This window comes from Aegilops tauschii, chromosome 4 (assembly GCF_002575655.3).
Source record: "Aegilops tauschii subsp. strangulata cultivar AL8/78 chromosome 4, Aet v6.0, whole genome shotgun sequence".
NCBI lineage: Eukaryota > Viridiplantae > Streptophyta > Magnoliopsida > Poales > Poaceae > Aegilops > Aegilops tauschii.
Genome location: NC_053038.3, coordinates 40809680 through 40938371, shown reverse-complemented (window position 1 = coordinate 40938371; position 128692 = coordinate 40809680). Strand labels below are relative to the sequence as shown.

The following is a 128692-nucleotide window of genomic DNA, read 5'->3' as shown; positions in this document are numbered from 1 at the left end:
GTCCTTAACCCAATAAACATGACTTAAGACCTCAATAGGTCTATGTCTTTTATTTCAACATGACATCCCATCTATGTTACCGCTTATCCCCTTCAAATCTTCACCAATGGTGGCCTCAATGCTCTCACATAATCACAACGTGTTTGAATGTGGTCAATCTTAAGGCGTCTCTCTTGGCATAAGATGAGAAATATTTTGTTTTTTCTTGCGAGATTTTGCTGAGGCGTGCATGTGTGTTATCTATTATTATTCCCGTCTCCAATCTGGTCTTGCTGAGATGTTCATTTGCGATCCGGATCGGCACTGGTACAAAAGAAAAATAGATCGTGTGCTATTGATTAAGGCTGTACCCTATATAATATTTTAAAAACAATTAACAGGTAAACTTATTTAGATTCTACATATTTTCTAATCAAATTTCATATATAACATGTTAAAATTATAATCAGGGCTTAAAAGATGTGGATATTTTGGAAAACCATTTGTTCTAGATACACCGTGGTTGATTAACCCAAATATCCGGGGGTTTATGTAAAAATGAAAATAAACGAATCATTTTCTCTTTGACTTAAAAATGGATTGCGGGTTAATTACCAGAAAAGGCAGGAGATTTTCTAAAAAATGCAAAAAAAAACTTTTTAATGCAACTTAAAGATGGATTGCATATTAGTAATTGTAAAGATAGGGGGTTTCTGTAAAAATATGGAATACATGATTCTACCCTTATTAGTATGTATAGATATAGATATAGATTGGCACGACGATGCCAAATTTAGAGCATCTCCAGCCGTTGCCCCCCCCCAGGACGCATAAAAATCGCCCCCTCGGGGCGAGCCGGCGATTCGTTCGGCGCTGGGGGCGGTTTTGCGCCCAGTCGTCGCCCCTAGTTGCCGATTTTGGCCCACTTTTGAAGTCCCATTTCGGCGAAAAAGGCCCATATGGGCGAGAATAGGCCCATATTCGGCGTGGTTCGCCGTGGCTCGACGTTCAATTATCATAAATATTTTTTTATCACATATTTCATCACAGAAAATTCAAATACTTCAACAAAATAGTTCAACAACAAATAGTTCAATACAAATTATATAGTTCAACAAATAAAAACTCATATTTCATCACACGTCGCGCCCGGTGTCGCCCTTGAGCCTCCATAGGTGCTCTATCAGATCTTGCTGCAGTTGATGATGCACCTGTGGGTCTCGAATCTCCCGACGCATACTGAGGTAGGCAGTCCAGGTTGCCGGTAGCTGGTGATCAACTTGGGCAAGAGGACCCTGCCTGTGGTATGGTTCAGTGTCAAACACTGGCTCTTCCTGCTCGCTCTCAATGATCATGTTGTGCAAGATGACACAGCAGGTCATGATCTCCCACATTTGATCTTTCGACCAGGTCTGAGCGAGGTACCGGACAACAGCAAATCGAGATTGGAGCACACCAAATGCCCGCTCGACATCCTTCCTGCAAGCCTCCTGAATCTTCGCAAACCAGGCGTTCTTGTTGGGAATCGTAGCATAATTTAAAATTTTCCTACGCTCACCAAGATGCATCTATGGAGTGTACTAGCAACGAGGGGAAGGGAGTGCATCTACATACCCTTGTAGATCGCGAGCGGAAGCGTTCCAATGAACGTGGATGACGGAGTCGTACTCGCCGTGATCCAAATCACCGATGACCGAGTGCCGAACGGACGGCACCTCCGCGTTCAACACACGTATGGTGCAGCGACGTCTCCTCCTTCTTGATCCAGCAAGGGGGAAGGAGAGGTTGATGGAGATCCAGCAGCACGACGGCGTGGTGGTGGATGTAGCGGGATGCCGGCAGGGCTTCGCCGAGCATATACGAGAGAGAGAGGTGTTGCAGGGGGAGAGGGAGGCGCCCAAGGCTGTGTTGTTGCTGCCCTCTGGGAGGGGGGGGGGGGCGCCGGCCAAACCCATCTAGGGTGGGGGGGGGGGCGGCGGCCAAGGGGGTGCCTTGCCCCCCAAGGCAAGTGGGAAGCCCCCCACCCTAGGGTTCCCAACCCTAGGCGCATGGGGGGAGGCCCATGGGGGGGCGCCCAGCCCACTAGGGGCTGGTTCCCTTCCCAATTCAGCCCACGGGGCCCTTCCGGGATAGGTGGCCCCACCCGGTGGACCCCCGGGACCCTTCCGGTGGTCCCGGTACAATACCGGTAACCCCCGAAACTTTCCCGGTGGCCGAAACTTGACTTCCTATATATAATTCTTCACCTCCGAACCATTCCGGAACCTCTCGTGACGTCCGGGATCTCATCCGGGACTCCGAACAACTTTCGGGTTTCCGCATACACATATCTCTACAACCCTAGCGTCACCGAACCTTAAGTGTGTAGACCCTACGGGTTCGGGACACATGCAGACATGACCGAGACGCCTCTCCGGTCAATAACCAACAGCGGGATCTGGATACCCATGTTGGCTCCCACATGTTCCACGATGATCTCATCGAATGAACCACGGTGTCGAGGATTCAATCAATCCCGTATACAATTCCCTTTGTCAATCGGTATGTTACTTGCCCGAGATTCGATCATCGATATCCCAATACCTTGTTCAATCTCGTTACTGGCAAGTCTCTTTACTCGTACCGCAATGCATGATCCCATGACTAACGCCTTAGTCACATAGAGCTCATTATGATGATGCATTACCGAGTGGGCCCAGAGATACCTCTCCGTCACACGGAGTGACAAATCCCAGTCTCGATCCGTGCCAACCCAACAGACATTTTCGGAGATACCCGTAGTGCACCTTTATAGTCACCCAATTACGTTGTGACGTTTGGCACACCCAAAGCACTCCTACGGTATCCGGGAGTTGCACGATCTCATGGTCTAAGGAAAAGATACTTGACATTGGAAAAGCTCTAGCAAACGAAACTACACGATCTTTTATGCTATGCTTAGGATTGGGTCTTGTCCATCACATCATTCTCCTAATGATGTGATCCCGTTATCAATGACATCCAATGTCCATAGTCAGGAAACCATGACTATCTGTTGATCAACGAGCTAGTTAACTAGAGGCTTACTAGGGACACGTTGTGGTCTATGTATTCAAACATGTATTACGATTTCCGGACAATACAATTATAGCATGAACAATAGACAATTATCATGAACAAAGAAATATAATAATAACCATTTATTATTGCCTCTAGGGCATATTTCCAACAGTTCTTGCCTCCAGGCACAGGGTTTTTGATGGTCTTCACAAATGTCCCAGGAAATCCTCTTGCTGCATTCTGTGCTAGGATCCGAGCAGTGTCTTCCGCATTGGGTGTTCTCAAGTATTGCGGTCCAAACACTGCCACCACTGCCCGACAGAACTTGTAGAAACACTCTATGCTGGTGGACTCGGCCATGCGCCCATAGTCGTCCCGTGAGTCACCGGGAGCTCCATATGCAAGCATCCTCATCGCTGTCGTGCATTTCTGGATGGAGGTGAATCGAAGTTTGCCGGTGCAATCCATCTTGCATTTGAAGTAGTTGTCAAACTCCCGGATGGAATTCACAATCCTGAGGAAAAGCTTTCTGCTCATCCGATAACGGCGCCGAAATGTTCTATCGCCGTGAAGTGGAGCATCGGCGAAGTAGTCGGAGTAGAGCATGCAGTAGCCTTCGAGACGATGCCGGTTCTTTGCTTTCACCCGCCCCGGCGCCGAGCCACCTCGCTGCGGCTTTTCATTGCTCGCCAGCAGCTGGGCGAGGGCGGCGAGCACCATGAGATGCTCTTCTTCCTGGACGTCGGCCTCGGCTTCCTCCTCCAGCAGCGCGGCGAGCACTTCCTCGTCATCCGAGTCCATCGCCAAGGCAGGCAAATCGCCGAACACCTTGCGCGCGGTGGGCGTGCACCCGCCGCTAAACTGCCCCTCCGCGGCCGGAAACGGCGGCCGAAAACGCCCAGCTGGTGTCGGAGGGGCTGCCGCGGCGAACCTCTGCTATTTTTCCGGCGGGGAATGGCTATCTACCGGTGAAGAGCGGCGGGGCGGCGCCGGGATATACCTAGTGGCGGCCGAGAGCGCGGGGTGTGGGAGGCGAGTCGGGGAAGAAAATCTTGACTTTTCACCTGACGGCGTGGGCCAGCCGCACTTTTCCCTTGCGCCAGAGCCCCCAAGCGCCCCCAGCGCGCCGGGTTCGGCCTGCGGCCGCCGGGCGGAAAAAGGGCCGAACCGGCGCTTTTCGTCATCCTGGGGGCGCGGCTGGGCCTTTTTTTGGCGCCGGCGCCGAAAAAGTCGCCTGGGGGGCCTGTTGGGGGCGCGGCTGGAGATGCTCTTAGTTTGCAAGCATGATAATTTTCTGGCAAAAAAATAAACTACGATGGATTTGCTATGCTCGCCAACTAAATTTGCCATCATTAGAGAACACAATTTTTTTGGTGGGAGATCAGGTAACACAATTTGCCGTGAAAAAGTTTGATTTGTCATCGTAAAAATTCTGGCATCAAATTTATACTGGAGTCCAACTTTAAATGTGTAATAACAGGAGAAATTGGATCTTTTGCCCCACTTTACTTCTCCATTTGATCATTTGCCCCCCCCGAGAGGCTACCGGGTGGGGCCCGGGGCCACTGTCATTGAGACAATCACATGGCAAATCATCCAACCCCTTGTAAAGTGGGGCAAATCATCCAATCCCCCGTAATAACAGTCGATCATCTATTCGTGCAATTTTCTCTTTGTTTTGGCAGGTTACATGGCAATTTCTTGAGGGACTGGTGCGCCTGGCCTATGTAGGCCAGGGCGCCACCCCTCTGACCATGTAGGCCTCCGGGACAGGTGGGACCCACTAGTGGACCTCCGAAACCCTTCGGAACTCCCCGATACAACTACCGAAAAGACTGAACTTTTCCCGGAACCCCGAAAACCACTTCCATTATATGAAATTTTACCACCGGACTATTCCGAAGCTCCTCGTGGTGTCCCGGATCCCATTCGAGACTCCGAACTACCTTCGGACTCACCATTACGAATATTCCAATACTACCCTAGCGTTACCGAACATTAAGTGTGTGACCCTACGGGTTCGAGAACATGCTGACATGACCGAGACACCTCTCTGATCAATAATCAATAGCGGGACCTGGATGCCAATAATGACTCCTGCATATTCAACGAAGTTTTTTATCGGTCTGAACCACGATGTCACGGATTCAGATAATCCCGTGTACAGTTCCCTATGTCTCGCGATATTTTACTTGCCCGAGTTTCGATTATCGGTATCGCCATACCTAGTTCAATCTCGTTACCGGCAAGTTCTCTTTACTCGTTCCATAATAAAACATCCCTGCGACTAAATACTTTAGTCACATGCTTCCAAGCTACTTAGGATATCGTGTTACCGAGAAGGCCCACAGATATCTCTGCTTCACATGGAGTGACAAATCTTAGTCTCGATCCATGCAACCCAACTAGTACCTTCCAAAATACTTGAAGAGTACCTTTATGATCACCCAGTTACGAAGTACATTTGATACCCACAAAGCATTCTTCGGGTATTAGGGAGTGGCACGAGCTCATGGTCCAAGGAACAGATACTTGACATTACGAAAGTTGTAGCAATTAAACTAAGCGGCACGATTAGATGCTAAGCTTATGATTGGGTCTGTCCATCACATCATTCTCTTGCTGATGTGATCCCGTTATTAAATGACAACTCATGTGTATGGTTAAGAAACCCTATCCATCTTTAATCAGCGAGCTAGTCTAGTAGATGCTCACTAGGGACACGATGTTAGTTTATGTATCCACACATGTATTTGAGTTTCCGATTAATGCAACTATAGCATGAAGAATAAACATTTATCTATAATAAGGAAATGTGATAATAACAACTTTATTATTGCCTCTAGGGCATATTTCCAACACTGGCCGCCAGCGGGGCAGTTGCATGTCGAGGCCGGACATGAAATTGGCCATCGTTGGGGGCAATTGCAGGTGGGCATGCAACTGAAACAAGGACATTTCCCCCTTTGGGGATCATCTTGCGATATTGTTCTAGTGCGATGGGAGAAAGAAAAGAAAAAAAGAAACGCCATCATCGAACCATCCCCCTAGCGGCACACACAATTGGTCGTGTTGGGGGCAGTTGCATGTCAAGGATGGACATGCAACTAGAGAAAAATGACATTTTCCCACTGGAGTTCGCCTTGCGATATTGTTCTCATTCGGATGGCTAATCTTGTCTAGTGAGACTTAGCGATAAAACAAACAGAAACGGGCCTACACACGATCAAACATATTACCGGTAAGGCACATGCCCATCAAATTGGATGGCTAATCTTGTCAAGTGAGACTTAGTTAAGTCTCAGTCCACTGAGATTTAGCCAAACTGTTATTCAAAGTCCCAACGGATGAAAAAGGACATATAATATATTTTTAACATGACGATAACACGAGAAAAGGGTGCAACGAAAGAACACATCACAACGGCTTATTGCCAAGCCACCGCTGAGCCATGGCCAATCCTTGTTTAGGCCGGTAGCTTACAGCTGTATGACCACCACCCTGCGTACGTAAGAAGCAAACCATGATTTATACTGTCACATCAGTCTATTGTTAGTAATATATGTGATGGGTTTTGTATTATGCATCGAAATAATAGATAGAAGGGAAAATGATATAACCTTTACTGTTGCAAATGTCATATGGTTTGCATATGCAATTGTAAATCTGCGCAAGAAAATGTATTCCTTAATCAGACAATACAAAAGCAACATATAGCTGAAACGTGAAGCATACAAAATTCTTTTGCTGACAAGGTTATACACTTCCCCAACGGAAAGCTCATTTGCTAAACTTATATGCAATAGAACTTCTCTTTTTCCATGGTCTATGTGTGCACATGTAATTCCATCATGCTGTAGCAGTGTGTCCTTTATATGCTTTGATTGATGTAACTCCGGGTTTTCTGAGTGAGGATGTTCAGTCGGATTGTAATCCATTGAAGGGTTAACAATGTTTAAGCTTGGTCTAAAGTGGGAGGCAAAATCAATAAGAGAGAGACTTAACCCTGCAGACTGGCCATCCACATGCCATGCTCTCCGGTTATCAACAATGGAGAAGTTGAAGGATCTTATTCATGCCTGTATTCCCAAAAATGGTACCAAAAGATCATGGTCTCCGCTGCACGCACGGGTCATGATTTTAAGACATGGAAAAATATACAACTAGCATGTGCAAATCCTCTCGCAAGAGAAAAGATAAATGTATGTTACAACTCGGGAATTCTCCTATGGTATTTTCACCTGAATACAAGCGCACGGTAGCCCCTGGTGGTGAGGTTGAACTGGTACCCTATGCTACTTGGGACGTCGTGTGTATAGGGGAATTCACTGTTGCATCTTACCCACTTGCCAATGGTTCCCTATATGCCATAGTTGTGCAATAATTAATCATCACAACAACATTTCAAATAATTCTTAAGCAATGATGGCGTCAATTTAAGTTCAGAGCAACAGAAGTGTGCATAACTTTATTGTGTAGGCATGCTTTCAGGAAGATTTTCTTTTCTTTTTTGATGAAATGAAGTTGAATCTCGATTTCATTGATGAAACCAAGTCACTAAAAATTGTAAGCAAAAACCATACAGACTGCCAGCTATTTAGAAAAACAGAGAAGATATCAAGTGGTCACCTTCTTGATCTTAAGAGCATCTCTAGTCCTGTTGTAATTCGCCCAAATGTTAGATAGGTAGTACCGATATGACTGCATTCAGAAAGCAATGCAGACAAATTCAAATTAGAGGAACGATAGAACAAGTCATACAATTCAACAATTCATATTGATAAAATCTTCTATAGATTTAACAATCCAAGGGTAAGACCAACTTACAAAACAATTGATAGTAGGATGAGCAGATGATTCGGTTGGCTGAATCTGTTCTTCTGATAGAAACGTGCTACTTAAAGAATCATCCTTCACAGGTTTTGGAGCAGCACGTACACATCTATCATCCAAGATATATCCTTCCTCAACTTCAGATATGAGCTGCAATACAAGAGAACAATGTGTTAATCAAATGTACTCCGTAGCTGATATAAGTAATTTCAGAAATGCAATATAGTCCAGTAAAAGAATCTTACATTTTGAATGGTATTTACAACCCCCACGCACATTTTAGTCACTGGGTTTACATAGTCTCCTTCACAGTTTGCCATTGCAGCCTTTGAGAAAGAAAAGGAAAACAAGATCCATGATTTTGTCACTGCACTTTGCCCAAACGTATTATTGTGGAATTACCTCATATAGTTGATCAGATATAATTCCAACACCATGGGCATATGGTATTTTGGAGTTGAAATCATCAAACCTGGAGCCCGTAATAGGGTTACCAAGTAGATAGTCCTGTAAAAAAGTGAATGAAGAGAAAAAGGAGAAAATATATGATTTCACATGACTTGCAAACCCATTTTGTTATTACCTATAAATACAGTCTATCTAAAACAAAATGATAATTTCAAGGCTAGGATTACTTGCTTTGAGATTAATCTCAGGTTGCCTTCTTTGTCCATTTCCTGGAGGAGAAAAAAATCAAAAAGAACGTTATGAATGGATTACTTGGCCTTTGTTGCAAAGACCGCCTAATATATTACCCTTTATCAGGAAAGACATAAATGGGCATGTGTCCAAGTTAAAAGGTGGGGACCATAAAAATTTATCTGAGAAAAAAAAGGAAAGAGCAACATTTAACTTCTAGAAATATATTTTTGATCCATCAACTATTGTCAGGTCTAGATTTGGTCCCCAAAATCTAAAGCAAGGAAAATCTGGTCCCTTGCCACTTTGGACCGAGACATGACATTGAGACAATGTTTGACCGACATAAATTCACTTCTTCCTTATGAAGATAGCAGTGGTGACCAACAGCCAAACGTTGCCCCGGTGTCATGTCATAGTGAAAAGCAGTACACTCATCGAAATCACTCCAAATAGAGTGAATGTACTGCTCTAGCTAGGTTCCACACTGTCTTTAGACCTAACTCTATACGCCGTCAGCCTATGTAGCAACCCTCTTTCTATTTTCACCCTCACTTTGGACAAAAAGGATATCCAGATATGGAACCTACGTGTTTATATGTTGGTGTTGCTCCTCCTAACCTATAGCAAGGTGGGGCTCAGCTAATCAACGCGGATAACTTAAGATATTCTATCACTTTGCGGCGGCTACAGATCTAATCCCTTCCGGCTCCACCGCCAGCCCATGGATTCTCCTTCCCTTTGCCTAGTGCTCCAACGGTCGATGGTGGGTGAGGGGAATCCCGGTGCCTTTGTTCCGGCTAGTACGTTAGGTTAGGTTTTTTCTCGCAGGGACGGTGTTCAGGCTGATGGTGACATCTCATCTTCGAGATGGTCTTCCGGGCTTCGATCCTCCTTGAGTTCACTCATCAGAAAGGATTCGACGAAGCTCCGGCATAGATTCCTGTCATGACGATGATAAGGTTTCTCGCATAGCGTTCACGACGGCAACATATGGTGTCCAGCGCTACGGATTGATTCAATGGTTCAGCGGCGGCGACTACAGCTACACGGTGTAGGTCCTTAGGGCCACATGCACGAAGACTTCCCGGCTGTCATCGACAAGGTCAGGCTTGGCTCTGATAGGGGAGTTGCGACACAGGCGCTTCAGCTTTTGGTGGCGTTAGTGGTCGTTCTGTGGTTCAAAGACCTCAGTGTAATTTTTTATTATGTTGGGGATGCTTTGTACTTTTGGTGAACTTTTATAATAGATCCGTATCCTTTTTTTCAAAAATGGAAAATATGGGGTACAGTAGAAGGCTTATTGCAGTTTGCACGTGGCCATCTAAATTTGTCCGTCCACTACTTATCTTAAGGGGTCCGCAATGGTTTTGGACAGCGCTAACGCCACACGTGTGGTGGGAGCCAAACCCGCCCACACGCCCTATAAGACTAGCCACAGTGCATAGTAACATACACTAGTAACATACACATATCCCTAGACTATGTTACTACCTTGAGAGTGGGTAGTAACATAAGTGTGGTGTCATGCAAAGCTTTATTTATTAGGTTATAGACTCATAGTGCATTGGGACATGTGATGTTACGGTAACTAGCTAAGTTACTCAAACTACCTCTCTCCTCATTAACTCATTGCCACATAAGCAAATTTGCTTAGTTGGACTTGATGTTACTGCTGAAGTTACTCCCACTATGGCTAGTCTAACACACAGACTGCGCCACGTCACTGCATGCATGCATGTGGAAATCTTTTTGGATTTTCTGTTTTTAAAATGTTTTATATCTTAAATAAAAATTCCAATTGAAGATCCGTTTTCACCATTAAATCCCTCGCGACGAGATCTTCGAAACTAGATCTCATATCAATATATTTCGATGAATTTTTTTGGGTTAAAAGTTGTCATGTCTATTGCACATGGATTGACATGATGTTTACACTAAAATTGCCATGATATGTTTCAACTATTTTCTTCTACATTTAAAAGTAAATTTTGACATATTATAAAACAGGGAATTAAGAAACTAGACTTGTCATGAACCATAAACTAAAATTGCCATGATACATGCACTTAAAATTGCCATGGTTCGTACAAAAAATATTTTTCATGGTCAAAGTACTGGAATTGCCATTATAAAAAAACTAAAATTGGCATGCTCTACAAACTAAAATTGCCACATGATAACTTTAGTTTAAGCACTATGGCAACTACAGCATAAACATCATGGCAACTTTTGGGCAAAAAAAATTTCGTCGAAACATATCAACATGGGGTCTAGTTTTGAAGATCTCGTCGAGACGGATTTAATGGTGAAAATAGATTTTTAATTAAGAGATATAACATTTTTAAGCCAAAAACCAAAAAATTCCTGTTGATGTCATCTTTTCATACGTGGCAAAATGAGTGGTGATGGAGGCGTGTGGACGATGTGCAAGATGCCACACGTGTGGGCGTTAGTTTTTTCGATGGTTTTTTATCCTTCCTCTCTAAAAATCAGCAAATGACAAATTTGGTTTGATGGCTTTCCTTTGTTAAGATATGATTTGTTTATATTTTATATAGGACACGTGCAGTGTTACCCAAAGTTACCTTCTGAGATGTATTGTGCGATGACTGGAATCATCTTTCCAGCATATGAACTTCCTCCAAGGTAAAAAGGATTTGAAACATAGCGTGGGTGATCGCTGAACCACTACATATAGGACGTAAGCAAAGAAGACATAAGCAACTGCCACACACAATTATTGGGAAAACAACAAGTGTTTCTTTTCACCTTCTTCAGAAATGTGACAGCTTGCAAAGAAGACGACATGTCCCCGACATCATAAACTTTGGGATCACGAGCATACGAGAAGCCAGAACCGACAGGAGAATCCAAGAAGATGATGCTTGCAATCTGCGTATTGACAGGCTAACAAATCAGAGAAAGGAAACATCTCCAGTGTTGTAGCGTTATGACTAAATATCTCACCTTCGACCATGAGTAGGGATTATATACCAGCTGCGGCAAACTACCATTATAAGGTGCTAACACAAAATTCATAGGACCTGTGAAAAAACATCATGGATCAAGGGATGGATATCGCCATATCGGAAATCTAGTCATCAGTAAAATTGCACATAGCCACAGAGATCTACGGAGTTTAGGAGCGAAAACCTGCATCTACGATTTTCTTCTCAAAACTCAAAGGTCGCGGATGGCAAATTTGTTAGAATACATGCCACCAATTTTTTTTATCAAAATGATACTAGCAAACTGTAATATCCATGGCGAACTCTCCAAGCAGGCATTCACCCCACTTTATATATGAAGCCCAAACGCTGAACCGATACAAGGTGGGGGGGGGGGGGGGAGGGTGGGAGGGGGGGGGGGTGAGGGGTGAGAACCCCGTACAAGCAAGTCAAAAGATTAAAAAAGACAACCGAGAGGATGGCGAGGACGCCACCAACCCGAAACTGAGCAAGAAAATAGGAGTCGGCACACCTAACATGAGGCAACCTAGACTATGAAGGAAATATGCCCTAGAGGCAATAATAAAGTTGTTATTTATATTTCCTTATATCATGATAAATGTTTATTATTCATGCTAGAATTGTATTAACCGTAAATATAGTACATGTGTGAATACATAGACAAACAGAGTGTCACTAGTATGCCTCTACTTTGACTAGCTCGTTAATCAAAGATGATAAGTTTCCTAGCCATAAGCATGTGTTGTCATTTGATGAACGGGATCACATCATTAGAGAATGATGTGATTGACTTGACCCATCCGTTAGCTTAGCACGATGATCGTTTAGTTTGTTGATATTGCTTTCTCCATGAATTATACATGTTCCTATGACTATGAGATTATGCAACTCCCGAATACCGGAGGAACACTTAGTGTGCTATCAAACGTCACAACATAACTGGGTGATTATAAAGATGCTCTACAGGTGTCTCCGATGGTGACTGTTGAGTTGGCATAGATCGAGATTAGGATTTGTCACTCCGATTGTCGGAGAGGTATCTCTGGGCCCTCTCGGTAATGCACATCACTATAAGCCTTGCAAGCAATATGACTAATGAGTTAGTCACGGGATGATGCATTACGGAACGAGTAAAGAGACTTGCCGGTAACGAGACTGAACTAGGTATTGAGATACCGACGATCGAATCTCGGGCAAGTAACATACCGATGACAAAGGGAACAACATATGTTGTTATGTGGTTTGACCGATAAAGATCTTCGTAGAATATGTAGGAACCAATATGAGCATCCAGGTTCCGGTATTGGTTATTGATCGGAGATGAGTCTCGGTCATGTCTACATAGTTCTCGAACCCGTAGGGTCCGCACGCTTAACGTTCGATGACGATTGGTATTATGAGTTTATGTGTTTTGATGTACCGAAGGTTGTTCGGAGTCCCGGATGTGATCACAGACATGACGAGGAGTCTCGAAATGGTTGAGACATAAAGATCGATATATTGGAAGGCTATGTTTGGGCATCGGAATGGTTCCGGTTGAGTTCGGGCATTTACCGGAGTACCAAGGAGGGGGCGCGCCCCCCAAGCCCAATCCGAATTGGGTGGGGGGGCGGCCCCCTTTCCTTCTCCCTCTCTCCTTCTTCCTTCTTCTCCTACTCCTACTAGGAAAGGGGGAATCCTAATCCCACCGGGAGTAGGACTCCCCCCTTGGGCGCGCCATGAGAGGGTCGGCCCTCCCCTCCTCCACTCCTTTATATACGGGGGAGGGGGCACCCCATGGACACACAAGTTAATTGTTTAGCCGTGTGCGGTGCCCCCCTCCACAGATTTCCACCTCGGTCATATCGTTGCAGTGCTTAGGCGAAGCCCTGCGCCGGTAGCTTCATCATCACCGTCACCACACCGTCATGCTGACGAAACTCTCCCTCGACCTCAGCTGGATCTAGAGTTCGCGGGACGTCACCGAACAGAACGTGTGCAGATCGCGGAGGTGCCGTACCTTCGGTGGTAGGATCGGTCGGATCATGAAGACGTACGACTATATCAACCGCGTTGTCATAACGCTTCGGCTTACGGTCTACGAGGGTACGTGGACAACACTCTCCCCTCTCGTTGCTATGCATCACCTAGATGGATCTTGCATGTGCGCAGGATTTTTTTTGAAATTACTGCGTTCCCCAACAGTGCCATCCGAGCCAGGTCTATGCGTAGATGTTATATGCACGAGTAAAACACAAAGAGTTGTGGGCGATAATAGTCATACTGCTTACCGGCATGTCATACTTTGATTCCGCAGTATTGTTGGATGAAGCGGCTCAAACTGACATTACGCGTACGCTTACGCGAGACTGGTTCTCCTAACGTGCTTCGCACACAGGTGGCTAGTGGGTGTCTGTTTCTCTAACTTTAGTTGAATCGAGTGTGGCTACGCTCGGTCCTTGTTGAAGGTTAAAACAGCACAGTTGACAAAAAATCGTTGTGGTTTTGATGCGTAGGTAAGAACGGTTCTTGCTAAGCCCGTAGCAGCCACGTAAAACTTGCAACAACAAAGTAGAGAACGTCTAACTTGTTTTTGCAGGGCATGTTGTGATGTGATATGGTCAAGACATGATGCTAAATTTTATTGTATGAGATGATCATGTTTTGTAACAGTTATCGGCAACTGGCAAGAGCCATATGGTTGTCGCTTTATTGTATGAAATGCAATCGCCATGTAATTGCTTTACTTTATCACTAAGCGGTAGCAATAGTCATAGAAGCAATAGTTGGCGAGACGACAACGATGCTTCGATGAAGATCAAGGTGTCAAGCCGATGACGATGGTGATCATGATGGTGCTTTGGAGATGGAGATCAAAGGCACAAGATGATGATGACCATATCATATCACTTATATTGATTGCATGTGATGTTTATCCTTTATGCATCTTATTTTTCTTAGTACGGCGGTAGCATTATAAGATGATCTCTCACTAAATTTCAAGGTATAAGTGTTCTCCCTGAGTATGCACCGTTGCTACAGTTCATCGTGCCGAGACACCACGTGATGATCAGGTGTGATAAGCTCTACGTTCACATACAATGGGTGCAAGCCAGTTTTGCACATGCATAATACTCGGGTTAAACTTGACGAGCCTAGCATATGCAGATATGGCCTCGGAACACTGAGACCGAAAGGTCGAGCGTGAATCATATAGTGATCAACATAGTGATGTTCACCATTGAAAACTACTCCATCTCACGTGATGATCGGACATGGTTTAGTTGATATGGATCACATGATCACTTAGATGATTAGAGGGATGTCTATCTAAGTAGGAGTTCTGAAGTAATATGATTAATTGAACTTTAATTTATCATGAACTTAGTACCTGATAGTATTTTGCATGTCTATGTTCTTGTAGATAAATGGCCCGTGCTGTTGTTCCGTTGAATTTTAATGCGTTCCTAGAGAAAGCTAAGTTGAAAGATGATGGTAGCAATTACACGGACTGGGTCCGTAACTTGAGGATTATCCTCATTGCTGCATAGAAGAATTACGTCCTGGAAGCACCGCTAGGTGCCAAACCAGCTGCAGGAGCAATGCCAGATGTTATGAATGTCTGGCAGAGCAAAGCTGATGACTACTCGATAGTCCAGTGTGCCATGCTTTACGGCTTAGAACCGGGACTTCAATGACGTTTTGAACGTCATGGAGCATATGAGATGTTCCAGAAGTTGAAGTTAATATTTCAAGCAAATGCCCGGATTGAGAGATATGAAGTCTCTAATAAGTTCTATAGCTGCAAAATGGAGGAGAATAGTTCTGTCAGTGAACATATACTCAGAATTTCTGGGTACCACAACCACTTGACTCAACTGGGAGTTAATCTTCCTGATGATAGTGTTATTGACAAAGTTCTTCAATCACTGCCACCAAGCTACAAGAACTTCGTGATGAACTATAATATGCAAGGGATGGATAAGACAATTCCCGAGCTCTTCGCAATGCTAAAGGCTGCGGAGGTAGAAATGAAGAAGGAGCATCAAGTGTTGATGGTCAACAAGACCACCAGTTTAAAAAAAGGGTAAAGGGAAGAAGGGGAACTTCAAGAATAACAACAAGCAAGTTGCTGCTCAAGTGAAGAAGCCCAAGTCTGGACCAAAGCCTGAGACTGAGTGCTTCTATTGCAAAGGGACTGGTCACTGGAAGCGGAACTGCCCCAAGTATTTGGCGGAGAAGAAGGATGGCAAAGTGAAAGGTATATTTGATATACATGTTATTGATGTGTAGTTAACTAATGCTCACAGTAGCGCCTGGGTATTTGATACTGGTTCTGTTGCTAATATTGGCAACTCGAAACGAGGGCTACGTATTAAGCGAAGATTGGCTAAGGACGACGAGGTGACGATGCGCGTGGGAAATGGTTCCAAAGTCGATGTGATCGCCGTTGGAACGCTACCTCTACATCTACCTTCGGGATTAGTTTTAGACCTAAATAATTGTTATTTGGTGCCAGAGTTGAGCATGAACATTATATCTGGATCTTGTTTGATGCGAGACGGTTATTCATTTAAATCAGAGAATAATGGTTGTTCTATTTATATGAGTAATATCTTTTATGGTCATGCACCCTTGATGAGTGGTCTATTTTTACTACATCTTGATTGTAGTGATACACATGTTCATAGTATTGAAGCCAAAAGATATAAGTTTAATAATGATAGTGCAACTTATTTGTGGCACTGCCGTTTAGGTCATATTGGTGTAAAGCGCATGAAGAAACTCCATGCTGATGGGCTTTTGGAATCACTTGATTATGAATCACTTGATGCTTGCGAACCATGCCTCATGGGCAAGATGACTAAGACTCCGTTCTCTGGAACAATCGAGCGAGCAACAGACTTGTTGGAAATAATACATACTGATGTATGCGGTCCGGTGAGTGTTGATGCTCGCGGCAGGTATCGTTATTTTCTTACCTTCACAGATGATTTGAGCAGATATGGGTATATCTACTTAATGAAACATAAGTTTGAAACATTTGAAAAGTTCAAAGAATTTCAGAGTGAAGTGGAAAATCACCGTAACAAGAAAATAAAGTTTCTACGATCTGATCATGGAGGAGAATATTTGAGTTACGAGTTTGGTCTTCATTTGAAACAATGCGGAATAGTTTCGCAACTCACGCCACCTGGAACACCACAGCGTAATGGTGTGTCCGAACGTCGTAATCGTACTTTACTAGATATGGTGCGATCTATGATGTCTCTCACTGATTTACCGCTATCATTTTGGGGTTATGCTTTAGAGACGGCTGCATTCATGTTAAATAGGGCACCATCTAATCTGTTGAGATGACACCTTATGAACTGTGGTTTGGCAAGAAACCCAAGTTGTCGTTTCTGAAAGTTTGAGGCTGCGATGCTTATGTGAAAAAGTTTCAACCAGATAAGCTCGAACCCAAATCGGAGAAATGTGTCTTCATAGGATACCCAAAAGAGACTGTTGGGTACACCTTCTATCACTGATCCGAAGGCAAGATATTCGTTGCTAAGAATGGATCCTTTCTAGAGAAGGAGTTTCTCTCGAAAGAAGTGAGTGGGAGGAAAGTAGAACTTGATGAGGTAATTGTACCTTCTCCCGAATTGGAAAGTAGTTCATCACAGAAATTAGTTCCAGTGATTCCTACACCAATTAGTGAGGAAGCTAATGATTGTGATCATGAAACTTCAGATCAAGTTACTACTGAACCTCGTAGGTCAACCAGAGTAAGATCCGCACCAGAGTGGTACGGTAATCCTGTTCTGGACGTCATGTTACTAGACCATAACGAACCTACGAACTATGAGGAAGCGATCATGAGCCCAGATTCCGCCAAAATGGCTTGAGGCCATGAAATCTGAGATGGGATCCATGTATGAGAACAAAGTGTGGACTTTGGTTGACTTGCTCGATGATCGGCAAGCCATCGAGAATAAATGGATCTTCAAGAAGAAGACTGACACTGACGGCAATGTTACTGTCTTCAAAGCTCGACTTGTTGTGAAAGGTTTTCGACAAGTTCAAGGAGTTGACTACGGTGAAACTTTCTCACCCGTAGCGATGCTTAAGTCTGTCTGAATCATGTTAGCAATTGCCGCATTTTATGATTATGAAATTTGGCAAATGGATGTCAAAACTGCATTCCTGAATGGATTTCTGGAAGAAGAGTTGTATATGATGCAACCAGAAGGTTTTGTCGATCCAAAGGAGGCTAACAAAGTGTGCAAGCTCCAGTGATCCATTTATGGACTGGTGCAAGCCTCTCGGAGTTGGAATAAACGTTTTGATAGTGTGATCAAAGCATATGGTTTTATACAGACTTTTGGAGAAGCTTGTATTTACAAGAAAGTGTGTGGGAGCTCTATAGCATTTCTAATATTATATGTGGATGCCATATTGTTGATTGGAAATGATATAGAATTTCTAGACAGCATAAAAGGATACTTGAATAAAAGTTTTTCAGTGAAAGACCTCGGTGAAGCTGCTTATATATTGGGCATCAAGATCTATAGAGATAGATCAAGACGCTTAATTGGACTTTCACAAAGCACATACCTTGATAAGATTTTGAAGAAGTTCAAAATGGACCAGTCAAAGAAAGGGTTCTTGCCTGTGTTACAAGGTGTGAAGTTGAGTGAGACTCAATGCCCGACCCAGAAGATAGAGAGAAAATGAAAGTCATTCCCTATGCTTCAGCCATAGGTTCTATCATGTATGCAATGCTGTGTACCAAACCTGATGTGTGCCTTGCTATAAGTATAGTAGAGAGGTACCAAAGTAATCCAGGAGTGGATCACTGGACAGCGGTCAAGAACATCCTGAAATACCTGAAAAGGAATAAGGATATGTTTCTCGTTTATGGAGGTGACAAAGAGCTCGTCGTAAATGGTTACGTCGATGCAAGCTTTGACACTGATCCGGATGACACTAAGTCGCAAACCGGATACGTGTTTATATCTAACGGTGGAGCTTTCAGTTGTTGCAGTTCTAAGCAGAGCGTCGTGGCGGGATCTACGTGTGAAGCGGAATACATAGCTGCTTCGGAAGCAGCAAATGAAGGAGTCTCGATGAAGGAGTTCATATCCGATCTAGGTGTCATACCTAGTGCATCGGGTCCAATGAAAATCTTTTGTGACAATTCTGGAGCAATTGCCTTGGCGAAGGAATCCAGATTTCACAAGAGAACAAAGCATATCAAGAGATGCTTCAATTCCATCCGTCATCAAGTGTCGGAAGGGGACATAGAGATTTGCAAGATACATACGGATCTGAATGTTGCAGACCCGTTGACTAAGCCTCTCTCACGAGCAGAACATGATCAGCACCAAGACTCCATGGGTGTTAGAATCATTACAATGTAATCTAGATTATTGACTCTAGTGCAAGTGGGGACTGAAGGAAATATGCCCTAGAGGCAATAATAAAGTTGTTATTTATATTTCCTTATATCATGATAAATGTTTATTATTCATGCTAGAATTGTATTAACTGGAAATTTAGTACATGTGTGAATACATAGGCAAACAAAGTGTCACTAGTATGCCTCTACTTTGACTAGCTCGTTAATCAAAGATGGTTAAGTTTCCTAGCCATAGACATGTGTTGTCATTTGATGAACGGGATCACATCATTAGAGAATGATGTGATTGACTTGACCCATCCATTAGCTTAGCACGATGATCGTTTAGTTTGTTACTATTGCTTTCTCCATGACTTATACATGTTCCTATGACTATGAGATTATGCAACTCCCGAATACCGGAGGAACACTTAGTGTGCTATCAAACGTCACAACATAACTGGGTGATTATAAAGATGCTCTACAGGTGTCTCCGATGGTGTTTGTTGAGTTGGCATAGATCGAGATTAGGATTTGTCACTCCGATTGTCGGAGAGGTATCTCTGGGCCCTCTCGGTAATGCACATCACTATAAGCCTTGCAAGCAATATGACTAATGATTTAGTCACGGGATGATGCATTATGGAACGAGTAAAGAGACTTGCCGGTAACGAGACTGAACTAGGTATTGAGATACCGACGATCGAATCTCGGGCAAGTAACATACCGATGACAAAGGGAACAACATATGTTGTTATGTGGTTTGACCGATAAAGATCTTCGTAGAATATGTAGGAACCAATATGAGCATCCAGGTTCCGGTATTGGTTATTGATCGGAGATGAGTCTCGGTCATGTCTACATAGTTCTCGAACCCGTAGGGTCCGCACGCTTAACGTTCGATGACGATTGGTATTATGAGTTTATGTGTTTTGATGTACCGAAGGTTGTTTGGAGTCCCGGATGTGATCACGGACATGACGATGAGTCTCGAAATGGTCGAGACATAAAGATCAATATATTGGAAGGCTATGTTTGGACATCGGAATGGTTCCGGTTGAGTTCGGGCATTTACCGGAGTACCGGGAGGTTACCAGAACCCCCCGGGGAGTCATTGGGCCTTAATGAGCCTTAGTGGTAGAGATGAGGAGGCGGCCAAGGAGGGGGCGCGCCCCCCAAGCCCAATCCGAATTGGGGTGGGGGCTGGTGAAAGATCGTGGATGTCGCCTAGAGGGGGGGGGGTGAATAGGCGCTTTAAAATAATTACGGTTTAGGCTTGAACAAATGTGGAATAAACCTAGCGGTTAATTTGACAAGCACAAAACCTACAACAACTAGGCTCACCTATGTGCACTAGCAACTTATGCTAAGCATGATAAACAACTAAGTGATAGCAAGAAATATGACAAGAAACAATATGGCTATCACAAAGTAATGTGCATAAGTAAAGGGCTCGGGTAAGAGATAACCGAGGCACGCGGAGACGACGATGTATCCCGAAGTTCACACCCTTGCGGATGCTAATCTCCGTTTGGAGCGGTGTGGAGGCACAATGCTCCCGAAGAAGCCACTAGGGCCACCGTAATCTCCTCACGCCCTTGCACAATGCAAGATGCCGTGATTCCACTAAGGGACCCTTGAGGGCGGTCACCGAACCCGTACAAATGGCAACCCTTGGGGGCGGTCACCGAACCCGTACACTTTGGCAACCCTTGGGGGCGGTCACCGGTACCCGTCAAATTGCTCGGGGCGATCTCCACAACCTAATTGGAGACCCCGACGCTTGCCCGGAGCTTTACACCACAATGATTGAGCTCCAAACACCACCAACCGTCTAGGGCGCCCAAGCACCCAAGAGGAACCAGCTCAAGGGTACCAAGCACCCAAGAGTAATAAGCTTCTCAACTTGTAACTTCCACGTATCACCGTGGAGAACTCAAGCCGATGCACCAAATGCAATGGCAAGGGCACACGGAGTGCCCAAGTCCTTCTCTCTCAAATCCCACCGAAGCAACTAATGCTAGGGAGGAAAATGAGAGGAAGAACAAGAAGGAGAACACCAAGAACTCCAAGATCTAGATCCAAGGGGTTCCCCTCACATAGAGGAGAAAGTGATTGGTGGAAATGTGGATCTAGATCTCCTCTCTCTTTTCCCTCAAAAACTAGCAAGAATCCATGGATGGATTGACAGTTAGCAAGCTCGAAGAAGGTCAACAATGGGGGAAGAACACGAGCTCAAAGGATAAGGTTGAATGGGGAAGAAGACCCCCTTTTGTAGGAGCTCCCGAATCCAACCGTTATGTGCTCAGTCCGCGCACAAGCGGTACTACCGCTCAGGGGAGCGGTACTACCGCCCGGGCGGTAGAACATAGAGAGCGGAACAAAACAGAGGGCGAGGCAGAGCCGTATGAGCGGCACTACCGCTGGAGCCAGCGGTACTACCGTTGGCCGCAGCGGTACTGCCGCTTGGCCCAGCGGTACTAGGGGCGGTGGTAGCCGCGGTACTACCGCACACGAGCGGTACTGCCGCTCCTACTGCTGCTACTACTGCCGCTGAACCCGACACGAGAAAACCACGTCTCGAGTCGAGGCGGTACCAGCGCGGAACCGGAGCCGTACTACCGCTTATGGCCATAGGCGGTACTACCGCTGTGGGACGGCGATACTACCGCTTGTGGCGATATGCGGTACTGCCGCTCTGGTCCAGCGGTACTACCGCTGGCGCCAACCTTATGCCAAGTCCACGAAAACAAGTACACTCCAAGGAAGACCAGAACTGCCATAACTTCTGCAAATGAGCTCCGAATTGAGCAAACTCAAGCTTGTTGGATAGAGGAAGACGAGTAGCATCAAACTCAAGCTTGTTATAGTAAGAAGAGGCAGGGGAGGTATGCCTAACAAAAAGAGGAGTGAAACCTCCAACAGAGAAGAACCGGCAGAACCTCCAACATCGAAAACATCATAGAAGAAGCATGTGAACTCCGTTTTCGATGACGAGCTTGTCATCAAGATGACCATAAGCTCCAAAAATCACAAAGAGAAGAACCAAACAAGAACCAATAAAGATGATGCAAGGATGCAATGGTTTGAGCTCTCTATGAACGATACGATCAAGCTACTCATCGAGAGCCCCCCTTGATAGTACGGCGATCGATCCTATAACCCGGTCTCCCAACTACCATCATGAGACCGGTAAAATAGAAAACCTATCAAGAGCAAACCTTTGCCTTGCACATGGTCCACTTGAGCTAGATGATGACGATCTTGACTCCCTCAAGATGGACCACCTTTCTTGATTGTGTTGGCTCGATGAAGACTAGTTGATTGCTCCCCCATACTCCACTATGGGTGAGCCACCCTTCCGCACATCTTCACAAGTCCATTGTCACCATAGTGGATGGCAAGCTTCAAGCATTTGATCTCTTCGTGATGCTTTACTTGAACTTGCCCGCTTCACTTGAACTTGCACACCGCAACCTAACCCCACAAAGAACTCTCACGAAGACCATGGGTTAGTACACAAAGCGTAATTGACAATGCTTACCATACCATGGGATCGCTTGATCCCTCGGTACATCTTGTGCGCTTTGTGTGTTGATCAACTTGATTCTCTTGACTTAGTCTTGATCAACCTTGACTCTTTCCAACTCTCTTCATTTGGATGATGTCTTGAAGGTAAACATGAATGATCACACAATCTTCTTCTTCAAGACATGCTTGCAATAAGCTCAACTCTCACATGACCAAACTTTGGATAATTCCTTAATAACACCTTGGTCACCACATAAACTCCTTGAAACCAACACATGGACTTCAAGAAATGCCTATGGAAAATCCTTCAAATATAACTCAAGGCAACCATTAGTCCATAGAGATTGTCATCAATTACCAAAACCAAACATGGGGGCACCGCATGTTCTTTCAGCTGGCCCCCCTTTCTTCTCCCTCTCTTCTTCTTCCTTCTTCTCCTACTCCTACTAGGAAAGGGGGAATCCTACTCCCACCGGGAGTAGGACTCCCCCCTTGGGCGCGCCATGAGAGGGCCGGCCCTCCCCTCCTCCACTCCTTTATATACGGGGGAGGGGGGCACCCCATAGACACACAAGTTGATTGTTTAGCCGTGTGTGGTGCCCCCCTCCACAGATTTCCACCTCAGTCATATCATTGCAGTGCTTAGGCGAAGCCCTGCGCCGATAGCTTCATCATCACCGTCACCACACCGTCGTGCTGACGAAACTCTCCCTCGACCTCAGCTGGATCTAGAGTTCGCGGGACGTCATCGAACAGAACGTGTGCAGATTGCAGAGGTGCCGTACCTTCGGTGCTAGGATCGGTCGGATTGTGAAGACGTATGACTACATCAACCGCGTTGTCATAACGCTTCGGCTTACGGTCTACGAGGGTACGTGGACAACACTCTCCCCTCTCGTTGCTATGCATCACCTAGATGGATCTTGCGTGTGGGTAGGAATTTTTTTGAAATTACTGTGTTCCCCAACAGACTACCGAACAGGAACTGAACCACACCGCCTTGGGAAACACTGAACCACAACGCAACGAATACACCAAGTTATCGCCGAAGAGGGCAAGCATCCGTCCTCTCGCTCCGGGCCGTGGAGCTCCGATCCTGGTAGTGGATAGCAAGGACGAGAGTACGGTGACTACGGGGACACGTGTAAATGATAGGAGACCAACGAACCCATTTCATACCAGAGACGAAGAAACCTGACACCAAGATCAAAGCAAGCCCGAAGGCGCCGACGCACTGCAACCAGAAAGGTGCCAAAGTTCCTCGACACCGCCCCCAAGTGGGTAACGGCGCAGAGCACCGCCGCCTCCGAGCCCAAACGACGGGCTAGGGTTTTCACCTGAAACCCTGATATGGAGAAAAAACTCACAACAACGCCACCAAGAGGTAATTGACACGCGAGGCATCACCATCGTCAGTACCTAAAGCAGAGAGCTTTTGCTCGGATCCTCAACATAGCCATCCGAGGTACCATCGACCCGACCCAACCCGAGGAAAGGGCTGTGTTGCCAGCATGAGACCTCCAGGTCCAGACAAGGAGCCACCATTGCTAAAGCCACCAGGAGGCAGGATCACCCACCACCCTCCCCTCACCACCCCTATAGCCAAGAGAAGGCCCCACCACCGGTGATGCGCCGCTCGCCGCAGACCCAAGCGCGCAACCTTAACATTCAGGGTCATCACCCTGGCATCCAAGATGGACCCACCACAACCACTGAAGCAACATGGCGTCCAAGAACCAGGCACCAAGACACGGACAATGTCAGAGTGGAACCACCATCGGTCAGGACTATGCATCACCGATGTTGGCCCACGTGTAGAGAGCCCCACCATGGCCGGGGGCACGGATCCTTGAGGCCAGCTAGCATCATCGCCGGTGTAACCATAGAAGACATGGCGCCGAAGCGGTGGGCCTCGACGGGCCGGATCCGGTCCAGCCCTCAAGGCCACGACAAATCTACCCCTAGATCCAACACACCACCGGATGTTAGAACCCTGCACGCCACCACTACCGTTGTCGACCATGGCCTGACCCAAGCACCGTCTGCTCTGCGCCGACGAGGGGGGCGCCCGGGTTGCCAGAGGTCACATCCCCACCTCTGACTAAGTCGTAGGTGCTCTCTGATAAATAGTAAAATAAAAAAATAGTAAAAAGGTAAAAAATGATTTTTTAGCAAACTTTGACAAATGCTTTGTATGCTTGCAAAAATTTAACATGAAATGACATTCGTGGAAGTCGAGGCAAAAAAACAAAGTGGATGTTTTGAAAATGCAATTTCTGAGCATTTTGGAGTGCTGATTTTGTTTTTTGCCATGACTCCCACGAATGTAATTGCATGATGAAAATTTTCAAGCACTAAAAACGTTTGTCAAAGTTTGCGAAAAAAATCAGATTATTTTGATCTTTTTCCTAATTTTAGTGTTCATTCCAAGCTCATTCGAGCTGGGGAGGACTTTTGCTCTGGCTTTGAGAACCCGTCTCTCTATTTCTTTGTTTTTCTCCCATTATCTCTTCGTCCCTCTTTCTCAACTTCCTCTGAGTTTCCTCCATTGGTTCTCACACCTGAGGTCGCCACCGTGCTAGATCCAGACGCACGTCGCCGCCTCTTGAGCACGCCAGCCGCCGCACGCCCACGCCACCCAGCACCGACGTGCAACTCTCCGCCGCCGCGCCCCAAACCCAGCATGGCATCCTTGTGCCGGCCAGCCGCGCCCCGATGAGCGAGAGGGGGAAAACATATCCATGATGAACTGGTAAAACCGTCGCTCCACTTTGAGATCTGGATCGGGAGGTGGTGCGACGTGGCATCTATCGCGTCGATGACGACGGGTCCAGGCGGCATGGTGCAGCAGAGTCTCAGTGTCGGATGCGTCTTGATGGACGTGCGTAGGGAGGTAGCGTCATGGTGGCCTCGATGGCAGGCCTGGCATGGTCGATGCATTAGTACATGCTCTGAAGACGGATCGGTGGAAGACGGTGGCGACGGACGCTGAGAGTGTGCTGGAACGGTGCGTGCCCCAGACCCGGCAAGCGGCTTGGTGGAGCCCCGGTTTTAGATGCTAGGATTTGGTGCGAGGTCTGTTTAGTATTCCGCTCGGACTATCGACACCCATTCATCAATTTGAATAGAAGTAGCGACAAATATTGTCAAGACGGTGGATTCAGAATTACCGATGTATTACTTTGTAAGGTTTTGTGAATAATTAATAAAATGACTACATGCATTGTCCGGTTGCAGAGGTCTGGGTCATTCTCCTCTTAGAAAAAAAGAAGAAACTTTGAGATTGCTAGGGACTAATCGACTTCGAAGACCATGCCGCTGAAGCCCGAGCAGCCGGGCCCGCTGGTGAACCATAGGATGACGGGGTCCGTGCTGGGGCTCCTCTCCGACTCGACGAAGTAGTAGAAGAGCTCCGTCCCAGTCTCCTCCTCCACGCCCATGTATCTGCAATGCACGGCAAGCAATTCCGGCCATGAGAGGCTCGTGCCCATTTCAAGATTGAACCAACGACGGCTTACCCGGTTTCAAGATTGAAGGGTAGAGGGCCATCGAATCCTGGCAGGTGGGTGACCACCGTCGACGCCGACGCCGACGCCGAGCGCGAGAGCAGCACAAGCAGGAGGGGGCCAATAGCTCCTGTGCGACGTTTTTCATGCGAATTGGAAGGAGTGCGACGTTGTTGGAATGAATGGCTGTGATGCGATGTTTTAGAAGCAAACAATAGCTCCAATGCGACATGGCTCTGTTTAACCATGAAATGAAAAACAGGAGGGGTTAGCGATTCGAGTTATGACATGCGGGCCCTAGCAGTTACTCGCATGCGGGTGGGACCCACAACTTATCCACGCAAGCATGCCCGTGCTCATCAGCGTGCCCCGACCCAAGCCAGCCACGAGCCCGAGCCAGCCCACCCCCGCCCTCCATTGCTTGCCCTGCCCCTTTCCTTTCCCACCTTCTTCTTCCTCTGCTCCGGCAACGAAGCGCGCCGCCGGCGAGTGATGTCTAGCTCGACTTCGGCCTCCCGCCAATCATGGACGCAGTACGGTCCACTGCCGTTGACAAGATGCCCCGATTGCCCGCGCATGGAGCCTCTGAAGCGTTTGACTTGTGTGAGGGAAGAAAATGGCAATCGTGGGCGCGAGTTTGTGAAATGCTTGAGCAAGCCACAGCCGGGGCAGGTTAGATCTGTGTTCTTGACCAATCCTATGGTCTAATTTCTCTCGATTTCTTTATTTTTTTCCTCGAATTAGGGCGGTGGATCTAGGATTCATGCGCCGCCGGCCCCCTGTTTTCCAGGTTCTGAAGAAATGTGGGCATTTTGAGTGGCTCGATGACTATGTTGAAAGGTTGAAATTGGAGGGATCAACCGGAACCCAAGAGCTCAATTTTGGGGGGCGGCTTGCCGTGGAACAAGCCCCCAATTTGGCGGACAGAGCCGATCCGATGATGCACAGTGCAGAACTGAAGTGTGAATTGAAGAAAATTGGCAAGCAACTAAAGCATCTGATCGATTTGAAGCAGCAAGCAAATATGATGGCTGGAGCATTTTATGGTTGTGTCATTGCTATGGGTTTATTTTACTTGATGTTCATCAATCGCTAGAATTTGTTATAGTTTCAGTTAGTGTGTCAACTAGTTTCAGGGGTGCCCAGTAGTTTGAGTTAGCCAGGGATCATTTGTTAGATGAATTTGAATTAGTGTGAAGCAAAACTTGCTTGAATTATTGTAATGATATTCTCAGGGGCCCTATTCAGTGTTCATGCTCTGTTTCCTCTGTTTTTGTTCTTCAGTTAACAGAGTACACACCCAAATTCAGTTTCTAGTAAAAAACAAAACTGGGCTGCCGAATAGATGTTGGACCATGAGAAAATGGGCCCTGAGAAAATAACCATGGCCAAGACCAGCCCACCCGCGTAGGGGCACCAGCCCACCTCTAACTTCGGCAAATAAAATGGGGCCCAATAAAATGTTACTTGTTTTTATTTTGGCCTTTTTCTTGCACTAAATTTTGTGATGGATCATTTTTTGATGCACTAAAACTAAATGTTAATTGTTTTTATGCATGTCTACGGTTCCATGAACTAAATGAGTTGCATGCTTGCATGAAGTGCCCGAAGTAAATTAGTTTGCATTTCCTAGTTGCACCCATGTCCATATATAGTGGATTTGCATGGGGCTCCTAGTTGCATGTCCATGGTTTGGCCAATATTTTGAAGATGGTGTGTGTGGTGATTGGGGTGTAGCAACCCATAGCAATACACGAATAATAAGCAAGAACAACCCATAGCAATCCACAAATAATAGCACGAAACACACAATATATATAGTAGCATAACGATTATATAGAAGCATAACGATTGCAACCCATAGTTCCACGATAGCCTTACAACTCCATGATAGCCTTACAACTTAAAGTACTAATAAAACTTAATAATAGTAGCATAACGATTACAACTTAAAAAAACTAATACGATAGATCTATAGCAAGCTAGATAGATCGGGGGGCACCAAACGCAACGCGGGTTCTTCTTCGGGTTCTTCTCCTCCTCCTCCTCCAGGCCACCTCGCTCCTCTGGGCCCCCGGGTGCCTCCCTTCACTCCTCCCCGTTGTTGATGGGGTACGGGAGCGTGTGCATAACGCCGTTGTTGGGGAAGATGCCGTTGAAGTCAGTGAAGATATTGTAGGTTGTGAAAGCTATGAACTCACAACCAACCCAATACGCTCGCCCGAGGAGATGGAAAGCATCGAAAGGGTTAGTGAACGTGGTGAGGAGCCCAACCACAACGCCGTTGTGGTTGACCTCCTCAAGATGGTACATCCGAGGAGAGCCGCGGGGGAGGTGGTGGAAGCCGGCCGCAAGGAAGAACTCCGTTAACTCCCTTGCGCCCCTCCACCTCGAGATCGCCCAAACCCTAAGGGTTCTCTCTACATACACTCCGTCCGGGTAGAGCCTTTCCGGCACGGTTGGGGGGAAGCGGTAGGTGGGGCCGTTGTACTGCATGGTGGCGGGGTGGCTCGAGGGCTCGATCGGGTTTGATGGAGAAGAAGGAAGAAGGAGGGCAGAGGAGGCAGAGGATGGGGTGTGGATGAGGAGGGAGAGGAAGACGATAGTGCCCGGCTTAAATAGCCCAAGTGCGATGTGGTTTCACCCCGTAGAATTAATGGGCGGGCGGCGTTTGGTGGCACCCCATGAAAGTGTGTACACGAGCGTGGGAAACGGGCTGCGATCCTTGTCGCGGGTCAAGGGGGACGGGCTCACGGACGCGTCTGTGCCGTCATGGGTCAAGGGGACACGCCTGCATGAAGTTCTCTGCGTGTGCCGCCCGTGCATTCATGCCGTAGCCCATTAATTTGCACATCTTTGCTAGGGCCTGGCTAGAGGGCAACGTTTGGTCGATGGGAGACGTGACAATAATGGACGCCTTCATTTGCCCATCTTGTAACGGGCAGCACGCCGTTTGAACTGGGCATCGATACCCCATGCCAGTATTGCGTCCTCAAAGAGGAGCACGCCATGTATAGCACGCAATGCAATGTTGGCTTTTTGGTTGTCTTCATCGGGCTGCTGCGTTGTGGCCGGGCGCATGCTTTCATGCGACGATGCATCAATTGTAATGGTAGGCATGCGACAGGTTACTGCGTCGATAGGGGTGGCGGAGCAGGCCTACGTCGAGGGCATGCATGCAACGCACGGGCGCAGTTCTGCGGGTGGGCATGCATGCTGCGGGTAGGCAGGGCACGCATGCAATGATGGAAAGGGCACTGCGTAGGCTTGGTCCATGCACCGCGTCAACTCTTGCCGTTGGATTCAAATGAACGGTCCTGATGCCCCAACGAGAGAGGCTGATCCAAACCCCACTGATTCAACCAATCAGCGCGTCTCATGCGGATCGATGCACACTGTAGCTAACCCTAGCGCCTGATCTCAACCGTCCACGCACAACGATCGACGACCCGGTAGTGTGCGGGGTTTTGAGGGGTTTTGACTAATTAGGGTTGAGCATAACTAATTCAAAAAAAAATCAAAAAAATATAAAACTTGCGCACATAGTCTTATTATGTCGTATAGTAACGAGAAAAAAATATAAATATGGTGTACATACATTTTTACGAAAAATCCTTCACAAAATTGTCATTCCTCGAACAATGTAGTATGGAGTTCAAGGGAGAGAGTAGTGGGAACCCGAGAGTAGGTGGGGTTTTGAAAATGAAAAGTGTGAAAACTTCACCAAAACTTCATTTTGGATTGACTAAGAAAGATCTTAACTTACTTTTCTCATTTTCATGTTTTAAACTTGTTTTATATATAATTTTCTATTAAACCTTGTTTTTTCAAAAAAAAAGAAAATAATAGAAAATTAATTCAATAAATAGTGAGACTTTAGATTTACACTATATAGGTAGAATAGATGTGTAGAAAAATTATTTGGCTGGTTTAGATAAGGTGCCAAAAAAACTTGCTTAAATATGAGGCCGTTTATCCTACCTTTGGAGGTCATTTGAGACACACTTTTCATGACTATGAGTTCAACTTACCAAAAGGGCTCGGAATGATCAGCAAGCAAACATATTTCAGTTGAGGTACTTTAGATAGCATTAAAACATCAATATCCCATCCCTAATTCAAATTTGAGTCCAAATTTGAATTTAAATTTTAATTTTATTTGGCTGGTTTAGACAAGGTACCAACAAACAAGTTCGAATAGAAATACGGGGATACATAGTGACTACCAGTACGCACCAAGTTACAAATATTATTACATGCCCCAAATTTTCAAACTGTTCTCTGTTCTACCTCTTCCTACCACGTCGCGTGCCCTTCTTCGCCTTAGCACTTCTTGTTTTTGGTTCTACTACACACACAAGTTCACTGATCATCTTGGTTTTCTTCACTGGTCTTTCCAACACCACGCCAACACCCTCATGATCAGTGTCTTCAGTCTCAATGTTGACAGCAGTTTCAGTTTCTTTGGTGTGTACCCCAACATGGGTTTCTTCAGTCTGAACCTCAACACGCTCAGGTTCAGTTTCTTCGGTGTGTACCTCAACATGGGTTTCTTCAGTCTGAACCTCAACACGCTCAGGTTCAGTTTCAACCTCGAGAGCAGTTTCTTCAGTCTGAATGTTGACTGCAGCAAGATTTTCTTCAGTCTGCTCAGGCTCAGGCACACTTCTCTTCTTTCTACCGCCATTGACTCTTGCTTTTTTTGTTGGCCAACACTGTTCAACAACAAGGGGCTGACTTGCTCGCTTCCTCCTGGGCATTGGGAAAATGTTATAGATATAGTAATTGGAAAAAAGCACCAAATCAAAACACAAAAAAATACACAAGAACATACTTTGGCTTATCAGGAGTGTAACGGCATTTGACAGACCCCACTCTGTGCCCAAGTTCCTGGCACAACTTGCATCTGTTTTTGTTACCTTTCTGGGCCCTTTTTGGCTTTCCATCTTCCTTTCCCTTCTTACTACTCCCACCTTTCTCAAACCATGCCTTGAATCTACTCTGTTTAGGCCTGCCAGCCTTTCTTTTTGTCAAGGGAGGACACATGGAAAATTCAATGTCCACTTCAGGCCACTGAGACTGATCTGTAAGTGCTGGAATTGGAGTAGCATATGCAGCTTTGAATCTTGCTACCGAATAATATTCATGCAAATATGGGTGCATGTTTATCTTCGGTTGGGATGCTAATAAGAGAATGGCATGCTCACATGGTTTACCAGTGTGTTGCCACTCGAGGCAAGTGCAATCATGCAATTCAGTGTTAACAACATGTCTCCTTCCAGTTTTGTTATCTCTAACTTCAGCACCCCAAGGTGAAGATTTTTCAACAAACAAATGTGAAAGACATATGCTCCTATTGACCACCTGTTGTACCACTGCTGGAAGCTTATCACCTTGCAGACAATCACCTATCCTTCTTCTCAATTCCCACAACCGCATGAGCATGATCCTGATTTGGTCAACCATGTCATGCACAGGCAAATCTTTTAACTCCTTCACCTTGTTGTTGAAACTCTCTGCCAAATTGTTGTTGATGTGGTCACACTTGATGGCAGTGTTGAATGCTGACCTGTACCATAACAAAGAATGGTAGGTGTTCAGCCATGGACCAAACTCATCACATGCTGCCATTATCTTATCAAGATGATATTTGTGTGTCTGTCGAGTGTAAGATCTTGCTGCTGGCCACATGCGCCCAAATTCTTCTCCTCTAAATTTTTTGATCAAATTCATCCACAAATGACCGAAGCACTCCCTCTGCTCAGCATGTGGGAAAACATTTTTCACTAAATTTTCAAGCCCCTTACATGCATCTGTGTGTATAGCCAAAGGTGACACTGGCCCTAGGCATCTTTTCAACTGGATCATGAACCATGTCCATGAAGCCTCTGTTTCTGACTGAAACAAGCCAACAGCAATAGGAAACATCCAGTTGTGTCCATCTAGAGCATTGCATGCTGCCAACTGACCATTCCACTTGCCTGTCAAAAATGATGAGTCTATGCTCAAATATGGACGGCACCCTGCTTTGAACCCATCGATGCAAGGGTTCAAAGCCATAAAAACTTGGAGAACTTGACTTCACCTTCGGCTGATACCTCTGTATCTATCTCCACAACACTGCCAGGTGACCTCTTTTCCACCTCTGCTTTGAAGTTGTAAAGCATCCTAAATGTATTTGCCCAATCACCATATAAAATTTTCATTGCCCTTTGTTTTGCCTTCCACACTGTGGTATATTTTAGTTTAATGGGGTACATCTTTTCCAAGTCTACTTTGAGTTTCTTGGCAGTAGTGTTTGGTGTTTTGGCTAAAATTGGGGTGATCTTTTCTGCAACCCAAAGTTGTGATGTCATGGTTGATACTCTCTGTGAACTTGTAATACAAGTATGTTGATTGGGGATTTGGTTAACCCTGACAGTACTTCCATCAGGTTGCAGTCTAGCAGATATGTACCACTTGCAAGGCTTCACACTACCATCAAATCCTCTGCACCTTGCATAAAACTTCTTTCTATCAGTCCAAACAGTCTTGGCATCAAACTCATGTTTCACTGCATAAGTCTTGAAACACATCCTAAACTCCTTCATGCTTGGGAACAACTTGCCTACTTCAATGACAGGGTTTTCTTTGTCATACACATGCACCAGCTCATCATCATGTGCATCATCTACTTCATCCGCAGCTTGTTCCATCAACTGTCCATCTACTTCTTCATCAGCATTAGTAGGCAAACTAGATTCGCCCCTCTCCTGCTTATCTCTGTCATCGACTGGAATGCCAAAAAGTTTGGCCATCTCAATGTCAGGCATTGGTGCAATGACCAAATCAGTAGGCTCATCTAATTCAACTACATTCCAATCAACAGTTGCTGCAGTTTCAGTTTCAGTTCCAGTCATCTGTCCCTCTTCGGCTATTACTGTAAGTTCAGTACACATGGGAATCAATGGCCTCTGTGTAGCCCAATCATCATCTACCATCTGCGCAGCCAATTGTGATGGCACATATCCAACCTTCAAAAAAATGTTCAGATCAACGAGCTCAGCAAAAAAATTAGCCCGTTTGCTTGTCCAGCCGTTTTGCCGATCGATTTCTTCAACAATCTGTTCACCATCTTCTATTCTCACATACTCTCCTTTCCAATCATCAAACCGCAACAGTGATACTTCTTGCTCTGGACCCCAAACTATATTCTCCCCAATTTTTTTCACCCATTTCTTCACTGCCGTCTCTCCCATGTTCTGTAGAACTTGTGGATCAATCTCTGTAAACTCAACCTCCCATTTAACAATTGTGTCTCTCTCAATGTTCTGTATGCTACCATCAACTAATTTTGCCTTTGATGGAAAGAAATTGACTATCAATTCGAAGGTCCGAGCGGCAGCATCCCCTCTGTCAGTGGCGGACAGTGTGAGCCCGTGAGAAAGAGCAGACGAGGCTACCCCCTAATTGCATGCAAAATTGGATCGGAGAGAGGCGCATTACCTATTCGAAGTTGAATCTGGCGGCTCCATCTCAGTATGCTCACGGGCTCCCCTCACAACCTATCGATTCCGCAAACGAAAACAGAGGAAACGAGCTGAGATCTACGGGCCCGAGAGAGGAACGGGAGGGTGACTAGGGTTTGAATTCACTCACCATTTTCTGAGGACGAAGGCTCCGCCGCCGTTGAGAACGAGGGCTCCGCTGCCGCCACCGAGAACGCAAGATCCGCCGCCACCGGAGAAGAAGGGGGGCAGAGTGGCGGGCCCGGCACGATCGGGCGGCAGGGCACGGTCAGCTGTTTTGAGGAACAATTAAGTTGGACCCACATGTCCTAACATAAACGGGCGGGCTTGGTTGACGACCAATTTAACCACATTTAACACCCCATGTGGCCCTGGGCTATTTACACGCTCAAATGTGTCGCACCATAGCCATTCGCTCGAACAACGTCGCACTCCTGCCAATTCGCCGGGAACGAGGTGCTGCACCGGCAAGTGGTGGCGTCGCCCGGCGGTAGGCGCCCGGAGAAGCTTGACAGGCATATTGTTCTTTCTTTCTTGCTTGCTTGCTTTTCCGGGTGAGCTTGTAGGATTGGACCCGTTCAGTAGTACAACTCCAGCAGTGCTGCCCGCGTAGATTTAAATGAACTAGTACCAGATCGCAGTGATTTCACCCGTTCAGGTGTGACGGATCACCTACTCACTTATGGTTGTCATGTCACAAGAAAAAAAATGTCGGTGTGGATCATGTTTTCACCAAGAAAGCATGCGTGATTGGCTCAACAAGCCCCAAACGGTACAAATAATGAGTGTACAAAAGCAATAATACTACACGCACGGAAAGAATCGACGGACTTTCACGGACCACGCGACATGCTGTACTCTAAGGGGTGATACTACGCGTCCGCCGACTGATTTTCTGATTTTATCCGTCGCCTCAACGACCGTTGAATGCCCGATCTGATTTTTTTTAAGAGGAAGACCCCCGGCCTCTGCATCTGGGCGATGCATGCAGCCATTTTATTAATTATTCACAAAAGACTTTATAAAGAAATACAACAGTAAGACTGCCACTGTCTAGGCAACATCTGTCGCTACTCCTATCCAGTTGATGTAGGGATGCTGATAGTCCGGGCCTAATACCACAGACCTCGCAGCCAAATCTAACATCTAAGACCTGAGGCCCCAACCAAGCCACTTGCCGGGTATGGGGCACACACCGGTCCGACGTGCTCTCAGAGGTCGCCGCCGCCAACTACCACCACTCCATCTTCAGAGCTGTACTGACGCATCATCCCTGCCCGGTCTAGCTGCCGCCGACGCCACCACGTCGCCCAACGGCACCACCTCCCTGCGCGCGAACTGCTGAGCACGTCACGGTCGCCGCCGGTGTCTCTCAGCACCATGCCGCCAAGTACCACCAGCCGACACAGCTTGAAGTCTCTGGAAGATCTGTCGTGCGTAGCACCTGCCGACCAGGCATGACAAAGCGTAGCACCTGTCGGCCAGGCATGACTTGACATCTCCACCGAAGCTCCGTGCAAGACGAAGCCGCTCCACCTCTTGCCTCTGACTTCCAGCGCTACTTCACAAACGATGCTCCCAACAGAGAAACGACACCGTAGTGCTGCCATCATCCGATCTGGAAAACCAGATCCTAGGGTTTCCCCCGGAGCAGCACGAGTGGGTCGACAGTAGTTACAGGACGATGCCTTCATCAAGATAACGGCGCAGACTGCCACCATCGTCCGCCGTCGGCTCGGTTTTCATCGGCAACTATGTCTCCCCGACTCGCAGCCGGGACTAGATTGCAGATCTCGAGATCTGCTCACCCAGCCTCAGGCCGACCACCTCCGACGTAGGAGATGAACACCACCGCCAAGCCCAGGGTTGCCGTCCCGGGTGCCCGCGTGATGCAGATCAAGGCCAGGAGCGCCACCGCGATCTGAAGCCGAACCGGAGGTTGAGCGACTGCAACATGGCCGCATCACCGCTGCCACCCGCTGCCACACTCCAACCCCGACCTGATAGCCACCCGGTATACTGTCCATGCCCCGCATGCCCACTAGTTATTTCCCGCAACAACCGCTCTGTTGCAGAAACATTAGCACTCTTGCTCCCGCCCCCCAATAAATCTGCGCCCCGCACGATTTCGCAACAAGAGCATTTCCTGCAACAATGCTCTTGTTGGAGGATCTGGTCTTCTCTGATTTCCTGCAACAATGCTCTTGTTTCCTGAAGCTCCATCTAGCAAATCCCATCAACAATCTTCGATGAGCTCTTGTTTCTCAAACACTAGCTCTGTTCCACTCTGAATCATAAACACCTACGTGAAAAAACAATAGATCTGTTTCAGAAACAATAGCTCCGTTTCAGAAACAATAGCTCTGTTTTAGAAACGGCTTCGGCGACTCCGGCGAAGCTGCGATGCACTGGCGGATGTCACGACAACGGCGGAGTGGGAGGCGGGGCCGCTGTTGTGCTTCTCAACTGCGCTTGAAGCAACGATAGATGCGGAAGTAGAAGCGGCAGGCTGGGAGCACGCGGGCCGGAGTTGCAGCAAGCATCAGCAGCCGTGGTAGACGGCTGATGGGGCGGGGTCTTTGGTTGAGTGCGGGGGCAGCGGGTACACGAGAGAGAGGAGAGGAAGAGATGCGGATGAAAATTCTCGATGGAAAGGATGGATAAGGTTGGGACGTGGGGAGTGGGACGAGACCACCGGGGCACCTGGCGGACACCAAAGGCGGATGGAGCGGTGGAAATCAGCCCCTGATAACATGTGGGCCTGTCTCACTTAACCAAATTTAAACTAATCAATTTCTAACTACCCCGTAATTCCCCTGTAAAGCCCCATGTGTCTAGCATTGCTCGTACGAAAGCATGTGATTTTTTACAGTTTTGCTATAACTCATCTAGATAAGATATAATTTGTTCTCATTCACCTTTTATAGCCATTGGATGTGATGCTATAAGATGCGTGTGTGTTGACGTGGGTTGTATCTGTTCCTGTTTTCCAGGTGAATAAGACCAAACTATATCTCATCTAGATGAGTTCTAGGTACTCCCGACTTTTTAACCCCTCCGTGTCCCACATTTTCACACCGCGCACGAGGGGGAAAACTCTAAGATGACGTCCATGCTATATCTCCCAAATTGCTACTCATCCATGCATGTTCCACGCATGCTTAAGATAGTGCAAAAATGAGTTGAATATAGATAAGTCTCTGTCAGTGTGCAAGGCGTGCATATGTATAACAAAACCGATGATGTAGCGGTATGCATGCCTTTTATTTTAGTCGACTTGCATGGAATTTCATATATGTGTACGATGATTTTTTTTGAGAGTATGTCCAGGTGTATTATATTTTATAGAAGGCAGAAGTTGAATTACAAGACACTACAACTTGTTACGAACAACAAGTATAGCAAGAACACCACATCCTAACTAATCAACAGATTGGCCACCACGACAAGTACAAACATAACGCAAAAGGACCTGCTTTAAACCAATCATCTAGCCGCGTCACAACAAAAGCCGAACACCACAAGAGCAACAACTACAGCTGGACTTCCTTCGCCAACGCACTACCACCCTTGAATGCCTAAGAGGAGACGGCGAGTGGGTAGCGGGACTCGGCCGGTCCCGATAAAGCCATCGTCTTGGAGCACCGGCAACTGCGTACATAGCGCCCACGAAGATCAACTTGAGCCAGCGGCAGCACCAGAGAACCACACCACAAGACCTCCAAGCCAGATCTCCGCCCGTGATGCTCTCAACAGAGTAACGACGCCAAGATGCCACCATCACCGGTCCTGCAACGGACCAAGACTTTCGCCCGGAGACCACACCCCGACTTGATCAGAGGTAATCCAACGATGTAATGAAGATTAAAAAATAACGGAGACATGATAGAGTATCGTTGCCTTTTGCATGATCATTGCTCGAGCGAGATAAGTCAACTAACACCAATTTAGTCCAGTTGCTGGACTATTACATTTTTTGCTTCCTTCTATTTCGTCGATCGAATCCGGAGTTGTATGTCCATGCCTTTATTGTACGTGTTTTCACGGTCGTATTTTGTTTAGGGTACCACGGACACATGCCTGGCCGGGCTCGGCCGGTTTAGACACATTTTTTTCTCGTAAATCCGAGACAAATTGGGGAGAGACTTTGCGGACGTCCAGGCCGCTGCCACGTCCGCGTCTGACTAATCTAACCCACCAATAAACTCCACCCACCTCTTCCGCGCTTTCCATTGAACGCTCGCGCCACTTACCGTGTCGCATTCATGTTGGCCCAGAGCATGCAACGGCCGGTATTAATGTCGTGCGTGTGAGGGCGGCGGTGACAAACGTGACATCTCAGACGTCGCCACTTCAATGTGGACACCGTGTCCCGAGAGGTAAATGCTACATCTACAGCTGGGCGCAAGAGTAGCCAAGTGGCCACTCGAAGTGTCACACCGTCCATGGCACATGATACATTAAATTTTACCATGTTTTCTTTGAGTTTCATGATGTCTTTCATGAAAATTTCATCATTTATATATAATAATAATTATAATATTTCTATTTTTACTATGTGACCCTCCCTTTTGTTATTTTTAGGGCAAAACAATGTCAATAAATGAAGAAAAAACCCTTCGACCCTAGATCGTATCTATCTCGAGGACTTCATATATATGTGTTTGGAGACATATGACAACTCGAGGAGGATTAGTATTCAGGGGAATGTATTTACGCCCCCCCACACACACTCACACACCCCACCACCACCACCACCAGAACATATTTTAGGTTGGAGAGAAAAATAATTCTGTTTGATATACATCACTATTTTTTACATCACTGTTTACTACATCTTTACAGGTTGAGAAGCAAATTAAATATAAAAGGATTTGTGTTAAGAGATAAAATTTTGTGTTGTCAAAGTATCAGAGTGGCTTGTTGTCAAGCCACCTTTGGGCCATGGCAAAGCATTCTTCAGACTGGTACTCTGGAGCAGTATGACCTCCACCCTGCACAAGCAAGCGATTATGAGCTCTATTACAGCTACGACATAATGGTTCCATGGACAAAAAAGCATGGTCTAAAAGAGGAAAACAAGATCACCTTTACTGTTGCAAAGGTCAATTTATTTGCATATGTGATGGTAAATCTGCAAAGAAAGAAACAATGTATTGCTCATCAGAAAAAAAATGTGTGTCACGAATATCTTATTTTCCGTATGCTGAAGTGCAAAAAAGGGAGTCAGGTGAGTCAACCCTGCAGCCTGGCCATCGAGATGCCATGCCCTCCAGTCATCGGCGATGGAGAAGTTCAAAGATCTTATCCACGCCTGCGTGCTGAGCTGAGGCACCTGGAGATCATGGTCTCCGCTGCACTCATGCAGACACAAGGTGTTGGTTACAAGGTCTGGGAAAAACAATTAACATACCAGCTACTATGAATAAGAAAACTTGCTTTAATGCTCTCACCTGTACACGAGTGCACGGTAACCTCTCGTGGTGGGATTAAGATGGTATGGTATGCTGCTTGGCATGTCCTGTGTGTAGGGGAGTTCTTTTTTGCATCTCACCCACTCGCCAACTGTTCCCTATTACCTAACTCGTTTTCGTCAATATTGTTCTCGGTGATTCAGACGATACTGCTTCTAGTTCTAGACTTCAATGTTTTGATACTAGATCTAGACGAATACTCTGAAAGAAATTCCTGGTAAAACATAACGTGGCTTACCCCCTTGATCTCGAGAGCTTCTCTAGTCATCTTGTTGTTCATCCAGAAGTATGCCAGGTAGTAATCGTATGTCTGCAGTTTTGAAAGGCATTCCAGATGAGTTTTTGAATGGGAATAGTGTCACTACCATCTTGTAATCAAATTGGGCACTCCAAGGATAACAAAAGACTAACGAAACAGTCGACGGTAGGTCGACCAGGCGCTTCATTTGGCTCGATTGATTCTTCTAGCAGAAATTTTCTTCTTATAGCTTCATCTATTGGCTTTGGTGTGGCGATGACACATTTTTTGTACAGGACGTGTGCATCTGCGATTTCAGAAATGAGCTGTAGCAAAAGGGATGCTCATTAGCCCATGTTGAGAATAGCATAAGTTCACGAAAAAAATGCCAGCACATGAATCTTACACTGTCTACAGTTTCTAGCACCTCAGCACACAGTTGATTCGCGGGGTTTACATAATTTCCTTTGCAGTTCTTCATTGCAGCCTTACAGGAAGAAAAGGAAAACATGCCACAAATTCTTTAGGTCGATACACAACAACCGCAATTTTTTCAAAGTGAATGAATTTGGAATTACCTCATATATTTGGTCAGATATTATCCCAAAGCCATGAGCCCCTTGAACTTGGAAATTGTTATCAAACTTTGGGTCTGTTATAGGATTGCCGATCAGGTAGCCTTGGAAATAAATTGCATTAACACAAAAAAGGAGAAACATCATGAGGATCCTACACTCTTCTTTGCCCTCCTTTAGCCATTGCAAGAATAACAAATGTTTGAAGGCTAGAGAATAGCTTGCCTTGAGATTAATGAGAGGCTGCTGCCCTTTTTCAATTCCTGGAGCAATGGAAGCAAATTAAAAGAGTGCTCGGTGACTCAAAAGAAATTTGAAAAAAATGTGTTTGCTTTTCTAGTTTCCCTGGCACAACTTGCCGTGTGTACCACTTTACCAACCTTGTGGAGAGGCCGTACAATGCATTAAGCAGTGGTGTTATTAGGAATATGCAAGAGAAATTTACCTTGTGAAATGTAGTGTGCAATAAATTGCAAAGAGAGCCTTGGCTCAGTGGTTGGGTATGCGGTTGTGCAGCCTAACGACCCGAGTTCAATTCCTAGAATTGACAGGTCATGCACAGGGGTTTTTCCCGATTTATTGAGGATCAAGTTTGGTGTGTGGTAGAACCACGAATCAAGAAATATCTTGATACTCATTTAAAAAATTCCGAGGACCATGTTTATCTTGGTACTCATACTAAAAATGGCCGTATGCATCCCTAGTTCGTGCAGAGGCCGGGAAGTGAAATTCTCTCCCATTTTTAGGATGGATCCAATAAGATCCATCGCACGTTCATATGTGCATGTGGCTTGAACACCTCTCGGCGGATCCTTGAAATGCGGATCGCCTCTCGGCGGCGACTGACTCTGGCTCCTTGCTGGTCGCCGACGCCGGTGGGCACCTCTGGATCCCGTTTCTCCTGCCTTGATGCGGAGGAGCCGTCGCAAGAGGCCGGCGACTCTTCCCTCGACCCTCCTGTTTTGCCTTCTGCAGTTCGCCGGAGGAAAACGGACGAGGAACTGGCGGAAGAATTCTGGGCTGACATCGGCTACCCTACACCTGCGTCCAGGGTTTGGGAGAGGCCTTCAGTTCGTCAGGTAGGTGGTTTCCTTCTATGTGCAGGTCGGACAAGAGCAGAGATCCCTCGCCGGCCTTGTTGGAGGGCGTGGCGGCTTCCTCTTCGAATGTGGTGGCGATGGCTGCAGCTTTCCCTCGCGGCGTCCCCGGGGTTCCTGGCCGGTCGAGGCCTCTGATCAAGCCCTGGATCGGCCCGGTCCCGCCACCACGGTTGTCACCGCTACGAACGCTGGGCGATCTTCTGCCGCGAGCATGTCTCGGCGATGGAGGTAGTTCGCCGCAGTTCTGTGGGCCCCCGCAGCTCTCGGGCCAACCAGGACGGGCCGTCTCTACACTAGCTGTTGCCGATCCGACATTGGCGGCTGCATCAGGCACGCAGGTGGATCCTGTGCATCCACTTCGGATGGTGGATCTCAGCCGTTGGCTTCGTCATATGTGGAACAGGAAGGCGCAACGGGTGAACCCTAATTTTGATCGTACCTTCGCTGCCATCGTCGGCTCTCCTACGATGACGTGCGGTGACCCTTCCGCGCCGCCGGGCATCACCACCGGCCAGCAGCCCTTGCAGCCCCCTGCTTCTTCCCAGCCGGTTTCTTCTCCGACGGGCGGCGCGCCTGGCTTCACTCCGGGTGTCTATCAACCGGTGCAGGCCGCGCAGCCGTATGGGACGCCGGGTGGTTTCATGCCGGCGCAGCAGCCTTAGATTCAGCAACAGCCTATGCAACAGCCAACAACGTATCAACCTCACTTTCAGCAGCCTTTCTTCGCCGTCCCGGGTCAGTACATGCATCAGCAGCCGGTTCTTCTTCAGCCGTCGCCTGGTTATATGCAGCAGCAACAGTTCCAGCCCATGCAACACCCTGGTTCAGCCGGTATGAAGATGGCGGCCGGTTTCAGCGCCCGAGTGCCACAAAATCAGGCCACCGCCGGTGCCCAAGCAGGCGCACGTCCTCAGAAGCCAAAGGGCGGCAAGGGTGGTCGCCCCAAGACTCACCAGGGAGCTGCTGTACCACGTACCTCTATTCCACCGGCGGCCCCTGCGATGCCGCCATTGGTGCAGGTGCCCACTGCTTCGTCTATGATGGCAGTGGGGTATGGGCAGAACACCCCGTTGCAGGTCAGCGCGTTACACCAGCAGCCTACCATTCAATCTTCTGGGCAGCCGACGGGATAGCTAATGCTAAGAAAGTATGGTGCTCGAAGTGCCAATCTGCAGGGCACACAAATGATGATTGCGAGACGCAGTAGTTCTGTTTCATTTGTAACAAGTATAACCATCCGATGACCACGCGGCGCTGCCCTGCTCTCAAGTTGCCGAAGCCGGTGGCGATGTTATGCGGTTATGGAACTGAAAGTATGGCTTTTTTCCAGATGCCTGACAATGTTTGCAGGGAGGATCTTGCACCACAGGATTCACTGACGGTGTTGGTATCTATTTCTGGTGGCTCTATTACTCCCAGTATCGTGGAGGCAGAGGTTGCTAAAATTGCTCAGTACCAACAACAGTGGACGTGGGAGGCTATACCGCACGGCAAGGACGCTTTTCTCATGTCCTTTCCGAGTGAGGAGGTCTTACAGAGGGTGACTGGCTTCTCGGTATTTATCAAATCTCACAATGTCACTATCGAGTTTAAGCCATGGAATTCAGAGAAGATACCACACCGCTTCGAGCTAATTCCTATCTGGGTTCATGTGCATGGGGTGCCTCACGCTCTCCGACACTTCTTGGGGCTTTGGGCAGTCGGCTCAGTGATTGGTTCTACTCTCGATGTTGATCTTCTTTGTTTGCGTCGGAGAGGAATTGTTCGTATCCAGGTAGCGGTACTGAACCTTGATTCTTTCAAAAGCAGCACACTTGACTCTCTTTCTTCCGACGTGGTGGTTCAAAGGAAAGGCTATGAGTTCCGGTACAGTCTTGAAGAAGCGGACTTTCGCGTTGATAGTGACTTTGTACCTCGAGTCTGGGAGCACGGCGATGATCCAGGGGGCGACAAGGGGCATGACAGGGAGGACTCAGTGAGGAACAATGATACAAGCAAGAGGTCCAAACCCACTCCATCTTCCAACAATTCCTCAGACCCTACTTCATCGGGTGGTGTGGTGCCCATGCAGATGGCCTCCGTCGTCACACCAATGAGCCCTCATCGAGGCTTACCCGCCATGGCTGCTCCATCGCCTTTAAGGGGGCCTTCTTCCTCGGGGTCGGATACTTCGTCTAGGGCTGCTTCTCCTACGATGTCGGAGCCACGACCCTCGACGCCGCCACCTTCGACTTGCTGGTCGCCACCGCCTAACCCCCATGAGGGGACTCGTGGGCGCCCCGTGCCGGAGGGAACCGCTCCTTCGCCGTCATCATCGCCCACTCCTGCTTCTCCGACTCGACGTGGTGGTGTGATATTCTCCCCATCTGTGCGAGCTAGCCAGGAGTCTGCCATGGCAGTGCTTCGCGCGTTATCTTCAACTCCTCCGTCACCGGGAGGGGTGCCGTCTTCCGGGCTTGAGGAGGCTGAGGAGCAGCCTTCTCTATCTTCTTCTTCATCGCTGCAGCAGCCCACCACGCCTTGCAGAGTCGAGGTGATGGGCTCCGAGGCCGATGTCACTCCTTCACTACTGAGGCACAGCGGGCGTCATCAGGTAGGGGCTGACGGATCAGCAGCCACCGACGAGGACACTATGGTGAAGGCCATGCGTAGGACTGCTGCATGTAACCTCGACTTCGAAGGCACCCCCTCTCGTAAATCTTTTATGTCTTTTGATAATTCCAAAGTATCTTCAAATATTACTAGACTTGGGGTGTCACTAGGACGTAATGACAAGGAGATTGATTTTTCGGTCAAGTCTCTAAAACAAGTGGAGTTCGACCGGCTTACGGTTGCTCCCAAGTCTTCGAGCTTTGTCGACCCTCTCGTGTCAGATGAGGAGGACGAGGACGCTGATGCCAATCATGAAGCCAAGCTTCTCTCTCATCTGGTTAAAGACACGACTGAAGTAGACCTTGATGATACTGTACGCGACACTACGCTTTTTGAGCTTGTCGCGTCAGTGCGCAAGAATAAGTCTAACTGAGCAAAGAAAAGAGGGCGCTCTTCTAAGAAACTAAATGTCTCTAAACATAAAGTTGGTTCATCATGAGAGGCATGTTCTGGAATAGCAGAGGTCTGGGTGACTTGGCTAAACACAAACACATTGCCGATTGTGTAAAGGATCATTCGTTGGACTTTGTGGCTATCACTGAGTCGGGTAAACGTGATTTTCCAACACATGACTTGGACCACTTTTCATGTGGTTTTGATTACGAATGGCACGTCTTACCGCCGACCGGGAGGTCCGGGGGAATATTGCTAGGTATTAACTCTACATACTTGCAACTATTGTCCACGAAAAAGGGGGAGTATCATATTAAATTCCACCTTCGAAATAAGTCCGACAACTTCATCTGGAGTCTGGTGGCTATATATGGTGCCGCACAAGAGGAGTTTAAGTCTGCATTTCTAAAAGAGCTGGTTAATACCTGTCAAAACAATCCTCATCCCATGTTAATCGGGGGGGATTTCAACATCCTTCGATATCAGCAGGAAAAAAACAACGATCGGTTTGACACTAGGTGGCCTTTCCTCTTTAATGCTGTTATTGACAGCCTCGACCTGAGGGAGATCACGATGTCTGGTCGTCAGTATACCTGGGCCAACAACCGTTCGGTGCCGACCTTTGAAAAACTGGACCGGGTGCTAGTTACCACTGACTGGGAATACAAATATCCCCTAGCATCGGTTCGGGCACTTGAAAGAATTGAGGCCTTATCGGATCACGCTCCGTTGCTAACCGATTTTGGACAACCAATCCCGAGTTCTAATCGCCACCAGTTTAAATTTGAACTGGGATGGTTCACTAGAGAGGGATTTCAGGAGCTAGTTAAGAAAGTGTGGGCACGCCAGCCCCGCGGTAACACACCCATCCAAAGATGGAATAATCGAATCCGCGCCTTGCGTCGATTCCTTCGAGGATGGGCCAAGCATACTGCTGGAATTTACAAAAAAGAAAAATTGCGTTTGTCTACCCTAATTGATTCCCTTGATAAAATAGCGGAGGTGAGGCCTCTGTCTGCTGTTGAGATCGAGCAAAAAAGCAATCTTAACGAGCAGATTGCCCGCCTACTACGTGAGGAGGAGATTAAATGGTACCAACATAGCAAGGCGGATTCGTTAGTGCAAGGTGATGATAATACGAAATATTTTCAGATGCTAGCCAATGGCAGACATAGAAAGAAGCGTATATTCGCCCTTGACCAGGAAGAAGGCCGAATAGAGGGGGATGTACCACTTAGAAATTTTATCACTAAGTTTTACAAAGACCTTTTTGGGCCTTCAGCCGAGACTAATTTTCTAGACGAATCCGTTACTCATGACATCACTCAAGTTACAGAAGCGGAAAATGAATTCCTAACCTCTCCTTTTTCTGAGGAGGAAATTCGAACCGCTGTGTTTCAGATGGAACACAACAAGGCACCAGGACCGGATGGCTTTCCCGAAGAGTTCTATCAATGCTTTTGGGACATCATTAAGGCAGACTTGGTTCAGTTGTTTAACCAACTGCATTCCGAGGACCTTGATATTTCTCGTTTAAACTTTGGGGAAATTATCCTACTGCCTAAGATTAAGGAGGCTAGTCGTATTCAACAATATCGACCGATTTGCCTTCTCAATGTAAGTTTTAATTTTTTTACGAAGGTAGCGACTAATCGGTTGAACGGTGTAGCTGACCATGTCATAAAACCCACACAAACAACATTTATGCAAGGTCGCAACATTTTAGATGGAGTGGTCGTCCTGCACGAAACTGTACATGAACTGCACCGGAAAAAATGAACGGTGTCATTCTTAAAATTGATTTTGAGAAAGCCTATGACAAAGTTAAGTGGCCCTTCCTGTTGCAAACCTTACGCATGAAAGGGTTTTCACAAAAATGGTGCCGCTGGGTAGAGAGCTTTGTCTCTGGCGGTAGTGTGGCCATAAAAGTTAATGAAGACGTTGGCAACTATTTTCAGACAAGGAAGGGGCTTCGTCAAGGCGACCCCGCATCTCCTATTCTGTTTAACATTGTGGCTGACATGCTAGCTACCCTAGTGGAGCGGGCCAAGCTGGATGGTCAAATTAGCGGGGTCATCCCACACCTGGTAGAAGATGGTCTATCCATTCTACAATATGCAGATGACACGATTCTATTTATGGATCATGATCTAGATAAAGCAAGAAATCTCAAGCTGCTCTTATGTGCCTTTGAGGAACTTTCTGGTCTCAAAATTAATTTTCATAAGAGTGAACTTTTTGCTTTGGAGATGCTGCAGAATCTGCACCCGAGTATGCCGACATTTTTGGATGCCAGCTCGGGCAGTTTCCGATTAGGTATCTGGGTATCCCCATACACTATCGGCGTTTAACTATCGCTGAGTGGAAGCATGTGGAAGAGAGACTTGAGAAACGTTTAGCCAGTTGGAAGGCCAAACTCTTGTCTTATGGGGGGCGATTGATCTTGATCAATTCTGTCCTAAGCAACATGGTTTTATACATGTTGTCATTCTTCCACATGCCGAAAGGGGTTCTACAGCGTCTAGATTACTTTAGATCCAGATTTTTTTGGCAGTGTGATAATGAAACCAAGAAATATAGACTGGCTAGGTGGAGTGTATTATGCAGACCTAAAAGCCAAGGGGGCGTGGGAATCCAAGACCTTGAGATTAAAAATATCGCTCTCCTCAGCAAGTGAGTCTATAAATTACTCACTGAGAATGGAGTATGGCAGGAAATCATTCGCAAAAAGTATGTGGGATCCAATGCCATTTCTCAAATTCATTGGAAACCTGGGGATTCACATTTTTGGAGTGGTGTCATGAAGGCCAAGGAATTCTTCTTCCAATTTGGGACCTTCTTGGTTAGGGACGGTGCTCAGGTTCGTTTCTGGGAAGATACCTGGCTAGGGAACACTCCCCTAATGGTGCAATATCCGAGTTTGTACCGGATCGTCAGACATAAATTTGTCACGATCAAACAAGTATTAGGACAGGAAAACCCCGATATTTCTTTCCGTAGGGATCTTTTGGGCACTCGTCTGACAGCATGGAATGAATTACTCACTCGCCTCGAGGACATTCAACTGTCAGATGATCCGGACACTTTTCGATGGAACTTGCATCAGAATGGCAAATTTTCGGTCAAATCCATGTATGATGCAATGGTTCATTGCGATGTTCCTGTAGATAACAGGAAATTGTGGAAGCTAAAAATTCCCCTAAGAGTGAAGATTTTCCTCTGGTTTCTTAACAAAGAAGTCATCCTAACTAGAGATAATCTGGCACGTCGAAACTGGCATGGTTCCAAGACATGTGTCTTTTGCCAACATGACGAGTCTATCAAACACCTATTTTTGAGTGCAAGTTCGCTCGGGCAGTTTGGGCTATGGTCCAAGTAGCTTCGAATTTATACCCACCATGTAGTGCACGGAATATGTTCGGCAACTGGTTGCGGGGTATAGATAAACAATTTTCTGCACATATTCTTGTGGGAGCGGCGGCCTTATGCTGGGCAATGTGGCTTACCAGGAATGATGTGGTTTTTAACAATAAATGTGTCTCATCTCCTATGCAGGTTATTCATGTTTGTACACGATGGCTCCGTACTTGGTCTATCCTGCAGAAGCCGGAAGACAGGGACATTTTTATGATGGCGTCTACACGGCTGGAGCATACGGCAAGGGAGGTTTTCTACCCCCATGGATGGCGGTGTGATTTACGGATAGGATCTACCGCTCCTTAGGCTGGACACGATTTATTGCTTGGCATTGTATCAAATTATTTTATTTTTAGGGTGCTCTGGATTTTATGGCTGTGTGCATCTAGCTATGCAGAGGCCGGGCTTTCTTTCGACATGATTGTATCACCTCGATATATCTATTCAATGAAATGTCCTTTATCGAAAAAGAATCTCCTCCAAGGTAGAAAGGATTTGAAAGGTACTGTGGGTGGTCAGTGAACCACTGCACGCATAGACAACCACGACAAGGCATTGAGTGGTCAGTGCTGAATTATTGACAGACAGGAGACTGGGCCAGCTCGATCGTCACCTTGTTCAGGAATCTTTGGACTTGCAGAGAGGACAAGTAATCTGTGACATCGCAGCCTTTGGGGTCACGAGCATACGAGAAGCCTGAGCAGACCGACGAATCCAGGAAGATGATGATCGCCATCTGATGGTCGTCGTCGTCAGTAAACCACAAATTAAGCTCTAGCTTGGAAGAAGAAGCACGCTGGGCAATCAGCTCTGCGCAATGGTTGATGAGCGTCGATCTCACCTTGGTCCAGGACTGCAGGTTATGTACCAGCCGCGGCAAACCGCCGGTGTACTTTCGGTCCTATTGGTAGCTGTAATTTTACCGATGCCCTTGTCGCCTGTTAGTGTAATCTCTGCCCAGGGTAGGAGATGAACTCACGCACACAAGATAGAAGAAGAGCACACATGAGTTTTGGCACTGCACAACTTGTGCCTTTTCTGACTTTCTTTCTCGTGATTAACCAAAGTGATTACAGGGTATTTAAAAAAGAAGCAAACGCACAGGCCAAGTCACACACCGGCCTGATCCTAAACTCACGCTCCACACACACACGTACTCCAGTAAACAAGTGCATGCACATCCAGCCACTCTGATGGATCAACTCAAGGTCTTTGCCTCAACTAACTCAGCTCACTTTGAGCTAGTCTCTTGGCACGGCAACGTATAGATCCATCTCACTCTCGGCTGCATGCATGTACCGATCAAATCTACCTAGTACTTATGCATGTACTCACAACTCCTGGCTTCACTTGACCGATGACCAGCTCGCACCATTGCCGATCCATCAGTCCACTTTACCATGATGCCATGCATCGATGTACTAGACTTAGACTAAACAGACCCAAACAGAAATAAACTAGATGAACTACTAAACAACAATGGTTAACACCAACAATCACCCCCTTAACCTTGTTGTGCTTTATTGAGAACTCCATGGCGACCTTCAGTACAGCCCTGGGTTGTTGTCGGCGGTCGCGTCGGCGAGAAGCGCCCGCTCCTTCTTCGGCTCGGTGCAGTCCCTCGAGTAATGCCCATACTCTTGGCAAGTGTAGCAGCGGACCTTCCGGATGTCGAAGTTTCTCTTCTTCTTGCCGGCGCCGCCGCGGTAGCGAGCAAGCCACTCCTCCTCCGTGAGGAGCAGGCGACTCCCACCACCCTGGTCGTAGTTGTTGGCGCCCTCATCCAAGTCGCTCCAGTCCTCCGCCGTTTTGAGCCTTCCCACAAGCTCTTCCATGGATATGGTTTTAAGACCAAGAAGCTGCTCAATGGCAATAGCTACCTGGGTATACTTGGACGACACGATGCGGAGAAGCTTCTTCACGACCTTCACCTTGTCGAGGTTCTCGCCGAGCGTGCGCAGCTTGTTGGCGATCCCGTTCATGCGCATGGCGAGCTCATCGAGGGTCTCGCCGCCCCTCATGCGGACGTCATCAAACTCCTTGAGGAGAGTCTGCGCCTTGGCCTCACGGACGCGGGCATCGCCGACCCGCATGATCTTGATGGCATCCCATGCCTCCTTTGCCGTCGCCTTCATGGCAAGCATGGAGTGCATCTCCTCCGGCACAGCTCGCAGAATTGCCGCAAGCGCCGCCTTGTCCTGGCTGAAGCTCCCGCCTCCCTCGATGGCGTCCCACACGCGTTGGGCCTCCATGTTCACCTTCATGATGAGCGACCACTTGAAGTAGTTCGTCGCCGTCAGCGGCGGGTAGACGACGGTGCTGCTGGCCTGGTGGATGACCTACTGCTGCACCACCACCTCGCGGCAGCCACGCCGCGTCGGGCTACGGCCTCGGCGCACCACCGGCGAGGCCGAGACATGGCGGCGACCCGGCGATGGAGTGCGCGAACCTTCAGTCACCATGGCTCTGAATACCAAATGTAATCTCTGCCCAGGGTAGGAGATGAACTCACGCACACAAGATAGAAGAAGAGCACACAGGAGTTTTGGCACCGCTCAACTTGTGCCTTTTCTGACTCTCTTTCTCTTGATTAACCAAAGTGATTACAGGGTATTTAAAAAAGAAGCAAACGCACAGGCCAAGTCACACACCGGCCTGATCCTAAACTCACGCTCCACACACACACGTACTCCAGTAAACAAGTGCATGCACATCCAGCCACTCTGATGGATCAACTCAACGTCTTTGCCTCAACTAACTCAGCTCACTTTGAGCTAGTCTCTTGGCACGGCAACGTATAGATCCATCTCGCTCTCTGCTGCATGCATGTACCGATCAAATCTACCTAGTACTTATGCATGTACTCACAACTCCTGGCTTCACTTGACCGATGACCAGCTCGCACCATTGCCGATCCATCAGTCCACTTTACCATGATGCCATGCATCGCTGTACTAGACTTAGACTAAACAGACCCAAACAGAAATAAACTAGATGAACTACTAAACAACAATGGTTAACACCAACAGTTAGCCACTGGTGCTACGGTTTTTCCGTCACTTTTTGGGGGTTTGAGCGGCATGATTTTTCGTGCGATTTAGCCCTCGATTGTGCTCGTAAATGAGATAGTGAGGTTAATTTCGGTCCTATTGTTCTTTATTTCAGCGTTCGTTTTCACTATGGCGGCGAATTCCTCTGAATTGGTCCTAACTTGGACTATGTTTTAAGGGGGTGATGAAGCAATGTCAGAGATAGAGAGGGATACACTATCGCTGCAGGAGGTGAAGGGATATGTCAAAGATCATATGGAGCTCAAGGAATCCATGATTTTTTTTCGATTCATGGGCAAGATATGGTGAGTGGTTTGGTGGTTCTTAACGATGACAACATGTGTGTGATGATGGCAGTTGGACGAGTTGTAGATGTGTTTGTGAAGTGATTTTGATTTTGAGAATGAAGTTTGGGACTTGAGTGATCTGGAACCTGATGCAGTGATAACAAGCATGAGCACTCCGAGATTAACTTCAAATGATAGTTTTTTGTGTCTCCTTAGTTCAACCATTTACTTTGTAGATTTTTTTGTCTTACTCCACTAACAAATGAAAATTATTGGTATTCCCAGGTCTGGGCAGCTGGCTAAGACTCCAATGACGTGATGGTGCCATCCCCTCAACTCTTTGCATAAACCACCTCTAGATAATCAGAATGATAATTTGATGTATTGGTTTGATAAAAGGGCGGTTAACCGCGAACGCGACCCTTTCCTCTCACGCGCGTCCCCCACCCCCCGTCGCGGCGGCGCGCAACCCCGCGCCTCCTCCCTCTCTGTTCCTCTCCTCCCCCTCTCCTCGTTGCCGCCGTCGGCAGAGGTTGCCGGGCGTGGCCCGGGTGGCACCGGTGGCGGCGGCTTGTCTTTCCCAACGCCATGGTTGCAGGAGGCGGGGATTCTCCGGCTCTGGCCATGGTGGCGGTGCGGCGCAGGGAGGCGAGTGGTGGCGCGAGGCAGCTCGGCCAGGGTTTCGGTGGCCTAGATCGGGGCCCGTCTGTGGGTCGAAACGGGTCGGCTCGATCTAATGCGTGTTCGGCGGTGGGGTGCAAGGTAGGAGGTGCAGGAGCACCGATAACAACGGTTGGCCGGTTGCAGCATGGCTGCGGGCTTAACGAGCCTAATCTAGACCCGGTCGGACCCTGGTAGGACTAGGGTGCCCCCGAGGGGGCTTTAGACTAGTCACAGTGGGGAGTAACTTAGAGTAGTAACATGCATATGTTACTAGTCTATGTTACTACCTCCACGGTGGGTAGTAACATATGTGTTGTGTCATGCATCACTTCATTTATTACGTTGTAGACTCATCTTTTCTTGATATGTGTGATGTTACAGTAACTAGCTATGTTACCACATGCATCTCTTTCTTCATTAATTACATGCCACATCATTTATTTTGCCTAGATAAATGTGATGTTACCACCTATGTTACTCCTACTATGGGTAGGCTTACAGGCCTGACGGCCTGGCCGGACCAACCAAGAACTGGTGTGCTCTTAATGGTTGATGACATCGTCGACCTAGCGTGGCGTGCCGCCGGGTTCATTTTTAGTAGTTACACAAAAGGTTTGTTAGCCAAGAGTCTGAGGCATATATTACTAAAAACTTCCCTAATGATGGTGGGATCTGGTTAGCCTGGATCAAATATACTCATAAGACGAAGCGGCACCAGATTAAGAACAGGCACGACTCTAGTGGTGATCTGGCTTTCACATGTCTAATGGGGTATACAGAGCATTCTTCCAAGACAGGAAGTGCGTACTGGCTAAACCAAGGTTCTGGTTGTTGGCCTACTACTTCCAAACCATTTTATCCAGAATTTCAATGCTATCATCTGTTTGTGGTAGGAACCGGATCCCTACTAGGGCGTGGTCTTAGGTTATAGGGGTGGAAGGAGGGATGGCATGGAGGAAGGCGTGGTCGCCGGCGCTGGGGCACCGTCGTTGCGTGCGCGCGCGCGCGAGAGAGAGAGAGCAGGGGCGGCGGCTAGGGTTAGGTCTCCCGGCTCCCTAAGGAAGCCGAGCAAATATGATTGCTTCTTGCTTCATCCCAAAATGGGTCCTTACACGAGTTTATATAATCCTCCTAATAAGATAATTGGGTTAAGCCCCTAATAACGATAAGATAAACTGGGCCACAACTAACTGGGCTAAGCCCCTAATATGCCGGTCATAACATCTCTCCCCGCCTGCACAAATAGCTCGTCCTAGAGCTGGAAGGCGGGGGAGATCAACAGTTGCCAAACACCTTCGCGTCAACTGGGGTGGGCTGGTCGCCGAGCCCGGCGGCGGCGGGTCCTCCTCAATGTAGTTTGCGGCATCCAGGTAGAAGATTCGTGGGCAGACGTGGCCCGGTACGTAGGGCTCGTCGCAGTTGAAGCACAACCCTTGGCGGCGACGCTCGAGTTGCTCGGTCGGGGTGAGCCGGCGGAACGGGTGTGCCGCAGCCGCGGCGAGGGGCGTCGCGGAAGCCTGGGCAGGCCGACTCTACACGCGAACTTCCGGCCACGGTGGCGGCCCAGCGGCCTGGGGGCGGTGGCGCCTACGGGATGGCCACCGCGCGACGCTCGAACGCGCGGGCATAGTACATGGCCGTCTGGAGGTCCTGTGGCCCGCGCATCTCCACGTCCACGCGGATGTGGTCCGGTAGGCCGCCGACGAAGAGCTCAGCCGCTGACGAGCCGAAATGCCGGGGGCGTGGCACGCCAGTGCCTGGAAGCGGTCAGCGAACTCTTGCACCGAGGTGAGGAACGGAAGACGCCCAAGCTCCGCCAGACGGCTCCCGCGTATAGGCGGACCGAAGCGCAAGAGGCACAAATCGCGGAACCGCTCCCATGGTGGCATGCCGCACTCGTCCTGTTCGAGGGCGTAGTACCATGTCTGCGCGGCTCCTCGGAGATGATACGAGGCGATCCAGGTGCGGTCGGACGCAAGGGTGCGCTGTCCCCTGAAAAATTGGTCGCATTGGTTGACCCAATTCAGGGGGTTGACGGTGCCGTCGTAGGTCGCGAACTCCAGCTTGGAGAGTCTCGGCGCCGTCTAGACGTGGACGACGGGCGGGTGCGCCTTGTCAGCACGGAGCAGAGAGGATGACGGGGCCGAGTAAGCGGGCATCAGGGTGCCGCCCTAGAACAGGGGCCCGTCGACGCTGGCGAAGGGCTCGGCGGAGCCCGAGGACCCGCCAAACTGCATGGCCGGGTGCGTTGCCGGCGGGGGCAGCACGTGCGGCCCAACCGAGGCCGTCGTGTAAACCGGCTCAAGGGACCCAAGCAAGCCAGGCCGGTAACGGAGACGGCGACGGGGGAAATCGGACCTTGTGGATGGGCACCCCCGGGCCCGCCGTCGGGATGCCTAGGGTCGCGGTCGCCGGTGGGGGCGGCTGCAGCTGTGGCCCCTGCTGCATGGTGGAGGCGCCAGGGTTGATCGCTGGTGGGGGTTGCCATGGCAGCTGTTGCATGGCGGCGGCGACGGGGGTCGTCGAGGATGGCGGCTGCTGCGGTGGCGGGGCGGCGGCGAAGGGCACAGGCGGATGCGACCCATAGGATCTCGCGAGGAACGCGTAGATGCCCGTGACCGCCTGGGTGAGATCCCGAATGGCAGCCGTCATCTCCTCCGGGGTGAAGACGGCGGGGACGGGCGCGGCGGAGGTGACCGACACCGGCAAGAGCGGGGCGTTGGCCGTGGTGGCCATCGGGGCGGTCGTCGCGGTCGGCAGTGGGAGGGTCGGGGTGGGCGGCGGCGAGGACATGATTGCACCGAAGCTAACTGATACCAGACTGGTAGGAACCGGATCCCTACCAGGGCGTGGTCTTAGGTTGTAGGGTTGGAAGGAGGGATGGTGTGGAGGAAGGCGTGGTCGTTGGCACTGGGGCGCCGTCCTTGCGTGCGCGCGAGAGAGAGAGAGAGAGAGAGAGAGAGAGAGAGAGCAGGGGCGGTGGCTAGGGTTAGGTCTCTCGGCTCCCTAAGGAAGCCGAGCAAATATGGTTGCTTCTTGCTTCATCCCAAAACGGGTCCTTACACGAGTTTATATAATCCTCCTAATAAGATAATTGGGCTAAGCCCCTAATAATGGTAAGATAGACTAGGCCACAACTAACTGGGCTAAGGCCCTAATATGCCGGTCATAACATTTCTCCCCACCTGTACAAACAGCCCGTCCTCGAGCTGGAAGGCAGGGAAGCTCTCGCGGAACTCCTCGAGGTGGTCAACCGTCGGCAAACACCTCTGCGGCAGCTGGGGCGGGCAGGTCGCCGAGCCCGGCGGCGGCGTCCTCCTCAATGTAGTCCATAGCCTCCAGGTAGAAGAGTCACGGGCAGACGTGGCCGGGCACGTAGGGCTCGTTGCAGTTGAAGCACAACCCTTGGCGGCGATGCTCGAGTAGCTCGGCCGTGGTGAGCCGGCGGAACGGGCGCGCCGCAGTCGCGGTAAGGGGTGCCGCGAAAGCCTGAGCATGCCGACCCTGCGCGGGAACGCCCGGCCAGGGTGGCGGCCCAACGGCCTGGGATGGTAACACCTGCTGGATGGCCACCGTGCGGCGCTCGAACGCGCGGGCATAGTACATGGCCTCTGGAGGTCCTGGGGTCCCTGCAGCTCCACGTCCACGCGGATATGATCCGGCAGACCGCCGACGAAGAGCTCGGCCCGCTGGCGAGCCGTCCGGCCGGGTGCGTGGCATGTCAGGGCTTGAAAGCGGCTGGTGAAGTCCTGCACCGTAGAGGTGAAGGGGAGACGGCCCAACTCCGCCAGCCGGCTCCCGCATATCGGCGACCCGAAGCGAAGAAGGCAGAGCTCGCGAAAACGCTCCCATGGAGGCATGCCGCCCTCGTCCTCCTCGAGAGCGTAATACCAAGTCTGTGCGGCGCCTCGGAGGTGATATGAAGCGAGCCAGGTGCGGTCCGACGCGAGCGTGCGTTGCCCCCAGAAGAACTGGTCACACTGATTAAGCCAGTTGAGGGGCTCCTCGGCGCCGTTGTTGGTGGCGAAGGCGAGCTTGGCGAAGCGCGGCGCCGTCTGGGTATGACCGTCGTGGGGGTACGGCTCGGCGGTGCGGAGCAGCGGCACCGGGTCGGTGATCACAGGGGGGGTGAGGGAGTCCTGGATTACGGGGTCCTCGGGCGTCCGGGCTATATGACATGGGCCGGACTCATGGGCCGTGAAGATACAAGATGGAAGGCTTCCCCCCATATCCGGATGGGACTCTCCTTGGCGTGGAAGGCAAGCTTGGCATACGGATATGAAGATTCCTTTCTTTGTAAACCAACTCTGTACAACCCTAGCCCCCATCCGGTGTCTATATAAACTGGAGGGTTTAGTCCATAGAGATAAGGATAATCATACAGGCTAGACATCTAGGGTTTAGCCATTACGATCTAGAGGTAGATCAACTCTTGTAACCCCTATACTCATCAAAGTCAATCAAGCAGGAAGTAGGGTATTACCTCCATCAAGAGGGCCCGAAACTGGGTAAACATTGTGTCCCCCTACCTCCTGTTACCTTCGATCCTTAGACGCACAAGTTCAGGACCCCCTACCCGAGATCTTTCGGTTTTGACACCGAGATTGGTGCTTTCATTAAGTGTTCCATTGTGCCGTCGTCGAAAGGCTCGATGGCTCCATTGATCATCTGCAACAATGCTGCCGGGAAGGAGATCTTTCTCCCCGGCCAGATCTTCGTATTCCGCGGCTTCGCACTGCGCCAACACGGTTGGCCACTTAGAGCAGATCGACAACTATGCCCCTGGTCACCAGATCAGTTTTGGAAATCTGAACTATGTCGCTGATATCCGAGGAGACTTGATCTTCCAAGGGTTCATGGCCCCAACCACCGCCCCGGCCTTAGAGCCGGATCGCATCATCAGGTCCGAAGACGGGTGTCTAGAGCCCGCCGGACTCTCTGCGGCTATAGAGCCCAACACCGGAGAACCGAAGAGAATAGTGTCACCGGCAGTCATCACAAAGCCAGACTCTCCTCCAGACAGTAGCTCCGAACCCTCGAAGTCTGCGTCATGCGAGCTCAGCCAGGGAACTTCTGTCCCCATCCAAGCCTCGCTCTTAAACAAGGCTTTGGACTTAATGCGCTCCCGGACTAGGGGCTGAAAATAGGGAATTTTACTTCCCACCCACCACCCACTTCGTAGCCACTGTCAAGGATCTAACCGACATGCTCGATTACGCCTTCAAAGACAACGACGGTACGGACGACGATGCCGGAGAGGAGCAGGCCCAAAACCCGCTGTTCACCGGACGCTGGACGGCCACTTCCTCATACGATGTGTACATGGTGGACACACCTAAAGAAGGCGACGGCGATGATGAGAGGGATCCAGTCGTGGACGAACCTCCTGAGATACCACCAAAGCGTCGACGTCAGCGGCGCCGCTCTAAATCGCATCACAGAAAAGACAGCAATACCGGCACCGAAGACAATAATACTCCGGAGAACGCCGAAGACCAAGAAGACCCCATCAAACCAACATCTAAACAGGATGATCGGGAGGACGGGCAAGTTGACCCTGACGAGCAAGCAGAGAACGAAGACTCGGAGGATAGTAACTATCTACCACTCTCCGAGGACGACGGGAGCCTCAGCGACAAAGATTTTATCATGCCAGAGGAACCCCTCGAACAAGAGCGCTTTAAACATCGGCTAATAGCCACTGCAAGAAGCCTAAAGAAGAAGCAGTAGCACCTTCAAGCTGACCAAGATCTGCTCAACGACAGATGTACTAACGTCCTGGCAGCCGAAGAATACGGCCTCGAACGCCCAATAAAGAGTTACCCGAAGCATAAGCTGCTACCCCAATTCAATGATGAGGCGCTGGAGCCCATACCACCCGCGCGTAACGCGGCTGACGGACCTGACCGACCACCACACGGTCGAGACAGAACGACAGCTCAAGCCGAACACCAGCCTGCACCACCTCGCCGTAAAAGCAGAGAAACAACAGCTCGGGGATACACTTATGACCTAGGTAAGGACCTGGACAATAGAGCCGGTCAGACCAGGTCAATCTACGGATCAAGGGGGCATGCCCAAGCGCGAGAAGACGACCATCAGGCCTGGCGCGACAAACACAACCTCACTAGGGCCGAAAAGCGCATACGGACTTCATCCGAACTGCGCTGTGACGTTGCCCGATAGAGAGGCGCCCCACACCCCCTATGCTTCACCGATGAGGTAATGGAGCACCAGTTCCCAGAAGGGTTTAAACCCGTGAACATCGAATCATACGATGGCACAACAGATCCCGCGGTATGGATTGAAGATTTTCTTCTCCACATTCACATGGCACGCGGTGACGATCTACATGCCATCAAATACCTTCCCCTAAAACTTAAGGGGCCAGCTCGGCACTGGTTAAACAGCCTCCCAGAAAACTCTATTGGAAGCTGGGAAGACTTGGAAGATGCCTTTAGAGACAACTTCCAAGGCACTTATATCCGGCCACCGGACGCCGATGCCTTAGCAGCCTTTAAACACAGCATCCGCGACTAATGGCTCGCCCGACACCTTGGCCAAGAGAAGCCGAAGTCCATGGCAGCCCTTACAGCACTCATGACCCGCTTTTGCGCAGGCGAAGATAGCCGGCTAGCCCATAGCAGCAACAGTACGAGTGACCCTGGCACTTCTGAAGCCAGAAACGGCAACGGCAGGCCCCGAGGCAACAAAAACAAGCATCAAAACAACAATGACAATACCGAAGACACGACGGTCAACACCGGATTCAGTGGCTCCAAATCCGGTCAGCGGAAGAAGCCATTCAAGAGAAACAAGGACGGTTCATCCAGCTTGAACCGAATACTCGATCATCCTTGCCAGATTCATGGCACCCCCGACAAGCCTGCCAACCATACCAGCAGAAGTTGTTGGGTCTTTAAACAGGCCGGTAAGTTAAATACCGAACACAAGGGGAAAGGGCCACCCAGCGAGGACGACGATGAAGAACCTCGCCCACCGAACACAGGGGGACAGAAGAAATTTCCCCCCGAGGTCAAACGGTGAACATGATATACGTTACTCACATCCCCAAGAGGGAGCGCAAGCGCGCGCTAAAGGACGTCTATGCGACAGAGCCAGTCGCCCCAAAGTTCAACCCATGGTCAGCCTGTCCGATCACTTTTGATCGTAGAGACCATCCGACCAGTATCCGTCATGGAGGTTAGGCTGCACTGGTCCTCGACCCAATCATCGATGGATTCCACCTTATGCGAGTCCTCATGGACGGCGGCGGCAGCCTTAACCTGCTCTACCAGGATACAGTCTGCAAGATGGGTATTGATCCGTCAAGAATCAAGCCCACCAAAACGACCTTTAATGGAGTAATACGTGGTGTAGAGGCCCACTGTATGGGCTCAATCACATTGGAGGTCGTCTTTGGTTCGCCGGACATTTTCTGAAGCGAAGACTTGATCTTCGACATCGTCCCCTTCCGCAGTGGCTATCATGCACTGCTCGGACGAACCGCATTCGCTCGCTTCAATGCGGTCCCGCACTATGCCTATCTCAAACTCAAGATGCCCAGACCACGCGGTGTCATAACATTCAATGGAAACATGGAACGCTCCCTCCATACTGAGGAGCACACCGCGGCCATGGCAGCGGAAGTACATGGCGGCCTTATCAAGCCAAATACTATATCGGCGGCCAAGCCCCCGGACACTATTAAACAAGTCCGGACTACATCGCAGAGCGACAACCCAGCTTGTCAGGAGCTCGATTAGCAATTCAGCCTCCATCTCAGCCCCTACCAAATTGTGGCATATGTACCACACGTACATAATTACGCACTAAAGATACCATGGGAAAGGATGGAGGCATAATAAAAATAAAGTCCACAATACGGCTAGACCCTATCCGGACACTCATATTTATTTTTTCTTTTCTTTTTATTTTTCCAGGTCCCTTACAACCCACGTCACCTTTTCAACGGTGCCTAGGCCTCTTTTTGAGGCCTATCATGACAACGGCGAGCGATGATCCTCTCGAAGGACAATAGACCAAGGAGAAAAGCAGCGTAGAAGCATGGCAAAGTATCTAAAGGGTCTTTAAAGACCACCTCGTCCGTTTGCAGGACCCGCACGCGGCTTTCCCTTGTACTCGGCATGTAAAATAGCTTTGTTGCTTACCGCACTAGTTGTACAAATATATTTTGACGTATCAATCAGACTTTAATGGAAGCAGTCCTAGCCCAACCTATGTGGTACTAACCTACCTCTTAACCTGTATTTCCCTGTTTTTGTCTGATTGTCATGTACACCTTGGTACGACCTAAATCTCCAGGGGCTCTATTGAGCCACGTACATTTCTTAAAAACTAAATAAAGTCCGAACACTTTTCTAGTACAATTCGGCGTCCCGAATGTAGCATTATATGCATCGGCTCCGAATCATGTCTTTGGTCAATAGTTGGGTTGCCTGGCTCCTGTGGTTACTGCCTTACGTTCCGCCTGTTCGGCTAAGGTAGTAAAGGGAGAACTACTGCGATTGTGTTTCTGGTTCATCCGGACAAACACCTCAGTAGAGAAAGCCGAAAACTGAATGTCATGATGCGACGAGAGCTGGTCAGCTATTCGGTGACTAAGTATAAATCTCTTGCGATTTTTTCCGCATTATGTGACAAACCGGCCTTCACCCGGCCGGACACCCACTGCACCCAAGTTCGGATAATCGAACAATACTAGGGGCTGCACCTACAATCCCATTATAAAACTCCTATGGCTAAGTGAGAGCAATAAAGCCACATAGTCCGATTGCTTGGTTCGCCGCACTAACACCTCCTTCATGGACCAGATCGCTGGGTCAAGCGTGTTTAGGTGCTATCCCGAACACCCCCGTACCACCTACGTGGGGGCTGAAGCTGACGACTGGCCAACTCTCAGATATCTTAAAACGGCCGCACAGGAGGAAATATTTTAACATATAACAAACAACATATCCTACATAAAGCCTCGCTTCATAATACAGGATTGGACAACATAGATACATTCATTCAAACATGATGTCCTTCACAAACTGGCCCTCTACAATACGGGATCCTTCCAGGACATCATCAACATACCGCTCCGGTGTGCGGTCCTCTTTGCCTGCGGGCGGTCCCTCGGTTGCGAGCTTGACGTCATTCATCTTCGCCCACTACACCTTGACACGGGCGAAGGCCATCCGCGCACCTTCGATGTAGACCGACCGCTTTACGGCATCAAGTCGGGGGCAGGCATTGACCAGCCGCTTCACGAGCCCGAAGTAACTGTTGGGTATGGGTTCGACAGGCCACAGACGGATTACAAAATCCTTCATGGCCAATTCGGCCATCCTATGCAGTTCGGTTAGCTGTTTCAGCTGATCGCTGAAGGACACTGGATGCTCTGGCGCAAGGTATTGCGACCAGAATAGCTTCTCCGTTGTGCTCCCTTCTTCGGCTCGAAAGAACTCCGCAGCATCAGCAACACTCCGGGGTAGATCTGCAAACGCTCCTGGTGAACTCCAAACCCGGGTCAGTAAGATGTATTTCTTCCTCACAAATTTGCTATGCATATTAAAGGCCTTACCAGCCGCAATTTGCTTCGCCTCTTGGATCTCCCGGCAAGCATTTTGGGCTTCAGTCCGGGCCTCCTGAGCACTTTGGATGGCCTTAGCAAGTTCGGATTTTTTATCCGACATCTTGCGCTCTAAGGACTCACATTTTCTTATAGCATCCTTGAGCTCTTGCTGGACTTCCTCCACCTTGACTCATGTTTAAGGCGGGCGGATCGTTCCTCCAGCGCGCTCTTGAGGGTATCGACCTCCGACGCATCAGCTATGAGCAAAGTTATAACACTCATTCAGATGGCAAATTATTGCTGGCATTATTTCAGAAGCATTTTGGGTATCACATACCTTGCTTTTCGGCTAACTTCCGCCTCAGCTCAGACGCTTCGGCGGCATGAGAAGCTGACGCCTGCATCGCTACCTGTTTTGTTCAAATTATTGTGTATGTTAATCTCCTGTATGAGTCATTAGATCCTCTGTTCGTTCTTTCTTTGTGAACACCGAACAGAGTCTCAGGGCACTGCTGCAGGATGCTGCTAACGCGACACTACGATCAGAGACCCTTCGAGAAACTGTGTGCGATGCCATAATCGCAAACGGTGCTGTATGGAAACCGTCAAAAAAGGTGAAAACATTTGCGATGGAGGATGCATCAAACACGGTTCAGATTTTAGTTGCGTGTGCGATCTAGGGCATACGATTCAGTCCAATGAACTGTTTGCGATGAGGTGGAACAAAAGAAATGGGCAGCCTGATGAAGGCGTGTGCGATATAGAGCATACGGTTCACTCGGATGACTGTTTGTGATTAGGCCACACAAAAGAAACGGGCAGCCAGATGAAGGTGTGTGCGATATACAGCATGCGGTTCACTCGGATGAACTGTTTGTGATTAGGCAACACAAAAGAAATGGTCAGCCAGATCAAGGTGTGTGTGATTGAGGGCATATGCTTCAAAAGGATTAACTGTTTGCGATTAGGCAACAGAACAGAAACAGGTACGCCAGATCAAAGTGTCTGCGATTGATGGCATACACTTCACATGGCTGAACTATTTGCGATGAGCCACAACAAACTGAAACAGTTAGATAGATCAATGTGTGTGCGCTGGACGGGCACACCCATTCTAATTAAAAGAAGCGTGCGCGATGGTAATAACGAGCGCGCACGATTGTTGGAACAAGATGTGTGCTGACATTGCCTATTGCGGTGCACCCTATGGTGCAAACGCCACATACGCGGCCGAGAAGGCGTACGTGCCCACGTTACGCCTTCCGGGAATAGTGTCGCACTTATAACCGTCAGTAAAGTTTGAGCATGCGTCCCGTCACAATTTTTTAGAAGAACAGGGAGGCCACGTCCCGTCACATTCCAAATTTCAAACCTGTTCACACCGATCAAAACCTAAACGGTTTCCCACTTAGGAGCGTATTACTACGCGGTTATAAATACTACTACTCCAAGATGACTGCACATTCCTCCTCAAGTCCTCATCCACAAAAAGTCAAAAACAAACAAGTCATTCATCATCGTTCCCTTGTGTCCGCCATGGCCAGCGTGAGTTCTGGGTCGAGAGATTGCCACCAGGGAGAGGCGAGCCTGGAAGCAGGAGCACGAGAGATGTCCTGCCTCGCCGCGAAAGCAGCCAACATGTCCCGTCGCATGGCCGTAGCAGCAGCGAGGTCCCGCCGCGCCGCCGAAGCAGCACGGAGGACCCGCCGCACCGTCGATGCAGCAGACTGGTCCGGCCGCGCCGCGGAAGCAGAAGAGCTGTCCCGCCGCGCCGCGAATGCAGCAGAGATGTCCTCCCATGCCGCGGCAGCCTGGGAAAATGCCTCACGGGCGGGCGAGGAATCTTACAGGCGCATGCATGCCCTCGTCCTTAGGCAGATGGATCAGATCTCCAGGTGGGAGAGGTTGCAGGATGACCTGACAGCCTGGTTTGAACAGTCTACCGACGTCATCCGGCAACTAAATGAGAGCAATGCGTAGCTCCGGGCCGAGCGCGACCTGCTGAGGGTGAAGATCATCAGAAGTGCGGAGCAGCAGGAGCAGACCACTGCCTTGTTGATGAGGACTGCGTCATCGTCGAGAAACTTATGGACGAGAATAACAAGCTGCGCATCGAGCGCAGAAGGCTAGTGGAGGAATCCATGGATGCTCTCAAGCAGCATCTTGAGGACAAGAAAGAGCTCGTCGCCGCTCGCCGCGGAGACTAGTTCCCGCGGCCTGCAGCAACGCATCAAGAAAGTAGAGATCAGCGAGCCAGATCATTCTCTTGCTTCTTCTTTTGACCTTGTGTATTTCGGGCGTTGCCGCATGTGGCTTTTTTAAATTATGTTTCTAAATATGTAAGACAATTATTATCCACTGTCATCATCCTTATATTCATCATGCTTGCTATAAGTCGCAGTCGATGCTATATAGGTCCGTCGGATCTTACATCAAGATCCGTGCAAAACTTTCTTTTCAGATTTTCATTTTTCTCTCTTAAATCTCAGTCTAGTGAGACATATAGCCACTCCGTAGAACAGGTGCTCGGGCGCCATTAATGGAGACGTTGGGAGGGAGGTGTGCGGCGAGTAGCGATCAAAGGGCTCTCCTCCCAATGAGCACGTGCAGGGGTCTGATCGCACGCCTCCCGTACTCAAATAGCTACCCCGCACGGCACCTCCTAGTCAATAAAAAAATGGGACGTGTGGCCGCACGTAATTGGTAAGTCGAACGCCCACGGTTTCAATAATACTTGTGTTTCCGATTTGTAATGTGATAGCACTTGTTCCAAAATGACTTTGTTGATTGTTAATGTGTGGGCCTTCGCAAATCGGACAGAAAAATTACCACAACATGTTGGTGCCATGTCATGAGACCATGCCAAGTTTCATGATTTTTAGACGTGTTTTGGAATTACAGGAATTAAAAAACCAAGTTTCTCAATCTTTCCGGCCGAGCCACAATGCCCAGGTGTTTGAATTTCACTCCCATCTCTTTCATGGGACCTAGAAATTCACCCAAGGACACACATGTGATTTTTCAAACAACTTTGGTGCACTGGAGCATGTGCTTGTAGTTCAAATTTGAATTATGCACATTAAATGCCCAGAAACTCAATTAATGTATAAAAAAGGCCAAACAAACCCAGAATAATTCCAAAATTTAGCACGGTACTTCTATTTAGTCTAATCTGGCTGGGTAAAAAATAAGGCGGGAGAAGGCAGTGTACGTATGTCGTTTCGCACACGGAGGTGACACGTTCCCTCTCAGAACCACGAGCCTTCTTGAGGGAAGCTCCGGTTTGCAAGAAGCTTACCCCAAAGCTTGTCCCAATTCGGCCAAAAATATTACCGCAGCATATTGGTGCCATGTCATGACACCATGCCAACTTTCATGATTTTCAGGCGTGTTTTGGAATTACAGGAATTAAAAACCAAGTTTCTCAATCTTTCCGGCCGAGCCACGACGCCCAGATGTTTGAATTTCACTCCCATCTCTTGCATGGGACCTAGAAATTCACCCAAGGACACACATGTGATTTTTCAAGCAACTTTGGTGCACTGGAGCATGTGCTTGTAGTTCAAATTTGAATTATGCACATTAAATGCCCAGAAACTCAATTAATGTATAAAAAAGGCGAAACAAGCCCGGAATAATTCCAAAATTTAGCACGGTACTTCTATTTGGTCTAATCTGGCTGTGTAAAAAAATAAGGCGGGTGAAGGCAGTGTACGTATGTCATTTCACACACGGAGGTGACACGTTCCCTCTCGGAACCACGAGCCTTCTTGAGGGAAGGTCCGGTTTGCAAGAATCTTACACCAAAGCTTGTCCCAATTCGGCCAAAAATATTACCGCAGCATGTTGGTGCCATGTCATGACACCATGCCAAGTTTCATGATTTTCAGACGTGTTTTGGAATTACAGGAAACCAAGTTTCTCAATCTTTCTGGCCGAGCCACGCCGCCCAGATGTTTGTATTTCACTCCCATCTCTTGCATGGGACCTAGAAATTCACCCAAGGACACACATATGATTTTTGAAACAACTTTGGTGCACTGGAGCATGTGCTTGTAGTTCAAATTTGAATTATGCACATTAAATGCCTAGAAACTCAATTAATGTATAAAAAGGCGAAACGAGCCCGGAATAATTCCAAAATTTAGCATGGTACTTATATTTGGTCTAATCTGACTGTGTAAAAAAATTAAGGCAACAAGAGGTGACACGTTCCCTCTCGGAACCACGAGCCTTCTTGAGGGAAGCTCCGGTTTGCAAGAAGCTTACACCAAAGCTTGTCCCAATTTGGCCAAAAAATTACCGCAGCATGTTGGTGCCATGTCATGACACCATGCCAAGTTTCATGATTTTCAGGCGTGTTTTGGAATTACAGGAATTAAAAAACCAAGTTTCTCCATCTTTCCGGCCGAGCCACGACGCCCAGATGTTTGAATTTCACTCAAATCTCTTGCATGGGACCTAGAAATTCACCCAATGACACACATGTGATTTTTCAAACAACTTTGGTGCACTGGAGCCTGTGCTTGTAGTTCAAATTTGAATTATGCACATTAAATGCCCAGAAACTCAATTAATGTATAAAAAAGGCGAAACGAGCCCGGAATAATTCCAAAATTTAGCACGGTACTTATATTTGGTCTAATCTGGCTGTGTAAAACAATAAGGCGGGAGAAGGCAGTGTACGTATGTCGTTTCGCACAGGGAGGTGACACGTTCCCTCTCGGAACCATGAGCCTTCTTGAGGGAAGCTCCGGTTTGCAAGAAGCTTACACCAAAGCTTGTCCCAATTCGGCCAAAAAAAATACCGCAGCATGTTTGTGCCATGTCATGAGACCATGCCAAGTTTCATGATTTTCAGGCGTGTTTTGGAATTACAGGAATTAAAAAACCAAGTTTCTCAATCTTTCCGGCCGAGCCATGACGCCTAGATGTTTGAATTTCACTCCTATCTCTTGCATGGGACCTAGAAATTCACCCAAGGACACACATGTGATTTTTCAAACAACTATGGTGCACTGAAGCACGTGCTTATAGTTGAAATTTGAATTATGCACATTAAATGCCTAGAAACTCAATTAATATATAAAAAAGGCCAAACGAACACGGAATAATTCCAAAATTTAGCACAATACTTCTATTTGGTCTAATCTGCCTGTGTAAAAAAATTAAGGCGGGAGAAGGCAGTGTACGTATGTCGTTTCGCACACGGAGGTGACACATTCCCTCTCGGAACTAGGAGCCTTCTTGAGGGAAGCTCCTGTTTGCAAGAAGCATACACCAAAGCTTGTCCCAATTCGGCCAAAAAATTTACTGCAGCATGTTGGTGCCATGTCATGACACCATGCCAAGTTTCAAGATTCTCAGCCATGTTTTGGATTTACAGGAATTAGAAAACCAAGTTTCTTAATCATTCCGGCTGAGCCACGACACCCAGATGTTTGAATTTTATTCCCATTTCTTGCATGGGACCTATAAATTCACCCAAAGACACACATGTGATTTTTCAGCAAACTTTGGTGCATTGGAGCATGTGCTTGTAGTTCAAATTTAATTATGCACATTGAAGCCCAGAAACTCAATTAATGCATAAAAATGGCAAACGAACCCGGAATAATTTCAAATTTAAACACGACACTCATGTACTAGTTGCATGTTCACTGTACGTAAATGTTCTAGCAATTCAAACACCATCCTTTCCCTCCGTAATACCATTTTGTCTTTCAAAACATAATGACAAAATCAGGTATACCACAAACAGTTTACTAGAAAGAATCATGTGGGATGCGATATAAAATATCTTGGCGCACCGTCTTGTCTGGCTTACGCAGGAAGCTTCATCATCTACAGTCCACCGCCCCCGCTTGAACCACACTTGCGCGCTAGTTTTTCGCGGCACCGAGCAAAAATTTTTTGCCACCGCGGAAATATCTATCTCCCCGCCCCCTTCCTCCTACCAAAAGCCACATTTCCACTTTTCCTCCTTGCTTTCCAAGTTCAAACCTTCACTGCTGCTTACTGGCAGCTCAGCCTCCTCGCCGGCGACCCTTCTTCTTGCAGCGCCGCCTCCTCGCCGGCTACCCTTCTTCTTGCAGCGCCGCCTCATCGCCAGCGACCCTTATTCTTGCAGTGCCGCCTCCTCACCGGCGACCCTTCTTCGTGCTGCGCGGCCTCCTCGCCGCCGACCCTTCTTCTTGCTGCGCGGCCTTTTTAATATGGTCAGGTAATCCACACCCCACCGACACCATCCTCCTCCTTTCCCGTCCCACATGCCCCGACTGACAGAGCGACACCTTCCACCAAAATCACTGCCCCCCTCCTCCAATTAAGCGCCGCCCACAGCCATTTTACACGCAGTATAACGTGGAGCTGAGTAGCATGCGGCCGCACGCGCGAACGAGGTCGCTATGGCTGACATGCGTGTCGACCGCCAGATCTTGGAGGAGCACCTCGTCTTCGAGGCCACCGTCGATACCACCGCGCGGTTGTCTACTTTAAAATACAGTTCGTGATGTTTTCTCGAGGCCACCGCAAGTGCCTTCTAGTGATTTGTCCTCTGTAATGTTAATATGCAATCTGATGTTCAGTTAACAGTTTGGTCCTCTGCAATGTAATGTTCAGTTAACACTTTGGTCCAACAATTGCTACATTTCGTAGTACTGTTCTCAAGCATTCTTTGTTTTGTTAACTATCTTATCTTCTAGTACATGTTTCTATTCTGCAATGTTGTGCTCAGTTAACTATTTTGGTTCATTTGGTCTGCTGTCCATTTAACTATTTGGTTCAGTTCTGCAATTTGTTTTTCATTTGTCGTGGGTAGAATTTTGTATTGTTATGCATGTGACACCAATCGAATTTGGCTGTACTCAATACATATTCTACTGGTAGTATGGCAACTCTGAGTTAACCTGATCAAGATCTTCCTTATGTGTGTTGCAGGGAAACAATGGGAGACACTGCGGTTTACCATCGAGGTTTGTTCAAGCAGGGTCCTTTGGCTAGTAACACATTATTGTGCAGTTGCAGGAATCATTCTAATATTTAGGTTTCTTACAATTTGGTCTTGCACATGTAGGTCCTGCTGTCAGAGGCTTAGACCCACTGTTCGACCCATTTTGCATATGGGGAAATGAGATGTCCATGAATATCAGTCAAGTCAAGAAACTCGGAAAGATTGTTAGGATGAAGAAACTTGCGAAGAATAACAGCAAGATCTTTGTTTGCACAATGAAGAAGACATCAGTCAACTATAGGATGGTACCAACTCTTTTACCTTGTTTTTACCCCTTGCACCATTTCAAAATTTACAACAGCGATTTATGCATAGCTTTGTTTTCAGTACTTTTCAAAGCAGTTCACCGATGATTACCTCTCAAACCACCTGCATGGTCAAGAGGCGAGGAAGGTATTCATTCAACACCCACGGTACAATATTGAAGTCTTGCTGAAGAGGACGAAGGTTGGGCGGGCAATTATCCATAGCCACTGGCCTAAAGTTGCAAGGACATTCAACATCACTGAAGGCTCAATATTTGCCTTCCGCTTCTGCAGTTTCCCAGATGAGATTCATCTGTCTATTTACCGTGTATGATGCTACTTTCTAAAGGTTTTTGATGCTGCATGTGAAACTTGGTGCTGTTGTGTAATGGCGTAACTGAGTGCCGAAGCTATCTGATGTAATTCGATTATGAAATCCTGGTTGCTTTTATATGGATATGAAATATCTGGCGTGTTTTATAAGAAATATCAGTTTGATTAGTACATGGATTATCAATAATAGGCTAATTACCCTGCTTATTTGGGTTTTTATGACAAACGGTTACTCAGACAGCACCGTGGGCGATGAACTCAAACAAACCGCACGGTTTCTAGAAAGTAGGCGTGTTCGATCAACTAACAATCACACACGGCTTCCGGCGGCGAACTGTTTGCGTTAGGCCACCTTGCACACACGTTTCCACACAAAGAACTGTGTGGGATGTACATACCTACGGAAATGATTTTCTGGGATTCACCATGTGGGATGTACATACCTATGAAAATGATTTTTGGGATTCACCGTGTGGGATGAACATACCTACGGAAAAGATTTCTGGGATTCACCGTGTGGGATGTACATACCTATGGAAATGATTTCTGGGATTCACCGTGTGGGATGTACATACCTACAGAAATGATTTCTGGGATTCTGATACGTCCATTTTGCATCATGCTTTTGTATCGATATTTATTGCATTATGGGCTGTTATTACACTTTATGTCACAATACTTATGCCTATTCTCTCTTATTTTACAAGGTTTACATGAAGAGGGAGAATGTCGGCAGCTGGAATTCTGGGCTGGAAAAGGAGCAAATATTAGAGACCTATTCTGCACAGCTCCAAAAGTCTTGAAACGTCACGGAGGCAGTTTTTGGAATTAATAAAAAATACTGAGCAAAGAAAGTACCAGAGGGGGCCACCCACCATCCACGAGGGTGGGGGACGTGCCCTACCCCCCTGGGCGCGCCCCCTGCCTCGTGGGCCCGCTGGCAGGCCTGCAGTACCCATCTTCTGCTATATGAAGTCTTTCACCCTGGAAAAAATCAGGAGGAAGCTTTCGGGACGAAACACCGCCGCCACGAGGCGGAACCTTGGCGGAACCAATCTAGGGCTCCGGCGGAGCTGTTCTGCCGGGGAAACATCCCTCCAGGAGGGGAAAATCATCACCATCGTCATCACCATCGATCCTCTCAGCTGGAGGGGGTCAATCTCCATCAACATCTTCACCAGCACCATCTCATCTCAAACCCTAGTTCATCTCTTGTATCCAATCTTTGTCTCAAAACCTCAGATTGGTACCTGTGGGTTGCTAGTAGTGTTGATTACTCCTTGTAGTTGATGCTAGTTGGTTTATTTGGTGGAAGATCATATGTTAAGATCCTTTACGCATATTAATACCCCTCTGATTATGAACATGAATATGATTTGTGAGTAGTTACGTTTGTTCCTGAGGACATGGGAGAAGTCTTGCTATAAGTAGTCATGCGAATTTGGTATTCGTTCGATATTTTGATGAGATGTATGTTGTCTTTCCTCTAGTGGTGTTATGTGAATGTCGACTACATGACACTTCACCTTTGTTTGGGCCTAGAGGAAGGCATTGGGAAGTAATAAGTAGATGATGGGTTGCTAGAGTGACCAAGCTTAAACCCTAGTTTATGTGTTGCTTCGTAAGGGGCTGATTTGGATCCATATGTTTCATGCTATGGTTAGGTTTACCTTAATACTTCTTTTGTAGTTGCGGATGCTTGCAATAGGGGTTAATCATAAGTGGGATGCTTGTCCAAGAAAGGGCAGTACCCAAGCACCGGTCCACTCACATATCAAATTATCAAAGTAACGAACACGAATCATATGAGCGCGATGAAAACTAGCTTGACGATAATTCCCATGTGTCCTCGGGAGCGTTTTCCTTCATATAAAAGTTTGTTCAGGCTTGTCCTTTGCTACAAAAAGGATTGGGCCATCTTGCTGCACCTTATTTACTTTCATTACTTGTTGCCCGTTACAAATTACCTTATCACAAAACTATCTGTTACCGATCATTTCAGTGCTTGCAGAGAATACCTTACTGAAAACTGCTTGTCATTTCCTTCTGCTCCTCATTGGGTTCGACACTCTTACTTATCGAAAGGACTACGATAGATCCCCAATACTTGTGGGTCATCAAGACTCTTTTCTGGCGCCGTTGCCAGGGAGTGAAGCGCCTTTGGTAGGTGGAATTTGGTAAGGAAAAATTTATATAGTATGCTGAATTTACTGTCACTTGTTACTACGGAAAGTAATCCTTTGAGGGGCTTGTTCGGGGTATCTTGTAACACCCCGGATGTAACTTTCCATATTTGTAACTCCAACTCTTGCCATTTTCAGATATGTGTTATGATATTCCCTCCGTGGTCGGGTTTTGTCTCTCGTTTTGCATTTTTTCATGTCATGCATTTCATATCACGTCATCATGTGCATCTCATTTTCATACGTGTTCGTCTCATGCATCCGAGCATTTTCCCCATTGTCCGTTTTGCAATCCGACACTCCCACATGCACCGGCGCACCCCTCTTGTCTCTTTTTGTGAGCGGGTGTTAAACGTTCTCGGAATGGACCGAGGTTTGCCAAGTGGCCTTGGTACACCACCGGTAGACCACCTGTGAAGTTTCGTTCCATTTGGAGGTCGTTTGATGCTCCAACGGTTAACCGGGTAACCGCAAAGGCCTTTCGTGTGTTGCAGCCAAACACCCCTCCAAACAGCCCAATAACCCATCTAAGCCCCCTCCATGCTCTCGGTCGTTCGATCACGATCGTGTGGGCGAAAACCGCACTCCATTTGGAGTCTCCTAGCTCCCTCTAGCTATAAATATGTGCATCCTCCCCCAAATCCGGGTCTCGAAACCCTAGCCCGCTCCCTCTCCGCCGCCGCGCCCGCACCAGTCAGGCAGCGCCACGTGGCCCCTCCACCACCCGCCGCCGTCGGTCCGCCAGGCCCGCGCGGGGCCCCCGCGAGCCCGCTCCGTGCCACCGCCTCCCGCGGGTCGCCGCCTCCGCGCGCCGCCCGTGCCGCCCCGCTCCTCCGCCCGACCTCGTCTGCCGCCGTGCCGCCCCGCTCCTCCGCCCGACCTCGTCCGCCGCCGTGCCGCCCCGCTCCTCCGCCCGACCTCGTCCGCCGCCGTGCCGCCCCGCCGCCTCGCCACCCCCGCGCGCCGCCTCGACGTCCGCGCGCCCCGGCCTGCCCCTCGCCGGATCCGGCGTCCCCGACCCCGGCGACCTTCCCGAGCTCTCCTCCGGCCGCTCCTTCCTCCAACTCTGGCGAAGCTCCGACCCCGCCTCGGTTCGCGTGCCCACGAAGAACCCTAGATCTGGAAAAGGTTGACCTCGAAATCCTCTAAGTCCTGAGATTATCACATTATGTTGCCATGTTCATCATGCCATACCTCTATGTGTGCTGCTCCATGTTCATCAGGTTATGCTATCCATTTTGTTCCATTGTTCCATGTCTGTTTGAGCTCATATTGATGCCTAAATCTTCGTTGCAAGAGTGCTATATGATGTTTACTGCTGTTACTTCTCAGAACTTGATGTTTTGTTATTTTTGCTGCATTTGATGTGTGCATCTTTTGGGCATGAGCTCTACATGTGTTTTGATTTATGCCATGCCATCTTTACAGAGGTGCTCTCCATGTATTTTTGTGATCTATGTGGTGACTAGCACAAGCATGCAAACTAGGCTTCGTGATGTTTCTATTTTCAGGGACAGAATTTTGCTGTCTTTTCCTGCTGTTATTTTGATGCCATGTATCCATGTGGCTACAGTGAGACCCATGCTTCTTTTGAGTATATTCAGTAAGGATGTTTTGGACATATGGTTATGCTCTATCCATCCATGCCCCTGTTTGCAATTATGGAGTGCCCTAGCATGTCTCAATCTTGCTCTACTTTTGCTATAAAATGTTCCTGTCAGAATGTTAACATGATATTCAATTTTGCCATGGATGTTGCTAGTGATCCATGTATGCTATGAACTTGCTCTTGCCCTGATTAGCTTCATGAACATGTCTTCTTACTGTAGGTATGCTTTTTTTGTCATGAGTTGCTTTGTGATGAGTGAATCGAGCTCACAAAGATGCCTTCATAATTTTGTTAATGCCATGCTCTGTTTTCTGCTAAGTCTGTAACCTGTTAACGAAACTTGCTATGTTTACATGGGTGCCATCTTATCTTCTGATCCTTTTTGGCTCATTGTCAGTAAGGGACTTTTGTTCTATGCATTTAGTGGATTAATTTCATGCCTTGTTTTGCTATGATAAGTTCCTGTAGCATGTTGATTGCTTGCTCTAAACATTGCTACCTGCTGCTGTTTATGCCATGTCCAGTATTTTCACCAAGTCTGTGAAGCTGATATCTTTTGCACTTTTGCCATGCTTGTTTGAACCTGTTATATTGTGATCTAGCCATAGCTCAGTGTTCAGCTTTTGTCAAGCATCGTTATTAGATCACTGCCATATGCTTTGTTGCTATGTTAGGCTTCTGTAGCATAGTTACTTGATGTATTCTAAGTGCTATCATGCTGTTAATCGCAGAATTGTGTCATTCTTGTTTTGCTTGCTATTTGCAAACCGTGCATCCGTTTCCGGTGATCTTTATATCGATTTCGACCGAAATCATCTCATCTTTCCAGAGGCATACTTGGTTTGCCAAGTTGATGCCTTGTTCATCTTTTCCCTTCTGGAGCACGCATATGCATTGCATATCACATCTCGCATATCATGCCATGTATTGCATCATGTTGCTTGTGCATTTCCCGTGATTGATTAATGGTCCTTTTCTTGTGTTCTTGATTTGGGTAGAGCCGGGAGATGAGTACGCTTTCGAGGAACCTGTTGAGAACGCTTACGAGGATCAAGCTTTCGACAACTCTGAGAACCTTGCAGGCAAGATGACCATACCCTCGAAATCACTTCTATCTTTGCTTGCTAGTTGTTCGTTCTATTGCTATGCTGCGCTACCTACCACTTGCTATATCATGCCTCCCATATTGCCATGTCAAGCCTCTAACCATCCTTTCCTAGCAAGCCGTTGTTTGGCTAAGCTACCGCTTTTGCTCAGCCCTTCTTATAGCGTTGCTAGTTGCAGGTGAAGTTGAAGTGGGTTGCATGTTGGAACATGGATACTTTGGGATATCACAATATCTCTTATTTAATTAATGCATCTATATACTTGGTAAAGGGTGGAAGGCTCGGCCTTATGCCTGTTGTTTTGTTCCACTCTTGCCTCCCTAGTTTCCGTCATACCGGTGTTATGTTCCTTGATTTTGCGTTCCTTACGCGGTTGGGTGATTTATGGGACCCCCTTGACAGTTCGCTTTGAATAAAACTCGTCCAGCAAGGCCCAACCTTGGTTTTACCATTTGACCACCTACCACCTATACTTTTCCCTTGGGTTTTCGCGAGCCCGAGGGTCATCTTTATTTTAGACCCCCCCCCCCCCGCGGGCCAGTGCTCCTTCGAGTGTTGGTCCGAACCGAGCTACCTGCGGGGCCACCTTGGGGAAACTTGAGGGCTGGTTTTATTCGTAGCTAGTCTCATCCGGTGTTGCCCTGAGAACGAGATATGTGCAGCTCCTATCGGGATTTGTCGGCACATCGGGCGGCTTTGCTGGTCTTGTTTTACCATTGTCTAAATGTCTTGTAAACCGGGATTCCGAGACTGCTCGGGTCTTCCCGGGAGAAGGAATATCCTTCGTTGACCGTGAGAGCTTATAATGGGCTAAGTTGGGACACCCCTGCAGGGTATTATCTTTCGAAAGCCGTGCCCGCGGTTATGTGGCAGATGGGAATTTGTTAACGTCCGGTTGTAGAGAACTTGACACTTGACTTAATTAAAATACATCAACCGTGTGTGTAGCCGTGATGGTCTCTTTTCGGCGGAGTCCGGGAAGTGAACACGGTTTGGGTTATGTATGAACGTAAGTAGTTTCAGGATCACTTCTTGATCACTTCTAGCTTCTCGACCGATGCGTTGCTTCTCTTCTTGCTCTCATTTGCGTATGTTAGCCACCATATATGCTTAGTGCTTGTTGCAGCTCCACCTCATTACCCCATCCTTCCTATAAGCTTAAATAGTCTTGATCTCGTGGGTGTGAGATTGCTGAGTCCTCGTGACTCACAGATTCTACCAAAACAGTTGCAGGTGCCGACGATACCAGTGCAGGTGACGCAACCGAGCTCAAGTGGGAGTTCGACGAGGAACGTGGTCATTACTATGTTTCGTTTCCGGATGATCAGTAGTGGAACCCAGTTGGGACGATCGGGGATCTAGCATTTGGGGTTATCTTCTTTTCATTTGGATTTGACCGTAGCCGGTCTATGTGTGGATTTTGGATGATGTATGAATTAATTTATGTATTGTGTGAAGTGGCGATTGTAAGCCAACTCTCTTTATCCCATTCTTGTTCATTACATGGGATTGTGTGAAGATGACCCTTCTTGCGACAATACCTACAATGAGGTTATGCCTCTAAGTCATGCCTCGACACGTGGGAGATATAGCCGCATCGTGGGCGTTACATATCTTCACCCCGACCAGTAGAGCAAAGAGTTGCTCCTCAACCTACTGAACCTACCGAAAATGTGTACTTTGAAATTCCTTCGGGTATGATAGAGAAACTACTAGCTAATCCTTTCACAGGTGATGGAACATTGCATCCCGATTTGCACCTAATCTATGTGGATGAAGTTTGTGGATTATTTAAGCTTGCAGGTATGCCCAAGGATGTTATCAAGAAGAAGGTCTTCCCTTTATCTTTGAAGGGAAAGGCATTGACATGGTTTAGGCTATGTGATGATATGGGATCATGGAACTACAACCGATTGAAATTGGAATTTCATCAGAAGTTTTATCCTATGCATCTTGTTCATCGTGATCGCAATTATATATATAATTTTTGGCCTCACAAAGGAGAAAGCATCGCTCAAGCTTGGGGGAGGCTTAAGTCAATGTTATATTCATGCCCCAATCATGAGCTCTCAAGAGAAATTATTATTCAAAAATTTTATGGTCGGCTTTCTCTCAATAATCGCTCCATGCTCGATACTTCTTGTACTGGTTCTTTTATGATGAAGACTATTGAATTCTAATGGGATTTATTGGAAAGAATTAAACGCAACTCTGAAGATTGGGACCTCGACGAAGGTAAGGAGTCAGGTATAACACGTAAGTTTGATTGTGTTAAATCTTTTATGGATACCGATGTTTTCCGTGAATTTAGCACTAAATATGGACTTGACTCTGAGATAGTAGCTTCTTTCTGTGAATCATTTGCTACTCACGTTGATCTCCCTAAGGAGAAGTGGTTTAAATATAACCCTCCCATTGAAGTAAAAGTAGTTGCACCTATTAAAGTTGAAGAAAAGACTATCACTTATAATGATCCTATTATTCCTACTGCTTATATTTAGAAACCACCTTTCCCTGTTAGAATAAAGGATCATGCTAAAGCTTCGACTGTGGTTCGTAAGAGTAATACTAGAACACCTACACCCCCTAAGAAAATTAAAGTTGAACCTAGTATTGTTGTGGTTAAAGATCTCTTGGCCGATAATATTGATGGGCATGTTATTTACTTCTGTGATGAAGCTGCTAGAATTGCTAGACCTGATACTAAAAATAAACATAGACCTGTTGTAGGCATGCCTGTTATTTCTGTTAAAATAGGATATCATTGCTATCATGGCTTATGTGATATGGGTGCTAGTGCAAGTGCAATACCCCATTCCTTATACAAAGAAATTATGCATGATATTGCACCTGCTGACATAGAAGAAATTGATGTTACAATTAAGCTTGCCAATAGAGATACTATTTCACCAGTTGGGATTGTTAGAGATGTTGAAGTATTGTGTGGGAAAGTTAAATATCCTACTGATTTTCTTGTTCTTGGTTCCCCACAAGATAACTTTTGTCCCATTACATTTGGTAGACCCTTCTTGAATACTGTTAATGCTAGGATAGATTGCAAAAAGGATGTTGTTACTATTGGTCTAGGGGATATGTCTCATGAGTTTAATTTTGCTAAGTTTCGTAGACAACCCCATGAGGAAGAATTGCCTAGTAAATATGAAATTATTGGTCTTGCTTCCATTGCCGTGCCTCCTAATGATCCTTTAGAACAATATTTGCTAGACCATGAAAATGATATGTTTATGGATGAAAGAAGGGAAATAGATTAAGTATTCTTTAAACAGGGACCCATTTTCAAACACAACTTGCCTATTGAAATCCTAGGGGATCCTCCTCCACCCAAGGGTGATCCCGTGTTTGAGCTTAAACCATTACCTGATACTCTTAAATATGCTTATCTTGATGAAAAGAAGATATATCCTGTTATTATTAGTGCTAACCTTTCAGAGCATGAAGAAAAGAAATTATTGAAAACTCTGAAGAAGCACCGTGATGCTATTGGATATACTCTTGATGATCTTAAGGGCATTAGTCCCACTCTATGCCAGCACAAAATAAAATTGGAGAAAGATGCTAAACCGGTTGTTGATCACCAACGACGGTTAAATCCTAAGATGAAAGAAGTGGTAAGAAAAGAAATATTAAAGCTTCTGGAGGCAGGTATAATCTATCCCATTGCTGATAGTCAGTGGGTAAGTCATGTCCATTGTGTCCCTAAGAAGGGAGGTATTACTGTTGTTCCTAACGATAAAGATGAATTGATCCCACAAAGAATTGTTACAGGTTATATGATGGTAATTGATTTCCTCAAATTAAATAAAGCTACTAAAAAGGATCATTACCCTTTACCTTTTATTGATCAAATGCTAGAAAGATTATCCAAACATACACATTTTTGCTTTCTAGATGGTTATTCTGGTTTCTCTCAAATACCTGTGTCAAAAGAGGATCATGAAAAGACTACTTTCACTTGCCCTTTTGGTACCTTTGCTTATAGACGTATGCCTTTTGTTTTATGCAATGCACCTGCTACTTTTCAAAGATGCATGATGGCTATATTCTCTGATTTTTGTGAAAATATTGTTGAGGTTTTCATGGATGATTTCTCAGTATATGGAACTTCTTTTGATGATTGCTTGAGCAACCTTGATCGAGTTTTGCAGAGATGTGAAGAAACTAATCTTGTCTTGAATTGGGAGAAGTGTCACTTTATGGTTAATGAAGGCATTGTCTTGGGGCATAAAATTTCTGAAAGAGGTATTGAAGTTGACAAAGCTAAAGTTGATGCTATTGAAAAGATGTTGTGTCCTAAGGACATTAAAGGTATAAGAAGTTTCCTTGGTCATGCCGATTTTTACAGGAGGTTCATTAATGACTTCTCAAAAATTTCTAGGCCTCTGACTAATCTCTTACAAAAAGATGTTCCTTTTGTCTTTGATGATGATTGTGAAGAAGCATTTGAAATACTTAAGAAAGCCTTGATTTTTGCACCTATTGTGCAGCCACCTGATTGGAATTTACCCTTTGAAATTATGTGTGATGCTAGCGATTATGCTGTAGGTGCTGTTCTAGGACAAAGAGTTGATAAGAAATTAAATGTTATCCAATATGCTAGTAAAAGTCTAGACAGTGCCCAGAGAAATTATGCTACTACTGAAAAAGAATTCTTAGCGGTAGTATTTGCTTGTGATAAGTTCAGACCTTATATTGTTGATTCTAAAGTAACTGTTCACACTGATCATGCTGCTATTAAATATCTTATGGAAAAGAAAGATGCTAAACCTAGACTTATTAGATGGGTTCTCTTGCTACAAGAATTTGATTTGCATATTATTGATAGAAAGGGAGCTGAGAACCCCGTTGCAGACAACTTATCTAGGTTAGAGAATGTTCTTGATGACCCACTACCTATTGATGATAACTTTCCTGATGAACAATTAGCTGTCATAAATGCTTCTTGTACTGCTCCATGGTATGCTGATTATGCTAATTACATTGTTGCTAAATTTATACCACCTAGTTTCACATACCAGTAAAAGAAAAAGTTGTTCTATGATTTAAGACATTACTTCTGGGATGACCCACACCTTTATAAAGAAGGGGTAGATGGTTTTATTAGACGTTGTGTACCTGAGCATGAACAGGAACAGATCCTACGCAAGTGTCACTCTGAGGCTTATGGAGGACACCACGCTGGAGATAGAACTGCACATAAGGTATTGCAATCCGGTTTTTATTGGCCTACTCTCTTCAAGGATGCTCGTAAGTTTGTCTTGGCTTGTGATGAATGTCAAAGAATTGGTAATATTAGTAGACGTCAAGAAATGCCTATGAATTATTCACTTGTTATTGAACCATTTGATGTTTGGGGCTTTGATTATATGGGACCGTTTCCTTCCTCTAATGGTTATACACATATTTTAGTTGATGTTGATTACGTTACTAAGTGGGTAGAAGCTATTCCAACTAGTAGTGCTGATCATAACACCTCTATTAAGATGCTTAAAGAAGTTATTTTTCCGAGGTTTGGAGTCCCTAGATATTTAATGACTGATGGTGGTTCACATTTTATTCATGGTGCCTTTCGTAAAATGCTTGCTAAGTATGACACTAATCATAGAATTGCATCTCCTTACCACCCACAATCTAGTGGCCAGGTAGAATTGAGTAATAGAGAGCTCAAATTAATTTTGCAAAAGACTGTTAATAGATCTAGAAATAATTGGTCCAAGAAACTTGATGATGCATTATGGGCCTATAGAACTTCATATAAAAATCCTATGGGTATGTCTCCATATAAAATGGTTTATGGAAAAGCATGTCACTTACCTCTCGAACTAGAACATAAGGCATATTGGGCCATTAAAGAGCTCAACTATGATTTCCAACTTGCTGGTGAGAAGAGGCTATTTGATATTAGCTCACTTGATGAATGGAGAACTCAAGCCTATGGGAATGCCAAACTGTTTAAAGAAAAAGTTAAAAGATGGCATGACAAAAGGATACAAAAACGTGAGTTTAATGTATTTGATTATGTTTTGCTATTCAACTCTCGTTTAAGATTTTTTGCAGGAAAGCTTCTCTCTAAATGGGAAGGTCCTTATGTTATCGAGGAAGTCTATCGTTCCGGTGCCATCAAAATCAACAACTTCGAAGGCACAAATCCGAAGGTGGTGAACGGTCAAAGAATCAAGCATTATATCTCAGGTAATCCCATAAATGTTGAAACTAATGTTATTGAAACCGTAACCCCGGAGGAGTACATAAGGGACACTTTCCAGAACGTTTCAGACTTCCAAAAGGAATAGGTATGTGGTACGGTAAGTAAACCGACTCCAAAACAGTTCTAATAGCACTTTTTCTCTATTTTGGAATATTTAAGGAAATAGGAAAATAAGAAGTAGTCCGGGAAGGACACGAGGCGTCCACGAGGGTGGAGGGAGTGCCCTACCCCACTGGGCGCGCCCCTGCCTCGTGGGCACCTCGTGTGCTCTCCGGACTCCGTTTTCTTCCACGATACTTCTTTTGGTCGGTAAAAATTCGTTATATAATCTCCTGAAGGTTTTGACTCTCGTATCACGCAAATATCCTCTGTTTTTGTTTCGAGTTGTTTCTATCGCAGATTAGAGCAAGATGTCTTCTCAAGAGTCAGTCGGGGAGAGTCGGGTGTCTCATCCGACACCAGGACCAGGAGCAAACAGCGATGCTGACCACTTTGGGCCATCAATGGTGGAAGAGATGGAGGTCGACTTGAAAAGGATAGATGCCATGGAGGAAGATCAAGAAGTTACTTCTTGTTTCCGAGTCAGATTCACGATGGGGGAACCTCAGAGCTCAGCTGTTCCAAACTCGGTTATCCCTTCCAATGTTAGATTCCTTTCTTATGAAAATATGAAAAAGAGTGTCACTTGTTCTCCCGCAGCTATGCAACATCCATGGGTGAAAGGAGCTTTAGCCGTCATGGGTAAGCTCCGTAGGGAAATAATGGACCTCAAGAAGCAAGTCAATAAGCTCGAGGAGGAGAATCGTATCCTGAGGGGCATCATCGCCAAGAATATCACATCACCACCTCCGAAGAAAGAGACATAATCACATGGGTATGGGCACTCCCCTTGGCAACTGCCAAGCTTGGGGGAGGTGCCCCGGTATCGTATCACCATCACACTCCTATCTTTACCGTTTTTCTTAGTTCAATCCTTTTAGTAATATCTTGATCTAGTAAAATAAAGTTTTAGTATGATTTAGTTTTGAGTTTTGTTTTATGATCCTTCTATGTAATCGAGTATGTGAGCTATATATAATAAATATTAGCGTTGAGTCAAGGGCTTGATTATCTTGCTATGATCTTGAGGGAATTAAAGAAAAAGAAATAAAGAGATCATATTGATCTTATGGAGAGTAATGACTTCACATATAAAGAGTATGATGAATAAAAGTTGTTGAGAGTTGACAAACATAGTTTTGGTCATCGTTGCAATAAATAGGAAGTGATAAAGAAAGAGAGGTTTTCACATATAAATATACTATCTTGGACATCTTTCATGATTGTGAGCACTCATTAAAATATGACATGCTAAAGAGTTGATGTTGGACAAGGAAGACAACGTAATGGGTTATGTTTTCTTATATCCGAAATAAAGTATATTGTCATGGATCGTCCAACATGTTGAGCTTTCCTTTCCCCCTCATGCTAGCCAAATTCTTTGCACCAAGTAGAGATAGTACTTGTGCTTCCGAATATCCTTAACACCCAGTTTTGCCATGAGAGTCCACCATACCTACCTATGGATTGAGTAAGATCCTTCAAGTAAGTTGTCATTGTTGCATGCAATAAAAATTACTTTTTAAATATGTATGATTTATTAGTGTGGAGAAAATAAGCTTTATACGATCTTGTGATGTGGAAGAAATAAAAGCGACGGACTGCATAACAAAGGCCCATATCACAAGTGGCAATATAAAGTGACGTGACAACCATAAAAGCACATGACAACCTCTCCTTCCCTCCGCGAAGGGCCTATCTTTTACTTTTATCTTATACCTTATGCAAGAGTCATGGTGATCTTCACCTTTCCTTTTTACATTTTATCCTTTGGCAAGCACCTTGTGTTGGAAAGATCCTGATATATATATTCAATTGGATGTAAGTTAGCAAGAACTATTATTGTTGACATTACCCTTGAGGTAAAAGGTTGGAAGGCAACACTATAAGCCCCTATCTTTCTCTGTGTCCGATTAAAACTCCATAACCATAAGTATTGTGTGAGTGTTAGCAATTGTGAAAGACTAAATGATAGTTGAGTGTGTGGACTTGCTGAAAAGCTCTTATATAGACTCTTTCCGATGTTATGATAAATTGCAATTCCTTCAATGACTGAGATTATAGTTTGTTAGTTTTCAATGAAGTTTCTGATTCATACTTGACATTGTGAATAGATTGTTACTTGAGCATAAGAAATCGTATGACAATATTTATATATGTTGCTGTTATAAGAATGATCATGATGCCCTCATGTCCGTATTTTATTTTATCAACACCTCTATCTCTAAACATGTGGACATATTTTTCGTTATCGGTTTTCGCTTGAGGACAAGCGAGGTCTAAGTTTGGGGGGAGTTGATACGTCCATTTTGCATCATGTTTTTGTATCGATATTTATTGCATTATAGGCTGTTATTACACTTTATGTCACAATACTTATGTCTATTCTCTCTTATTTTACAAGGTTTACATGAAGAGGGAGAATGCCGGCAGCTGGAATTCTAAGCTGGAAAAGGAGCAAATATTAGAGACCTATTCTGCACAGCTCCAAAAGTCCTGAAACTTCACGGAGGCGGTTTTTGGAATTAATAAAAAATATTGAGCGAAGAAAGTACCAGAGGGGGGCCACCCACCATCCACGAGGGTGGGGGCCGCGCCCTACCCCCTGGGCGCGCCCCCTGCCTCGTGGCCCCCCTGGCAGGCCTCCGGTGCCCATCTTCTGCTATATGAAGTCTTTCACCCTGGAAAAAATCAGGAGGAAGCTTTCGGGATGAAACACCGCCGCCACGAGGCGGAACCTTGGCGGAACCAATCTAGGGCTCCGGCGGAGCTTCTGCCGGGGAAACATCCCTCTGGGAGGGGGAAATCATCACCATTGATCCTCTCAGCTGGAGGGGGTCAATCTCCATCAACATCTTCACCAGCACCATCTCATCTCAAACCCTAGTTCATCTCTTGTATCCAATCTTTGTCTCAAAACCTCAGATTGGTACCTGTGGGTTGCTAGTAGTGTTGATTACTCCTTGTAGTTGATGCTAGTTGGTTTATTTGGTGGAAGATCATATGTTCAGATCCTTTATGCATATTAATACCCCTCTGATTATGAACATGAATATGATTTGTGAGTAGTTACGTTTGTTCATGAGGACATGGGAGAAGTCTTGCTATAAGTAGTCATGCGAATTTGGTATTCGTTCGATACTTTGATGAGATGTATGTTGTCTTTCCTCTAGTGGTGTTATGTGAATGTCGACTACATGACACTTCACCTTTGTTTGGGCCTAGAGGAAGGCATTGGGAAGTAATAAGTAGATGATGGGTTGCTAGAGTGACAGAAGCTTAAACCCTAGTTTATGTGTTGCTTCGTAAGGGGCTGATTTGGATCCATATGTTTGATGCTATGGTTAGGTTTACCTTAATACTTCTTTTGTAGTTGCGGATGCTTGCAATAGAGGTTAATCATAAGTGGGATGCTTGTCCAAGAAAGGGCAGTACCCAAGCACCGGTCCACCCACATATCAAATTATCAAAGTAACGAACGCGAATCATATGAGCGTGATGAAAACTAGCTTGACGATAATTCCCATGTGTCCTCGAAGCGTTTTCCTTCATATAAGAGTTTGTTCAGGCTTGTCCTTTGCTACAAAAAGGATTGGGCCATCTTGCTGCACCTTATTTACTTCCATTACTTGTTGCCCGTTACAAATTACCATATCACAAAACTATCTGTTACCGATAATTTCAGTGCTTGCAGAGAATACCTTACTAAAAACTACTTGTCATTTCCTTCTGCTCCTCGTTGGGTTCGACACTCTTACTTATCGAAAAGACTACGATAGATCCCCTATACTTGTGGGTCATCAGATTCACTGTGTGGGATGTACATACCTACGGAAATGATTGGGTTTCCATGCCTCGCCCGATCGCACACGGGCCCAGCCTGGGTCCCACGAGGGCCTATCCCCAATGATTTATGGGTCGTGTGGGAAGGACCCCCTGTCGCCCACACTCACTTGGCAACTGTTCCAAATGCCATCACGGAAAGGGGTTTTAAACCGTTTTTTAGGACGTCGCTGGACCAGTGGGGGCTACTATCTATACACAGACATTTTTTTCATATAGCCAAAAGGCATTATATTACATACCTGAAAGCCTCTCGGAAGGCTAGTGTAGGCTTCATTCAATCCGCTTTTGGCGGACCGAACCCTTTCAACCACCGTGCCCATAAGGGTACGATGTTCTTCTACAATGATGGCGCTCTGAAGTGCTTACATCAGAGTATCCGGCGCCTCCGGATTGACAGAGGTCGCCGGTGGAATTTGCGCACCCCCTTCTTTCAAAGGAGGCTGCTCACCTGATTCCAGAGCCGTATGGGTCTCCGGAATAATATTCGGTTGGGGGACGAATTGGGCATGGCCCCCATCGTCAGTCTCCATGGGGATCGATTCCCCCATGTTGCCGGTAGCAGGGATATCGCCCTCTGGCGCCGCCTTGGCGGCTCCCCGCACCTCTCCCTGACCCGGAAGGATCTTTCAGGACAACACTTCGGCATTATCCGTAGCATTGGGGGAGGAAGCTGGCGGAGGCGACCCGCTGTCCATCACATTCGGATCCAGTGAATTCCCCGAAGATGAGGATTGCTGGGGGAGGACGCGAGCCGGACTGCAGCACGAAATTCAGTATATCAAAATCACAAGGCGGAAGACCGGATAAATGTATAAGTACAAGTGCCTTTGAGGGTACTTACGATCCAGCTAAGGGCTTCGGCCTAGGGCGCCACTCGTCGGCATCTGATTCGGAGTCATCCGTGAGGGAGACTCTCCCTTTCTTGGACGCCTTCGCCTCCAGATCCGTGGAAGCCCCCTCTTCTTCTTTCCCCCCTTAAGGGGAGAGTTACTCTCTTCCCCCTCCCCTTCGTCTTCTTCAGGGGAGGAGTGAATCTCGGTGTCTTTGGAGACTACGTCCGAAGCACCTTTACCGCGGAGGCCACTTTTTGCCTCCTTGCCCTTCTTCTTGGCCTTCTTTTCCGGCGCCTGGTATGGCGCCGGAACCAGCATCCTCGTTAACAGAGGAATGGCTGGGTCTTCGGGTAGTGGAGCCGGACAGTGAATCCGCTCCGCCTTCTTCGTCCAGCCCTGTGAGGAGAATGGAAAGTTTAGGATGCCCCTTGGATTTACAAGTAGTAAGGTTATCGTAAAAACTTACGGGAGACGCTGCGTGAGTACAGTCGAGGCCGAGGTCATCGGTCGTTTTTGGCCACGTCTTTTGGGTCTTGAACAGCAGCTTCCACATGTCTTCGTGCTTCGTGCCGAAGAACCGCTGCAGGGTCCGGGGACCGGCTGGGTCGAACTCCCACATGTGCTGAGTCCAGCTTTGGCAGGGGAGAATCCGGCGAAAGAGCATTACCTGGATCACACTGGCAAGACTGTATTCTTGTCCACCATCTCTTGATGCGTTTCTGCAGCATTGTCACCTCGTCGGACGACGCCTAGTCCAGGCCCTTATTGAGCCAGGATGTAAGCCGCATTGGAGGCCCGGACTTGAACTCGGGGGAAGCGGCCCATGTGTAGCCGCGGGGTTCTGTGACATAGAACCACTCTTGCCGCCACCCCTTCACGGTCTCCACAAAGGTGCCTTTGGGCCAAGTGACGTTGGGGAGCTTGCTCACCATGGCGCCGCCGCACTCCGCGTGTTGACCATCCACCACTTTTGGCTTCACATTGAAGACCTTGAGCCATAGGCCGAAGTGGGGAGGGATGCGGAGGAATGCCTCACACACGACGATGAACGCCGAAATATTGAGGAAGGAATTTGGGGCTAGATCATGGAAATCTAGCCTGTAGTAAAACATAAGACCGCGGACGAAAGGATGGAGGGGAAACCCTAATCCGCGAAGGAAATGGGGAATAAAGACTACCCTCTCCTGGGGCTCCGGAGTAGGGACGATCTGCTTCTTGGCCGGAAGCCGGTGGGCGATTTCCTTGGCTAAATACCCCGCTTCCCGGAGCTCCTTGATGTTCCCCTCCGTGATGGAGGAGGCCATCCACCTGCCCTGCGCTCTGGATCTCGACATGGCTAGAGTGTTTTTTGGGGACAGAAGGGATCGAAGCTTGGGTGCTGGAGCTCGAGGGAGGATGGGCTGAGGAAGAAGAAGGCGTGGGGTGAAAAGGTGGATTCTTATCTCCTTATAAAGGCAGTGAATATAGAGAGTCCCCCCACGAGCATTAAAACTCGCCTATTCCCAAGGGGTCGTGCGAACGGCACGGTTGGATTACCCAAACCTGTATTGATGGGAATCCCGTAATAAGTGGACACGATCATTTGCTGTGACAAGACGTGTCACCGAAGACTGCGTCTTGAAACACGAAACGGGAGAAACGATTCAAAATAATGAGGAGGCTGGATGTAACATCTCGCCCGCGGAATTGTTAGTAAAAGACGTGTTGTGCTTTTTTTAAGTATTATACCCTAGCGGTGGAGGGTTGTGGTTATTATGCAAAGCCGGATGCAGTTCTTGTAATCAACTGCTTTGAAGTGTTCGGAGGAGGAACCTGCCTTGCAATGCCGAAGACAACCTGCGTGCCGGATACATCGTTATTAAAGTCAGGTTCAGGGGCTACTGAGGGAGTCCTGGATTACGGGGTCCTCGGGCGTCCGGGCTATATGACATGGGCCGGACTCATGGGCCGATACAAGATGGAAGGCTTTCCCCCGTATCCGGATGGGACTCTCCTTGGCGTGGAAGGCAAGCCTGGCATACGGATATGAAGATTCCTTTCTCTGTAAACTGACTCTGTACAACCCTAGCCCCCTCCGGTGTCTATATAAACCGGAGGGTTTAGTCCGTAGAGATAAGGATAATCATACAGGCTAGACATCTAGGGTTTAGCCATTACGATCTTGAGGTAGATCAACTCTTGTAACCCCTATACTCATCAAAGTCAATGAAGCAGGAAGTAGGGTATTACCTCCATCAAGAGGGCCCGAACCTGGGTAAACATTGTGTCCCCTGCCTCCTGTTACCTTTGATCCTTAGACGCACAAGTTCGGGACCTGTTGAGGATATAACCATTAGAGTCACCCGCCCAGGAGGGGCCGGGTTACGTTATAATGATCATCACGTGAAGCCTAGTACCAGGCTAGAGGATGGCGGATCAATAGTGGGCTTAAGACCTGGAGGCGGCTTAAGGCCCGTAGTGATAAACCGCCGTTATGGCAAGACTTGTAATGTAAGGCAAGAGTAGTTAAGAGTCCGAGCCGGGTACTGTTATAAGCCGGCCGGGACTTTGAGAGCCACGGGGCGTCAACCTCTCTATATAAAGGGACGACCCGGCGGCGGTTCAGGACGGGAGACAACAGATCGAGAGCCGGGCATAGCGATAAAGCTCCCTGGTCATCGAAACCCTAAGTAATACCACCTCAACTGGACGTAGGCTTTTACCTTCACCGTAAGGGGCCGAACCAGTATAACCCTCGTGTTCCTTGTCCCGTTTAACCCCTTTAAGCTTCCTAGCTGCGATGGCTCCACGACTAAGTCCTTGCACGAGGACATCTGCCGTGACAATTCCACGACAGTTGGCGCCCACCGTGGGGCCAGCGCACGGTGGATTTGAGTTCTTGAAGGGCAGTTTCGAAGGGCTCCAGGCATACGTTGTGGACCGGATGACCAAGAGTCGTCGCGGCAAGCTCTACATCGACGATGCAAATTGGGGCCCCGACGCCGGCTCAATTGAGTACGGGTACCGGGTCCCCTTCGGCGGAATCCATGTCTTTATTGGCAAGATTGGTGAGCCGGGCCCTGAGCCGGACCTCTGCGCCGATCTCATCGAGACGGCTCAACGTGCACGACCCGCCCGGACTTTGCCTGCCTTGAAGCGTGCTTTCGTGGGATGCGTCCATGGAGAGCTCTCTGAAGGATCTGGATCTGGTGATGAGACGGCCGCTCGCTCTGACGGCGAGTCATCCACAGAGGAGACCGATTCGTTATACCAACTTCAAGATGGCAGGCTCAGGGGTTGTTCCGATAGCGACAGTATTCCGGACCCCTTTGAGCCGCCGAGCCGGGTTGGAATCTTCATGGCTGGCGCACAACCTGTTCAAAACCCCACCGCCGGGGCAGGAAGCCATGTGCCCTCGCCGGCTCAGGTGCTGATGGATCTCACAGACAAGATGACGGTCCTGTTAACCGCTACGGTCGCCCCGGCGGATCAAGCCCAGCATGACGCGGAGGTGGCACAGTTAAAGCTCGATCTAGCAAAAGCCAAGGAGGATCTGGCGGCGGAAGGGATCAGGATGGTTGCAGAGAGGGCGGCTCTCGACGCCCAGACTCAGCTGATTCAAGCGCAGTCTTTCCGGCTCACGATGGATCAGAACGCGTCCAATGAGATCATGAGAAGGAGGCATCAAAAGGTCCAATCTCGACTCCCTCCGGTTTACGATCCTCGAAACCTCTTCAACACGCCTGGTGCAGGGCCCAGTAACCCGCCAGAAATCACGGCGCCCGGAGCTGGAACGCCAATTCAGCCCCAAGTGATGGGGCCTCCCCGGGTGAACACTACCCCGCCTCAGTACGTGCCAATACCACCGGGTCATTATGCCAACCCGTTGGAAAACATGGTCGCCGCGGCGGCGCGACTGGCGGCTCTCCCAATCGATGGCGACTCTCCAACGGCGGTCGAAACCTGCCGGGTCAGAGAGCTCCTTCAGCCGGCTCTGGCGCAACAGGAGGCATATTCTTATAGCCGTGACAGGATTCATTCAACCCCTCGTCCAGGCCGGAGCCCGAGTTATAGCAGGCACATGGTCTCAGCGACCGGCGCAAGCAATGTCCGACGTCGTGACTTGCCTCCTGGCCACGGCCCGGTTCATAATGAAGCTTTTAACGCGGTGGACCAAGACAGAGCACGGCAAGAGGCGGAGCGGGCGGCTCAGTTGACGGCTTACCAGCCACTCCCGGCTTATCCGACGGCTTCCATCGATGCAGGTATACCTACGAGGACCGGAGGTGTTCCTTGTCTGGTGCCGGCTCTCCGTAATGAACGTCTGCCCAAGGATTTCAAGGGGCCTAGGAAGGTACCTAATTACATGGCTGATTTACAACCCGGAGCATGGATCGAGAGTTACGAGATGGCTATGTTGTTGCTGGAGGTCAGCGAAGCGGCAATGGCCAAGTACTTCACCATGATGTTAGATGGGACTGCCCGCACTTGGTTGAAAGGACTGCCACCGAACTCTATCGGGTCTTGGGCTGAACTAAAAGCCCGGTTCATCCAAAACTTCAAAGATACGTGTAGGCAGTCTATGTCAATTGTGGATTTGACTAACTGTAAGCAGCAGGAGGGTGAGTCTACAACCCATTGGGTTCGCCGGGTCAAAGAGATAATACATTCATCTGATAAGATGGATGCCGGCTCTGCAGTCTTAATGTTAGAGCAGAATTGTCGTTTTACGCCCCTGAAGATGAAGCTCGGGCGGCTCAAGCGCGATTGCAATGATATGGGTACACTGATGGCGGCTCTGGTCAAGTACGCCGACTCTGATAGTACCAAGGATCCTGCGTCGGATGATGAAAGGACAGGGAAGGGAAAACGGAATGGCAATGGCAAGGCCCCCCAGCATAACCCGGCAAACCAGGGAGGTAATAAGCGTAAGGCTGATGGCAGTATGGAGTTTGTGGCCAACACCAGTTCACAGGGTAACAACCACCGGCGTAAGGGGAGACCACCTCCCCGTGCTGGTAGGTCAGGCCCGACGCTTGAGCAGTTGTTGAATGAGCCTTGTTCAAGGCATGGCTCTAGGAAAAAGCCGGCCACTCATCTATGGAAGGACTGTGCAATCATGAAGGCCTTTAAAAATTCCAATGCTTTCAATGGCAACAGTGGCCCGGGCGGCGGCTCAGGCGCCAGCGGCTTTCATGGCCCGGGCGGCGGTTCAAATTCCAATTCTCAAAATGTTCAAGGGGGCTTTAATCAGTAGTCCAGCCAGGGTCATCAGCAGCAGCAGGGGGGATATCAGACCAATCCAAAGCAGCTCAATGGCGGGCAGTATCATGTGTTTACTACCAATCTGTGCAAGCGAGAGCAGAAGCTCCATAAAAGGGCTGTGCATGCTGTTGAGCCGCCGGTTCCACGCTATTTAAGATGGTCTGAGCAGCCTATTGTGTGGAGTAGGGAAGATCATCCTCCCCGGGTTGATAATCCGGGTCACCTGGCCTTGGTGGTGGCTCCTCAGGTTGGGGGATATAAGTTCACTAAAGTGCTCATGGACGGAGGCAGCAGCATCAACATCCTCTATTATGAGACCTTCCGTCGTATGGGTTTGACTGATAAAAACCTCAGCCAGTCCAATACTGTTTTCCATGGCGTGGTGCCCGGTAAGTCAGCATATCCAGTCGGTAAGATCGAGCTAGAAGTGGCCTTTGGAGATGAGTACAATTACAGAGCGGAAAAACTAACCTTTGAGGTGGTTAAGATAAGGAGCCCGTACCATGCTTTATTTGGGCGGCCGGCTTACGCCAAGTTCATGGCACGACCGTGTTACGTGTATTTGCAGCTCAAGATGCCGGGTCACAATGGGACCATTACGGTTCATGGCAGTCGAAAGATAGCCTTGGAGTGTGAGGAAGGTGACGCGGCTTACGCCGAATCTGTTTGTGCAACAGAGGAGTTGAAGTTTTACAAGGACAATGTTGACCCGGCAGATATGACGTCTTTGAAAAAGCCAACCACGGAGCATGAGCCAGCAATGAAATTTAAGTCAGCTGATGAGACTAAACTTGTTGACTTTGTTCCAGGTGACTCATCTTAGCAGTTCAGCATCAGTGCCAATCTGGATCCGAAATAGGAAGGCGCGCTCATCGAGTTCATCCGTGAGAACAAGGACATTTTTGCATGGAAACCTTCTGACATGCCAGGTGTACCTAGAGAACTCGCTGAGCACACTCTCAATATTGATCCGAAATTTAAGCCGGTCAGGCAATTCCTTCGGCGGTTTAATGAGGAGAGGCGGAAAGCCATTGGTGAGGAGGTAGCCCGGCTCTTGGCGGCCGGGTTTATTGTTGAAGTTTTTCATCCAGAATGGTTAGCTAACCCGGTGCTCGTGCTCAAGAAAAACGGCACCTAGCGGATGTGTGTGGACTACACGGATTTAAACAAAGCTTGTCCGGCTGATCCTTTTGCTCTCCCCCGTATTGATCAAATTATTGATGCTACGGCGGGTTGTGAGCGCTTAAGTTTTTTGGATGCTTATTCTGGATACCATCAGATTAAAATGGCAGTTAAGGACCAGGAGAAGACGGCGTTCATCACTCCCTTTGGAGCCTTCTGTTATGTGTCTATGCCTTTTGGGCTCAAGAGTGCACAGGCGACTTACCAGCGTTGTGTGCAGAATTGTCTTCATAACCAGATTGGGCGCAATGTTCATGCCTATGTGGATGATATCGTGGTTAAATCCAGGGAGAAGGAGACCCTGGTAGATGATCTTAGAGAAACCTTTGATAATCTCCGGATTTACAAGATGATGCTTAACCCGGCCAAGTGTGTTTTTGGTGTTCCCGCAGGCAAGCTCTTGGGTTTTCTGGTTTCTCACAGAGGCATTGAAGCTAACCCGGAAAAGATCAAGGCAAACACCTCTCTGGCTAAGCCGGCGTGCATAAATGACGTCCAGCGTCTGGCGGGCCGCATCGCTGCTTTGAGCCGATTTATCAGCCGTTTGGGTGAAAAGGCCATGCCACTGTACCAGTTGATGAAGAAAATAGATGACTTTGTCTGGAATGATGCTGCTAATGCTGCTTTTGAGGATTTGAAGAGACAGCTGGCTGAGCCCCCAGTTCTTGCTGCTCCTGTTGACAAGGAGCCCCTATTGCTGTATGTAGCCGCTAACACACGAGCCGTCAGTGTGGCTGTGGTGGTGGAGCGCAAGGAAGAGGGTAAGGAGTATCCGGTTCAGCGGCCGGTTTACTACGTCAGTGAAGTGCTCATTGAGTCCAAACAACGGTATCCACATTGGCAGAAGCTTGCTTACGGGGTATTCATGGCAAGCCGGAAGCTTAAGCATTATTTCCAGGGTCACCCTATCACTGTGGTTAGTTCTGCTCCCCTAGGAGATATCATCCAAAACAGAGAAGCCACAGGAAGAGTGGCTAAGTGGGCTATAGAGCTTGGGCCTCATGGTCTGAAATACGTGCCACGCACTGCTATCAAATCTCAAGCATTGGTGCATTTCATCAACGATTTGACAGAGCTGCAGGTGCCTGAAGAGAAACCGGATAATACATACTGGACTATTCACTTCGACGGGTCTAGGCAATTGGAGGGCTCGGGGGCTGGAGTTGTATTAACTTCCCCTCGAGGTGACAGGTTTTGCTATGTGCTACGGTTGATGTTTCCCTGTACTAACAATGCGGCTGAGTACGAGGCCTTGCTCCATGGTCTTCGGATGGCTAAGGAGATGAGCTTGAGCCGGGTAAGGTGCTTTGGCGACTCAGATTTAGTGGCTCAACAAGTGTCAGGCAAGTGGGATTCCAAGGACCCTCTCATGGCGGCTTATCGCCACAAAGTTGATGCCATTGCTGGACATTTTCAGGGTTACCAAGTAGAGCACATCGATCGCAGGAAGAAGGAGGCGGCTGATGCATTAAGCCGGCTGGGCTCTCAGCGAAAGCCGGTGCCGCCTAATACTTTCTTGGACATTTTGCATAACCCTTCTGTTAAGTTGCCTACAGAGGAAGACTTGGCTGTCCCTGACCCGGAGGCACAGTTGGTGGCGGCTCTCCACATTACCCCAGACTGGACAGTACCATACTTGGCTTACATGACCCGGGGAGAATTGCCTGAGGATGAAACTTTGGTCAGACAAATAACCCGGCGGTCTAAGTCAATGATAATTATCAATGGTGAGCTGCATCGTCACAGTGTCACTGGAACTTTCCAGCGTTGTGTTTCCCCTGAGGAAGGTCAAGAAATTTTACGTGAAATTCACGAGGGGGATTGTGGCCATCATGCCGGCTCAAAGTCCCTTGTGGCCAAGGTTTTTCGTCACGGTTTTTATTGGCTGACGGCTCATGCCGATGCAGAGGATTTGGTCAGTAAATGTGATGGTTGCCAGAGGTTCTCGCGACGGGCTCATGTGCCGGCTCAGGAATTGAGGATGATTCCAATCACTTGGCCGTTTGCGGTCTGGGGGCTTGATATGGTTGGGCCTTTTAAAAGATCCAAGGATAAGAAGACCCACCTCTTGGTGGCAGTCGACAAGTTCACAAAGTGGGTTGAAGCAGAGCCAGTTAGTAAGTGTGATGCAGCCACAGCGGTTCAGTTCATGAAGAGGGTGATATTTCTCTTTGGTTTTCCACATAGCATTATAACTGACAATGGTACCAATCTGTCTAAAGGCGCCATGGAGGGGTTTTGTCAACGAGAACATATTCAGCTTGATGTTTCATCAGTGGCTCACCCTCAATCCAATGGTCAAGCTAAGAGAGCCAATCAGGAAATCTTGAAAGGCATCAAGCCCCGGCTTTTGGTCCCTTTGCAACAGACGCCGGGTTGTTGGGTGGAGGAGTTACCCTCCGTGTTATGGAGCATCAATACTACTCCTAACAGGTCTACGGGTTACACGCCTTTCTTCATGGTTTATGGAGCGGAAGCGGTCCTCCCTAGCGACATCCGTCATGACTCGCCTCGAGTGGCGGCTTATGTTGAGGCGGATAATGAGCGGGCGCGCCAAGATGCTCTTGACTTGTTGGATGAACAGCGTGATGTGGCAGCGGCTCGCTCGGCGATTTACCAACAAGACCTGCGCCGCTATCACAGCCGTCGGGTTAAGTCCAGAGTCTTCTAGGAAGGTGATCTGGTGCTCCGGCTCATCCAAGATCAAACAGATGCACACAAGTTATCCCTGCCTTGGGAAGGGCCCTTTGTGGTCAGCAAGAACTTGCACAACGGGTCATACTACCTTATCGATGTTCAGGAGCACAAAGATTCACGTAAGTCAGAGGAAGAGACCCGTCGGCCGTGGAACATAGCTCAGCTTCGGCCTTATTACACTTGAGCCACCGGCTCTCATAATGTACAGCCATGTATATATTATGATAAATAATAAAGCTGGACCTCTGTCCTTTTCTCCTCCAAAGGCAAATGTGTTATTGTTATTTCTATTACAACATTACATGGTCACTTGGAGGTTGATCCGGCTTACGATCGTATTCGAATCTCGCCGTTAACAATATGATCACTTGGGGGCTTCCTGTTCAAACATAGGTCGTATTCGAACCAAAGAGAACATAGCTGTCGATACCGACTTGATTGGCAAATTGCCGAGCTCATTGGGGAGTTTTTCTTGATCATATTTGAATCATAGCTCATCCCCCTTTGGGAACCGACGTGGATCGTATTCGAATCAGCGTCTTTAAAGAACTCTCAAGGTCATTTGGGGGCTTCCTGTTCAAACATAGGTCGTATTCGAACCAAAGAGAACATAGCTGTCGGTACCCTCTTGATCGGCAACGCCAAAGCCACTGGGGGCTATATGATCGCATTCGAATCTTAGCTTAACCCCTTTGGGACGGTTCTCTGGTCGTATTCGAATCAGAAGCCTCTAAGTTTTGATCTTTTGGTTTGCAACAAGTTGTTTTGATCATATCAATAGTGTGCAAGGGCGGTTCTTACTCCGCCGGCTTAACTTTGATTAACAATGTTGATAGCACACAATAAGCATTATCGATGCTGGTGAACCGGAGTTTAGTTCTCAACCTCATTATTTGGGTTACATAAACCGGAAGTACACTTGAAGGCTTGTAAGTATGCTATTATGGTTACCTCGAGGATATAATTAAGGGCCGGTATTTGGTGACTTTGGTTCATATTCCGGGTTATATGTAAGGTATATGACTCTCAGTGCGGTAAGCGCCCAGAGACTTGTGATTTGTTTTCTATGCAGGACAATTAAAGACAGCTTTTTAACTTAAGGAAAGTAGATGATCGAACATAACCCGGAGGAATATAAAGGAGCAGCTTCAATGGAGTTAAGCATTCTACACGTGCACGATGGCACGACAAAATTAAGTGTTTGTCCTACTTTATTGCAAGACTCCCCGAGTCCAAAAGGTGAGGCATTGTTTTTAAGGTGTAACCATGAGCCGCCTAAGAAATCAAGGTGCTTGTTGGGTTGAAGCTCCCGGCTCATCCCTCTCCGCTCCTCCGGCTGTTTCCATGACCTGGAAGGTTGATGATTTCCAGTCAATGCCGCTCAAAGCTTCAAATTAAGCCTCGTCATCAATTAACCCGGCCGGGTCAACTTCTGGAGTGAAGGTATGCTTACGAGTCGGAGGGATCAGGCTGATTGCTTCATAGCGTGGAGTGGGGATCCTCTGATTCTCCGCGTCATAGCCCGGCTGATATTTGGTAAGGTCGGTGTCATTCCCAATCAAGGTGGTCACCGGGCGCACGCTCTTCACACAGGCGGCAAAGTCTTTCTGGTCAAAGGGGGTGCCTTCTTCCTTCAGGCTGGGATATCCAAGAGCGATGTCGGCCGGGTCTAGCTCCGGTAGAAACGCCTTGGCCCGGCTCAGAGCAGCTATAGCTCCGGCTCTTGCAGAAGCCCGTCTCAGCTCTTGGAAGCGTTGAGGAAGTACGGCAAGCCGCCTGAGTACGTTTGCCAGGTGAGTGGGAACCTCATTGGACAGAGCCACAACGGCTAAAGCACGTTGTGACCCGCTGTAGAGTTGCTCCACCAAGGTGTAAACCACCTTCAGCTTGGTCAGCACGTTCTGATTTAGATTGGAGCTTGTGGGACCTGCATAATAACGTCAGGTGAGCTGATGGCAACGATGGGACTTATGAGACATGAAGAATGTAAACTTGTTAAGAGCTTACAGAATAACTTGCCGAAGATTGCGGAGACCATCTGTGACACATGGTGTTTTAAGCCGGAGATCGGCGGTTCTTTCAGTAAGGGCAGCCTCCGCTTGTTCGGCCCGGCTCAGCAAGGCAGTCTTCTCGTCGGCCCAAGTTTTTCTTTCTGTTTCAAATTTTTTCTTCAATTTTTCTTGTGCAGCAACACTGAACTCAAACTTGGCATTGGCCTTCCGGGTCTCAGTTTCATGAGTCTTCAGGCGGTTCTTCAGCTCAGAGATTTCCAATTCAAATTTCTTGCAGACAGCCTGTACAAATTCCGGGTTACAGTTTGAGTGGTTATCATGCAACATTAAAGTCCCAAGCACTTTGCAAGCAAAGACACTTGGCACTTGGGGGCTAATGTATGCTGAAAGATTCTATTTATAAGTGCCGGTTCATGAAGGTAAGCCGGAAGTTAAGTCTACAACATATTCTATCATAAGTAATAGACTTGGGGGCTAGCATGGTAAGGATGACTATGGAGTAAGCAAGAGAGTTGTACCTCGGATTTTTGCTGTATCTGCTTCACCATGTCAATCTCCAGGTCCCGGCTGTTGTGCACTTGACCAATATAACCAGAAACAATGTCTCCAATGCTCAAGTTAGCATAGTCAGTGATATCCAGTCTGGCCCTGCGGCGCTCCAGCAGTTCTTCTTTAGCAGAGCATCTGGCCAGCACAGTGGGTCTTCCCGGCTCAACATATTCGGTCCGGGCAATCACCACATCCGGGTCATCGGCCGGTTGAGCTGAGCTGGGGATCTCCGGGTTGTCAGAACTCTCCATGGCTTGTTGTTCAGTTGGAGCGGTGGTTTCTGGAGCTGGTGCAGACGGCGGCTCAGAATCAGAGGCATTGGGTTCAGTCAAGACCGATTCTTCGACCGTGTGACTTTTCTTTGCCCTCTTGCTGAGTTTTGCTTGTGCGCTGAAAGTCAAAAGGTTAGTGCAAAAACATGAGTAAGATAAGCACAAAATAAGATGATCATCATTACCCGGGTGCAGTCTTGAAAGCCGGCAAGTTAGATTGCATGGAGTCACCGGAGGAAGGTGAAGTTTCCTGATAGTTTGAATCAGAAGAATTGAGTGGTTGGCGAGTGATGCCCGCCAAAGGATGAAAAGGATATAAGTTGGAGGTAACCTTGGTCCGGCGCTTCCTTGATGCTTCGGGTAAGCCGGAGGAGAGGTCTGCATCCTTGCTGGCCCGGGTTTGCCTCCGGCTCTCATGAATCTGTTGCTTCAAAAGAAATTGAGGATCTTGATAAGCTAAAGGATGGGAAAATCTTACTTTCCGGGTTACTCTTCGGACTTTCAGCCTTGGCAAGGGGTCCGAGTCGGAGGAAAGTATAGTTACCTCTTCAATCACCAGGTTACTCGCTCCGGTGTCCTCCTGCTGATAATCAATGTCAATAAGGTGGTTAAGAACAAACAAAAAACAAGAGAAGAGCATAAGAATGAAGGGTTACCTCTGACTCGGAGGTGTCATCCAGCTGAAGCAGGTCTGAGGCGCTAGGCTTACTCCCCTTCTTGCGGGGAGCGGCTCTCCTGGCGGCTTTCTTAACTTTCCTGGCTTTTTTAGCAGCCTCATGATCATACTTGACCTTCCAGAACTTATCATTAGCCTGAAAAATACAACAAAGGTTTCTTGAGGTTAAGATGAAAATTGTTAAAATGGAAAGTGAGGTGCTCAGATCAGTACCTTACCGCCGGAGCCGGGTTAGCTTTGCAGAAGGGACTTAAGCCTGTCCTCCCACAGTCTGCTAAGCTCTCGTTCAGAAGGGACTTAGGGCGTGTTCGGTAGTTCACTAGCTTCTCAAATCCACGTTTCCAGCCGCAGAGTCCAGCCGAACGGGTCTACTCCTGGATTTTGGACCGAGAAGCTGGCTCAAATCTGTGTGTAAAAACGACGGAGCGACGGAGTTGGAAATACCTGGCTCCAAGAAAATAGCGAAGCGGGATTTGGATAGAAATTACGGGCCTCTGCCACCGCCAAGTGATCGATCCAGCCCCGCACGCATCAGGGACACGCTCGAGCCCGACCTGTCCCGTGACTCCTCTTCCCCCTCCCCAACCCTAGCCGCCGCAAGCCTCAGGCGATGGCGCAAAGCACCTCGACCACCGGCGGACACGCTCTCCCCCGCCCCTAGTCCATGCCGTGACCCACCCTTCCCCGCCCTGCTCGCCCTCTTTCGCCACCGTCGCCGACCAGGTCCGCCGCCATCAGCGACGAGCTTCCCCGCCCCTGCCCACCCTGTTTCGCCACCATCGCCGACCAGATCCGCCGCCGCGATTCAAGCACTGTCCGTCAGCGACGAGCTTCTCTGCCGTCAATCGAGCTCCTCTGCCTCCCCGTGCACCTCATCCCAATTCTGGAAGGTGATTTCATGCCCGACCACCTCTCCCTATACATGCTCATGGTGGAATTTGTGATGTACATGGTGATTAGTTGTAGGATTTGGTGATGTGCTTTGGTAATTTTTGTGGGTGAAGTGTTGCCTGTAGATTATAGGAAGGGGACAAAAAAATGTAAATGTTTTGTACATTCTCTGCTGCTGCATGTTCAGTACATGCTCATGGATAGTGCTGCATTTTGTTGCTATGTATGTTCAGTACATGTCCAGTACAACAATAGAATTTTGCTAGTACATAATTAATGACAGCAGCAACACTTGTACATGTTTTTTATAGTTGAGCACTCACATATTTTTTATAGTCAAGTTCAGAGCATGTCTTCGAGCATGACTGCCGAGTGGGATGAAGAGAACACTAGGATCGTTACCAACTTGATGGTTACGCAAGTGCGGGCTGGAAATAGGCCAAACAAAATCTTGACCCCTAGTGCATTCGAGGAAGTGGCATTGCAATTCAAAGTGAGAACCGGATTGGACTACACGAGCAACCAAATGAAAAACAAATGGGACAAGCTGAAAGCAGATTATGCTTTATTCAAGAAGCTCAAGCTAAAGGAGACCGGAGGGGGATGGGACTTTGTTCTCAACACTGTCAAACAAGATAAGGAGTGGTGGAAGAAAGCATGCGGACAAGGCCACCTTCCCCCATCCTCCAAAGGGTGAGCATGCGGACAAGGCCCCCTTCCCCCATGACTCAGAATGTTGAACTCATTTCATGTATGCCAATTCTAACATTCATTCTTCTCTTTATTTTTCGTAGACAAGTACTACCTTGTGGATGCTGGCTATCCTAATAGAAAGGGATATCTCGCACCGTACAAAGGTGAAAGATATCATGTGCCTGACTTTCATAGAGGTGTTCCACCCAATACTCCTAAAGAAAAGTTCAATAGGCTCCACTCGTCCAAACGCAATTGCATAGAGAGAGCCTTTGGAGTGTGGAAGATGAAATGGCAGATTCTTCTAAAAATGCCAAGCTACTCCATCGAAACACAAAAGATGATTGTTGCTGCTACTATGACATTGCACAGCTATGTTCGCTTCCATGATGAAGAAGATATTCACTTTGTTCGATGTGACAGGGACCCGGACTATGTGCCAACAATTCCGGAACGATACAAGAAATTTGGTGTTCCTTCACACGCATTGGATACATCAACTACAGCGGAAAATGGTGAAGACATGGATGTGTTTAGGCAAGAACTAGCTACAGCCATTGCTCTAAGTTGGTGAGACATCGTTGATGTTTGACACATGTACGTGGCCTTTTGATTTGCAAACTTATGCAAAACTATGAGGTGAAGCTTTGTTGATCTTAGAGACATGTATTTGCCCCTTTTGATTTGCAAGCTTATGCACAATGAGAGGCTTTTGTTCTATAAAACATGTGTGAAACTTGATGCTTATGCCATGATATACATTGTCATATGTGTTTTCAAATTTACATAATCATTCTATGCTCAAAATATGAGATATTCCTCTCTGTACATGCTCTCTGTTACTACCAAAACCGCTACAGCCAAAAAAAATCACAAGTACCAGCATACAGGCATCCTGAACTGCTTCTGTACAGGCAAAATTCGGAACAGCAAAAAAAATTCCCCAACGAACAGGCCAAGCATTCCTTTACAGGCCCGGTACACACAGGAAGGAAAAAAAACTAAATCATCACTAGCCCACGTATGCCTATAGGCCACACACAAACATGGGCTGCCAAAACGGGCCAAGCAGGCACTTTCTGGCCTTTTTACCTCGTCCATCGCTGGCAACGAGAAGCTGCAGCGCCGAACAGATCGCTCGATCCTGGAGTTTTCGTGGGAAGCTGGCTGCTGGAACCGGGCGACGGAGTTGAGGATTTTGCAGTGCTGGTGAACTACCGAACACGCCCTTAGTCATGTCGTCAATGACGTCCTCAGGTAGGTCGTTGGGGCTGTGCTGTAGAGGATCATCCTTCCGGCCCGTGTAATCACACATTAAGCCGGGGCGGCGGCTCAAGGGAATCACCCGCCAAGCAATCCATACCCGGACCAGATCAATACCGTTAAGGCCGTTTCCCAGAAGAGCTTTAATCTTGTTGATGGTGGGGATAAGCGGCTGTCGCTCAGCTTGAGATAATTTGTCTGGAAGGGGGTGATTTGACTCCAGACGCAGGGCGCGAAAGCCGGGCAGAGGGTTTTCATCAGCCGGAGAAGTATCCTGGCAGTAAAACCATGTCTGGTTCTAGTCCTTTGGGTGGCTTGGCGGCTCAGCATAAGGAAAGAGGCAATCTCTCCGTCGTTGGATTGAAATTCCGCCAAGTTCCAAGCTAGGCCCGTTGGCACACTCGTTCTGGCGGTTCAGATAAAACAGCTCCCTAAAGAGCAGTAGGCTGGGCTCTTCTCCGAGATATACCTCACAGAACACTTGAAAGTTACAAATATTCGACACAGAATTGGGTCCAATGTCTTGAGGTCGCAGATAGAAAAAGTTCAGAACATCTCTGAAGAATCTTGAGCCAGGAGGAGCAAAGCCCCGGCTCATGTGATCAGCAAATATAACAACCTCTCCGTCTCTTGGTTGAGGTCTTTCTTCGGACGGGTCAGGGGCACGATAGGACATGACCTCCTTCTTAGGCAGGTAACCCGTCTTTACAAAGTCATCTAAAGTATTATCAGTAACATTGGATCTCACCCAGTTGCACGTAATGGGTGCCTTGGGAGCCTTGGGCGGCATGGTGAAAGACGAAAGCCTATGACAAAAGAAAATGTCCGGTTCAAATATAAGCCGGAGGAAGATTTCAGTTCAGTATTCAAGATGGCGGCTTATGAAGGGGCCTAATGATATATGGCTAAGTGTGTCGGGTTATCTAAGCCGCTGTGGATATCATAAGTAATTCAAGTTGTTTAAAACTCTATCATGAATAAGCCGGAAATTTCACAGCGCATGGCCTCTATTAAGCCGGAGATATGAGCCGCCATGGTTAACAGATGCAGGTTTTTGTCTAAGTGTTGTACAAACAGGTTTCACAGGTTGCAGGGATTATGTTGGATCAAACGATCGTCCAGAAAGGAAAAATTTCTAGACCTAGAAAGCTGATACAGAGAAGTTCATGAGCTCAGAACGAGGTCTTTCTGCGGACAAAAGGGATCTACTAGCATAAAAATGAGTGCGAAACCACTACCGCAGGAATTCTACCCTGTTTTCCGGATCAAAAGGGGTCGCGGTGGAAGAACTGTGAAGAACTCGAGATGAACTACGAAGAACAGGGGAAGAACGACAGAACCCTAATGCGAATCTACTGTATGGAGTGGCGAGGACTTACCGGCGCTGATGAGATGCGGAGGTTGCCGCCGTTTCTCTGGACCGGTTCAGGGTGATGCAGCGGCCGAGGTTGACGAAGACCAGGGGCGCGGCGGCGGCGGCGGAGCTCGGGCTCTGGAGCGTCAGAGGAGGAAGACGATGGAGGAGAAGAGTGACGAAGGCTTATGGGCCGGGCCTATTTATAAGGGACGACTGATAAATGGGCGCGAGAAACGAGGAAGCCAAGACGCGATTATCTCGCCACAGAAACGCCTCGATTTTCGGGATGGTCATTAAAGATAAGATCCATTGGGATATGACAGAATAAAAAATGAATTTAATGGAAGATGACGTCACGGCGGGTTACCAAGAATCCAGAAGATGACGTCACGGCGGGTTATAACCTTCGCACAAGCAGAAGCCGGAAGATTTTCTTTCAAAGGGATTGAAGATTGACATGAACCGGTTCAAATCAATCTGGGGCCTAATGTTGAGGATATAACCATTAGAGTCACCCGCCCAGGAGGGGCCGGGTTACGTTATAATGATCATCACGTGAAGCCCAGTACCAGGCTAGAGGATGGCGGATCAATAGTGGGCTTAAGACCCGGAGGCGGCTTAAGGCCCGTAGTGATAAACCGCCGTTATGGCAAGACTTGTAATGTAAGGCAAGAGTAGTTAAGAGTCCGAGCCGGGTACTGTTATAAGCCGGCCGGGACTCTGAGAGCCGCGGGGCGTCAACCTCTCTATATAAAGGGACGACCCGGCGGCGGTTCAGGACGGGAGACAACAGATCGAGAGCCGGGCATAGCGATTAAGCTCCCTGGTCATCGAAACCCTAAGTAATACCACCTCAACTGGACGTAGGCTTTTACCTTCACCGTAAGGGGCCGAACCAGTATAACCCTCGTGTTCCTTGTCCCGTTTAACCCATTTAAGCTTCCTAGCTGCGATGGCTCCACGACTAAGTCCTTGCACGAGGACATCTGCCGTGACAATTCCATGACAGGACCCCCTACCCGAGATCTGCCGGTTTTGACACCGACAGGGGGCCCCCGTGGAACGGCGGCGCGTCGAGGCCAACGTAGGGGCCCGTGGAGCTGGAGGACCCGCCGTACTGCGCCTGCTGTGGCGGCACGTGCAGCGGTCCCGAGGCCATCGTGTAGACCGGCTGAGACGACGACTTGGTCAACCAGGCCGGTAGCGGGGACGGCGAGGGCGGGAACCGGACCTGGTGGAGCGGAACTCCCGCCGGCGCAGTCGATGCGGGGCCGAAGCTGACCGGCGGTGGCTGCTGCAACTGCAGCGGAGCGCCGGGCGCGGCGGGGGCCGCCAGGAGCGACGGCTGCCACTGCAGCCAGGGCGGGGCAGTGGTGGCGGTGGATGGCAGCTGCAGTGGCCCGGCGAGCGCGGCGATGGCCGCCTGGTGCGGCGGCTGTCACGGCGGCGCGGCGGCGGCAGTGGCCGGCGCAGCCGGGTGCGGCCCGTAGGAGCTGGCCAGGTACAGCCGGATCCCCTGGACGGCTGTGACGAGGTCGTGGAGGATCCGGTGACCTCCTCCGGGGTGTAGACGGCTGCTGGCGGCGCGGTGGAGGGGGCCGACATCTGGGCGGTGGAGGCGCCGGCGGTGGAGATCAGCGGCGCAGATGGGGAGAGCAGCGACGTGGTGGAGATGGCCAGCGGCGCGGTGGTGCCGGTCGGCAGCGGAAGCGACGGGGTTGGCGGCGGTGAAGACATGATCGAAACTGAGCTAACTGATACCAAACTGGGCCACAACTAACTGGGCTAATCCCATAATATGCCGGTCATAACAGTTTGCTTTTGGCATGGTTCAGCTAATACTAGTCTTTTAACTCTATGAAAACCCTGCTGTTACCAACAACAATAAATTACGACCATCTGCTCTATGCGATACTATGTTCAAGTTTTTTATATTTTGAAACTATCATTGCAGTAACCTGGCCTTTACTGAAGTACAAGAAAAAGCAGTGGATAAACCTGGTTCTGCTGTCACTCTTCATAGTTAGCATCAGTATCAGCGCGGGCGTGGCATGCTCGACCATCGCCGGTAAGTTAACGCATTAGTTTTACCGCTTCCGCTAAATTGGATTATTCGTTGACCCATGTTATGTTGTGAATGAAGGGCGGGGTGTGCTCCAGTCAGCAGTACTGCTTCCTTCCTGTAGCTCTCACCATCTTAATCACCTATACGTAATACGTTCTGGGCTGCCAGCGGGGGATCAGACTTCAAATTCCTTATACCTTTTGCATTCACAAACCTGAGTGTTGCTGTAGCATATCTTTTCGAGCAGGTTTGCGCTCATCCTACTCCTACCTCTGCCCTTCATTATGCTGTCATATAGACGCTTTCTTGAACATATATCCACCTATATTTGCAGGCAGTGGCGGAGCTTCAATGCGATTTGAGAGGGGGCTAAATGAGTCTTAAATAAAGTTGAGGGGCCTAATCTAGTGCATTATATTAAAGTTTGCCCAAATATTATTAGATATTACTATGTGTTTATACAAAGAAATAAATTTGGTAGGGGGGGCCATTGCCCCCTTTGGCCCTCACTAAGCTCCGCCACTGTTTGCAGGCAGTTGCTCCCATTGGACCAGTGGAGACTACTGCATACGAGGCAGGCGCCACAGTCATCTTCACGGCATTTCTAATTTTTGAAACCAAGCGAATTGTCAAGACGCATACATGTGACCAGTTTGTCATAGGGGCAATTACTCTTTATGTGGACATGATGTCCCTATTCATGGCGCAACCAACATTCAAATAAACGCCTGCTGACGACAACTCTCATCCAGCGCATTGTTGCATCGACAAAGTTAGTTACGCACTTATATCACCGTACCTATGTTCTGAACAGCGGCAAGTCTATATTGCTGGAGACCGTATGTAATTAATCACAGCTCTAGCATGCTACGACACATTCCGCTTTCATGTTGGCTCTATATATTATGAGACCTGGAGGTACATCTCACCACCTTAGTCCTAATCATCGGATCACTGAATTGACAAGCAGTAGCCATTCGGTTGTGTCTGTGACTTGTTCAGTTTTATTGATGTGCTTTTCTGTTCGGGACTGGCTACAAGTCAACTGACTGAAAAAACAAATTCGTCAGTCGACTGACCCAAACATGTTTCAGTCAAGCATGCCTCCAACGTAAGGTGCATCCTTCATTATACCCTTTTTTTCTTTACCTTTTCTATCCTTTACTTAAATTGAAATTTTAAGTTACGAGTGCATGCGTACAGACCACTCATGCATGCACGTACACTTGTGAACTATTGCCTTCATACATAAATACAAGGTGTACATAAATATAAGACGATTTGAATAGTTCAATAGGGACTACGTACAGTCTAGAATGAATGAACAAACACAGTAAAACACTTGTGGCATTGGTATTACACTTTTAGAAAAAAAATAAAACAAAATTAAAATAATGAAGTTTTCTAGGAAAGAATGAAACCCTTTAAGAAGAAAGAAAATGAAAAAGAAAAAAAATTCAAAACTTGCACACAATATGCACTGATATTACACCTTTTGAAATATGCAAAGAATAAGCATGTAATAGTGCATTTTTTGCATTCTACTATAATTTCCGAAGAGTGTAACTGAAATAATGTGTTTCCTTTAAGAAGAAAGAGAACTAAAAAAACTTGCGCACATCTTTTCACCGAAATTGCACTTTATCACAATATGCTAAAATAATCATATAATCATGAAAGTTTGGCACATATTATATATATAGTATTTCTTTGTATATAATTACACTCAGCCAAAATCCCACAAAAAACAAAAATAACCAATAAAGAAAAGAAAAGGGAAAAGCAAAAACCCATAGAAACAGAAAACATAAATAAAAAATGAAGCAAAATACCCTTAAATAGGAAATAAAATGATATAAAAATCTAAAATAAAATAATGTCAAAATTTTAACACAATTTGCACATAAATTGCGCTTTGTTATAATATGCAAGAATAAACACATAATAGTGAATTTCTTCGCAAAAGGAAAATTTTCTAAAGAAAGAATGAATTACTGGCACTGGTATTTGATCCATGGTGTCTCTACTTCTCCGGATCAAAATAATGAATTAGTGATATCGGTATTACCGTTTATGAAGAAAGAAAAGTAAAAAACTATAATGACAAAATTTGCACGCGGTTTGAATAGACATTGCGCTTTTTTATAATATGCAAGAATAAGCACAAAATAGTGAAATTTCACAAAAAAAATCCAAAGTAGGAATGAATTAGAGGTATTGGTATTACACTTAAAGAATAAAGAAAATGAAATAAAAATTTAAACAAAATTAAAATAGTGAAGTTTTCTAAGAAACAATGAATTAGTGTCATTAGTTTCCCGTTAAGAACAAAGGAACTGAAAATAAGAAAAGAAATAATGAAATATTTTGCAAACAATTTGCACAGAAGTTGCGCATTTTTATAATATGCAAGAATAAGAATATAATAGTGCAAGTTTTACAAAAAGGAAGTTTCCTGAGAATAAATGTCCTTGTGGCATTGGTATTATCATTAAAGATTAAAGAAAATAAAATAATTCTAAAAAACAAAATACAAAAGTTTTCAAGAAAGAATGAATTAGTGGCTTATGTATAACTCTTTAAGGAAAAATAAACAGAAATTAAAAATAGAACACAATCAAAACAATGAGGTTTTCTAAGGAAGAATGAATTATTAACATTGGTATTACCCTTTAAGAAGAAGGAAAATTAAATAGAAACTAAAACAAAATCAAAATAATAAATTTTCTAAAGAAGAAAAAAACAGTGTCATTAGTATTACCCTTTAAGAAGAAGAAAAATAAATTAATTAAAATATGGAAGAATGAATTAGTAGCATTATTATTACCCATTAAAAGATAACAAAAAAGTTTGCAAAACTTACACACAACTTTGCTCCTAAATTACACTTTTTAGTACACAAACAATAATCAATAGTAGTGTAATTTTCTCACATACTGCAAGTTATTTATGTGTGTACATTACACTCACCCAACATTCGAAAAATATCCATAGAATAAAAATAAAACCAACTATCAAAGAGAAACAGAAAAACAAAAGCAAAAACACATAAAACAAAAAATATTAAGAAAACAAAGGGAGAGAAAGGAGCGCTGAATCGCACAGTTATGGGCTTCGGTCCAGAAGGAAATCGACTGACCCAAATAAAGGGTCAATCAAAAAAAGAAACAAGCCCACACAACAAACTACACAAATCAGAAAAATAAAACACAGCACGAATCTCAGAGAAAATATCCAATGGCCACAAAATTGACTGACCCAAAAGTGAAATTTCAGCTGACTGAAATCTTCCCCTAATCTCTCCCTAATAATAAAGCACGGATTGACTTTGTCGGGTTCACCGTCACAATACACTTCTTCCCATGAATTTACGTTTTCAGTTTTTTTCACCTATATTATTTTCTACATCCGAGGTGATACTATTGCTTCTTACCATCGAAATTCCGTCCGCTCAGATCGAACACAAGCGACCTACAGCATATTGGGCTTCAACGTGTTCGGCCCAACAAACAAATCGAACGAAGAGACCGATTAGAAGACGAATCAGAGGCCCAAAACAAGACAGATCCGAACACGTCCTCCGCTCCTAAGTCGGTCAACATGCACGTTCTTCTCTCATCTCCCACCCTGCAGAAAAATCCAACCTCCACGGATCCATCGCCGCCACCATACCAAGATCCGGCGAGAGAGCGATCGTCCCGGACGTGGGCGACCATCTGGAACATGGAGCCGCCATGAAAACGCTCGGTGTCATGGAGGGCGAGGTCAAGGTTCGCTACCTCGGCCACGAGCCCACGATCTCAACTTGAGCTTGTCGAGGCGGATGTTTTGCGAGCTGCTGGCGCGTCGTGTGCAGCCCCAGCGCCAACAATAGCCCGATCATCCCAGCAGCTGAGGTAGCCAACCGGCTTGGCCTTTGCCCTCGCTGCGCCGCCGTCGAAGTGCGCGGCCGCGGTGGAGTAGCTCTACAGGGCGGCTGCACGGAGGCCGGCAGAAGCTTGTGAAGAGCCATGACTGTGATCGATAGCAGCAATCGCGATTTTGAATTCTTCTTTTGTTTCCCTTTGAGTTGATGGGGCTAGATGTACTTCAGACAAGGCTTCAACAAGGAAGAGCGGAAGACCACTAATACTTTTTAGTATTGGATGATGTAGTGTACTATCTATCTATCCATTCAAGAAAATTGATGGCGATGGAATCCGCGTGTGTGCGTGTGTGGCTGTGCCTCTGGTCGCTCGATGGTTTTTCGGGTTCAGTAAAGTAAGAAACTGTTGGTCCTATTCTGAATTCTAATAATGTTGATCACCAGGGAGAGGGAGATCAGAGGACGGATGGAAGGGATGGCGACAACGTTATATTCGAAAGGGAATAACGCTGGAATACCTTGCTATTGCTACCTGTCAGAGTGCATAATTCATCAGGGAGAAAAATAAATCTTATCTGAGAGTTTGATCTTTTCCCCATTATCTGAGAAAAGTTCTCCCTAGATTGCGAATGCAATCGTGGCATGAGATTGTTAAGAGTGAAGACATGCATATGGGTACTTTCCACTGGCACATCACTCTGTAATGAAAAGAATAGCATCATATTTTATTTACCCAACTATTGTTCTCCAAAACTAATCATATTATTTGCTTTCTACAGGTACTATGTAGAGTATTCAAAGAGGTCATCTTCATGAAGCTAGCAGAGGATAGACATTAGGAAAAATGAGAGATGAGGTGAGTTTTTGTTGTTCACCATCCAATTCAAGCATCACACAAATTAAGCATTACTATTCAAAGGATGCAGAGTTAACCCGTTCATCCTTTCTAGAGGAATTATTAATATTAATATTAATAATAATAAAGTACGGATTGACTCCGTGGGTTCACCTTCACAATACGCTTTCTTCCTGTGAATTTACGCTTTCAATTTGAATTTAAAACATATGCGTAATTCGGGGAACCACGTCGCAAAATTTTCGTACGTACATGATCTGTGGTCTGCACTACTACCTGGGCCTCATCCTCGATACAACTTTGCCAGGCTGGGCTAAATCGCCTTACTGAGCCTTGATCCGAAATCGGCCCATGCAAAAAATATGACGTGCAACCGAGATTAGGCAGAAAATAAACGTCTTTACATGGGATCGAACTCACAATGTTGCACATCAAGGCCCAGAGCTGCAACCAACACAACTAAAGCATCAGGATACAAAACAAAACGTTTGTTTCTTTATAAATTAGTACCACCTCGCTGCTTTACAAGCCGTTCTACCGATTTATATATGTTTCCGATTCAATATCAATAAGCAGCCTGGAGAATTAATTAGTAATAATGGGCCCTGTTTGTGAGGAAAATATAAATATGGAAAGTGAATTTCGAAAAAGAAAAAGGAAGGTGATCCTTAGGCATAAATAAGGAAGGTGAGCTCCTAAAACAAGGAAGAAGGAAGGAGATAATAAATAATATGTTGCAAAGGAATTATAATACGAGGGCATGATCCTTATACATAAATAAGGAAGGAGAGTTTAATAAGAAAGAAAGAAAGAAAGGTATATGATATATTGACACAAAGCAAACCCAGACATGGCATGAAATTAATGCAAAGTTGATGAGATTTTAAAATTGCTTCAATTTACAAATAATGCCTTTAAAAATTGAAATTAGGGGGCCCTTTAGGGTCAGAATTGTTGTACCAAAAGTATTGTATGTGTAAAGAACTCGGGATTGTTTGTTCAAATGCGAAGGAATTATAATTCATTATTTCTAATGCTTAGTGAGATTTTTTTCACGACACCTTACAAATAATGCCTTCAAGATTTAAAAATTAGGGGGCCTTTTAAGATCAGAATCGTCGTATAAATTCGCGTGAATTGGCCATGCCCATACAATTGATATGAAGTATCATTGAGATGTTTTTGGGACATGTTGCTGGATATTTCGGTGGATACGTCACTATATCTCCCGTTGCAACGCACGGGCATATGTGCTAGTCTATCCCTCCCTAATAATAAAGCACGGATTGACTTTGTCGGGTTCACCGTCACAATACGCTTCTTCCCGTGAATTTACGCTTTCAGTTTTTTCACCTATATTATTTTCTACATCCGAGGTGGTACTATTGCTCCGCGGTCGTTCTGTCGTTACATCGCACGAAAATCCCTTACGTAGCTCCTAGATTCGTTAGTTTCGTTGCTGGGCTTGGGCCTGCATAGAACTGACTTTTTTTGGTGTGGGCCGGCTGGGCGCTGCAAGAGCTGGTTGGGGGGTGGCGCGGCTCAGACGCGGGCGAGCGGCTGGGCTGCCAGATCGAGCGCGTGGTCAACGCGGAGGTCGTCTCGCTCGGTGCAGGGATCGAAGACGACGGTGCTCAGGATCGAAGCGGGCGGCGCTGGAGTTCTCATCCGGATAACGCCAGTTTCGGCGGGGAAGACGCGACAGAAGGCTTGGCTCTAGGTGGATCCGGTGTAGAGGGGGTCACGAGCGAGGTGGAGGAAGGCGGGGCACTGAGCTCCATGGTCGCCCATGGCGGCGGCGTTCTCCGGTTCCTGTCGAGGGAGAGAAGAGAGAGTTTGGACAGGGAGAGATGTGAGGAAGGAGAGAAAGGAGCGGACGAGAGGCAGGGGTGGAGCGTCAGCTAAGGCGGCAAAAGGATGCCCACGACGGTGGTGCCGTGGTGGTTTGACCTCGGCGGCTCGGCCATCCCTGCTAGCTCGAGCATAGTGGCAGGCCAAGCTCCGCCTCCTCCATATCGACCTGTTAATTTTCTATATGCCATGAACTTCGTGCTATTTTTTTATGTTCTTGCGTGTTCTCTTGATCTGGAAGTAGGGAAGTCGTATCGGTATTCGTTGCTTCCTGCGTCCCTTGCGCCAAGCATTGGTTCAATGAAACTGGGCTCATTTCAAATTACTGAGATATGTCATGCATGTACGTGCAAATTGCAAGCTGCTCAGGGATCGCACAGGTGCATTCCGAGGGGCGGTCTGCCACCGTTTCCAGTCAGAGTTTTCAGAAATCCTTGCATGCAGAATGAGAGTTCAACTAGCTGCGGAGTTGCATGTGCAGAAGCTGCATGTTGAGCTGGATAATAGAACGGTGGTGGGCACGCTGAATGCTAGGGAGAAGAACCTAGCAGCTGTTGGACCGGTCACTAAAGAGATTAAAGCCATGCTTAAGAACTTTCAAGATACAAAGATTAGCTTGGCACGCCGTTCCGTTAATGGAGCTGCTCACGGGTTAGCTCGAGAGGGAGTTTGTAGGGAATTAAACAATGTGTGGACTGATGATCCACCAGACTGTATTTTGCAGATCGTTGCCTCGGGGATGTCCGAGTTTTTTGAATAAATAGATAAGTAATTAAGTTATCCTTAAAAAGTGTACTTATCCTTTTATATTCCATTGATAGATGGGAAGGTGTGTCAGGTGATTTGTTAACAATTTAGGTTTTTGTTGCAATTAATTATGTTTCTTTTTTTAATATATACTACTCCAAATTTTAAGGTTAGTGCAGAACAAATTTTATTCCATTGATAGATGGAAAGTTGTATCAGATGATTTCTTAACACTTTAGGTTTCACTATTAATTATATTACTTTTTTAATATATTTTTCAAATTTTAAGGTTGATGTAGTAATTTTCTTTACTGAATTGATGAAATATTGATTTTGACAGAATTTTATGGCATAGTAACCTCCGGGCATCAGGGAGTAGATTGCCGAGGGCGGTCCTCACTTCTAGCTCGATGAGATTAGTTTTTTTAATGTTTAATATGAACATTCCCTTGCGCAGGTGTGGTTCGGGCAGTGTCGTGGATGAGCTCGTCGCCTTGGTATCGACCATGTCCGGATACATTGTGATCAGGTGGTGAACGGCCGATGTGGGTTCAGGTGTCATGTCAAAATACAAGGCACATGCATGTGTGTGTATGTGTGTGAGAGAGAAGAGGGGTCTTGAGACATCACAGAAAGAGGACATGTGATATTTCTTTTCTCCCGTTGCAACGCACGACCATTTTTGCAGATTGTCGGTGATTGGATGAGCTTAGAGGTCATGGCAGAAGAGCCAGTGCTTGAATGAACTAGACATATGCAAGTCGGTGATTGGATTGCTAAAATCTTGAACCACGTGTGATATTTTTTTCCCGTTGCAACGCACGGGCCCTTTTGCTAGTCTTTCCCTAATAATAAAGCACGGATTGACTTTGTCGAGTTCACCATCACAATACGCTTCTTCCCGTGAATTTACGCTTTCAGTTTTTTTTTAACACGTCCATATTTTTTCCAAAATCCAAGGTGGTACTAATCATCCGTCCACGTTCGTTCCGTCCGTTGGTGAGTATAAAAAGTTCGTCCGAGCCAGGCCAAGCCCGTGCGCTATGGCCCAATAAATCAGGCCCATCTATCCTGTTTGAAGCAAAAAATGCATGCTTGTTAGAGGATTCGAACAACAAACCTAATGCGTAACAAACTACAGCGAAGCCAACCGAGCTACCTATGTTATTTGTAGAAACCAATGGCCGACTCAGTTTTTAAATAGTCCCACCTCGCGCCCTTACATCAAATCTGCCCAATTTATATACAGCTTTAATTTTCTTGGGTATCAGGAAGTCATCTAGAGAACATGGTGAGGTGTGGGTCCCATCTTTCCTAAAAAAGAGAAAGACGGGAAAGTTGGAAGCTCTCCTGTAATAAGAAAGGAAAGGAGGGATGCGGTCCAAAAAAAGGAAAGGAGGGATTTCGGGGATTGAAATCAAAAAATAGGAAACTGGGAAGTTGTCCCGTCCCGTAATAAGAAGGAAAGGAATTACGGAGAGAAAATAAAGAAGGAAAGGAGGGATTCCGGGAAGAGAAAATAATGAAGGGAAGGAGAAAAACAGCAAAGTGATCAGCTCTCGATCTCCCATCTCCGTGGCCCTTATGGGAAGGGAAAACGGAATAGAGAGAGATTTTTAGTACTCCCTCTGTAAATAAATATAAAAAATGACCTCACAATAGTGTGATATTCAAAGAATTTTAGTACATTCCACATAAAACTATTTGTGTGCATTTTAGTAATTTGCATCGAAAGAATTTCTTTCATGCTTGAGTTCGCCCCCTTAATTTTTTTCGATCCTCCATCACTGGCTATAGTCCCATGAATGTGTAGTTTTACCCCGACCATAACTCGAGAGAAAATTATGTTACGATTGTTTTTTCTGTGTGGAATGTTTTTTTTTGAACATTGTACAGACGCAAGCGCTCATATACACGCGCATACACTCACCCCTATGAACGCACACACGCACACCCTACCCCTATGAGCACCTCTGAAAGACTGAGCTGGCATATCATAATTCAGAAATAAATGCGAGCACCAGGATTTGAACCCTGATGGACTGGGGATACCACAGTCCATCTAATCATCCAACCACAAGTTAGGATTGTTTAAAACCTGCAAAAAAATACTATGTCTAAATCATAATAAAGAACAGCAAAGTGATCAGCTCTCGATCTCCCATCTCCGTGGCCCTTATGGGAAGGGAAAACGGAATAGAGAGAGATTTTTAGTACTCCCTCTGTAAATAAATATAAAAAATGACCTCACAATAGTGTGATATTCAAAGAATTTTAGTACATTCCACATAAAACTATTTGTGTGCATTTTAGTAATTTGCATCGAAAGAATTTCTTTCATGCTTGAGTTCGCCCCCTTAATTTTTTTCGGTCCTCCATCACTGGCTATAGTCCCATGAATGTGTAGTTTTACCCCGACCATAACTCGAGAGAAAATTATGTTACGATTGTTTTTTCTGTGTGGAATGTTTTTTTTTGAACACTGTACAGACGCAAGCGCTCATATACACGCGCATACACTCACCCCTATGAACGCACACACGCACACCCTACCCCTATGAGCACCTCTGAAAGACTGAGCTGGCATATCATAATTCAGAAATAAATGCGAGCACCAGGATTTGAACCCTGATGGGCTGGGGATACCACAGTCCATCTAATCATCCAACCACAAGTTAGGATTGTTTAAAACCTGCAAAAAAAATACTATGTCTAAATCATAATAAAAAATTGTTTATTTATTGTTGTTCATGTACAATATTTTTTTAGAAGTATAATGAAAACACAGTACCGGTTAAAAATAGGTGATTGATTGTTGTTTTAAAAAAAAGCGACTGTATGCATCTACACGAACCAAACGATGGTATGCATCGGGCATACACAATGACATGATTGCTATTTTGAAACAAAGGATTTGTCAAACGCACACCTTGAAACGAGATTGTACGCTCGCATGCAATGGTTATAAGGGTCAACGACTCCATTTAATAATATATACAGTCAATTTTTTTCCTGTTGCATACGGGTTCTTCAAGTTTGACAAAAGTTTCCTTCGTACTTGAATCAAACCTTCTCTATATTTTCATGTCATAGGAGCCGTAGTTTTCAGATCATCTACAAACCTCACACAAGTAAACACTAAATTGCGAGAAGCAAGAAAACCTAACAACTTTTGCAAGTTTGACAAAGTTTTCCCGCAAAAAAATAATAAGAATCTAGATAATTGGGTTTTTACTTTTAGTGAAACAAATTTTCTTTCACAATGTTACAAAAGATGAGAGTAATCTTATTTCTGACGTTTGTTGGAAATGAATACAAAAGGTGGCAAATAGTGGCACGCAGTGCAGGTTTGTTGTTTCTTTCACCCATCACCAAAGCAATAAGATACGGACTCGGAGTCCCCGCTATGTGCGATATAAACTCCGCATTTTTCTCTGTTATATTAGCCAGGAATGGAGAATCTTTTTACAACGCTCCTAATATCATTGGACACGAATAGTGATATGCTACAGTCCATAAACCTAGCCAACATTGGCTCATGGACATTCGTGTTACCACCGTAGTGAATCAAAGACAGTACTAAATGGAATTTACTATTTACAGTATAATGCGATATTTTTTGGGCATCATTAAGCAATTCCAACAAAGACGTGAAGAGTTACTCACAACCAGATAGATATTTTTGTGATTTAAATTCCACATTCCTTCAGTATAATTCTGAAATTTATTCACAATTTTTTTTTGCAATACGGGGTCTTGAGCCGTTGGGTTAGAGTGTGGGTTTTTCACCCGTTGCAACGCACGGGCATTTGTGCTATAATAATAAAGCACGGATTGACTTTGTCGGGTTCACCGTCACAATACGCTTCTTCCCATGAATTTACGTTTTCAGTTTTTTCGCCTATATTATTTTCTACATCCGAGGTGATACTATTGCTTCTTACCATCGAAATTCCGTCCGCTCAGATCGAACACAAGCGACCTACAGCATATTGGGCTTCAACGTGTTCGGCCCAACAAACAAATCGAACAAAGAGACCGATTAGAAGACGAATCAGAGGCCCAAAACAAGACAGATCCGAACACGTCCTCCGCTCCTAAGTCGGTCAACACGCACGTTCTTCTCTCATCTCCCACCCCGCAGAAAAATCCAACCTCCACGGATCCATCGCCGCCACCATACCAAGATCCGGCGAGAGAGCGATCGTCCCGGACGTGGGCGACCATCTGGAACATGGAGCTGCCATGAAAACGCTCGGTGTCATGGAGGGCGAGGTAAAGGTCCGCTACCTCGGCCACGAGCCCACGATCTCAACTTGAGCTTGTCGAGGCGGATGTTTTGCGAGCTGCTGGCGCGCCGTGTGCAGCCCCAGCGCCAACAATAGCCCGATCATCCCAGCAGCCGAGGTAGACAACCGGCTTGGCCTTTGCCCTCGTTGCGCCGCCGTCGAAGTGCGCGGCCGCGGTGGAGTAGCTCTACAGGGTGGCTGCACGGAGGCCGGCAGAAGCTTGTGAAGAGCCATGACTGTGATCGATAGCAGCAATCGCGATTTTGAATTCTTCTTTTGTTTCCCTTTGAGTTGATGGGGGCTAGATGTACTTCAGACAAGGCTTCAACAAGGAAGAGCGGAAGACCACTAATACTTTTTAGTATTGGATGATGTAGTGTACTATCTATCTATCCATTCAAGAAAATTGATGGCGATGGAATCCGCGTGTGTGCGTGTGTGGCTGTGCCTCTGGTCGCTCGATGGTTTTTCGGGTTCCGTAAAGTAAGAAACTGTTGGTCCTATTCTGAATTCTAATAATGTTGATCACCAGGGAGAGGGAGATCAGAGGACGGATGGAAGGGATGGCGACAACGTTATATTCGAAAGGGAATAACGCTGGAATACCTTGCTATTGCTACCTGTCAGAGTGCATAATTATGAAGTAAATTACTCGGCACTGCTTAGTTGCCAAACTTGACAGTTGCTAAGACCTTCTGTCGACAAGATACACAAACATACAATTCCATGGTAAGTTAACGTCTTCTGATGGATTTTGTTTGCCTTTCTTGACAAGAAAACTATAACTATTTGCTTATAGTTTATCAAAGGTAATCTGCCAGCGACATGAGAAGTATGTTCATTGATTTCATGTGGACTAACTTACTAGATGATTTTATTCATTTCTTATAGCTTCACTCAAATAATTCTCCCTATATTTTTGGGTAATTCATTTCATCCAATAGTTGATAGTTGCTTCATTATTACAAAAATTGATCAGACCAGGAAAAGAGATCTTATGATAGTTTTTTCGTTACTACAAAAAATTCATCAGAGAGAAAAATAAATCTTATCTAATAGTTTGATCTTTTCCCCATTATCTGAGAAAAATTCTCCCTAGATTGCGAATGCAATCGTGGCATGAGATTGTTAAGAGTGAAGACATGCATATGGGTACTTTCCACTGACACATCACTCTGTAATGAAAAGAATAGCATCATATTTTATTTACCCAACTATTGTTCTCCAAAACTAATCATATTATTTGCTTTCTACAGGTACTATGTAGAGTATTCAAAGAGGTCATCTTCATGAAGCTAGCAGAGGATAGACATTAGGAAAAATGAGAGATGAGGTGAGTTTTTGTTGTTCACCATCCAATTCAAGCATCACACAAATTAAGCATTACTATTCAAAGGATGCAGAGTTAACCCGTTCATCCTTTCTAGAGGAATTAATAAGTTAAAATTTGTGTCCCGTTGCAACGCACGGGCTCTTTTGCTTTCAGTTTTTTTGTCCGTCCGTCTCATCTATCTTTTTCTATCTGACAAGGTGGTATTAATCTTACTACGTCCCCAACTAGCTCTGGTGTTTGAATCGTCATCCCTGCTGCGTCGCCCAGCTGGGCCTAAATCCACGTAATATGGGCCTATTTTTTAAATAAAGTTATATGGGCCAGCTGGTCCTGTGGGGTAGTGGTTAGCGTAAAATAAAAATAGGTTTCGTATACATCAACAGCCAGCTAGCGCTTCTCGTACATACGTCGTCGATCGGTCTCTACTATAGCAGGAGCAGCCCGGATAATTTTCGTACGTCTGTCGCCAAGCTGGGCCTCGCCAGTGTGTTATGGGCCAACTGGTCCTGATGTGCTGATGTAACAACTTTTAAGGATGCCACCAACTGAGCTATTTTTCTTTGTGCAAAAAAAGGCCAGTATTCTAAGTCATAGTCCCACATTGCTTTTTGACATCAAATCACACCTATTTATATACACGTGAGTTGCCACAATCAACAAGCCATGGCATCAATAAATAAAAAGAGGGTTCGTTTAAGAGAAACGAGGAAATTAACTCAGCCTCGAAAAGAAGCATGGGGTGCCTGCCGGGCATGCGCATGCATGTCCAATCAAAATGCGACGCTGCATGTGTCCCGATGAAACGGCTCGACCAGAATTATGAGCCAAATCAACCTGCTACTCTTGGTGAGACGTGTTCAGCGGGAAGATGACTAAATCTTTGAGAATAAACTTGGGCACGTGCGTGTAATCTGATCACACTCAAAATCCAATTAATATGAGTGACACATTTAAAATGTGTTTATATGCCTATTGAAAATGTTATATATTTTTTTAAATCGTTCATGCATTTAAAATTGTTAGTGTGGTTTTAAGAAAAGTTTTCACGTATTAAAATAATGTTCATATAAATTGAAAAATGTTCACCCTTTCTCAAAAAATGTTCATGTAATTCTAAAAAGTGTTCACATACATACAAATATCCGTAATTTAAAAAATATTTATGCTCTTTAAAAAGGTCCATGTGATTTAAAAAGTCTTTATGTGTTTTAAATGGAAGGTTGATGCATTTTGAAAAACAACATGTACAATTTAAAAGTGAATGGGTGTATGAGGGACGACGTATGGACTAGGTGTAAGCCGTAGAACGGGAAGGGCGACTGTCACGTCCAACTTGAGGAGATTAGTTTTAAAAGTATTAGACATTGACTTGTGATGGCGTGGTTCAATGTCAGCTGCGCGCGGAGTAATCGAGATCATCATCATGGGATCAACCACGTCGAAGGCATTGCGTTCTGACAGATTAAAATACTCTTCAAAATATTTAACTATCAGACACTAACTCAAAATATAACATGTTATATATGAAAATTTCCTGAGAAAAAATGTGTATAAATTTTAAATATATATACATGCATACCTGAAAAATTCTTTCAATGGACTATTTTTTTACGTCGCATTCATTCGAGTAAGGCACTCAGAGTAAAACAGATCGAGGCTCCAGTCATTAAGATGGCCCTCAAAGTAGCCCTTGACCTCCACCTCTCCTTTCTAACTGGCATTTGCTCAGTATGATGATGAAAACCACAACCTCGTGTACATAATAAAACTTGCAAAATGGCGAAAGGATGAATAGGTTGATGACAATGAGGGGACGGAGCAACTGTGATAAGTGGCGAAATATAAGTTTTGTTACCCGTTGCAACGCACGGGCTTTTTTGCTAGTAATAATAATAATAATAATAATAAAGCACGGGTTGAGTTTGTCGGGTTCACCGTCGCGACATTTTTGCAGAAAAATCCCTGTTGTTTTAGGTATTTAACCCGCGCTACAGTTTTAAGTGGTACTAATAAACAGAGAAAAACGTTTCGTGTATTGGGCTTGGGCCTCGGCTCGGTCTTTAGGGAAAAAAGTAGCACGGCGGCTCGAGAAAAGGAAGAGCACGACGGCAATGTCCTCTCGTCAATGCGTAAGCACGGCAGCACCGCCGCCATGAATCCCGCCGCCACGCGCGGCCGGTCTTCCACTCCAGCTACCCTTCGGCAGCAGCACCAACGCCGTGTTCTTCTTCTTCCCCTCCCGACCCGCCCCCAACTCCTCACCCCCACCCTCCTCCACCTCGAGGCGAACGTCTCCGATTTGGATAGGATTTGATGGCGGACGTCTTCAATGGCGTGTTCATGCAGGACAACTACTCCAACACATAGCCATGGGGTCGACCCAACTTTCACAGCAATTTCCCTGCCATAGGAAGAAATCCTAGAGTGTTAGCACAAGTAAATCTCACTGCAACTTCGTAAGATGAGGTTGTTGTGCGAGAATGGTCTAATGTCGCCTCCACCTACTTCACCGGAAGACCATCCGCCATCCGAGGGTGCTCCACATATCGCTGGAACTCCGGGTGCCGGTTCTCCATGAGGTATTGCATACTGAAGCCACAAGGAGGATTGGAATCATGCTATTTGTTTTTCTGGGAACCTACAGTTGATGAAGCAAACACAAACTGAACCTTAATGTGCTACTTCCTGTTCTTTAATTAGTTTTTCATTGATTGATTCATTGTTGTGTTTAGTTAGTCTATCCACAAGCTAGAGACACTAGGTTAATTCACTCAAATCTATGTGCACAATCACATCCTAGCACACGATTTTCTGAAACCACAAACCACAATCTGAACTACAGAACTACACAGAGCCATTGTGGATTTTTTAATTGAGAGACAACTAATTTCTCATTGTTTGATTCATCATGCTTACATGCCCTATCCTAGAGAGACTCCGTGGTAGGCACTATCATCTGGGCCAAAACGTCGACATGCTCTAGAAGGCACTTCTAGCCCTGCACGGGATGTTATGAGAAAAAACAACAATTAAACATTGGCGCATGGAATTGATAGCACTATCAAAAACAATTATGCTCATAACATTTTTAACAAGAATAGCCAGAAGCAACACACGGAGTCACGGCTGGCTGGTTCTCCAGTAGGGTGTGTGTGTTATTGTAGTTTGTAACACTCCCCACCCCCCCCCCCCCCCCCCCCTCTCTTAATGTCATGACATGCAAGCTTTGCATGTTCTTGAAAAAAGTATGGAAAATATAAATTTTACAATGTAAACAATTAGAAATAATCCATTAACTAGAATACAAGAAGTTGCAAAATATATAAATGAACTAGATTGCATGTAAATATATAAATATCTCGTATACTTAGATTGGACACACAAATTTCAGGGATGGTGCAAGCGAGCCAAGTGGAATGCACAAGTAGTATATTTGTTCGTATCACAAGGCTCGCTTGCACCACCCCCAAAATCGTGCCACACTATTTGAATCATCGGCATTTACAAAAGAGAAAACTAAACATTGGCACCGTATCTGTATAAGGTAGTGTCATAATATTTTAATCATTGGCATTTGAAATAAGACAACATTAAACGACAATGCTTTATAGGGATGGTGCCAGTGAGCCAAGTTACACGCACAAGATGTGTATTTGTGCATATCAGAAGGCTCACTTGCACCATCCCATGATCACATAGTACCACAAAATTTTAATCATAGGCATTGTAACACACATATCAAATTAATTAATACTACATCTAATAGTACACATGTAACATCTAAAAAAACTAACTACACTAACATATATAACTAATACTACAAATCTAAATAAACTAAGTACACATCTAACACTACACATTCAAATACACTAACTACACTAAACAGGGGGACTACGATGAAATTGGACTCATCGTCGAGGCGGGGGGAAGGCGAGGCGAGTCGCGGGTCTGGGACGGCGAGGCGAATCGCGGGTCGGCGACGAGGCGAGGCGCTGCAGGGGACGCGAGGCGGGCAACGGCGAGGCGGGTTGGGGAGGGCGAGGCGAGGCGCGGGTCGGGGACGGCGACGCCATCTGCGCGGGCGGGGACGACGATGCGACATCGAGGAGGGGGGCGGCGAGGCAGGGGACGGCAATGCGACAGCGAGGAGGGGGACGGCGAGGCGAGGCGGGAAGCGAGAGGGACAACGCGAGAGGAGAAGCGACGGCGAGGAGCGAGGGGGCGGGGGCGGCAGAGCGCGATAGGGGATTGGGGCGTGGGCGCGATGCGGTTTTGAGAGAAGTTAGGGTTTGAGAGAATACAGGTTAAAGTAGATAGGTATTAAAAAATAAAAAAAATAGACAATAAAATGGATTGAACTCTCAATACAATTGGAGTAAAGTCTCAATATTACACCGATTCATAAAATAGACAATAAAATAAATAGGTAGTAGTTGATCTACAACATGGATTCAAGTCTTCTTCGCGGTCTTTTTTGTCTTCTTTGTAGTAGTATTGCTCCTTGAAGTCGCCCTCTTCTTTAGGATTGTCGACTTGGTGAAAATCTTCCTCAGTATCGACTTCATCACGCCCAATGATACTCTTTTTGCCTCTCCTCACGACTACATGGTTTGGCCTTGTCGGGTCTGTTATGAAAAAACATTGGGCCACATCCTTAGCCATAACCCAGGGCTCGTTTTCCCTTCACATTCTTTGCACCAATGGGTTGCGCTTCGGGTATAGTCATGGTAACCAAACCATGATCCTCGTAGTCGACATTCTTTGCCCATCTGACGCGGAACATCGCCACTGTATACTCTCCTCCCATGTAGTCAAGTTTCCTGATTTCTTCGATCCTTCCATAGTATCTTCGATTCACACCACCGATCTCTGATTCTATAGTTACCCCAGAGTTCTGGTACACACTATTTGTGTCTTTGGCCTCCGTATAGTAATAACAAACATGTAAGTACGTGATTTGGGCGGGGCAGTAATCGACTGCGACCTCAACATGGATGAAATAACCTCATGTAATGCAATAGAGAGAAGTCCAATTTACAACCCCCCCCCCCTAAACTTGTCGCATAGTTCAGTTTCAACCCTAATCCAACTTTCAACCCTAAACTATAGAGACCCTAAACCGGTGGGTTCCGATTCCTTCGGCAATCTAAACACCAGAACTGGTCCTTGGGACGGAACCGACCCGTGCCGTTCCGCTTCGTGACAGAAACCAAACACATCCTAACCGACTTCGAAGACCATGCCGCTGAAGCCCAAGCAGCCGGGCCCGCCGGTGAGCCACAGGATGACGGGGTCCGTGCCGGGGCTCCTCTCCGACTCGACGAAGTAGTAGAAGAGCTCCGTCCCAGTGTCCTTCTCCACGCCCACGTATTTGCAACGCACGGCATGCAATTCCGGACGGCCATGAGAGGCTCGTGCCCATTTCAAGATCGAACCAGCGACAGGCTTACCCCGTTTCGAGGTAGAAGGGGAGAGGGCCATCGAATCCTGGCAGGTGGGTGACCACCGTCGACGCCGACGCCGATGTCAAGCACGAGAGCAGCAGAAGCAGGAGGCCGGGAACGAGCTGCAGCACCAGCAAGAGGCGGCGTCGCCCAGCGGTAGGCGTCTGGAGAAGCTTGACAGGCATATTGTTCTTTCTTTCTTGCTTGCTTGCTTTTCCGGGTGCTAGCTTGTAGGAGTAGTTGTGGGCACCGGCCTCGTTTAGATGAACTAGTACTAGATCACAGTGACTTGACCCGTTCGCGTGTGACTTGACGGATCACCTACTCACTTATTGTTGTCATGTCACAAGAAAAAAAATGTCGGTGTGGATCATGTTGTCACAAAGAAAGCATGCGTGATTGGCTCAACAAGCCCCAACGGTACAAATAATGAGTGTAGGAAAGCAATAATACTACACGCACGGAAAGAATCGACTGACTTTCACGGACCACGCTGCATGCTGTAGGCGACGCTACACGTCCGTTGACTGATTTTCTGATTTTATCAGTCGCCTCGACGACGACGACCGTTGGATGACCGACCTGATAGCCGCCTGATCTACTGTCCGCGCCTCACATGTCCACTAGTTATTTTCCGCAACAACTGCTCTGTTGCAAAAACATTAGCACTCTTGCTCCCGCCCCCCGATAGATCTGCGCCCCGCACGATTTCGCAACAAGAGCATTTCCTGCAACAATGCTCTTGTTGCAGGATCTGGTCTTCTCTGATTTCCTGCAACAATGCTCTTGTTTCGTGAAGCTCCATCTAGCAAATCCCATCAACAATCTTCGATGAGCTCTTGTTTCTGAAACACTAGCTCTGTTCCACTCTGAATCATGAACACCTGCGTGAAAAAACAACAGCTCTGTTTCGAAAACAATAGCTCTGTTTCAGTAACGGCTCCGGGCACTCCGGTGAAGCCGCGATGCACTGGCGGATGCCGCGACAACGGCGGAGCGGGAGGCAGGGCCGCTGTTGTGCTTCTCAACTGCGCTTGAAGCAACGATAGATGCAGAAGCAGAAGCGACAGGCTGGGAGCACGTGGGCCGGAGTTGCAGCAAGCATCAGCAGCCGTGGTAGACAGCTGATGGGGTGGGGTCTTTGGTTGAGTGCGGGGGCAGCGGGTACACAAGAGAGAGGAGAGGGAGAGATGAGGATGAAAATTCTCGATGGAAAGGATGGATAAGGTTGGGACGTGGGGAGTGGGACGGGACCACCGGGGCACGTGGCGGACACCAAAGGCGGCCGATGGAGTGGTGGAAATCAGCCCCTGATTTTAACTTGTGAGCCCGTCTCACTTAACCAAATTTAAACTAATCAATTGCTAACTACTCATAATCCCCTGTAAAGCCCCGTGTGTCTAGCATTGCTCGTAAGAAAAGCATGCGACTTTTTAAGCCCTCCGTGTCCCACATTTTCACACCGCGCACGAGGGGGGAGACTCTAAGATGACGTCCATGCACTAGTAGGAAAAGGGGCTTTTACCCCGGTTCATAAGGGCCTTTAGTCCCGGTTCTGGAACCAGGACTAAAGGGTCGTTACTAATGCCCTAGCCCTTTAGTCCCGGTTCTTACACGAACCGGGACTAAAGGCCGTCCACGTGGCCGGTGCGGGGAGCCCAGGCAGGAGGGCTTTTGGTCCCGGTTGGTGCCACCAACCGGGACCAATAGGCAGGGCCTTTTGTCCCGGTTGGTGTCACCAACCGGGACCAATAGGCATCCACGCGTCAGCAGCTTGCAGGAGCAGAGGTTTTTTTTTTGAAAGGGGGTGGTTTAGGGGTTTTGGGGGGTTAATTTAGGTGTTTCATATATTGTGTTAGCTAGCTAATTAATAGAGAGAAGTGTCCTCTCTTATCTCCGTGCTTGGTCGACGCTACGTACTATATACGTATGGAGAGGAGTAGACACGCTAGCTAGTAATCAAATGAAGGAAACAGAAGATCGTCATGAACATATGCATACAGAGAGAAGTGATATCGACCACCTCTCCTTCTCCGAGATATTGGTCGAACAACAAGTTCTCGTATATCTATCCGACACTACCGGCTACATATATACAATAATTATCTCTTACAATACAATCTCCTAATTAAATTGTAGGAACACAGGGTCCACATAGTATTCTCCGTTTTCAGCAATCACGTGGTCAAGGAAGAATGCCGCCAATTCCTCTTGAATTCCTCGCATACGATCTGGTGCTAGGAGTTCATCCCGCTTCCGAAACATCTAATTTGAAGAAGGGGGTCAATACATATATATATATGAATAAATGAAACTCAACACAAATGACGGTAATAAAATAAAATTGTGAATATTATTGCTTACGCACTTCATATTGTTCTTCAGTGTAGCCCCGCTCACAGGTCGTGTAGCGGATGGACTCGCAAACGTAGTATCCATAGTAATTATTCCGGGGTTCCTGCCACAACCACTTTACAAGAAATAGAGGTCAATCAAACTGATAAGCAAGCATGCTAAATGGTATTGATGAAACTAGCGCTTGAATCACTAGGAGATGCACGGAACATGCTACTATAGTACTTACTTTCGGGTGATTAAATTCAGCTTCTTCGGCAGTCCCAGAGCTTTTGAGGTGAATTTTCTCCAAACCCTGCCAGACAAAGAAAACAATTACTTGATATCAGGAAATGAACAAAGTTGCTGATATGGTGGATAATGATCGATTTAACTTACTTCTCGAGCATTTGAGTCATGTTCGCATAGTCCTCGGGATCTTTTCGTCTCGAGTCTAAGACGGTTACTACTCCCTGCTCAAGCTTAATCTCTAGGAGAATATAGTGGAAGCTGCGCATGCATGCATAAGTCATCAATTACATTACCATAACCTGGACTAATAAGGGAAACCGAATATGCACAAGACAGTAACACTCACTTGAAGTTGTAAGGAAAGAGTATTATATCTTTGTTTTGATTTAATACCAACGATTGTAGCAAGTTGGCCTCGGCTTCTTTGGGATGTTTTTCAACCGTATATGCATCTATGAGATTTGTGTTAATGAACCCAATATCACCGATTTGTCTTTTCTTCAATTCGGCGATCTTCAATCTGCATAATATAGTGAGGATAAGTATAAATACATGCAATGAAAGAGCTGACCTATATAGAGAGACTTAATGACAGAAGTAGTACTACTTACAGACAGTAGCAAGTGATCGTTGTTTTATCGAGGGCCTTTTGATTGTAAAACTGGAAGAAATCCTCAAATGGAACATTCAGCAGATCAATTCCAACGAGGTCATGCTCCGGTTTAACTCTCAGCGTCAAAGTATCCATCCCATCAGACTCTCTGCAGGTTTTCATGTACCAATCATGTAGTCTTCGCATCATCGTGCTTAGAGATCTTTCATCTTTGACGAGAGGCTTTCCGTAATGGTATTTGTGTTCGTCCACCTCCATGATTTCATAATGTACATCGTCGGGCAGGTAATCTCCAAGATTGCTATAACCGGGCACCATACTCGGATCATTAGCGACGATGTCTTTTGACACCTTGAGCGGGGGGCACGATTGGTTCGCTTGTTCGCCGAGCTGGGCAATTTTTTTCCCAGCTCGTCGTTCTTTTAACCTTTTATCACTGACAGTACTTCCCGACCGCTCCGCTTCGGCATATGTCTTTGCAAGAATGCGCTCATAGTTGCCTCTCGGCGGAGACTTTGGTGGTTTTGTAAGGGCAGCCAGAGTGCGCTTTGCTTTCACCGGATCTACCTTCTCCTCCGGAGGTGGATGTTTCTTTGCTTTCACCCCTTCAAAGAAGTTCTTCACTTCGGCTCGCACGATCTTCGCGTTCTCCTCCTCGGTCCTCTCGTATGGTAACTTCTTTGGAGTCTTCAGAGAAGGACCGAATCTGTATTGCCTCCCGCCTCTGGCAGCTGTACTGCTAGACGCCGGCAGAGCAGACGGAGCGGCTGCGGCTATCTTCTTTCCTTGCTTACGAGGCGGAGAAGGACTACGACGCGCCGGAGCAGCCGCAGCGGCGGCGGGTCTCTTCCGCCCTTGCTGACGAGGCAGAGAAGGAGGAGGTTGGCTGCTCTGGCGCGTCGGCGCTGGCGGAGGAGGCGGAGTGCCGCCACGCGCCGGAGAAGGAGGCTGAGTGCCCTCATCACTCGCCGGAGGAGGAGGCGGAGGAGGAGGCGGAGTGCCCTTACTCGCCGGAGCCGTCCAGTTCGGAAGCTTGATGAGCTCCTTCCGCCATAGGCATGGAGTCTTCAGAGCAGAACCCAGCCGAGTCTCCCCTTCACCGGTAGGGTGGTCAAGCTGGAGCTCCTCAAATCCCTCCGTTATTTCATCCACCATCACCCTAGCATATCCTTCTAGAATCGGCCGGCAGTGGTAGGTTGCGCCGGGTTCAGGAGGTAAAACAGAGCCAACAGCCGCCTTGACTTTGAAGTTCTGCCATTCCGCCATAAGGTGGCAATGTTGAGACTCCGTGATAGCATCCACGGGGTAGCTAGCAGGAGCCGCATGCTCCAGCTGAAGCAGCTCGGTGGAAGCCACGCTGCTTCTCCGCTGAGATGGCGGTGTAGCTTCGGGGGCAGTTTCGGCATGTCGATTGCCGTCTCGTTCCTCTAGCGCTTGAACCCTTTCGTGCAGCTTCTGAATTTGGATCTGCTCCACTTTTTTCCTCCTCTCCTGGCTTTTGTAACCGCCCGCGTCCGGAAAACCAGCCTTCCACGGAACGGAGCCTGGCGTGCCTCGTGTCCGTCCAGGGTGCTCAGGATTCCCGAGGGCCATTGTGAGCTCGTCGTTCTCTCTGTCTGGAACGAACGTCCCTTCCTGCGCTCTATCGATATATTGCTGAATCTTCTTGACTGTTATTCTCAAAAGCTCGTTCGTCCAAACGCACCTCCCTGATACAGGGTCCAAGGTTCCGCCAGCCCCGAAGAACCAAGTCCGGCAACGGTCTGTCCAGTTCATTGTCTGTGGTTCGATCCCTTTTTCAAGCAGGTCATTCTCAGCCTTGGCCCACTTAGGTCGGGCTTTGAGGTAGCCACCTGACCCCGTGCGATGGTGAAGCTTCTTCTTCGCAGCATTCTTCTTGTTTGTTGCTGACATCTTCTTACTCTTTTCCGTTGTCTTGTGGGCCACAAATGCGGGCCAGTGATCTCTGATCTTCTCATACCGGCCGATGAATTCTGGTGTCTCTTCTTTGTCGACAAACGTTTTCAGCTCATTCTTCCACCTCCTGAATAGGTCTGCCATCTTCTTAAGAGCATGAGACTTGATTAATTGCTCTATAATTGGCTTCTCCGGATCCTCCTCTGGCGGTAGGGTGAAATTTGCCTTCAGCTTAGTCCAAAGATCATCTTTCTGCATATCATTGACATAAGACACCTCAGGGTCTTCCTTCTTAGGCTTATACCATTGGTGGATGCTGATCGGGATCTTGTCCCTAACTAGAACCCCGCACTGAGCAGCAAATGCATCCTTTGTCCGGAGGGGTTCAATCCGTTGGCCGTCGCGCGCGATTGCTGTGATCTCAAACCTTTCATCCGAGCGCAACTTTCTCTTCGGGCCTCGTCTCTTTACCGAAGTTGTGCTCGATCCGGAGGGCTAGAAAAAAGAAGAAAGACGAGTGTTAATTAATATGTGTACATACCAAAACAATGAATGCATCAATTAGCTAGTCAGCACAGGCTTAACTAATATATTTACCTGGCCGGACTCTGTTCGGTCACCGGAGCCGTCACCACGGGCTCCTTCTTGCACCAGCATTGGGTCACTGGAGCCATCATAATCATGTCTTTCCTCCTCTACTCTTCGATCACCGTAGCCTGCTTCTTCACCCTGTTCTTCCAGACCATCATTGTCGTTAAGATACGGCAAGATATCACCTCCGGCTAAGATTATGTCCCCCAACACCTCTTCTGCTTGCTCATCTCGTCCGTGCTCCATTGTTTCTGCAAATATTACAACATGGCAATTATTTCACAAACATGATAGCAGGTGGATATATTAGTGCAAACGTAGACCTAGCTTATTCCGGGTTTGGGGTGGCCTAGGCAACGCTTCAAGGGTAGGGGCGCGGCGGGAGGGGGTAGGAGACCGACATCGTTTTTTTCTAGGGTTTGGGTGTCCTCGAGAGTTTTGGTCGAGCGAGAGGGCCGGGGGGTGCTCCCGTGGTATAAGTTATCACGGTCGAGAGGGGGTATAAATATCGACCGTCCATCATGTCGAAGTTATCTGGGAGGGAGTTATATATATCGACAACGACGACATACATACATGGGAAAATAATGTTATCGGGGAGGGGGTATATCGACCCCCCCCCACGTGTTGAAGTTATCGGGAGGGGGTTATATCGACAACGACGACATACGTACATGGGAAAATAATATTATCGGCGGGGAGGGGGTATATCGACCCCCCCTCGTGTTGAAGTTATCGGGAGAGGGGTATATCGACGACGACAGACCCGATAAAACATAAGAAAACGAAGAAGAAATAAAAAGAGGAGAAGAAGAAAAGGAATAGAGGAGAAGATCGAAGAAAAAAAAGAAGAAAAAAAAAGAGGAGAAGAAGAAAGGAATAGAGGAGAGAAGAACAAAAAATAGAATTTTTTCTATTTTTTCTTCTTCTCTTCTATTCCTTTCTTCTTCTCCTCTTCTTTTTCTTCTTTTTTCCTCTTCTTATTTATTTCTCCTCTTCTTCCTCTCCTCTTCTTCTCCTTTCTTCCTCTTCTTATTTTCCTTTTTATATGAACATATCATCATATATGTGAACATACATTTTCTTTGCATATGCATATGAACATACATTTTCTTTGCATATGCATATGAACATAAATACATACATTTTTCTTTCATATGAACATACATACATACATTTTCTTTGCATATGACCATACATACATTTTTCTTTGCATATGACCATTCATACATTTTCTTTGCGTATGCTTTGCATATAAACATACATACATATGAACATACATACATACATATAAACATAACATACATACACAAAAAAATTTAAAAATCTGCCTAAAAAATTATATGAAAAAAAAGCATACATCATCCATCCATCCATATAATCAACATATGCATATGAAAAAAAATTA

At 47.0% G+C, this 128692-nt stretch overlaps 1 protein-coding gene and 1 pseudogene across 2 annotated transcripts; both read right to left on the bottom strand.

Annotated features, from left to right (window-relative positions):
* Positions 1-5887: 5887 nt before the first annotated feature.
* LOC109751903 (serine carboxypeptidase-like 18) lies at positions 5888-8948 on the bottom strand. 2 transcript variants are annotated; one of them, XM_045227364.2, is made up of 6 exons: positions 8254-8947; positions 8097-8177; positions 7846-8001; positions 7648-7719; positions 7260-7378; positions 5888-7137 (listed from the first exon to the last, which is right to left on the bottom strand). In XM_045227364.2, exons 2-6 carry the CDS (start codon positions 8169-8171, stop codon positions 7092-7094), a joined length of 468 nt encoding a protein of 155 aa, XP_045083299.1. In that variant the 5' UTR covers positions 8172-8177; positions 8254-8947; the 3' UTR covers positions 5888-7091. The 2 variants fall into 2 exon arrangements, with proteins under 2 accessions (XP_045083299.1, XP_045083300.1); XM_045227365.2 differs by having other exon boundaries at positions 8097-8948.
* Positions 8949-38225: 29277 nt separating this feature from the next.
* LOC109751905 (serine carboxypeptidase-like 13) lies at positions 38226-121884 on the bottom strand (annotated as a pseudogene).
* Positions 121885-128692: the final 6808 nt, after the last annotated feature.

Bases quoted from the DNA above. Each gene is read 5' to 3' on its own strand.
- LOC109751903 (XM_045227365.2), bottom strand. From the start codon at position 8,171: ATGGCAAACTGTGAAGGAGACTATGTAAACCCAGTGACTAAAATGTGC. The intron at 7,720-7,845 runs GTAAGTTGGTCT...TTCTGAATGCAG, and splicing joins ATCCTACTATCAATTGTTTT to TCATATCGGTACTACCTATC. The intron at 7,138-7,259 runs GTGAAAATACCA...CCGTGCGTGCAG, and splicing joins TACCGTGCGCTTGTATTCAG to CGGAGACCATGATCTTTTGG.